Source organism: Onychostoma macrolepis, chromosome 03 (assembly GCF_012432095.1).
Source record: "Onychostoma macrolepis isolate SWU-2019 chromosome 03, ASM1243209v1, whole genome shotgun sequence".
Lineage (NCBI taxonomy): Eukaryota > Metazoa > Chordata > Actinopteri > Cypriniformes > Cyprinidae > Onychostoma > Onychostoma macrolepis.
In genome coordinates, this window is record NC_081157.1 from 27731802 (window position 1) to 27857219 (window position 125418).

Here is a 125418-nt window from a genome sequence, read left to right on the forward strand (position 1 = left end):
TTTTCAACACTGACCTGTACTTTTGTATAAATACACTGAGATCAGATGACATTCTTGAGTAGATATTTTCAAAAGTGAGAAAGTTCATCTATCTGTTTTGTTGGATTTGAGATCAGAGTGTAGCTTAAAGAAATGAAGACAAAGAGAAAATTCAGAAGTTTAGATTCACATGTTGTTAAAAATTGCTGATTGCATTCACATTATTATACTGCCGTTCAAAATTTTGGGGTGAGTTATGTTTCGTAATATTTTTAAAAGAAGTCTCAAGCTCACCAAGGCTTTATTTATTTGAACAAAAATACAATAACATATAAGTAATATTGTGAAATATTATTACAATTTAAAATAACAGTTTTCCATTCAAATACCATTTTAACATGTAATTTATTCCTGTGATGCAAGGCTGAATTTTCAGCATCATTGCTCCAGTCTTCAGTGTCACATGATCCTTCAGAAATCATTCCACTATGCTACTTTGCTGCTCAAGAAACATTTATTATTTTTTATCAATGTTTAAAACAGTTGTGCTGCTTAATATTTTTACTGGCACTTTTGATCAATTTAATAGATCCTTGCTGGGTAAAAAGTATTTTTAAATATATTTATATTGCATAATACTTTAATCTTTTTTCTTGTATTTTAAAGTGGTGTTACATTAGAGAGCTGACTCCACTTCACTCCACTCAATGACCATCAAAATGAGAAATCCATTTTTATCTATTATTTTCTCTTCATTTAGTTTCGTAAGCTGAAGCAAATGCTCACATGACAGGATGTTGCCAGGAATCTCAAGTTTACTCACACAGTCTATCGTGAAAGGATGAATAGGGAATGATGGAAAAAGGTGAAGAGAGAGAAAGAGGCACTTAACAATCATTGTTTCCATCAGAAAGGAAATGAGGGCACTGATCTCTGGTAAAGTGGATTGCCAGACTAATTTATAGCTGCTTTCTTATGCAAAGTGTCATTTCAGGGATATTTTCTTCTTGTCCTGAACCTGCAGCTTTTATATACAGTGGGGCAAAAAAGTATTTAGTCAGCCACCAATTGTGCAAGTTCTCCCACTTAAAAAGATGAGAGAGGCCTGTAATTTTCATCATAGGTATACCTCAACTATGAGAGACAAAATGAGGAGAAAAAAAAAATCCAGAAAATCACATTGTAGGATTTTTAAAGAATTTATTTGCAAATTATGGTGGAAAATAAGTATTTGGTCAATAACAAAATTTCATCTCAATACTTTGTTATATACCCTTTGTTGGCAAAGACAGAGGTCAAACGTTTTCTGTAAGTTTTCACAAACTGTTGCTGGTATTTTGGCCCATTCCTCCATGCAGATCTCCTCTAGAGCAGTAATGTTTTGGGGCTGTCGCTGGGCAACACGGACTTTCAACTCCCTCCAAAGATTTTCGATGGGGTTGAGATCTGGAGACTGGCTAGGCCACTCCAGGACCTTGAAATGCTTCTTCTGAAGCCACTCCTTCGTTGCCAGGCGGTGTGTTTGGGATCATTGTCATGCTGAAAGACCCAGCCACGTTTCATCTTCAATGCCCTTGCTGATGGAAGGAGGTTTTCACTCAAAATCTCACGATACATGGCCCCATTCATTCTTTCGTTTACACGGATCAGTCGTCCTGGTCCCTTTGCAGAAAAACAGCCCCAAAGCATGATGTTTCCACCCCCATGCTTCACAGTAGGTATGGTGTTCTTTGGATGCAACTCAGCATTCTTTCTCCTCCAAACACGACAAGTTGAGTTTTTACCAAAAAGTTCTATTTTGGTTTCATCTGATTCTCCCAATCCTCTTCTGGATCATCCAAATGTTCTCTAGCAAACTTCAGACGGGCTCGGACATGTACTGGCTTAAGCAGGGGGACACGTCTGGCACTGCATGATTTGAGGCCTTTGTTACTTTGGTCCCAGCTCTCTGCAGGTCATTCACTAGGTCCCCCCGTGTGGTTCAGGGATTTTTGCTCACAGTTCTTGTGATTATTTTGACCCCACGGGGTGAGATCTTGCGTGGAGCCCCAGATCGAGGGAGATTATCAGTGGTCTTGTATGTCTTCCATTTTCTAATAATTGCTCCCACAGTTGATTTCTTCACACCAAGCTGCTTACCTATTGCAGATTCAGTCTTCCCAGCCTGGTGCAGGTCTACAATTTTGTTTCTGGTGTCCTTTGACAGCTCTTTGGTCTTGGCCATGGTGGAGTTTGGAGTTGAACTGTTTGAGGTTGTGGACAGGTGTCTTTTATACTGATAACAAGTTCAAACAGATGCCATTAATACAGGTAACGAGTGGAGGACAGAGGAGCCTCTTAAAGAAGAAGTTGCAGGTCTGTGAGAGCCAGAAATCTTGCTTGTTTGTAGGTGACCAAATACTTATTTTACCGAGGAATTTAATTCTTTAAAAATCCATTTTGTCTCTCATAGTTGAGGTATACCTATGATGAAAATTACAGGCCTCTCTCATCTTTTTAAGTGGGAGAACTTGCACAATTTGTGGCTGACTAAATACTTTTTTGCTCCACTGTATACTGTATATACACGCACAGTTCGTTTGGAACAACATGAGGAAAATTATAATGAATCAATTTGGGTTAACTGTCCCTTTAAGGGTCTTTTAAAAGAGCTGTGTAGAAGTGGTCTATAGAACATCATGCGATTGTAAAACTTGTATCACATTTCAGCCATATTGTAAAGAGATTTTAATAATAGTTTGATTTTCAGCCTGTTGAACAAAGAGGGATGGTTCCTATGATCTTCCCTAATCCTGTAAAGGTTTGACAGCGTGGTCAGATATCTGTATTATGATCAGGCTGTCCTCATGCTGTGTGGCCTGTATGTGTTGAAGCCCTTGCACGGGCCTCTTCTACACTGAATTCCTGCTAATCTCTATTGTTATTTTGGTGGGTGTGTTCATAGAGAGCTGTCAATATCACTACCCCAAACCCCCACACACACCTACACACACGTTCACATAGCTGCTTATGGACATACTATAGACTTCCATTGTTGAAAAACAAAGGAAAATATAACTGCTGACAATAAACTCTAAAACATAAACTATTTAGATTTTTAATAAAGCTTTAAAAGAGATCTCAGCAACATCACACACTGTGCTCAAATATTTATCCTTAGCTAAAGACTCTGGATCTCTTACATTTGTCTCCTCAACAGTTTAGATTAGAGATCTCAACAACATCACATACTGTGCTTAGATTTTTTTCTCTTTAGCTAAATAATCTGGGGGTTTTATATTTGTCTCCTGTAAAGCTTTATAAGAGATCTCTACAACTTTACAAAGTGTGCATCAAGTCAGTAAGAACGGCACTAAATAAATTTAGAGTTAAAGGCTATACTGAGAGAGAAATTATGCAGAAATATGGATAATGTTAATTTTTATTGTACTTTGGCACATGATTTGTTGTTGGAAATAGTAACGTACCGGATCCAGATGTCTTAATCAAAACTGATTTACAGAAAATGCAACCCTGGAGCTTTCTTTGCTGAAAGGCACATAAATGGCTTATGACTCAGTCTTGATTATTAATTAACTAATTTGATTATTAATACATATTATATGGTAGAAATATTTGAGCTCAAATTAAGGCATTTGACTTGGTGCACACTTTGTAAAGTTATTGAGATCACATGAAATTTAGAGAAGACAAATGTAAGAGCTCTCGAGTCTTTAGTGTAGGAGAAATATCTGAGCACAGTGTGTGATGTTGCCGAGATCTCTTCTGAAACTTTAATGGAGATCATTGTAAGAGTGTTAGAGTTTTTGTCTCAGGAGACAAGTTTGAGAAGCAGGAGACTCAAGCAAAAGTTTCCATTCAATCTTAAGGTAACCTCATTTCTGTCTAGGAGAAATATTTGAAATGTTAAAGAGATCTCTTTTTTATTTTAATTTTCTTCCCTCTGGTTAGCTTCAATGTCATTTATCCACACCATTTCAATCAAAGACAATACATGCATTGTCATATTTGAAGTTGTTTTATGTAGACAGTGTTTTATTGCACCGTTGTTTTATTTTTACATACATGCAAAAATGGGCTTTACAAGACACAATTTTAATGCTAAACAAAGAAAACAAACAAACACTGGTATACTAGTGTTACATTTGTTAAAAAAAAAAAGGTATTGCTCATATACTAAACATCTTGCACTTGTAAGTCCTTTCTAGTGTGTTTGGAAAATGTGGTGCATACAATGCTGGACATTGAAGATAAATTAGTGCTGGGCAACGATTAATCACATCCAAATTAAAAGTTTTTGTGTACATAATATATGTGTGCGTACATTTGTTATGTATATATAAATACAAACACATTCATGTATATATTTAAGAAAAGTTTTATGTTTATACGTTAAATATATTTATATATAATATAAATTATATGAATATAAATATGTAAATACAATACAATACTAGTAAAAGTATAACATTTCTCCTAAAATAAAACTGAAGACATCTTAAGACAAAGCTGATATCTCAATGAGACATACAGTATAAGAGAATAACCTTAGTATTCTGAGTATAGAGTAAGCTCGGTCAGAGCCATAGCCTTGTGGGCAACACATCGACGTGAAGGCACAACAGCACCTCAGACAGCCTGGGTTTGAATCCCAGCTAAAGGTGCTTTCCTGCTCCTATTCCCTTCTCACCTGTCCAATTGTTTCCTGTCTCCACTCCTACTGTCCTGACCATTAAAGGTGAAAACCCCCATTGCGATCCAAAATGAAAAGCAACCTCTGAGCAGCAAAACATTTTTACTACAGCAAGACAATAAAGAGATCTCCAATGTTTCTCACACGTTTCTCTCCATTGTCCCATTTCAAAACTTTATCTTGTCTCAGATATGTCTACTTTTATTTCTTGTAAGGATTATGGATATTTATCTTACAAAAATGCATGGATTCGCTACAGGAGGCCTTTATTCACGCCCCGGAGCCATGTGAGAGACGTTTTATTACAGATGCGTGCACTTTATTTCACGTCTTCTTAACTGTTGACAACAAACACCCACTTACCCCATTGTAAGGCTTGGAGGGGCCAGGACGATTTTTAATATAACTCCGATTGGATTCGTCTGAAAGAAGAAAGTCACATACACCTAGGATGCTTTGAGGGTGAGTAAATCATGGACTAATTTAAATTTTCTGGGTGAACTAACCCTTTAACCCTCAGCCTGTAAAAGAGTTCTGTTAGCTGTACACTGTTCGCACTGTGTTGAGATTAGCCCTAAATCTTGTCTTCTTTTTGGGAACCAGGCTGATTTCGTGTTGAGATCACAGAACTCAAAATAACAAAAATAACAACAAAATAAATAAAACAACAAAAGCAAAATAAATGCATTTTAAGAGTTCAGATGCAAAAGCCTCTAAGTGCCATCTGAAATTTTCTTCTAAAATAAGCATTTTTATCAGGCATATTTATGTTTAGTTATTTCACTTTGATTGCATAGAAAAGGACATATACATTGCTATTAGAGTAAAATTACTGAACCTAAACATAGGAGTCTGATAAAAATGCTAATTTTAGAAGGAAATTTCAGATGGCACTTGGAGGATTTTGCATCTGAACTCTTCATTTATTTTCTCACAAAATCTGTTGCTCCATTAATGTTCAATACAAGCATATACTGTATATTTGTTCTGCAATTATGCATTTTAGGTGCAGGGAATAGTGCATTTTTTCTTGTGGTGTGCCTTTAGCCCCATTGTAACCTATTTATTTTTTACTAGGTAACCTATCCAGCATGCCTCATCTCACCTAAAATCAAACAATTTTTGCTTGGATGATAAAAGTCGGACTCTTTTGACTTGGGGCAGTAAGCAACTATATAGCAACGTAACAAAAGCCACTTAGCAACATCCTGACATCCACCCACAAACCCTAGAAAAGCTATGAAAGGTTCTGTAAGCTCCACCAAAGGACAGAGGGTCTCCAGTACTGTGAGGTCATAGCTGAGGTGGGGCCCACAGAGAGGGAGAGGATCGTTAAGGGAGTCTCTGTTTTTCCCTGCTCTCATCAAGCGCCCATCACTGCCAAGAACGTTTCTCAGGAATGGAGTTCTGCTTTTGTCCGCACTGTAACCTCTGGAGCAATCAACAATGTCGAGACCATCTGAGCACCAAACAGTTCTAGTGCTGTTGATATCTTGTGATAACTAAGCCTCCCTTTGGTCTCGGTTTCTCAGTATTCCAGTTTCATTTCTTGCAGTCTTTGTTGTCTCAATTGTCTCTCTATGATTACATGTTGCTGGGTTTGTTTAGTGCTGCACTACAGTAATAGTAATGTCACTTTTTGTCTGTTTGTTTGTTGTATGTTGTATGTCACAGGATGACTGAGATTGTTTAAAGACACCAAATAATACCTTTAAATAAATAATCGAGCAGTCAAATACAATTAGAGAGAAACATTTGTTAAAACATTTATTTGTTGATAAGTACTGTAGGCTACGATTAATTTTACTTGTGTGTGTGTGTGTGTGTGTGTGTTATTTACATATATATATATATATATATATATATATATATATATATATATATACAGTGTATATATATGTATTTTGTATGTATATATATATATATATATATATATATACTGTAGCCTATATTTTTAATTGTAGATTTTATATGATATTATTTTTTTACATACAAATAAATTTACATAAACTATATAGATATACATACTACACATTTTTTTTTTAAGTATACGCTTTTGTAACATAAATCAGTTTTATGCATCCTTGTTGAAAAATATTTTATATAACATATGTAAAAAGTACTTGTATTTTTATTATACAATTTATGCAGTGTATTTCATATACGTTATATATAAGTATTTTCACATCCCCTCATTGATTTGTAGTTTGTCTGCATTACGATGTGTTTTGAGACTTGCCGTCAGTCTGGCTGTGTGATACTGTATCAGTGAGGCAGCGGTGTGCACTCATCCCTGGAGCCAAACTGTCCCCTTTCAACCCTGCACAGTCAGCCTGTTTTTAGAGCTGGAACAATGGCACGGCCTGAACCTCTCCTCACAACGCATCAGATAAGAACAAGCTCAGAAAACAGACACAGAGTAAGTCAAGCATTCCTCTCAGCCTTCACAAGGAGCTCTTTGTGTGCCCTGCCATATTTGTGGCCTACATCGGACAGAATTGCAGTGATGCCAGAGTGCAGGATGCATGCTGTTTATTAGATTGCAGAAGGCAGTGATCTCCTGCACCTAATTGAAACCTCTCAGGAAGGGGATTTGATTAAAGACCACATATTCAGTCATTAATAGGAGTTTTCCCCCTGGGCATGGAGGACCACCCACCAGGGATGCACTAGAACGATGTTCTGGCAAGCACCGGCAAAGCTGCCTTTCCCACAATCCCACCAGCGAAATTTAAACACGTTCGTAAAAGATGGTGGTCGGGGAGTATATGCATTAGGTGAACATTATCTTGGTCATTATTTACTGGTTAACTCATAAAGACAGCTTGAGCGACACTGAACCTTTTTCCTGTGGAATCTTGGGAGAGGTTATGTCATAGAAGAAAATGCCTCACACTGTCCCAACTAAAGACTTTTGCCCGAATTTTTGCCACAATTTACAATCTGGACAAGTTGACGCTAGTTGCTAAAGGTCAGAACCAGTCTGCAGAATTGAGTTGACAGATTTCACAGAAAATCATGAAGGTATGATGGTCACAGACTTTAGACTATGAATTAATCCAGTTGGAAGATGTTAAACGTTTGCTATTTTCAGCTGATTTCAGAACACATATTGTATTCACTTGTCTTCCATTTGCTAACAACAAGGCACACGTTTCTGTATGAGTTTGTTGCGTTCGTAACAATTTTAAAGTCAGGTATTGTGTGATCTTCAGTCATTTAGTGTGTGAAGCCCAGTTTTTCTCTTCTCTTAACCATTTACATTCATGCGTTTAGCAGATGGTTTTATCTAAGGAGACTTACAAAAGAGGAACAAAAGCAACATTTACAGAAATGTTATTGGGGTCATCAGATGCCCATTTTCCACAAGTTGATATGATTCTTTAGGGTCTTAATGAAAAGTCTATAACATACTTAGCTGATTTTGACAGGTTAAAAGGGGTGATTTTTTACCCTACCATTGAGAAATTTTAACCAGTTTTCAGCAAGCTGTTTTTCAGTCCATGTTGCTTTAAATGCTAACAAGCCCTGCTGACCCCGCCCCTCTCTTCCGTGGAGTAACCAGCAGACTTTAAACTTTAGCCGCGAAACTGGATAACTTGCATATATTAGGAAAGGCGATTTGCAAAGATTCATAAAAAAACGTAATACTCACTTCTTCTGTAAGAAGAACTTAAACGCATTTAGGCAGATCGGGGATCGGCGCATTCCCTTCAAAAAGGAAAGTAATGTTAATCCTCTGCGTCTTCAGCGGCTCAGATGTCAGGAGTAAATGACGACTGCTATATTCATTATTACATCCAACAACAAAACACCTCAATCACTTAATCAGAGACATCCTTGTCTTCCCCTGCACTGGAGGCGGACAGCTCTCAGCTCACTCAGGGCGGGTCTAAGGTAAGACAGCCTTGTCAATCAACTATCGTGGGAGGGGTCTGTGCAGAACTACCTCATTCTGACCGTAATCTCAGAACAGCCTGATTTGAGAAAGGGGATTTTAAAATAGGGATTTAAAAAAAAACAACTAGGTGGATTTTTGTCATTATAGGATGGATGTGTACACACACTTCAAACAACTTGTAAAGTGAATTTAGCATCCGATGACCCCTTTAAGTGTATATGAGGCCTAGTGCTTTAAAATGGGTTCATATTTTAAAAGTTGTGTAGAGATTCCCTGCCTTAAAACCAACATTTTAAAATAGTTGACTGTTAGATTTAGAACTGGATAACCATAATTTTCTTCTTCTGTTTGACAGAGGGTTAGCATTTAACTGGGACAGTGACAGTTCATGACCTGGTCCTTCGCTTGCTGTTTTGGTACATGATGTTATGATCGTTGTAACATTTTTTTTTGCCTTGAGTTGCTCGGCATGAAGCAACGTCTCTATTTTCCCAATGGAGACTGGCTGTCAACAGAGTTGGTAATACTTACTGTATCAGTCCACAGAAGGGAGTACCACTTCATAACTATGACTACACAGCATTCCTATGTCACTGACTGTTACTTGTTAGCAAAACTATTGCATCCACCCTCTAGTGTCTGTTTTCTGTCAGAATGATGAAAGCATATTCTGTGAACTTCCAAACAGTTGGTTTTCAATGATTTTTTTAGCTTAGAAGCAAAAACATAGACCAGAAAATATGGATTGTTACTTGAAATGCTTTTCCATTTTGACTTTTGGGGGGAGGATAAACATTTCTGTAATAGTCAAATCAGATATCAGGGTTTTTTCTCCATTCTGCCATCTCAAGCTAAAAAAAATTTGGTATATAGAGAAGACCTTAAAAATAACAGAATTGACAGTGACAAGGTCAAGCATTTTACAATTTATTATAGGATTTATCACTGTGTAAACGGTCATTATAATATTATAAGGTGTAATGGGAATTAATGCTGATATTTCCCCAATATCCACCTTTCAATAATATAAAATCATGATAACAGGGCTGACAATTTAAGATTGTCTCCTGCTGAAAAGTATCGAATAATCTTATAAAAGAGGCATTTGCTTGTCCTTGAGGAGGTCAAATAGGTAAAGTCTGTGAAGAAAAAAAGAAAAAACAACTATTAGAGGTGATTTCCTAAGGCATCCTCCTTATGAAAGAATATAAAAATAGAATAAACTTTAATGAAGTTAAATTATTTTTATCTGCATTTTTTTGTAATATATAAAATAACACTTTCACTTAATTGTATTATTGTTAGTGAATTAAAGTTCACACTCATACTGTATGTTCATGAGGAACACAAAAGGCACTCCGCTCAAGGAATCACTCTCTGTAAGTGTTCGTATTTGAATCCTGAATTCATACTTTTTCTGAAAAACAAGATAAACACTTACATTATTTAACTGGATGAATGAAAGTAAAGCTGTGTGGAACATACAGTCATTCCGTTTCAATAATCCCACCAATGAAACATTGATTATACAACTTATTTTCCACTGGAAATTCCTCAAAAATATATCAAAGTTTTGTGTGCTGAATGATCGACATCCAAGCGCACAATAACTGAAGTATGGAACAGACTGTACTTCTATGCCTCACAGCTTTATTTTTATTTGTGTCACATTAAATATGCTGTCTGCTCTGACTAGATGAAACCATTGAGGGTGGAACATAAAGTTCTGTTGTCATTGTCAACAGAATTCTTCCTACAATGAATGGTGGACAACAAACCTTCAAAGACATTTGAAGTCTTCGCAAATTATTTTTCTCCATTGTGCTGAAAGAATCCCAAAGCAGGCTTTTTTTTTTTTTTGTCTATCTCTGCATTGTGAACATAATCCGAATGTGGACATCATTATTGTTTATGGCAAGCAGGGGGAAAATTAAATCATTTTGTTGAAAGATTCCTCGCCAAGTGATGCAGAACGTTTTGGCAGCGTATGCGGCAGCGCTTACTGCTGGAACGCAGCCAGAGTTCGCACGTTTGCATGATTACATGTAATGAATACAGTCTTATAGGAGCTCTGAGTCATGTGTGACCCCTGCTTATTAAATATTATCCGCTTCTCGTGCAAGTCATCCTGTGTATTGTTTCAAGATAAGTTGTTTAGTACGAACCTCTGGTTTACTGGGAAACTGTTGCCATATTTATGTATACTACACTTATCTTGCAGCATCTTTACGCTCATAGTCTTCCTTAATGGCTCTCCTCTAAAGTGGCTGCATGTTTAGGACAATTAAAAAGAAGTAGATGGGAGTGTGCAATGAGCCAAAGTTGCATTTTTGCTTTTGCATTCTCTTTGTGCTGTTGGCAGTCATAGCTGCTAGTGAGTTTTACTTTGCCAAAGCAGAACTGATTAATGAGCAAAACTGTAAGTCAGTGAAGTCATCTGCTTATGAGCATTTGTGTGCTTATGAGACAGTTTGTGGTTGTAATAAGCTGTAAAGTATGTCAGAGATGTCATAGCACCTCTGCTTCAGGGAAAGCAAATAAACCATGGAGGCAGACCTTGGCACTTTTTTCTTCCCTGGAAAGCTTTTAGCCTGCGGCCTGCTTTTTCATGGAGTGATTCCAGAGAAGCAGAGAATCTAATGTGTTTTTCCGTAACATTTCCCATTAGGTGTATCATCCCTGCTGGGACTTCCTCATCTAAAAGTCCCCCATTGAGAAATAAAAATAGTTCATTCTACACTGTTTTCCACATTTAATTGTTTGTATATACAGTGAGGAAAATAAGTATTTGAACACCCTGCTATTTTGCAAGTTCTCCCACTTAGAAATCATGGAGGGGTCTGAAATTGTCATCGTAGGTGCATGTCCACTGTGAGAGACATAATCTAAAAAAAAAAAAATCCAGAAATCACAATGTATGATTTTTTAACTATTTATTTGTATGATACAGCTGCAAATAAGTATTTGAACACCTGTCTATCAGCTAGAATTCTGACCCTCAAAGACCTGTTAGTCTGCCTTTAAAATGTCCACCTCCACTCCATTTATTATCCTAAATTAGATGCACCTGTTTGAGGTCGTTAGCTGCATAAAGACACCTGTCCACCCCATACAATCAGTAAGAATCCAACTACTAACATGGCCAAGACCAAAGAGCTGTCCAAAGACACTAGAGACAAAATTGTACACCTCCACAAGGCTGGAAAGGGCTACGGGAAATTGCCAAGCAGCTTGGTGAAAAAAGGTCCACTGTTGGAGCAATCATTAGAAAATGGAAGAAGCTAAACATGACTGTCAATCTCCCTCGGACTGGGGCTCCATGCAAGATCTCACCTCGTGGGGTCTCAATGATCCTAAGAAAGGTGAGAAATCAGCCCAGAACTACACGGGAGGAGCTGGTCAATGACCTGAAAAGAGCTGGGACCACCGTTTCCAAGGTTACTGTTGGTAATACACTAAGGCGTCATGGTTTGAAATCATGCATGGCACGGAAGGTTCCCCTGCTTAAACCAGCACATGTCCAGGCCCGACTTAAGTTTGCCAATGACCATTTGGATGATCCAGAGAGTCATGGGAGAAAGTCATGTGGTCAGATGAGACCAAAATAGAACTTTTGGTCATAATTCCACTAAACGTGTTTGGAGGAAGAAGAATGATGAGTACCATCCCAAGAACACCATCCCTACTGTGAAGCATGGGGTGGTAGCATCATCTTTGGGGTGTTTTTCTGCACATGGGACAGGCGACTGCACTGTATTAAGGAGAGGATGACCGGGGCCATGTATTGCGAGATTTTGGGGAACAACCTCCTTCCCTCAGTTAGAGCATTGAAGATGGGTCGAGGCTGGGTCTTCCAACATGACAATGACCCGAAGCACACAGCCAGGATAACCAAGGAGTGGCTCTGTAAGAAGCATATCAAGGTTCTGGCGTGGCCTAGCCAGTCTCAGACCTAAACCCAATAGAGAATCTTTGGAGGAGCTCAAACTCCGTGTTTCTCAGCGACAGGCCAGAAACCTGACTGATCTAGAGAAGATCTGTGTGGAGGTGGGCCAAAATCCCTCCTGCAGTGTGTGCAAACCTGGTGAAAAACTACAGGAAACGTTTGACCTCTGTAATTGCAAACAAAGGCTACTGTACCAAATATTAACATTGATTTTCTCAGGTGTTCAAATACTTATTTGCAGCTGTGTCATACAAATAAATAGTTAAAAAATCATACATTGTGATTTCTGGATTTTTTTTTTTAGATTATGTCTCTCACAGTGGACATGCACCTACGATGACAATTTCAGACCCCTCCATGATTTCTAAGTGGGAGAACTTGCAAAATAGCAGGGTGTTCAAATACTTATTTTCCTTACTGTATATATATATATATATATTTAAAAAAAAAATGTTTGCTTTGTTATTACACTACCGTTAATTTTACAGTGCATGGGGTCCAAAAGTATGAGACCACATTTATTGTGAATAAAATAAAATAAACAATTTGTACTGAAAACATTTTGTTTATAATTAGAAATATGTGAACTTCTAATTGTCACTAGTGCTGCTCTCATTAACAGGGAACATAACCAAGAAATGCTAGTAAGAAATAAAATAAAATAAAATAAAATATAAAGATGATTTGTACTAAAAGCTTTTGTTTAAAATGAGAAAAATGTGAATTTCTCATTTTCACTAGTGCTGCTGTCATTAACGCGAAATGAGGGACGCAACCAAGAAATTATAATAAAACGTTACTTCTCACATTTAATTGTGAAATAAAAAGTTGTGTTTCCCTTATTATACAATCAAATTTACAGTGGGGTCCAAATGTATGAGACCACTTCGAAAATCATGTCAGCTGCCGTCATTAAAAGAAAAGGGGGACACAATGAATATTAAGAAATAAAAATTAAATTAAATTAAATTATTTAATAAAAATTTGATTTGCACTAAGAACATTTCATTAAAAAAGAAAAGAAAAGTGACTTTCTCTCTTTCGCTAGTGCTTTCAGACTTTTGGACCCCACCGTTTACTCTAATGTATTGTTTGTTCCTCCAGCTGCATCAGATAGTATGTCTGGCTCATTAATTGCTGTTTACAAAGTGTGCAGTAATGAAAGAGAGGAGTGGAACCAGTAGGAGCAGAGCACGAAAAACAGAAGAGGAACAAAGGGAGAAGCGAAAGAGACCATTGAGGGGTTTAATCCAGACGGTGATGTGCCTTCTGACAGCCACAGAAGAGCAGGGGGACAGTGCAGGCTGGTCTTATCCATTAGCAGGCATCTGGATCCTGTTGCTTTCCCGGCTGGGCTTCGTCTTCCGCAGGCGGTGCTCACCAAACAAACATCTCCTCTTGATTAGAACCAGTCCCGCACACATACACGCTAATTTCATGTGTGCTTGTCAGAATCCCAGGTTTAACAGAGGTTACATCAGGAGTGGTGGATTCCTCTCTAAGTGGAACTTTCATCCAAACTTCTGGCTACGTGAGACTAGAGTTTAACTTCAGCTCTGTGGTTGCTGGATGCTAACAGGATGTGAGGAGAGAGCTGTAAGCGTAACCTTGAGCGTGTCTGAACATGATGGATGGAGTGACAATGTAGATGCAGTATACGGTATTTGAATAATCTCGCCCAGTCAAATGTACCTGATTTGAATTTTTTATTAAAGGTCCCCTGAAATGCTTTGAAACACACAGCATTATTATATGTGTTGACGTCAATTTAACTGAAACAGGAAGACAGGGCGGGACATATCAAGCAGCCCCGCCCCTTTTTAAAATAGCCAATAGCGTTTGTTTATATCACAGCTTGGGCTAAAGCCATTCAGAGCCGCTGAGATTCCTAAAGCCGCATTTGACAGGGTATGACAGCCACAATCTTATCCATATTGCTATACTGTGCATACTGTGTAGAATTCAAATAGGTCCGATACGTTTTGTGGTCTGCACCGATTCACACATATGATCCGCTCCGTGTATCGTGTCTCTGGACCGGAGCAGAGCGTGTGTGCTGTGGTTAGCGTGACAGCGCAAAACCAGACTTCTTTTTTCCTCAATGGAAAGCATATTTACACGAAGTCGTTCCCTGTCCCCTATATAGTGCACTACGTGCCATTCACCGTACAGAAAATACTAATTCTGTGAACAAGTGACCTATTTCAGCCGCGGCTTCAGCGTCTATTAATTTATAGTGTAGGGGGCGGGCACTTCGAATTCTAGAGAGCATTTGATTGGACAGAAAGTTTGATGAGAAGATGAAGTACGATGTGACGAAGATCATTGAGTGACAAACTGCAAGCTTTGAATGCTTATATCTTCTAAATGCGAATATTGTCACTGTTTTGGAGCACACTGGCATACAGCTAACTTTAAGACTAACATATTGATACCAACACCCAAAAAAACTTGAATTTTGATTTCATGGGACCTTTAATAGAAGATTACTCAGAGTCCTTGTATTAATTTCACAGAGAGCTGCCTTTCTGACATAGCTCCTATTTTTGATAGATGGCAGTGTGTAAACAGGTCTATTAAAGAAAAATTGTTTGCTAAAGCTCCTGTTTGTCAGCAAGAGCACATTAGGGGAGCGAAACAAGATCCTTTTAAGCATGCAGTGACAGTAAATGAGAGCTTACGTTGAATGAGTCATAATTTTCCTTCCAGTTTTACAGAGTGTTATCATCTAACCAAATGCTGTGCCAGAGAGGGGATTGAGTGTTGCTACTACTCGGTTGCTAGAGTGTTCTGAGTGGTTGCCAGGGGGTTGTTATGTGGTTGCTAAGACATACTCAATAGAGTGCAAAAAGTCGGGTTCTAGAAGTAAAACTACCATTCACTTTTTCCATATGGAAACTGATTTTTAACAATAACTGATTAACCTTTAAAAAGCGACCTGCTGTGAGCTCAGAGGATGTTAATCAGTGGTATATGGTTTTGTTGGAGCCATTACTTTGCTTTACTTCACCTTATGTTTTAAATAGGCTAATTGTGTTTAACAGCAGAATTCCCGGTGAAAGACTACATTACCCATGATGCTGTGCAGAAAATTCCAGAGAGTCACAGCAAGCAAATCACACCAAATGAGTGAGTTCCGCCCACTTCCATGAAGCACCTCAAATGACGCAATCGGGTCGATCTCCCCACATTCTCAAAACAGAATATATAACATTATATAACATAAACATATAGTAGTGCTGTCATATTGACTAATTGCGATCCACAATTAAATTGACTAATCGCATCCAGAATTAAAGTTTGTTCACGTATTTGAGTATATATATATATATATATATGAAGAGTTCAGATGCAAAAGCCTCTAAGTGCCATCTGAAATTTTCTTCTAAAATTAGCATTTTTATCAGGCCCCTATATTTATGTTCAATTATTTCACTTTAATTGCATAGAAAAGGACCTATACAATGCCATTAGAGTAAAACTACTCAACCCAAGCATAGCAGCCTGATAAAAATGCTCATTTTAGATGAAGTTTTCAGACGGCACTTAGAGGCTTTTGCATCTGAACTCTTCATATATATATTAGTGCTGTCAAACAATTAATCCAAAATAAAAGTTTTTGTTTACATTGTATGTATGTGTATAAATACACACATACAGTATATATATTGAAAATATTTACACATTTATATATTCATATTCTTATATTTTAAATTATATATACATATATGTAATATAAATATGATCATTAAATATGTCATTTGCAATGGTTCATGGGATTAAGCCGTTAAGTATTTGCACTTGTCTTTTTGCCCAATTTTCATTTAATTTTTTTTTTTTTTACTTCAGATCAAAGATTGCAAGATTTGTTTAACTTTGTAGCTGGTTGGTTTGATTCATGGCATAGAACACTGTAACAAAGATTTTTTTTTATTGTTTTTTTTATTTATTTTAATTACTTCCAAAAAAAAAAAAAAAAAAAATACTTCCAGAACCAGCGTCGCTGAAAAAGTGTGGGGACACTAATGCACTCTGTGGTTTTCAGGTCCCTCCTTGAGGACAAGTCCATGACATGTTTATAAGTCTGATCACTTATAAAAAAAATACAAATAATAATAATAGCATGCCTCTCTGCAATGAGCTGCTCTATTTGAGGTATTATGTGTGATGTGGGATGAACTACATGCTGAAGTTTAATACTTAGGATTAGGGGGTTTGGATAATCCATTAGTAAAAGTGATGCTTGCATGAACAAACACCACTACAAATGAATGTAATCCATTGCATACTTGAGAAGGAACAATAAAGACATAAGAGTTAAAGAGAAAAACACATGTTCTCAGTTAAGTTCACATAAAATAAATTGGGGAGGAGGAACAGCTGAGACAATGCCACATGTTGTTGAAACATGTTTCTGTGCATTTTGAAAAAAACGTTAAGATAACATTTTAACAGCTGCTCGGCACCCATCAAAACGCTCCACTCGCTCACCTCCTGCAGTGGAGTGCATAGGCCACATTGCCTCCCTCAGGCTGCTGCCGGACAATGGCAGCGGGGCCGTTTAGGGGCCGTTGTGAGTGGTGTGGAGGGCAAATGCCATAAACCGGCCTCTTTCTGTGCGGTTGGACTCACAGGGCCTGAGAGAGTTGCTGACGTTCTGACCAGTCCTTGTATACGAGAACACTGTACCCACAAGCCCTCATGGCCAGCAACCCTTGAGGAATTTGTGTTTCTCACACACTGACGTCCCAAGTGGGAAGTTTCCCTACAAGCATTCCCACAGTTCCTCAGCAACTGGCTGACCAGGAGCTATAGAGGTCAGAGGGAAAGAAGAAGGATGGCTTATCTGAGCCTGCGCTTCACACCAGGGAACATTTTATGGCACTTTTAATTAAGTCATATTAAAGTACTGTAGTTTCACTGGGTTCAGACCTGATTTTTTTGGGTACTCTTGACAAATATTCTAATAAGCACACCTATTTCAGCACTTAGATTTACGGGTACTCTCAAGCAAATTATCCTGACTGGTCTGTCTACTCTGCTCCACTCACTGTACTGTGTACTGTGTGTGTGTTTCACTGGAGATGTAAAATCACTGTGAATGTGTGTATGTCTGTGTGTTTTAGCGCTGTGAAACACTGGTCATTTAGGTGTTTTTCTGCCTTTGACCTGAGAATGAATGGATGCATAGATGTATGTGATATTACTTACATACACCTGCCCCTTTTCCAGTGTCATGACAGACTGTCACCTAATATCTTCACATGCAGTTCTCCTAAAACTTAAGATTTTAATCAAAATGTCACTTAGCTGTGAAGATGTCAGGTTTTACATGTTCACACCAGTTCTTCAACCAACATGCTGCATGAAAACACACCAGAATTGGTTGTGGTGCAAACAAAATAAAGTAAGTAATAAAATAAGCTATCAATAAGAGGTATTTATTTGTTTATTTATTTACTTACATACCTGCCTACCTTATTTTTGCATAACAAAAAAACTAAATTGTTTTTTATTTAAACCTTTATTTTTATTAAATGTTCAATACACACATATTCAAGTTTAGTTAAATATCAAAACTTAGGTCAATGTATTGTATTTATTATAGATAAATGAAATCATTTTTATTTATACTTTTAAATAAATAACTATTTATTTAATAAACATTTAACTCATAAGCATTTAATATTTAATTCAATTTTAATGTAATATCCAATGTTTTGTATTTCATTTAATTTTTGCATTGTAACTATAAGTAGATACATTATTTTTTATTCAAACTTATTTTAGATTTATTTTTGAACTACATATCAAACAATGAAGTTAAGATTAAGAAAAAAAGTACTGTATATTTACCGTTTCATATGTGCAAAGCATATAAGATAAAGATTGAAAAAGACTTCTGGTTTTCCTATTACATTGTTTTTGTTTTTGTTTTTTGGTACTGTTATTCAATTCTGTCAGTGTTTTAATGTATTGACTTTTTTCCCTTTTAAAATGTGTGAAATTCTTTTCTTTCTTTTTTTAAATGACCACTGATATTGATGGAACTTTTGTGTTGTTCAGTTGCATCAGACCTGCATACCAAGTATGTAAACCTAGAGGATGTTAAGAAACTGAACAATATCATAAAAACTGTATGGTATTGTGTATTTTAGTTCACGACAGGATGGATAAAACGATCAAGGCCATTATGCAGAATATCAGCACCATCTGAACCACACATCCTTGTTTAGTTATTTAACTGCTCCCTGTGCTCCACTTGACAATAATAGGTATTCAGCTGTTGTACTTCAGTAGCACAAGGCCAAGTCTGGTAATCGGTGTGAATGATTGAACAGAGGTGTGATCCATGAACTAGCACCACTGTGCCCTTGAGCAACACAGTCAGCCTCAGTCTGCTCAGGAGAGGCCGTCTCTGTAATGAGTAAATTGTAAGTCACTCAATGCAAAAGCATCAGCAAATCTGAAATCAATCATCCATATTGTCCTGGAAAGAATGGCTTTGATTTATTTGTCTGTGATAAAGGTCCACTGTACTTGTTTTCAGGAATCATTGAAGGAGGCTCTGAAACTCTAATGATATATGTGTCAGTTCCTACAGCTTGATTTTATTCATTTAAATGTATCAAGTTGTAACTGAGAAGTGGAGGAGCTCCAGTGACCTTCACATGAACCAGGTGACTGCATCCATGACAACCGAGGTCATTCTTTTTCTTGCTCTGCTGGTGGTCATGGCTACCATGGCCTTTGTTACTTCACTGGTCATGAAAGGCATCAAAGGGAAGGAGCTGTGGAGACTTTGGCTCGATGACTGACCACTTGACCGGCAAATGCCCGGCTTTGGGGAGTCATGATAGGAAATAAAGTATAGATTACTGCAATGCCGTGTCACTGGATTCAGGGGGGCACTTCTGTATTAGTTAAGCCTCTGATGGTATTAGTGCATGGCAGGAGAGAGAACAGATGGAGGGGGGGGGGGCACACATAAGCAAACACAAGTGCGGTGGTCCTTCACATTCAATTAAACCTTGTGCTGAGTAAGCCTGTGCTTCTCTTTGCTTACCCTTGTCCTTACTTTAGATCGAAAACCTATGGAAGAGGAACTAACTGCATATAGAAGTCTTTAAATTAAAAGAGGCAAGTTCAAAAATATGTCCTTGAAATCACTTTTATGGCTCATTCTTCCTGATGCATAATGGTTCGAGTTATGCATTAGCTATTGTTGAAAGAACATTTTGTTACATGCAACTTGAAGGAATTTAGAATTTGAAATTTGGATTTGAATTTGTTGTGAGAAATTTTAGATTCAGTGTCATGTAGGGGTGTAACTGTACACAAACATGACCGATCGGTACGTACCTCGGTTTTGACGTCACTGTTCGGTACGGTTTCGGTACGGCAGGGGGAAAAAAACTAAACATAAAATTGCTTTTTTATTATTAAACTGTGGTTTACAAATTGCCATTTCTTTAAATAAATTAAATTATAATTAACATTTATTTAGGGATAAAAATCTACCTCAGCTTATGCTCTAAACTATAGGGAGCCCTTTTACATTACTATAAGATTACAATTTACAACAGAGTGACTTTTCAAATGACAAATTTTCTTCATATGAGTTTGTTTACTTGCTTTGCCAAAGCTTAACATGTCCACCCTGTCGGCATAAAATATGCCAGAAGTGACTAGAATACAGTATTTTCAAAATATGTAAGTTTAAATATACCAAATTCTCTTCAACAACCAGACTAACTATTTAGCTAGTCACAGTTTGTTGTAAGCTAATACGCTAATTGAAGCTCATCGTGGTTCCAAAATGTCCACCCTGTCAGCCACTTAGACTTGACAGAGTGGACATAAACATGACAGGGTGGACATAGCTTCATTTGTAGTTAATATTGCTAAAACTAAAATGAAAGTGTAGGATCGGCACTGTGAATCGTATCTATATAAGCCAGTGTGTTCAATTGGTAGGTGTGGGGGCAATGCAAAAAAAATAAAAATAAAAAATACTGCATCCAAATATCACGGTTTTCTCCAAATAAGAAACAAAATACATGTTTCTTTAAAAACATATGATCTACATAAAATCTTTTATGCATTTATAATTTTAAAGCAAACAAATAACCCTGTTTAGGAAAGGGACATCATACCTTTCAGAAAATATAATTTACATCTTAATATTGCAATGAAAAGGTATTTAATAGTAATATTGTCATGAATCCGGTCCATGACTTTCTGTCCGATTGTCACCAGAGGTCGCCCTTCCATCATATTGACTCTCACACTACACAGATTGTTACACTTACCCTGGACTTCAGTTCCCACAATCCATTTCACTCTGATTATGCACAGGGCTGCAGCCAACCACACACTCTACATAAGCCATGGACTTCCTCCTTCTCACTGCCTAGTATTGTTTGCACATACAGGTGCATCTCAATAAATTAGAATGTCGTGGAAAAGTTCATTTATTTCAGTAATTCAACTCAAATTGTGAAACTCGTGTATTAAATAAATTCAGTGCACACAGACTGAAGTAGTTTAAGTCTTTGGTTCTTTTAATTGTGATGATTTTGGCACACATTTAACAAAAACCCACCAATTCACAATCTCAACAAATTAGAATATGGCGACATGCCAATCAGCTAATCAACTCAAAACACCTGCAAAGGTTTCCTGAGCCTTCAAAATGGTCTCTCAGTTTGGTTCACTAGGCTACACAATCATGGGGAAGACTGCTGATCTGACAGTTGTGCAGAAGACAGTCATTGACACCCTTCACAAGGAGGGTAAGCCACAAACATTCATTGCCAAAGAAGCTGGCTGTTCACAGAGTGCTGTATCCAAGCATGTTAACAGAAAGTTGAGTGGAAGGAAAAAGTGTGGAAGAAAACGATGCACAACCAACCGAGAGAACCGCAGCCTTATGAGGATTGTCAAGCAAAATTGATTCAAAAATTTGGGTGAACTTCACAAGGAATGGACTGAGGCTGGGGTCAAGGCATCAAGAGCCGCCACACACAGACGTGTCAAGGAATTTGGCTACAGTTGTCGTTTTCCTCTTGTTAAGCCACTCCTGAACCACAGACAACGTCAGAGGCGTCTTACCTGGGCTAAGGAGAAGAAGAACTGGACTGTTGCCCAGTGGTCCGAAGTCCTTTTTTCAGATGAGAGCAAGTTTTGTATTTCATTTGGAAACCAAGGTCCTAGAGTCTGGAGGAAGGGTGGAGAAGCTCATTGCCCAAGTTGCTTGAAGTCCAGTGTTAAGTTTCCACAGTCTGTGATGATTTGGGATGCAATGTCATCTGCTGGTGTTGGTCCATTGTGTTTTTTGAAAACCAAAGTCACTGCACCCGTTTAACAAGAAATATTGGAGCACTTCATGCTTCCTTCTGCTGACCAGCTTTTTAAAGATGCTGATTTCATTTTCCAGCAGGATTTGGCCAAAAACTCACCAGGCTGGCCAAAAAACTCACCAGACCTGATCCCCGTAGAGAATCTATGGGGTATTGTCAAGAGGAAAATGAGAAACAAGAGACCAAAAAATGCAGATGAGCTGAAGGCCACTGTCAAAGAAACCTGGGCTTCCATACCACCTCAGCAGTGCCACAAACTGATCACCTCCATGCCATGCCGAATTGAGGCAGTAATTAAAGCAAAAGGAGCCCCTACCAAGTATTGAGTACATATACAGTAAATGAACATACTTTCCAGAAGGCCAACAATTCACTAAAAATGCTTTTTTATTGGTCTTTTGAAGTATTCTAATTTGTTGAGAATTGGTTAATTGTGAGCCAAAATCATCACAATTAAAAGAACCAAAGACTTAAACTACTTCAGTTTGTGTGTATTGAATTTATTTAATACACGAGTTTCACAATTTGAGATGAATTACTGAAATAAATTAAATTTTCCACGACATTCTAATTTATTGAAATGCACCTGTATCACTCTCCTAGCGATAGCTACTCTACGGAGCCTGTTCTAGTTTCATAGTCTAGTTTTGTCTTGTTACCTGATTCTTGCCTGTGCATCTTGGATTAACTCTTTGCCTTGCCGTTTCCGACCTGTGTTTGCATGTATATTAAATATATGTATATATAATTTCCCACATAGCAAATCTTTTCTGGCCCAGCTCCGGGCCACACAATCACTTTTCCCTCGGCACAAGTACCGCAAAGAATGACGACCCTGAAGTGGCCCAGAACTGGATTAAAGACAAGGGCCACACCGGCCCGAATCTCAGCCAGTAATCACCCTGGCCCTGAACTGGGTCAAAACTTGTTTTATTACTGGTACCAATTCTAAGCCTTAAGTAAACCAGAATCCCCAAATCTGAGCCACACCTGAGCCTTATATAGCCCAGACCCAATACAGAATATTTGATATCATTGTATTGTGTATTACTATAATCACCATTTATTCATTTTGTGAAATGTTTTGGTAATGTACACACAAACTATGCCAATCAAACTGAATAGAAAATCAGCCTTAAAATCCACAGGTCATGTAACTGTGCAATAAAAAAACATATTGCATAATGTTTTATTTTTATAAAGAAAAAATCAACCAATAAAGAGTGAGTGTATAAAGTTAGTCTATAAGAGTAACGTAACAGACAGACAGGTGTAATCAAGAATTTATTGCAGAAATGTCAAAGAGCAGTACCACAGTAGTCCAAATGACGATACATTGCAGTCACAGTCCTCTCTGGCAGGATATAATAGTTTAGTGTGAGGAGCAGGGCATAATTAAAGTTGTTAAACTCTGAAAACACTATCGATCCACTTCGTGAGGGCGCGCGTTTCTTATTCAAATCACGCATCACCGGAAACACAGCATGTCGCAATCTATGATGAAACCGGCGAGAGCCAATGAGCGTTTGATACCGCAAAACATATTGTAAAACTTCCTAATTTTTAAACTGTTACTGTAGCTACAGAGGAAGGAGAGATATATCGCTGATGAATGGTTTGAATTTGGATCTGTCCCTCACACAAAGCATCACATGGATACCGAGGATTTCAATAAAAATAAAATACTTTTATGATCACTTTGTTTAATGCTTGTGCATAACAGTATGTTAATAAAATTATGTGCCCCATGGTAAACCAAATAAATATTACATGATAATGGTTAAATGATCTCTCTCTCTCTCTCTCTCTCTCTCCCTCTCCACGTAAGGATTCTAAGATTATTTGTACTGAGAATAATAATATAAAATATAATCAAATTATAATTAAGTGCAGTTTAATGCAGTTAACTGATTTACTGATTTGCTTTTTGAAATGATAATGTTTTGTTCTGTTTTGACTTGCCATTTCAAAGATAAAATGTAAACAATACTACACTTCATTAAAATTTCTGTGATCATTTTATCATATTTTATTTATCTTGTTTTTCATGGGTCACATAATATCCTGTCAGGCCACTGCCTGATTTAGGCCACATGATCACTGGACTGATCTGGGCCACACTCCTCCCACCAACAATCGGCCCTCATATTGTTTGCCGTGATCCACGCCGTGCCATCATTGCCACACATGGCCCAACTCTGGCTGAATAGGTACATGCTATTGCCGACAGGAGGCCAGCAGTGCCAGCTTGAGGCCACATTTGGGCCAAGACCGTTTGCTATGTGGGTTACTATTGCTCGTGTTTTTGGATTACCCCTCTTGTCAAGCCCTCTGGATATATTTAGTTGATCGAAGACCCTCGCATGCCCTAGGAATATTCTTTGCCTTGTCTGTGTTGTACCTGTCGTGTTATCTGACCATTGCCCGTTTTGTGACCATGTCTTTGAATAAAGCTTGCATGTGGATCTGCACGTCTCTCGTCCCTGTCGCCTCGTAACAAATATATATGTCCATGACAGGCTGGACATATCTTACGGTTTATGTTTTAAATAATGGCCCATAATTATCTTTAAAAAAAATGTGTGGGAGCTCAGCTAATATGTTTCTATAGTACTTAAGTGTCTACTATTTATGACATGTCATAAAGCGAATGGGAAATTAAGACCAAAATGTGTGAGTATTGTGAGGGTTGAAAAGCACTCCATGGTGATATTGACCCTAATATCTAAATGACCCTTTTCCAATATAAAGAACCTTTAGTTGTTTGTTTGAGGTTCTTCAACCAAAATAACTTTTATTTTTTAGAATGTATCATATGATTCAGAATGGATCAGCTGATTCATTCAAAAGAACAGACTCAAAAGAACAATTTGCTGTTGAATCAAATATCTCTAATAAACAATGTTGTAGTACTTGAGAGTGGACTTTCAGTTTTTCAAGGCGAATAGACTACTTTATAGGGCTCTTGTGTCATTTTATTCTGAAAACATCATTCATTATTACTGAACATAAATCTTTTGTGTTCCACAGAAGAAAGAATGTCATAATAGCTTGGAACGACATAAGGGTAAATAAATTATGACAGAATCTTCATATTTGGGTGAACTAATCCTTCAATAGGAAGTTAATAGGAAAGTTCTGGTCCACTTGCTGTCATTTGAGTCCGAGTGTGTGAGGTTTGCTCATTGGAGCATTGATGTGCGTGTGAGGAGACTGCAGACGAAGGAGGCAGAATGTCTCAGTATGCAGAGCTGTAGGCATAAACAGAGGGTTGATGTGGCCCAGCCTCACCACAATAATGGGTACTCTGCTGTTCCCCCTCTGCTCCACCCAGCAGAACAAACATCCACCGCATTAGAGAGCTCCCAAAATGAACATCTCAGGCTTCAAAAAATGCTCCCAGAGTGGGTTAACGTCACTCCCCGACTGTCCCCCTCTTTTGTTGGTAAGGCTTTTCTGCTTTTATTCACACACAAAATTGCAAGTGCAGCCCAAATTTGGCTGAGGGCAGGAAAAACAAATGAGTCCGCCAATCTGATGTTATTCGATTGCACTGAAGGAAGTGAGCCAACCTTAGCTAATTAATTGCACAAGCTAAAGGCCCCTGAGACTATGAAACGTATGGACTGTTTGGCTCCTCTCTACAATGCTGGCTTAAAGCCATTCTTTTTCAGAAAACAATATCAACGACAGAAACACAAGGACAAGGGAAAAAATCAGATTAAGCTCGTGATTCCCTGCCAGTGTATTTATGGACTCAACCATTCCAGAAATGTTGTCACCTAGCATTATGGTCGCTAACAGGTCTTCATATATGTAAACCCCTTCCAGTGAGGCCACATATAGAAACGTCCTGAGCTCAGTGCATACAATGTATCATTTGTTTTCAGGATCGACTTCCCAGCCCTGAAGCTCTGCACTGGTGTCAGCTGCTCTTTGCAATTCTCATCATGCGTTCTGTAGAATACTGTTTCATGACTAGATGTTACTGTGACACACTGTGTTTAATGGGTGTTTATGCTCCATACATTAGTCCTGGGGTGTTCAGTCTCTAAAGATCCTTCCCAACAAAGGTCCCAACATACACTGTTTCACACAGAGGTACTTCTAGCCTTTCATCATGCCTCACATCAAAAAATTAACCCCATAGTTTGATACTATTTTGGATATATGGGTATAACAAACTTTAAATGCAATAAAGAGCTGATTTGTCATTTCCAAATGACAAAATACATTTGCCAGTTTTGTTTTTTATAACGGATAGTAGTTAAATATCCACCTCATTCAGTGCTCTTTTTGTTTGAAAGTAAGTTTTTTTATTTTCTGTGTGGAGTTTACATGTTGTCATTAGTTTACTCCAGTTCCCCCACGATTCAAAGGTATGCAAGACAAGTGGAGACAGTATAAATATGTGTCTCTCATTGACCATCCATCCAGGGTGTTTCCCTGCCTCTGGCCTGAGACAACTGTAGCATCCCTGTGACGCTACACAAGACAAGTGGTATGGAAAATAGGTGGTTGGTTTTCAGAATCTGGAGAGACTTAGATGAAGATCTACAGTACTTCTGTTTATCCAATTAATCAGCATCATGTTGTTGTTGATTCATAGTTTCCCACGATTATTATGATTCCTGTGTAAATAAATTGTGAAATGCATCTTTACAAGGTATTAATGGCATTTCTCGGTATATAAACATTTTTTAATTTATGATAAACTATTCAGAGTTCAGGTGAAACCAATCTTGGGTTTGGATCTGGGCTGTTGAACTGGTTTCCCTTGCACTGGTCACATTAAAGTAACCCTGTGTTGCTTAACGATTAGTCTCCTAACGTGGTGTAGTTACAATAACAGCCTACCTTCCTTCTTAATTTTGCACACTCACTGTACTTTCTTTCTCTTCAGTGGAGATAACAAGAGTGACTCTGCACTTTCAGAAGTCCTCTGAGGCGAGAGGTACAGGGACAGTGGAAGGTGTTGAGCAAAGCCTCCATTACCGGTCCAGCTGCATTCCTCTGGGGCGAGCTGTCCAATATCATTTCTGCTCCCTTTGACAGGAGCTCTGGCAGCCACAAAGGAGTCGCTGTGCCGGTCTATCCTCACCCCAGCTCTCCCAACCTTCCTTTCTGAAATGCTTAATTACCCCGACGCCACTTCCAATCTGCAGCCCACCTGTGGCCTTCTGCAAAAGGGCCTTTCAACAGGTGCCTCTGTTCAGCTTTTATCTGTGTGAATCTAATTATGTGCTCTCGAACAAAAAAAAACAAAAGATTTTACTAATTTAATTTAATTAATTAATTAATTTTGTTTTGTGTACATGAGTTTGACAGGAACTTTCTTTTTCGGCTATTGGTTTGACTTTCATGGGATGTCCGATTCTGTAGATTTGGTGAGCTGTGCAAAAGGTTTTGTTTTAAGAGCAGATCAGATTTTCTTTGCCTTTGATGAAATTTGCTTTGACTTGCTGGAAGTCTGGAAGTTCCCTGTGAGAGGTTTTCAGCTTCCAGACAACATGTTTTAACATGAGAGTAGTAACGCGAACCCTGTGGTTAATGACAGCCCTGTGTGCATAAATCTCAGATGGAAACATATCCCTTCTGATATCATTACTAATCCTGAAGTGCGGGCTGCTCAGGTGAAACACAGGAACGTGCAGGTGTAACTCAGCGGAGGGGCCGTGGGGAGTTGGCCTGCTATTGATGAAACTCTTTACTGCTACATTTCTATGGGAGGATTAAGGCTGTGTGAGAACAGATAAGGGACGTGAGATCAGAGCACTGTTAAATGTACCTGACAGAGCCAGATCCAAACTGAGACCCACCCCAAAACACAGGCCTCTGCCTGCATTCCTCTCTCTCTTTGTCTCAGATACTCTCCAGACACCCAGAGAGAGGTGCGGGAGGTTTAGGGCCTTGTCTTATTTTTAAAATTAAGACAAACTCTTAATTATGTATAGGTGAATTGTGTTATTTCTAAGATAATGGCATAACACAATGGAATTACAAAAACTGTTTTCGAACAGGTTTCCCAAACTCCCACTGTTTGTCATTAGTTGGTCAAACAGAAAGCCCCATCCCAAACTCACACTATTGGTTGAGTCAGTGTTCCTGTGTAGGCTTCAGAGCAAGGACTGAATTTGAAATAGCATACTAGCATACTACTCTTAATATTTCGGTAACACTTTACAATAAGGTTCATTAGTTAACTACATTAGTTAACATTAACTAATAATAAACTGCACTTATACAGCGTTTATTAATCTTTGTTAATGTTAATTTCGACATTTACTAATACATTATTAAAATCTTGTTAACATTAGTTAATGCACTGTGAGCTAACATGAACTAACAATGAACATCTGTATTTTTATTAACTAACGTTAGCGAAGATTAGTAAATACAGTAACAAATGTATTGCTCATGGTTAGTTCATGTTTAACTAATGAACCTTATTGTAAAGTGTTACCAATATTTCTGCCATACATATGGTAGTATGGCTAGTATGCTAGCCTATTTTGAATGTAGCCGATGGTTGCTTCCAAATATGCATACTTCCTTTATATGTCACACAGGTATATTTGTAGCAATAGCCAACAATACACTGTATGGGTAAAAATTATAGATTTTTCTTTTATGCCAAAAATCATTAGGATATTAAGTAAAGATCGTGTTCCTATATTTTGTAAATTTCCAACCGTAAATATATCAAAACCTGATTAGAAATATGCATTGCTAAGAATTTAATTTGGACAACTTCAAATGCGATTTTCTTAAGATTTTTTTGCACCCTCAGATTCCAGATATTCAAATAGTTGTATCTCAGTCAAATATTGTCCTAACAAACCATACATCAATGGAAAGCTCATTTATTCAGCTTTCGGATGATGTATAAATCTCAATAAAAAAATAAAAAATAAAAAAAAGACCTTATGACCTTGTGGTCCAGGGTCACATAAGCAAAAAACAGTATGTGAACAGTGCAGTATGTCAAAATTCACAGTGTTCATTAAACAGTAGGACAAAACAAACAGATGACCTACTACTTCTGGTGAAATTCTGAAGTGTGCATCTGATGGATACTTAATGCTAAGGAGAGGATTTATGAATGAAAGTGATGAAACAGATGCTGGTAGGTCACATAACAATAACAAAGTAATGACTGTACTACATCCAGATCACATTTATAATAACCACATCAATACTATATAGGACATGGTTTTTTAATTGTCAAAGAGAAGGATTAAGCCAATGTTTGTTAGCAGCATAGTTTACAGTTCTCTGTGAAGTTAGGCTCAGTGGTATGCTAAGCGTAATATGCTAGTATGCTATTGTTAGCATGGTTTATTTTTTCTGTGAAATCAGCCGATATCTATAATTGTTTTTGCATATTAAATTACAATAAGTGTAAAATACAATATATATATATATTTTAAAATATAAATTATTTACCACAGAAATTATTTTTTACTTATAATTCAGGTTGTAGTTAAGAATTGAAAACAGTCATGCACTAGCAATCAAGTGTTCTGGAGGGTTTTAAAAAAGAACTGTCAAGCTTTTTTTTTTCTTTTTTTCTGTTGAAGTGCTTACATTGATTCCTAAAAATTTATTTGAGCAGCTAATTTGGCTAAAACATCCTTTTAGAGGGGACTACTTTTCTAAGTGGATGAACATCTGGTTATGTACTAGGCCTACCTAATATTTGTTTGCTTGATGTATGCAGTGCTTTGTGGATTCAATCACTCTTTTATGCTAATGCATTCTAAAAGTAATCTTTAAGTGTTACGATTTTGAAACAGTGTGAAAAATGTTTGCCTAACAGTTGCATAACATTTATTCCATTGCTAGAGCATTAAAACGAGTAAATGTGTTTTCATTACTGAGGGATGAAGCTTTTTCTGTGCTAATCATTAGCATCTGCAGCAATAGTTTGAGTTGCAGGCTATTCAACCCAGAATAGTCCTTTAAGGCATGAGATCAAACTTTCTAAATGAGTTGAAATGAAACAAAAAAGTGCTGATTACCAAAATGTGGTGGTTTAGAGAATTAACTCATGTTTGTGAAGACGCAGTAGTGCATGTCCTCTGAATAATTCAGGACGTTCAGCAGGGCGTGGGCGTTCATATCAGCACATTCCATCTTATTAAATACGCTCTCGTTCTGTGCCCCTCATCAGTCATTCTATGTAATATTTATACAGGATTGACAGTGGGTCTGCACTTCTCTCCTCATCTACCCTCTGTTCTTCATTAGCCAGCCCCCGTGATTCGGGACGGTTCCCCACCAAGCTGTTACTCTGAGGCAGGCGTCCCAAGCACCATGTGGCCCTCACACATGCACTCAGAAGAGGACCTCGCTCCCCCACGGAAAGATCCACATCCAGGACGAGTGCCAAGGGGGGTTAAAAAGGCCTGCTGCATGTGTCTCTTTTAACAACACTACATCCAGGAAGTTCAGGCTGGATGAGGACCATGTGTAAGGAGATGTCCATCAAGACATGTGACAAGTAGAATGGAAATGCAATTAGCCCTCCCCCACCACCAGACACGGCTAGGCTTGTTATGTGTTAATAATGTGATGTAATGGCCATAAGGATAAAACAGTTCCTGTTCGTGACATCAGGGGATCTCATCTATATCCTCCCAGAGTATCTGAATGAACGTGTAAGTGAACAAGTGCTTTAGGGGAATGAGTGAGTCAGTTGCTCTTTTCCAAACCGTAGTTGGCTGCCTACAGAGGCTATATTTGAAGGTGTCTTGTTCCTTACATGAAGGCTTTTTCAAAATACACACTAAAAAGTGATAAGTTGACTTAACTTAAAAAAATTGAGGAAACCTGTTGCCTTAAAATTATTAAGTAATACTAATTTTAAAAAATAAGTTAAGTGAATTGTCAAATACTTTTTTATACAGGTTTCCTCAATTTCTTTTAAATTAAGTCAACTTATCACTTTTTACAGTGCACTACACATCCAAAAAACAAACAAACAAACAAAAAAAACATAAATTATTATTTTTTAAATTATTATTTACTTAATCATTTTAAGGCAATGGGTTTCCTCAATTTTTTTAAGTTAAGTCAACTTATCACTTTTTACAGTGTATACACATATTTATTACAAGGACTTAAGAGATACCAGACTTTTGCCAGATTATAAGGCATTAGTGCATACTTCTTTGTAGGCAAGGCAAACCTAAAATGTATTGGCATAAGCTCCTTTGAGGGAAAAAAAAAAAAAAAACACTTATTGGTATTGAATATATAAGTAATTTTACTTTTGATCCATTATGTTTTAATAATGTTTTGCATACAATTTTCAATGGAAATGACATTAAAGTATATTCTAGTTTACCATTAATGCCTCAATACAATCTGTCACGATCTGTGCGGGAAGGAACGAGGAGACAGGGAGTACACAAAACAATCTTTAATGAAGTCCACAAACAGGGTACATCCAACACTGGGAAACGCAGGAAACACACGAACTGAGCAAGTAGACCCGACAAACATAAACTGAATGGACTGGGGCTTATGAGCACAGGACAATCAGGGAAGAACGAGACACACCTGGAATCAATTAAACACAATCAACGGGAGACAGAAACTGGGTCACAGGGAGCAAAACACACACAGACAGGTCCATAATCTTGGCATAACACCCCCTCCCGGAAGGTGCGTCCTCGCACCGTAGACACAACATGGGGAGGAATGGGTGGGAACTTGGGAGGTGGCTCAGGAGGAGGACGGACACCCGGGAGGGGGCCGGCAGACAGGGTCCACAGTGGAGTCTGACGGAGGGAGGAGCCATGGAGGAGGGATGGCCGCCGACTCCAGGGAGTTGACCAACGGCAGAGAAGCAGGTGGTGGAGGAACCCGAGGCGGAGAGCCAACGAGCCAGGGGGATGCCGAGGGCCAGGGTGGAGCCAAGGGCTCTGGCGACCGAGGCGGAGATCCGCGGCGGAGCCGGAGCGACTGAGGACCAAGGTGGAGCTGGCGGGAGGAAGGAGCCCAACGGTGGGATGGAGTGACGAGGCGCAGCCAGAGGCGATGGCGGGTTGACGCCTGACCAAGGCGGAGCCGGAGGGTCAAGGGAGCCCGGTGGAGCTGATGAATCGACGGGTGACGGTGGAGGCGAGGGAGCTAGGAGCCAAGGTGGAGCCACTGAGTCTATGGACCGAGGCGGAGTCCTGGCCTCAGAGGCTGGAGGTGGAAGCAAGGGATCCTCCAGCCACAGCGACGATGGAGGATGGCAGACCTGCGGCGCTCGCACCGTCCTGATGGTGGGCTGAGGGCGAGTTGAGGGGCTGCCAGACGACAGCGGTGGAGGAGGCAGGAGCGGGAGGGCGGGTGGTCATTCGTGAGCCTCCAGGCTGTCAGGGCTGCCCTCCAGGCTCAAAGCCCACTCCTGGCTAGTCTCGGGGACAGGAAACGAAGGAGGGCTGGACAGGACCAGTGGGGGTGGGCTGGGCTCTGGGTCAGGAGTGGATCTGGCGAGATCATCCACGGGGCAGATGGTGAAGGACGATCCATTTCTCACCAGAGTCCACTCCACGAAGGCGGCGAAATTCTCTCGAGGACGACAGTGCTCTGCTCGCAGTGTTCAAACTTGCGTCATAGAATGAGCAGAGCGCGTCGTCTGAGTAGCTGGTGGCGTTAGCTAGCAACAGGAACAGCCTTGTATGGTCCTCGAGAGATCTGTCCCCCTGCTCCAGCAGGAGGAGGAGGAATTCGGGCCGGATGAGGGGATCCATGGGGCACAACGGAAAGAAAAAACACAGAGGGGATTTAGAAGAGGGTATATGGAATGCCGACTGATAAAAAAGTGGGTATACGCCGTATACCCTCCACTACACCACTGTCACAGGGAGCAAAACACACACAGACAGGTCCATAATCCTGACACAATCGTCATTACACTTTAGCAATACCAAGGAAATAGAATTATGAAATTACATGTACTTAATTCCTACTAAAGTGGGTCAAAAAAGCACTTTAAAACACTTGTCAAAGTTTAACTTTGAATAAATTTTAACTAATAATACATTTTCATTTAAATTTCTATTAACATTAAGTGTCCGAAAACATTACATTTAATTCTCATCCATGCAGAGTGCTGTATCTGCCCATGTAAAGCATTCACTGCCCATCCAATTACGGATGCTGTCTTAGAAGACAGCTGACTATGTAGGCAGTATAGGCAGCGAAGTGGTTTATTTGGAACACAGACTAGTCTGTTGGGTCCAATCAGGCCCACACACCAGGTATAACAGTCCACAGAGCCTGACCATCAGCAGGAGCCACTTAGAGCTTAACAGCCCATGGCTGGCTTTATGAGACGCAGCCAGGACACAAACATGTGGAAGGAGGCTGGAAGTGGACCTTTCAGGTCAGTTTCCAGCACACGCTGATCTCTGAGCACAACTCAGTGGAGCAATGCCAGTCGGAAGGTATTACAAAATAACAATAATAATAAAATAAATAAATCTTGACAAATGTCATTTGAATACACATAAGCATGAAATACCTGCTAATACTATCATGATGTAAATACTTTACAATGTAAGCAATGCATAATTTTCTTTGCATTCTAAAATAATAAAATATATAATGCAAATAATAATCATACTTTGTAATACAATTATATTAACTAGGGTGAAATATGACTCAGACGTGACATTTGACAAGGTTCACTTTGTGAGGTTCACTCACATCAAAAAGCTGAAATACATTTAATAATTGTATTTCTTTTTTCTATGATTAGCATTCACATGCAAAAGGTTTTAGAATAGGCTACACCTCAAAGCCAAAGCAATATTAAAACACAACATATCATTTTTGCAGTCTAATGATACATTGTAAACAATACAAGGCAGTGTTGCCATGCTAGTTTTGAACTAGGACTGCTAAATTCTAAGTATAATAGCTGTACGTATAATAAGTGGAGTTAATAAGTAGGTGTCTTCTCTGTGCTCATAATTATGATGCTGCAACGCAACACAGATTAGCTTCCCACCTCTTCCAGTAGGCTTTTTGTCCTTTTGTCTTTTATGATACTGTCCTTTAAAGAGCCCTGTCAGTTTATTAGAAACGATGCAGGTTTTTACAATAACGGACTATTTTCTTAACGATTACAATTAAATGACCCATCTCACCTCTTAATACGCCATCTAGTGTCCGGACAAGGAACTAAAGACAGTAATACTGAATCTGTGGGGACCCCTGGTGGTGAGTGACTTCCTCCTTGCATTCACCGTGAGACGCACGCATTTCAACCCGTTCACACGCTCTCACACCACACCTTGTATTTCTCACGCTGAGAAGGGATAACTTGTCCCGCCATATACACAACTAATAGACGAGGGCATACGGAGGTAAGTTCTCTGCCGAGTTCATAGCTGTCTCGAGTTATACAGAGTTAAATGCCACCTACCAGCCGATCAGAAATTAGGATGTTGTTGTTTCTGTTTAAATTACGCGATTCTGCCTCAAGCGCGTTCGTTACTAAGCAACATGGATGCGCGTGCACATGGAGTGTAAGTTGGAAGAGAAAGATCCGATGAATGCTGTAGGTAACCCCTTCATTTATTTATTTATTCGATTTTAAGATTCCTGCACGAAATCACTTGGCTGTGAAAAGATAGTGAGATCATGATGTTGGGGTATATAGCCAAATTCGTGATAAAGTATGATGCAGTAAAAAAAATAAAATAAATAAATAATAAAAAAAAAACTCTCCAACTGCTTTGCAACGAGAAGCTTTAACTTAGCTTTGGCTTCCTGAAAGGAAAGTACTAGAGATGTTATAACAGTTGGTAAATCTGGTAAAAGAAAGACAAATTCATCCAAATAAAATAAATGGTTTTATATATATTTTTTTTTTAAAGTATCAAAAATGCAAGGAAATTTGGCCCCAAACATGCCAGCTGAACAGCAGTGCTCAATGTACATACTGTAGCCTACTCACACAGTAGGATTACAGATTTTGTCCTGAGCATGTATGTCAAGCTGTGTGTGTGTGTGTGTGAGAGAGAGAGAGAGCATCTAAGTATGTCATGCCAATAAAGCAATATGAATTGAATTGAGAGAGAGAGAGATTATTATTTGCCAATTATTTATTGATTAAACCATTTAAAGAAAGACAAATCCTCTCCAAATACAGATTAAGTAACCATGATTTAGAAATAGAGAGAGGAAGACATAGACACACATAGACAGAGCAAGAGGATCAGGGATCTGTAGACATTGTGATCTACAGCAAATAGAGGACGAGGAACACTTTCTGCTGATTTGTCCTAAATATCACAATGTGAGGAAAACATTTCTCTCCAGATCTGAAGCATTGATTCCATCATTTACTGAACTTAGTGATACTGAGAAAATGCCCTTCTTACTTGGAGAAGATGATAACACAGCTGCAAAATATGTATTAACCATTCACAATGTTAGATGTTAAACATGATTAACTTGAAACTGACTTACTTTATCTTTTCATTTATTTAGATGGCTTTTATTTATTATTATTTATGTTGTTGTTGTTATATGTATGTTAATGCTTTGGCAACATTGTGTTACACAGTCATGCTAATAAAGCTGAATTGAATTGAACTGAACTGAGAGAGAGAGAGAGCACACATTTCAGCTTATGAATGTTTTTTTTTTCTTTTCTTTCCCTGTTGTGTTTATTGCACATCTTGATGCCTTGATGACAAGGGTAGTGGGCTCCCATATAAAGATGTGGCTTCCCCACTCAAATTCAGATGCAGTGTTTTCCATGGTGGAAACAGTTTGGCTCTGGATGGAACGCTATTATCTATCATGACAGTGCTTTATGTGGGAGCCCTCTACCCCTGTCATCAGGCATCAAAATGTGCAACAAACATTTACAACAGAAAATAAATAAACATAAACTGAAATGTGTACTCTCTCTGTCTCTCTCTCTCGCTCACACACACACACACACACACACATACAGCTTGACATACATGCTCAGGGTAAGTACTGTAATCCTACTGTATGTGTACAGTATGTACATTGAGTACTGCTGTTCAGTTGGCTCGTTTGGGGCAAAGTTTCTTTTTATTTTTGATACATTTGTATTTTTAAATACATAAATCTTTTTATTTTATTAGAATTAATTTGTCTTTCATCAGATTTACGAGATGTTATCATTTCTATTTGTGCTGGTCAATTAGGAACAATAGGTAAAATTGAACTGCTAGCAAATATTTGAGTTGCTCCTCCCCTTTGCATGGCCCCTCCCCTAATCTCACTCCAAACTTTTGCTATAACTTAGGGGTGTCAAACTCAGTTCCTGGAGGCCGCAGCCCTGCAGAGTTTTGTTCCAACCCTGCTCCAACACACAAACCATCTAGATTTCAAATAAGCCTAAATGACATGATTAGCTGGATCAGGTGTGTTTAATTAGGGTTGCATCTAAACCCTGCAGGGCTCCGGCCCTCCAGGAACTGAGTTTGACACCCCTGCTATATCTTGAGAGCCCTGTTGAGAGTGTTGTACTGCAGTGTGTTCAAACATTTTGTTTAATAAAACGTAATCGACACCAAATTTGAAATGTGTAGGCTACCACCTTATTTGTAACTTGAGAGCAGGCGCAGTCATATTACTAGAGCTTCCGGTTTCATTTACCTTCCAGCTATTTTACAAAAACAGTCTGTTATTTTGCATGCTATTTTTTTAAATTGGTAAAATTCTGCATTTCTGCAATTCTTATCAAATACCTGGAATAACTGCAGAATTGTGAGGCTCAGTTGCAGTGTGGGTTTGAAAGCATGCGGTGATAATGAGGCTGAAGACGTCTCTGCTGGTGGGAGAAGATGAGATCCTGAAGGCCACCACAACACCATGTGCACAAAAACTGCCAAAAATACCCATAATGATCACACAATGACTCTGTTCAAATGAAGGCTGTTTGAACGTTTTCAGCATAAACACGTCTCTTTCTAATCGTTATCATCTGTTTATTGAATTCAAAGTGCACGCAGCCACACACGTGCATGCACACACACCATCTACACCATTACTGGAGTCACAAAGGAGACAGAGAGTTGCTGACAGTATCACATTCTTGAGCATGTTTCAAGTGGAGCAGTAATATCAGTGTTGCTGTGTGCTGCGGTATGTTTCAGCAGGTTTTGGCCTTCATTTGTTTGCGAGTGGCTCATTTCTGGTGGTTTTCACTCACCAGGAGGTGAATAGCACATGATAAGTGTGAAGGTCAGAAGAAGAGAGATGCTGGTGACTAAAAGTAACAGGCTGAAGTTATAATAGCTGAACAGGAAGTGGCCTGCTGAGAGCTACTGGTAATGTACAGATGGGAAAGAACGAGATAGAATGGTTCATATATCCAATGAACCCCCATACTGTACTGCTTCAGTCACAAAAGTGGCCAGACATTCAAAACGTAGTGGTGAAAAGCTTTTGCGATGTGAAAAAGTCCTATTTTTTTTTTTACCCTAATCATTTACTGGCAATAAAAACAAGTCATTTTGCAGAGAAAATACAAGAAAAGAGAACCATCTGAACATTAAACCCGTAAATTGATAAACCACTTGGCATAAACAAATACATTCTTTAGGAAAGACAACATCTTACAGAAATGCTACGATAAAATCTCAACACAATCCAGTGGGATTCAAGGACAAATACTGAACATTCACAGTTTAAGATAAAGGACTTTTCTGAAAGTATTTTCCTTGATAAGAGCGGACAGAGAACACTTTCGATCAGTAATAAGGTAAACATTATCATATCGGCGCTGCTGTATGATTACATGAAAAAGTCATCATCATTCTGTTGCCTTTCATGCTACACGTAGGCCACGTACACACTACAAAGTTTAGGGAGTGACGACTGCATTTAAATGCGGCAGTGAATCCCTTCTGTGTGTGTGGAATACAGGAGTCACTTTTGCGATGGTTGACGTGGTGATAACCATAGCAACGGTTTGGCTGTAAAAAAACAAAGATGCCAACATTCTCCATGTCAAATTTTCTGGGGAAATATTAAAGGCCATTTGAAAATGACATTTGATTTATGGGCTTGGTGCAAAGATAAACAAGAGGAGCTGCGTGAAACTGTCTTGTTTGAGACACTCAGTTTAGTGTTAGCTATTTTTAAAGAAACGTTAGCAGTTGGTTGGGATCAGTAAGATTTTTAAATAAATTATTACTTTTATCTAGCAAGGATGCATTAAATTGAAGTGGCAGTAAATGTCATTTATAATGTTACAAACAATTATTTTTGTTTTTACTTTGTATTCATCATGAAAATAAAAATTTATCACAAATTCTACAAAGATATTAAGTAGAACAACTGCGTTCAACATTTGTAATATTAAGAAATGTTTCTTGAGCAGCAAATCAGCATATTAAGATGATTTCTGAAGGATCATGTTACACTAAAGACTGGAGTAATGATGCTGAAAATTCAGTTTTGCCAAAACAAGAATAAATTGCATTTGAAAATAAATAAAATATATATTTTTAATTATATTAAATAAAGCCTCGGTGAGCATAAGAGACTTCAAAAAAAAAAAAAGAAAAAAAAAATTACTAACCCCAAAATTTTGAATGCTAGACAGCATAAACCTGAAAAAAAGAAAAGAAAAAAAAAACATTTTACACACAAAAAAAGCAACAAAATATTTCATATACTATTCCTAAAGCGAACAAAAAAGTTAATGAATTGATAGTTTCTTGCAAGTTCCTTGCAAATGGTTTTTCCTGTATATGTATTTTTTTACTCCTCAGACATCAGAAAAATATCTTTAATTTGAGATATATTGTATGAAAACAAATCTCTAAAAGAATGTTTAGATATTTTGACTTGAAAACAAGGCAAAAATACTGATCAAGAAAAGGATTTTTTTTTTTTTTTGCAGTAAACCGTATTTATCTGCAGTGTGTACGTGGCCTTGCAAAACTGCTGCATGTATTGAAATTCTGTTACTTTTATAGTGTTTGTTGAAAATCCTCAAGTAAACATTCGTCTTTATTTCAAAGTTCAAGTTCTCTGAGTTCAAGTCATAATCTAAAGCTCAGATAAGCGTTTGAATTCAAATGTTTCTTTCAAAATAGACCCTTCTACTACTAAATTCATACAATCCTATGAACAATAAGCAGAGGGCTTCAACATCAAAACACAGCACACATTAAGTGCTGAACAGTGATAAAATACTGATCTTTAAACATGATCTTACCTTTTTTTTTTTCTGGACAACAGTGAAAAATACATTTAAAAGAGTTTGCATTTAAAGAGTAAACAGTACAACAGGTAAAAAAGACCACCATCAGAAATACGTGCACTACAGGGGACACATTACTCTTCCTCCATTGACTTCTCGATCTCTTTCAGCTTTCGCACAAACTCTTGAGCCTCTCTGTCTCCTGTTCTAGCCTCCAGCATCTTCATGATGGGCTTCTCTGTATCACAAGAAGCAACTCAGTCAGAAATGAATCCATCAGACCAGGCAGACACAACAATAATGTTGAGGTGGCAGACCTCTCGATAGACAATGACACATGTAATTGGAAATCTTTTCAAGAGGACAGGCTGCAACAGATACTAAACACCAAGCAATGCTGACAAAACAATGAAATCTAACCAGTCCTACTTGCTTTTCTCTCTCTGAATGTAGAAATAATCAGCAGTCTTTAAATAACATGTCATATTTACTGTACAATCACGCATTATTCCATAGGACTCAACACTGTTTCTATAAAGTTGCTTTCGTGGAGAGTTTATGCTACTCTAAATCGTATACTCGTAAATATTATATTTATGAGATATTTATGCAAAATTTGGATTTTCTTCAATGCCAATTTATCAATGGTTCAAGAATCATTGTGGAAGCAATCTGATATTGAGTATAATATGTTTTGTTTTTTTATTCTGTAATGTTAATGAAGAATAGCAATAATACTGGAAAACTGTACCCATTTAGCCGGTTTATAGCTGACAGGTTTGCAAGAAAATAAGCAGCACAAGAATGATAAAATACAGCTAGGAAACATCAGAAATTTTTATTTATAGCAATAGCACTTTGTCTTAGGCAGATGTTTTCATATTTCTTTCTCATTTTTAAAATTCCTAATACTTCTATTTTGTTTAATCACCTTGTAATTGCAAACTCGTATGTAGGAATTTCCCAGAAGGACTTGAAGGTACCGTTAGCTAGATCTAAACTCTACACAAAGGTTCAGTAGGTCTCCAGAAGCAGAGTTGAGTACCCCTGATTTAAGACGTTTTATGCTTACTCTTAAGGAGAAATGTCATGGGTAGGTGGATAAAATGGACAGATTAGCATACCGCTTGGTTTTTGGCGGGACAAATGCAGGATAACCGGTTGAAGGGTCTTTCCAGCAGGTGTGGCACTTGGCCTGCCCGGCCAGCAGAAGTCACTCAGTGGGGCAACAGCCTCGCCAGCGAAATCATTAGTGGACAACCAATCATAGTCCATCACAGTGAAGGTCAGACAGGCACACCTGTGCCTGTACTGCTCAGGGCTGACATGGCTGTGAAGAAGCAGTGGGATCAAAGGGCTGTTTGGGGCGCTGGGACTCAAGTGTTGAGGTAAGCAGTTGATGTGGTACTCACAAGTAAAAAAGCTCATCAAAAACCGGATGCAGGGTTTTGAGCTTCACTTGGGTGCGCTGACTCCGAGCCGTGGGGAACAGATGGTGAGGACACAGCTCCACGATGACAAATGGGTCGCTGAGGCCTAGGAAAGCACGAATTTGGAGACAAATACAGTAACAGATAACAACAGAAAATATCAGTAAGTAACTAGATTTGGAAGGAAATAGCAGTAGTAAACACAGCAGAAAAGGAATAGTGGAAAACTTTCACATTAGATTCAACACACAGTGCAACTAATTTGTTACAATGTAAAATTGGCTATAATTGGTTCAAATATGCAACAAAGACCAGATTTAAGAAAGAGCAATACAATTCAGGATGCAAATGTTATGAAATCATTACTTCACATTTTGAATGCTGAACAATGTCAATGTTAGTCAATAGATTTTCAAATTTTAATTTTAAATGTCTCTCTCACTGTCTTTTTGTTTTCTTAAAACATCAGTGTTTAGTGTTGTAATGTTTTATTTTTCATTGTAAATAAATAGACCTTTAAAAGTCAAAGTCTCTCTCTCTCTCTCTTGATTTTTTCCCAAATAAATAAATAAATACATGGAATCAGTTTTAAAACTTGTATTTTACATGCACATTTTTTAAATAATAGGCTTAGGGTTTTACAGTAGAAACATTGCTAGAATGTCGATTCATCGATATTAAAAATCTGTCGATTTTACAATTACAATTATTTTTTTTCTGGATAAATTAAAAATACAAAAATATTTTAAATGCTATACTGTAAATTAATTTAGGTATCTCAACATTATAATGCACTGTATGGAAATTGATAATCATTTTGAGATATGCTAGATATTACATTTAACAGTGTTCTTACATTACTAGCGTTTTTAAAGATTAACTTATTTCCTTGAACAAATAGAGAGAGATCTCATTTCTCTTATGTAAATGTAAACATAAGAGAAATGAGCATACAAAATAAATAATCAATAAGGATTAATATATATGTGTGCGTGTGTGTGTGTGTGTGTTTAGTTATGTATATATATATATAATTTATTTCTTTATTTTTTTACCGTTAGCATCCAGGGCAATGAGGTCAGCTGCATGCAGTATCTCCACAGTAAGTCTTTGCTCAGGTGCATCATAGTAACACTTCACACTGATACGACCAAAACGACTGTGCTTTAAGATTCTCTGTAAAGCAAATGCACATCTGTTAAAGATTACCATCTATAGCACATAATACACATAACATTCACATCTAGTTAACACATCAGGCAAGGTTGAAACTCTACAATTGCTTTTAGAAACAATTTTTCTAACAGGTTGTGCCTCAAAAGCAAGTGAAATAGCATTTTTAGCCACCATAGATGTGGACCTGGTGTGAAAATTGTCTCAAATTGTAGATGGTGAAATGGTGCTACTTTTTGAGATTGGCCCACCACACTGTGGCCAGAATTTGTGGCAACCCAACATGTATCTCCCAGGTATATAGTGATATTAAGTTATTGGATAAATCTTACTTCAGGTCATGTAGGAATGATCATATTTACCTTACATGAACACCACCACCGGTTTTTATTTTAACCCTGACTTTCCGGATACAGGGATGTCAATATAGAAGAAAATGTATTTTGTGTGTGCATTTGCTTTAATGTGCATGAAGTAAAGATAAAGCTTGCCAGGAAACGCCACTCATATAGGGAAATCATGAAGCTACACATGCAAATGGAGGACAAGAAATATAAAATTGCCTGAAGTTTTCATACCCTAAGCAAAATCACTTGAATGCCCACATTAAGTAACTTCTAAATTCCTAGTTAGTTTTTTTTTAACTATTACATAATTGACTAGCTTAGCAGCATGCTAACATCAACTGTGGGACATGCTTTTAGTGTACTTCATGTGAGGAATGATATTTGTTTGGCAGCAAACTTTTTTTTAAAGAAGTTAACAAAGTTGCTGCCTTTGAAAGCAGTTCAGATCAGACAATTATGAGGTTCGGTTCGGTTTCGTAACATGCTGATTGTGCAGACATCTGCCCCCGTAGGCAGCAGACAGCAAGTCAGCTTAGCAGGATTTGAGACACAGTCAGAGGCTGTGAAATCTTTCACAGTGCAAGGAACACTTAGTCAAAGAGGAAATGACTGATGTAAACTTTTAATCATCAGAGGAAGGAATCGTATTTGTGATGTCTTAGCTCCTAATCAACACCTCCTCTCTCTGCAGGGCTGGAGCTAAAAGCTGTGACGGCTCAGCAGGACTCCTACCCACCTGCTGGGAGATTTTCTCCAGGAAATACTGTTCGATCAGCTCAAAGGAGGAGCATTTGTTCAGACGCAGCTCCTCGTCCAGGGCCTGATGGGAAGGAAGAGGGAAGGCAGATGAGTCCATGCTTATTCATTTCATCAGCCGCATTGATTAAAGGTGAGAATACCTTATAATCTCCACTCTTAAGGTCTTCTAAGAGCAGTCCTTCTCCATCAGCGTGGAAGAACTGCACCAGTGTCTGCATAAAAAGTAAAAAAGTTTGTAATAAAGGTAACCTGACTGACAATCAGTACAAGTCATTGTACTTTATACCTTATGCCATTTTTTCTTTGACTGCACAGAGTCCAGCAGACATGCAGACTCTCGTAACACACTCTTGAGACTTGTTATGCTAATAGATCAACTATATGGTGAACAACATGTTCAACCCACACGCTCGCTCAGCACTTCATGAGTTTTCATGTAAATCTGTGGTGAGTTCCTGCCAGTTCTTCTCTGTTGGAATACTGGATCTCACATATTGACATGCTACTGGGGATGTCCTAAGTTTTCCACTGAGCTGTGGCCAAGAGCAATGGCGAATATCTGATGGTGTCATGCATGATGTAAAACCATGACTGTGAATGCCGACTGAGAGAAACCGGACATGAGGATCACTGCCCTTTGCAATCTCAGAGTTGCAGTCACCGCAAGCTGGCAAAACACATAGTTGGCTTTCAGCAGCATTTGTTAACTAACCTCAATAATATAGTAGGCCTACTCATTTTCCCTCAAAATACTGCTGGAGCTCAGGCAAGGGACCTGCCAACCTCTCTCAAAACCGACTCTGATTTTTTATCTTTATATTATGATTCCATCCATTTGGAGGATATTGAACATTTTTGAGCCATTTTTGAACACATTGTATTAATTTGTCATGCGTCTCCATCCGCATGTTTCTTTGTGAGTTTTTTTGTGTATAAAGTTGTGCAGTGTATTCCAGCCTTGAGTCTTACAAGTTGTACGAATTTTTCGAAAGTTTTTGATATTTTTTTTATACCCCAAGTGAAAAATAAATATACTAAAATGTATTTGAAATACGAAATGCATTTCTTTCATGCCAAGTATACTACAAGTAGATATACTGAAGTATATTTGCAAGTATACTTTAGCTACACCTTATATATCTTGCATTTAAAGACCGATATTATTCACTGATCATACAATCCTCATCAATAGGATTAACATTAAAACACATTTTAGGCTTAATATTAAGAAATGTGCATTGTTCACAAGTAGTACTTCAAATAAAGTTTAATTATAATTTTTATATCAGTAAGTCTCTGGCGATATGTCAGTAAATATGTTAATAGATTTTAACTATACTTTTTTACTAGGGACCTCTTGCTTGACTGTTGCTGTACTGATTGCTGTACAGGATTTTAGACCATTGTAGAGCCAATTTATTTGGCCTAAAATCACCTTTTTCCAGTGGGAACACAGAATGATTCCAGGTTGAGTACCAGTAACCTATCTATGGAAGCCAAGGACTATACACCAAGATGGTTCACTCATATTACTATTAAATGGAAGAAAAAAGTAACGCACAATATGGCAGAATAAATCCCGTCTTCTGGCCCCGTTTACACTAGTGTGTTTTCGTTTTAAAACGCATAGCTTTTGCTACGGTTAAGCCTATCGTTTACACTACTCATGCGTTTTTGAGGTCGAAAACGGAGACTTTTGAAAACGCTGCAGACCCCGTTTTAGTTTGAAAACTCTGGGGTTGCGTTTCAGTGTAAACGGACCAAAACGGAGACTTTTGAAAACGATGGCGCGGCTGCCCACATTCGCTCTGCATCCTTGACGACCATGTAAACAATAACATATTTCACATGTACCCATAGATATGTATGGATAGAGTCTGCCATCTAAATAATAGTGCATCTACCTATACATATCTATGGTAGTACCTGCACGAATGGTCACGTGGCATGCGTTTTAGGTTGTGTAGTGTAAACGGAGATCGTTTCTGAAACGCAGCAGAAACGGCAGTGTAAACGGGGATCGTTTTCATTCTAAAACGCTGTTTTAAAACAAAAACGAACTAGTGTAAACTGGGCCTAAGTAAAAGGGCCAGATGGTAACTGGTAAAGTCATCGCATCACTACAGCTGCTGTTAGAAGCTCTGGTTGCTATAGAAACAGCTGGTGTCCTGAGACCTGCGCTTGGGACTGCACATGTGGACCAACCTGAATTATTATTTTTTTTACACTATTTGAGCATAAGAAAAAACATTTTTACGGCAGTAAAAATTTTCAGTTTATGGCTGATTTGAAATATGTTAAACATGAGATTGGCAAGCTTTTGAGACTTTGATGTTTCCCCATTCAAGTACAGGAGTTGGTCTTGTATGAGTGAAACAGCTGTCAAATACAGTCAGAGTGAACTGAATTTCTTTGAAAGGGACTTTGTGATACTCATTAGCCACTTCTCCACCCTCGGGTCGAACAATTCAAAGAATGGTAAGGAACGGTTACAGTTATATTTCCACTTGAGCTTGGTTCGGCACGGTGCGATTACAAACCTGGAACCATGCTGGTAGACTGCGTGTAATGACGTCAGTACTCAGGATTGGTCCCTGCTCTGTTGTCTGGCTACCAGTTTCTCTCTGTAGCCAAATGCTATTTCAATGTAGTAAACAGAAATATCTGATCATCCTCCATATTGCAGTTACTATTTATATCTCAAACTGTAAGCACTTGGATTACCGACAGAGCTGGGAAGATTAAATTATAGTCCTTTACTGATTCCAAATTACATGACAAAAATTGTAGTTAGTAACGTAATGCATTACATTACACATTTTAGGTAATAAAATCAGTATAAACTACTTTTTGATTACTTTTAGACCTAACACGTTTATGACATTGATTTAAATAAATATTTTATTTGTTTACCTTCATTTCTTCTTCTTAAGGATTTGACTTTGCTATTATCATATGGAAATCCCTGCTATACATATAAATAAAAAATCATGTGATTTTATGCATTTTAATGCGTTTGAAAGACAAAAGCCTTCCTAAGACAAAGACTTAGTAACTGTAGTCTGATTTTGAGTATTTTAAAATGTAATATAGTTAATTACAAGTAGGCCTACTTAATTTTTGGAATCTGATTATGTAATCTAGATTACAGGTAATCAGTTACTACCCAGCACTGATTACTGAGGCAACGACTGATATATAGTACTACGAGCTCTGTTATCAGCCCCACAGTGGAAAATGAAGCCATTTCTGTACCGGCTGGGCTGGATCGGCATGAATTGCTTAAGCAACGAGAACGTTTTTGCCCTCCGGTGGAAAAGCAGCTATGTGACTGACCTCTACGGTGTACTGGAACCGTGTGTAGAATTCCACCTGGACGCCCCTGTTTTCCCCCACAGTGTCCAGGATCATCCGCAGGAGCAGCTCCCACAGACTCTGCAGAACCCTGGGGTGCACAACAACCAGAAAGATCACACTCATGGACACAGTGACCTCCTTCACATGCAGTCGATTACCACTTTACAGAGGCCAATTTACTTGGAAAACATGCTTCCAAGGATAAATCTGTGTCATTACTTTTATCATTACAGTATGTCCCCCTTGTCACTAAATGAAGCAAGTAATTACCTTGTTAGATTCTCTTTAACCAGTGACTCATTGAGGATGACTAGAGTGTCATCTAGGTACTTCATCAGAGGAGCCACAGCCTGGAGCAGTTCATCAAAGAGGAGATACATTGAAAAACATATTAGGCCATAATTACATGTTCTTTCTATGTTTATTCATACTTACCTCATCAGTGTTAATGGAGTCTGGAGACAGGCTGATGTGTTGAATACATTTTCTGAGTTCAGGAAGCATCTGTGTGGGACAGAGTTTTATGTGATTGACTTTTTACCCCAGAAACTGTGCAGTGGTGCATTTCCCAAAACCATCCTTAGCCAACTACAGTATGGTCACAATGACTGTTGTTATCAACATAGTTCAATGATTTGGTTTTCCCCAAAACTTCAGCTCCAAACATTCGCAAAGCAGCATCGCAAACTGTAAACTTTGTAAATAATTGGAACTACTGCTCTTGAAATATGGTCATAAGCATAGTTTGACGTTGACTTAATTAGATAAATAGATGACGTGGTACAATCTATATCTTCCATTACATGTTTGTCAAGAGAATAAAAGTGACATTTTTAAAGAGTGCACATGTGAATGCGCTCTTGTACTCTGAGGGACCCTCAAACATCTGGAAATAAAGTAAAACAATGGTGAACAAAAATAACAAAGACGTTTTCAGATGCCATGTTTGTTGTTTACATAACATACATAACATAACATTACACCTGACTTTAATTCTAACTTGAATTAACTAGAATAAGTTATTGCTCCAACACAACTGTGATGTCATAAACGATAATTCTATGATGTTAAACCAATGTGGTCCAAACAACGGCTGAGCGGCAAAGTTTCTATAGTCTCGGGAAACAGACATGACTAGCTTTTACAGAAATAATCTGACTAATTTAATTCTTTTTAATCTGACATTAGTTTATTTATCCAATGTTGCAGTAAATTACGTAGTTAAAGGGATAGTTCACCCAAAAATGAAAATTTACCCATGATTTACTCACCCTCAACCCATCCTAGGTGTAGATGTTTTTCTTATTTCAGACGAATGCAATCAGAGTTATATTTAAAAAATGTCCTGGCTCCTCCACGCTTTATAATGGCAGTGAATAGCTGCTGAGATTTTGAAGGCCAAAAAAGTGTGTCTATCCATCATAAAAAGTGCTCCACACAGCTCTGGTGAGAATATGATAGTCTCACAAGAACCAAGTTTTGTTTACAACAAAGGAAAACCAGTCTACTCTTGGCTTGTATCAAAATCCTCCAACATTTTTCTTTACAAATCCTTGTTTTGTACTTCTAATTCGTGACCGGTGATTCGTTTTGTTTTGCTCTCTCCTTTGCGCTTCCTTTGCTCCTTTGACTTTTCATCTTAAGTTATCCGCTGGATGCCACTCTCTCGTGAATGCGCACAAGACAGTTAGTGGAAGATAGAGATTACAGTTTATGAAGTTTTAAATAAGGACATTTTTCCAGCACAAATGCATCAGTTCACTTCAGAAGGCCTTTATCAACCTCCCGGAGCTGTGTGGACTACTTTTTATGATGGATGGATGCACTTTTATTGGACTTCAAAATCTCAACACCCATTCACCGCCATTATAAAGCCTGGAGGAGCCAGGACATTTTTTAATGTAACTCCAATTGTATTCGTCAGAAAGAAGAAAATCATATACATCCAGGATGGCTTGATGGTGAGTAAATCATGGGTTCATTTAAATTTTTGGGTGAACTATTCCTTTAAGTAATGAGTTACGTCCTTGAATAGGAAAGGCACCCCAGAAATCTAATTTTCAGAAACCTATGTTTGGGAACAGTATGCTTTAGCGTTAGCATAACATGCTTGTACAGTATGTTGCTATAGCTCTTGATATAATCAGGTCTCCTAGCAGTTGAACTGTGTTTCTTGATGTATGCCATTACCCTATCAGTAAGGTGTGTGATTAGGCGTTTGGCCTCCCTCTGCAGGTCGATATCAGCGTTGTAGAGCTGCCCATTGAGGGACTTGTTGACCTGCTCCTTCCCTTCCAAGCCGCACGACTCCTCCATGGCCTGTTCGACCCCCCGCCAGTCCAGGTCCCGCGGCAGACCCCCCAGGTACACGCGCACATGCTCCGTGCTATTCAGAGCGACACAAACCTGCACCAAAGCAGCAGCAGCAGGAAGAGGAGAAAGGGAGATCGGAAATGAGGAAAGGAGAGGTAAAGAGTGGAAAGAACAAAAAAGAAGAAAATAAGGAGGTCTAAATGGGGCGGAGGGAGAGAGAAAGCATATAGTGCAAAATGAAAAGGGGGCGCTAATGAGGTCAGACACACTGTGACACAAGCGCACCGCTGAGACGTCAGTGTTGTCAGGGAGAAGCATTCAACAGTGACATTTACTTCGCTCGTAATGAAAGCCAACCCTCCCTTGCCCAGAAGCAGTACCTGCACGATGAAACTCTTGTGGTCTTGTCCCAGCTGGCCCCTCTCAATCTTGCGCTTTATCAGCTCGGCGTAACACACCACCTCGCTGCAGAAATTCTGCCACACATCAAGAAAGAATTGCGTTATGTGGGTGAAACCATCAATTCTCGTTTCCATTACGAGCATGCTTTTTATTTTCAGTGTTTTTGACCGCCGCTCCCCAGCTGTGCAAGCTTAAACTACATGCTTATGAAAGTGGAGCTTAGAGCTTAGAGGCGCTCACGTCCGTCAGGCGTGTGATGAAAATGAAGGCTCCCGCTGAATCAGGCCACGCCAGCTGGGCCCAGAACTCCCGCACCTGGCTGAAGCATGTCGTAACGTCCACCGCCGAGGAGCTGTGTTTGGTCTGACTCTGGATCGGCTCCAGCTGTACCATTAAAATAGACACGTTACGCTATGCAGCCAACACAATACGCTCTCAGTGGGGTACATTGACTTGATTTCTGTCTTCTCAGCACACACTTAAAACTGAAGGGGGTTTTCGCAGTGATGCCATATAAGAACCATTTTGGGTTCCACAAAGAGCCTTTCAGTGAACAGTTTTTAAAAAAAACATTTCTTTTTACCATGAAGAACATTTTCTGCCAGGGCCATGTTTTATAAAAAGAACTGTAAGTACTTCATAGAAAATATTATATACAAATTCTTAAAATTATAGGTTGAACTTAATCCCAAAATCATTGTAACTAGTACAGGAAAGTCTTGTGAAAAAATCCACAAAACATATTTTTATGATGCTACTATTCTTATATTTTTTCTTAATTTGGTTTCATTAAAGCAAACACATTTATATTTAATTTAAAAACAAAATAATCTAATATAAAAATAAAATAATATAATTGAAAATGAAATTTTGGGTGGGCAACCTTGTTGGTATAAACAAAGTATTGGCATGACGGTTGCAGACAACTATATGAATAAAATTCAGCAGGGGCGGATATGCTGTCTTTAAAGTGGAAATGGGTTTTACAATGACTCAGTGGCATGCATGGAAACCATAACATGTCTTGGCTTGTCATCATGTCGCCCCACACCATCTTCCTCACCTTCCATAAGCTATTTCTCTCTGTCTACTCATCTGCAGCATTGCTATCACTGTTATTGCTGTACAACACTTTAAATGTGTTTTTAAAATTAATCTTGTATGTTCATATTAAGTCAATCCATAGTTTTCTGGAAACATGCCCAGGCCGATAATCTGTTGCTATTTTATTCTATTCTTTCTGACATCGCCATTGAAGAACTCAAATTAATTGGCCACATATTGTATTGGTAGCTGTAATAAGCTATAATGTTTTAGTTTGGCCTCCAACTCACCTGATCCATTTCCACAGCTTTGCGGATCCTGTCAGTGGATCTTTCATGTACAATATGCAGCCATTTATGAATAGAGGTCTTGAACCAGTTGTGAAATCCAGTTAGAGCCAACATCTTAGTGTCTCTGAAAAGAAATGTCCACAATCACCAGTTATGACTAAGCCATCCTCAGGATCACTCATAAGTATTAGTAGAATCATCAATCTATCAACAATCTATCCTCATGTACATTCACTCTTTTAATTAGTCTAGCTGATGAATTAGCTCTCATGCAGATGGATTAAGAGGAACCCAGTGACTAACTTAAGAGGCAGAAACTCCCTGAAGCGCTTGAGGGACTTCAGAGACATATAGAGCTCAAAAAGGGTCTCTCCCATGGTTTGGGTGAGTCGTGAACTCTCCTGCTCCAGGTTCCCACACACTCGCTCCATTGCCACATTCACGTCATCTGCCACCTGGAGACACAGCACAGCATTAAAGCTCTATCGCCTGAATCCTGTTTATCGAGGCAAGACTTATTTTTAAGTGTTCCCAGGGGTGCTCAAACTTACAAGCTTCTCTAACTGCCGGTAGGAGATGCTGAAGAAGTCAACCTTCACAGAGCTGAAAGACAAGACAAAAAAAAAAAACATTTTAAATTTTTTTTTTTGTTTTGTTTGTTTGTTTTTTTTAAGCTTGTTTTATTGTTGTTGTGTCCCTACCCATCTCATTAAAAATGAAGTGTGATTTAAATAAGCTATTCGTAGGCTGGCTTTCCTGAATGCTGTGTCTCTGCAGGGCAATCAAAACATTGTTCTGTTTGTTCTGCCCAACACAGCAATCCTGACTAGACGTGAGTTTGTAGTGGGACTGTTTGACCGACCAATGGTGGGCAATGAGCATGCTTTGGAAACCTGTTGGAAAATAGTCATTATTTTTTGCAATTATGAATTACACATGTCTAAAAATACCTGTAATAAAGCTTGTTGTAGACATTTTGTCCTCTCTGCACATCAACACATACTGCATCCACCACCATAACCAAACGCCTCAGCTGCTCCTCTAGAATCTGTAGAGATGTGCAGACAACAGGTACATAAGCTATTGAAATACCTGACCAATGCTTTCTTGTTCAGTTATCAGCAACAGAGAAACTACAGGTGCTTTAACTACAGCAGTATGAATGTAGACATACTGTACAGTACAACATTTTCTGTTTGTTCCAGTTAATATAAGTCACAATATAAAGGGCAACTGAAACTAGGTTTTCATGTTGGTTTCCAAGCTTTCTTTGTGCTGTAGATAAATGGTTGCAACTACATTTGAAAACACTTTTAAATGGTAATTAAATCAATACTTACGCCTTCATCTGGTTTGATGTTTGATATTATTCCTTCATACCACTCAACTGTACCTTTCTAAAGTCAGGAATAAACAAAGAAACAATAAATTAAAAATAGCAGTAATATACAAATGTATCCATAATTTAGTAAAATATGAACTATTTAAAATCACCGTGTACAGTGGCCCCAAAAGCATTTTGGACAATTTTGGAAATTGTAAATTGTAAACCAAACTAACTGTAGAAATGCCGCTGCATTCAATACAAAATATAAAATCAAGTAGCATCTGCTGGAGCTTTTCTCATAGCCATGACCTTTCTCAGAGCCAGAACCATCTGGTCTCTCAAGATGTATGAAGTCATTTCCTCTCCAGTTCACACAGTTATAATATATCAACCACAGGTGTACTTCATCACATGAAGTATATTCTATGTTTGGCAACCAGAAAGTATTACAATACTTTTTTGTCTGTATTTTGAACAATGTATTTATCATTTTACAATTTGAAACAAACTTTTTGTGTTAAAACATATCAAAGCTGAAATTTCAGCATCATTACTCTAGTCTTCAATGACACATGATCCTTTAAAAATCATTATAAAATATTTCTTCTTATTATCAATGTTGAAAACAGTAGTGCTGCTCGATATTTTTGTGGAAACTGTGATACATTTTTTTAGGATTCTTTGATGAAATGGAAGTTTAAAAAATAACAGCATTTATTTGAAAACAGATTACAACAGATTTCTGTCACGTTTGGTCAATTTAATGTGTCCTGGCTAAATAAAATTTACATTGACAAGTGTGGCTTCAGTGTCCAAATACCTTTTGGAACCACCGTATTTCTCACTGCTGTATGTCTGTATCACCTTATTACCTTTATAACTGTTGCTATTTCCAAGTGCAGTTCGCTGCGGTTTGAACACACGGCTCTAAAGGCTGCCATTGACTGCATGTGACCAATGCTCCTAAGGCACACATACACAGCAGATCAATATCCAAAGAATAGTTTCAACGACACCATGTGGAAACTGCATGAATTGTTTGTGTGTTGGTGTGTCTCTGAGCCCAGTATACTGTACTACATTGTAGTAGCAACACTAGAAATGCCCACAGGATGTCAATTTTTGTGTGTCCCGCTACCCAATACAGATCTACCCACAGGAGTCCAAAAGGGCAGATCACCATGAGCTCCCAGACACAGCTGCTGCAATTGATGGCGGAAATATCTGAATTGAAATGGTTTCATTTTGGTCCATCGGCTTGGAAATCGACCGTATGAATGCTGGCTCCTGTAAACATATGTGTGAGTTCATGAGTCTTTGTAGCCTGTATGTGTGTGTGTGTGTGTGTGAATTCACCTCAGCATAAGCTCACAGCGTATGATGGCAGCAGAGTTGTTGCAGGGGAATACTTGACGCATACTCTTCATTTGAGACAGGCAGTAATCACAGTAAAGTCTGAAGCTCTCTGCCAAGAGACCCTCCTGCACTCAGAAACACATAATTACAGACTGGACCCAGATGAAAAGAATTAGTTCCAAACTAGAGCCTTAGGGGGCAATTCGCGGAGAATTAATTACACCTGCTGATAGCGCCGTTTATTTGCACACGCGACTGCGTTGTTTTAGTACCCGATTCGCTGAAGGTATTACGCAGTGAATTAGCATTTGCAAAGCGCAACTCTGCAAGAACTTTATGGAACATTAACTACACCAGACAAATAGCGCTGAATATAATAAACCTAGTTTACAGAAAAGGAGGCATGTTTGTGCAAATATTGACAATGCAACAAAGTCGACATGGACCACTGCATTCACATCTTAGGTCTTTTGTAAGACACTGCATTCTAAAAAGTTAAACTTTTAAAAAACATATCTAGCAAACTATCCATGTTCTGTTTTTGATTTGTTTTTCCAGTAAAATATCTAAAATCTATTAAGAAACATAAATGTACTTAAAGGTGAAGTTTTTTTTTTATGTAAAAAAATACATCCTCTTAATCTACATTTGTAAGAAATAAGGTTCTTTTTTACATGAAGTAACAGTATTACTATTAGTATTGCTAGTATAACTTTTTATAACCACATAAGCCCAAAGAACCCTTTGCTGTTAAAACATTCTTTGAGTTAGAGTTTATGGTTCTTTTTTGCCACCTTTTTGTTTTTCAATTCTGTAACTGTCAAAATCACCTCATTACTGATTTTCTGGAGCTCAGCTATCCAACTACACAGACTGACTGTCAACGCACTCTTGACAGGTACATTTCCTTTTTAAAAATGACTATAAAGTTTAACTTTCAAATTGTAACTAGTTTCCTACCAATCATGTCTTTTTCTCTCTGTAAGTTTAACAGAACATGTAACTGTGACCAGCTCTGTTCAGTTAAGGATAATTCTCTCCAATTCTCCATTAAATAAGTGACGGAGATTTATTTTTATTACTTGTGTAATAGGTCCTTTATAGCACTTTCAAATCATGGATACGTATGGGACCTTATAAAAAGAGCCCTATTTAGTACAAAAGGGTTCTGCTATTGTTACAACCAAAGAATCCAAATTTGGTTCTGTTTAGAACCATTTTACTTAAGAGTGTACTTTATTGGCTACTAAATGTGCCATTTGTGGGTTTTATCTCACCAAAACTGTAAACACTGGCCAACTCAGATATTTTTCCACCAAAGCCATAGCGAGAGTTTGGGGCACGGCTACTGTATAGAAGGCTGAGCTAGCAGGTGTCTAGCCATGGCTCAGGGTAAAATAATGGGTAAATGGGTGAATTTATACAATGCTTTTAAAATATGGAGGAATTTGATGGATTGTTTGGGTTTCAATCAAGACACCAAACTTGAGGAGTTTCTTCTTGACAGGTAAGCTAAACGCAAGTTTCCGCTAGATAATGTAAGGATAATAATTACTGTTGACAAATGTTGTTTGATAATATGACAGTAGTAGCGCATACTTCACATTTAAGCAAAACATTTTACAGGATATTCATACATAATGACTTTTTATAAACATGAACCTCAATACATTTTATTAGATTTATGCTTAAAACAAAAATATTGCTTCCAAATATTCTCAGGCAACAAATCTCAATATCATGCAAATTTATTAACTAAACGTGTCTCATTCTAGATGCATAAGCATTTTACTGGAAAACAAGAACAAAAATGCTGATTAAGAAAATGATTTTCTGCAGCGCAATGTGTAAAACACCAAAAAACGCTGAGCCCCAGAGTGATCTCCGGTCTCTGTGCCCAGACATTCAGGGTCAGCGAGCTGTTGTAAAAACCCACCAGCTCCCTGTTCACAGCAGTATCCTCCCACTCTGCCTCCACGGTTTTCAGCAGCCTGAGGAGCAGAGCGTAGCTCATCCTCTGATAGCGGTGATGGCTGCTGTAACACTGCCAACGGCTGCAAACACATGCAAAAACATCCGTTTTACACACTAGTGTCAGTCTCACTGTTGGCAGGCGTGTGTAGCTGAAGCATGCAGCGATTATCAGGATGGGTCTTGGTGTTATAAGCATTTGCTGTTTTCATGCTGTTGTGCTCATCCTGTCAATAAACACGCTGACTGCGTGGCATGTCACAAATGAGCTATGATCTCACTACAGGTTTGATGTTTAATACGCACATGATGGCCTGCTGCAGAGGGGAGAGGTCGGCCTGCACTGCATGATGGGACAGCACAGTCCATGCAGCCGCACACACTTGTCCATTCCAGTTATAAGGCTCTTTCTGCAATTAAAATGGTGTGATTTATAATAAGCTCTAAGCTTGATGCAGATGAATGCTAGGCAAATAAAAAAAGCGCAACCTGAATTTGATTATGTTCATAGTCAGAATCTGGCTCAACATCTTCTTGTGAATGGTCACATTGGAGGCCATTTTACTCAAGGCTGTGTCTCTCTGTTGAGCAGAAGTAGGAGTGATTAATAAATATTATGAAGATGAATAGGAATATTATAACCTTGATGGAAAATTCAGTCATTTTGTCTTTCAAAAACCTGCATGCCGAATGTACTCTACCTTTCAAAAGCTTGGAGAAACATTTTTGTAATGTTTTTAAAAAGAAGACTCTTATGCTCACGAGCATGCATTTGTTTGTAAAAACTGTAATGTTGTGAAATATTACAATTTAAAATGTTTTCTATTTTAATGTATTTTAAAATGTAATTTAATCTTATGATGCAAAGCTGAATTTTCAACAGCCATTTTTCATTTGAAAATGGCTGATTTGCTGCTCAAGAAGTCTTTCTTATTTTTCTAAATGTTGAAAACAGCTGTTCAGCTTAATATTTTTGTGGAAAATGTGATACTTGATTTTTTTTTGTTCAGAATTCTTTGAAAAATTGAAAAAAAAATTGAAAAAAAGTTCAAAAGAAGATTTGTTTTAAATATAATTGAATTTTATATTGTCCATTTAATGCAAGTAAATAGGGAACTGGGTTTTCGAGTTTCACAATTACTGAATAGCACACATCCCCATTGAATAAGTAGATGAAAAAGTATTCTTCAACATTCTACTCTTGTGTTCCACAAAATAATGTAAATCATGCAGGGTTTGTACAACCCAAATTCCAGAAATGTTGGGACATTTTTAAATTTGAATAAAATGAAAACTAAAAGACTTTCAAATCACATGAGCCAATATTTTATTCACAATAGAACATAGAGAACATAAATTAAATGAATAAATTTTACACTTTTATCCACTAAATGAGGTAATTTCAAATTTGATGCCTGCTACAGGTCTCAAAAAAGTTGGCACGGGGGCAACAAAGGGCTGAAAAATCAGCTGGGAGAACATCTAGCAACTAATTAAGTTAATTGACATCAGGTCTGTAACATGATTAGCTATAAAAGGGATGTCTTATAGAAGCAAAGTCTCTCAGAAGTAAAGATGGGCAGAGGCTCTCCAATCTGTGAAAGAGTGCATAAAAAGATTGTGGAATACTTTAAAAACAACATTCCTCAATGTCAAATTGCAAAGGCTTTGCAAATCTCATCATCTACAGTGCATAACATTATCAAGAGATTGAAAGAAACTGCAGAAATCTCTGTGCGTAAGGGACGAGGCCGAAGACCTGTGTTGGATGCTTGTGGTCTTCGGGCCCTCAGACGACACTGCATCACTCATCGGGATGATTCTGTCATTGACATTACTAAATGGGCCCAGGAATACTTCCAGAAATCACTGTCGGTAAGCACAATCTGCTGTGCCATCTGCAGATGCCAACTAAAACTCTATCATGCAAAAAGGAAGCCATATGTGAACATGGTCCAGAAGCGCCGTCATGTCCTGTGGGCCAAGGCTCATTTAAAATGGACTGTTTCAAAGTGGAAAAGTTTTCTATGGTCAGATGAGTCCAAATTTGACATTCTTGTTGGAAATCATGGATGCCGTGTCCTCCGGGCTAAAGAGGAGGGAGACCTTCCAGCATGTCATCAGTGTTCAGTTCAAAAGCCAGCATCTCTGATGGTATGGGGGTGCATAAGTGCTCACGGTATGGGCAGCTTGCATGTTTTGGACGGCACTATGAATGCTGAAAGGTATATAAAGGTTTTAGAGCAACATATGGAAAAGGAGATCAGAGTGGCAAAGATGAATTATTCTGGAAAGCTAAGGAACCAATTCTTTTCCAGTGATCCTGCTTCAGTGTGGAAAGGTCTGAAAGACATCACCAATTACAAGACACCATCCCCCAGCACTGTGGAGAATCAACAACTGACGATCTGAATGAGTTCTACTGCAGGTTTGAAAAAACACCATTCACACCTTCTGCAACCCCCCTCTCCCCCCATCCTGCACTGGCAGATCAGTGAAGATGATGTGCGCCAGGTCTTCAGAAAGAACAAGAGAAGGAGGGCACCAGGGCCAGACGGTGTGACACAAGCCTGTCTGAAAACCTGTGCTGACCAGCTGGACCCCATCTTCACACAGATCTTCAACAGATCACTGGAGCTGTGCGAAGTCCCTTCATGCTTCAAACGCTCCACCATCATCCCCGTCCCACAGAAACCCAAAATTACTGAACTTAATGACTACAGACCTGTGGCTCTAACGTCTGTGGCCATGAAATCATTTGAAAGACTGGTTTTGGCTTATCTGAAGGACATCACTGGACCCTTACTGGACCCCCTGCAGTTTGCCTACAGAGCAAACAGGTCTGTGGATGATGCAGTCAACATGGGACTGCACTACATCTTGCAACATCTTGACAGACCAGGGACTTATGTGAGGATCCTGTTTGTAGACTTCAGCTCCACTTTTAACACCATCATCCCATCACTCCTCCAGCCCAAATTAACTCAGCCATCTGTCCCCACCAGCTTCCTGACAGACAGGCAGCAGCTAGTAAAGCTTGGTAAATTCTCATCCAGCACCCGTACGATCTGCACTGGTGCCCCCCAGGGTTCCGTCCTCTCCCCACTGCTCTTCTCCCTCAACACGAACGACTGCACATCTAAAGACCCCTGTGTCAAGCTCCTGAAGTTTGCCACCACAGTCATTGGCCTCATTCAGGACGGTGACGAGTCTGCTTACAGACAAGAGGTTGAGCAGCTAGCTGTCTGGTGTAATCTTAACAACCTGGAGCTGAACACGCTCAAAACAGTGGAGACGATCGTGGACTTCAGGAGAAACCCCCCTGCACTCCCCCCACTCACCATTATGAACAGTGTGACTGCTGTGGAGTCATTCAGATTCCTGGGCACCACAATTTCTCAGGACCTGAAGTGGGACAATCACATTGAGTCCATTGTGAAAAAGGCCCAGCAGAGGTTGTACTTCCTTCGCCAGCTGAGGAAGTTCAACCAGCCACAGGAGCTGCTGAAACAGTTCTACTCTGCCATCATTGAATCCATCCTCTACACTCCAATAACTGTCTGGTTCAGCTCAGCTACCAAATCTGACCTCAGAAGACTACAGAGGGTATTCTCGACTGCTGGGCGAATCATTAGTACAACCCTCCCCAGTCTCCGAGAACTGTACTTATCCAGAGTGAGCAAAAGGGCTGGCGAAATCACTCTGGACCCCTCACATCCAGCACACTCCCACTTTGAACTGTTGCCATCTGGTCGATGCTACAGAGCTCTGAGCACCAGACCGACCAGGCACAGGAACAGTTTCTTCCCTCAGGCAGTCCATCTCATGAACAGTTGACAATAAACGTGGAACCCACAACACTATTATACATTATTTACTTAACACACATACTTATTTACATTTCAAATTTGCACATATCATACCTGTACATACATAATTGTCTATAGTATATATTGTGTTTTTGCTATTTTGTACATTGTCTATTTTGAATATTTGTATATTATTTTTTTATTATCTGTGTCCTGTCCTGTCACTGTCATTCTGTTGCACTGTGGAGCTTCTGTCACTATAACAAATTCCTCGTATGTGTAAACATACCTGGCAATGAAGCTCATTGTCATTCTCATTCTCATTCTCATTCTCTCATTCTCATATGCTCCCCTCCAGACAATGTGTATTTCAGCAGGACAATGCAAACCCACATACTGCAGCTATTACAACAGCATGGCTTCGTAGTAGAAGAGTCCGGGTGCTGAATTGGCCTGCCTGCAGTCCAGATTTTTCACCTATAGAAAACAGTTGGCGCATCATTAAACGAAAAATATGTCAAAGATGACCACGAACTCTTCAGCAGCTGGAAACCTAAATTCCAACACCAAAACTCCAGAAACTCATAACCTCGATGCCCAGTCTTCAAACTGTTTTGAAAAGAGGAGGAGATGCTACACCATGGTAAACATGGCCCCGTTCCAACTATTTTGAGACCTGTAGCAGGCATCAAATTTGAAATGAGCTCATTTTGTGCATAAAATAGTAAAATTTCTTAGTTTAAACATGTGTTATGTTATCTATGTTCTATTGTAAATAAAATATTGGCTTATGTGATTTGAAAGTCTTTTAGTTTTCATTTTATTCAAATTTAAAAAAATGTCCCAACATTTCTAGAATTCGGGCTGTAATAAATAAAGGTGAATAAATAACCATATAATTTCCATTTTTTGGGTTACTATCCCTTTAATGAATGCTGCTAGATCTCAGGTGAACAGAAGTACCTGAGTGGTAAAGAGGCGAAGAATCAGGTGACATTCTCCTTGAACTTTAGAGGCACTGGATCTGGGCTCCAGCTTAAACCATTTATCATAACCAACGACTGGGATCTCCTAGTGAGAGAGAAAGTGATCCAAAAGAAGATTCAATGACAAACACAATGAGTTGCCACACTGTTATAGAAACTAAAGTGTGCGGAATTAGAACTCACATTCAACGGGATGTTGATGCAACCCAGGAAGTCATCAGCATTCTCCTCGCTTCCCGATGCAGTAGCCCCATTAGACCTCACGGATTTGGCAATTTGCTTGAAATATCTAATATTATGATGCAACCATTTGAGTCATACATTCAGCATGCATTTGAACCAGTATTTGCAGAGAATGTGTCAGACGTATCTCAGGCTCATTAGCTTTAAGATAACAGACGGTTGCTGTGTGACCTACCTGCCCATTCCTCTGAATCCACTGATTTCATTCAGCTTCTTACAGGCTTCCGCAACAGAAACATCGTCATCGTGATCCCTTGGGTGGAAAATAACAAACAATTTTTCAGTGAAAAAAACAGAGATGACTGTTCCCGTTCTGAAGGACATATGTTGATGCATCTTACCATATGTCCAGATGGAGCAGGTCATTGTGAACATCATCAATGTCACTGTGGAAAACAAACACATTTAAACATGCACAGATCATCTAATAATATCTATTCAATTCTAACAGTAGGATACTCACAAAACAAAGTGTTCATTCCACACTGGGTTAAGAGTCTCTGGTTTGACTTCGGTCACCTGGATATCTCGGCCCGCCAGCACTTCCTTAACACTGGAGCGCTTCTCTAATTTTTCCCGTCTCTTGCGAAAACTGAACTTCCTCTCTTTCTTCTCCTCAGTGTCTTTGGGCGACTGTCCCAAGAGGATTCCCAGCATGCAGTAGGGGTCACTGTAGCCTACACAGCACCCATAGACAAAAATGTTCAGTAATTAAATTCAATAAAGGTCAGGATAAATCATTTCAAAGCATATAACAAACGGTCTGTTTCAATGGAAAGGTTTTTGTGTTGTCTTATTGTTAGATCATTTATGCACTCTCAGAAAAAAGGTACAAAATTGTCCCCTTTCATAAAGTACTAATATGTACATTTAAATGACTAACATGTACTTTTAAGACACTAATATGTACTATTTAAGGGTAAATAAGATAGAAAGATGTACCTTTTAGCTTTTTTACCTTACGGTACCAACCTAGTGACAGCTTTGTGCCTTTTTTTCTGAGAGTGTGATGTGAATTTTGGCTCATCAAAAGGAGAATAAAACTTTGCAGACAAAATAAAGTCTAAAACTAATACAATTTCTGTGATGCTTTAGTGAAAATAAATAAAATGTCCTTTGAAGATTTTCTAAGGGATACAGGTATTATGTCTAGATGTGAATGTTTTGTCTTGCTGTTCTTTTTTCCACAACAAAAGTCAATGCCACAGACTACATCAAAAAGACATGATATTAGAAGCAAAACACACAAATAATTCACAAAAGGCAAAAACATCTTACCATTGGCATCTTTCGCCATGAGATTCTTGCCTTTCATTACAGAGACCCTGAGAGAAAAGCTGGCTTTCTACAAAAGAATGTTTCAGACATGGATTAGAACGCATCATGGCAGTAATAAAAACAGAGCATGTTTCATTTGCTGTTCGACATGGTGGCGGCACCTAGAGTGAGTGCACAGTAAAATAAATGCAAGCGTGCCGTGCTGTAGTGCCAAGGTCTGTCGAGAGGAAAGAAATCAATAGAGGTTTTCTTTTTCAGATGTTAGAGGTGAGTATATTATGTATGACACAGGCAGTGGAAGACTGCTGTTCAAATGAAAGCTTGGATCATTTTGATGCACATTCAAATAGCACAACATTTTTCTGTTCTTTTCAAAGACCTTTAAGTGGTTACAAGAGGTAACTGGAGCTTTTTCATTCTGACATTTCAAAGTTTCTTTGGTCTTGCAAAAAATAAAACGTGTTTAATTTTTTTCTTTCATTGATTATGCATCTGTTTACTAAGAGAGGCTCTCTATAGATATCAGTATTTTCCACTTGTTGAAGAATTATTTTACCTTTACTCATAAAAAAGAAGAAAAAAGGGACATCTGTCTACAAAGAAATAAGAAGTTGGCTCTTGATATCGAGCTGGCAGCAGATACCACTATTGTTGTGAGAAGTAGAGTCATGTTTGTAGTACTGGACAAAATCTATGAGACCCTCACCTTGGATTCTCTGACTCTCTGAAGGATGATGTCATGCTCCTCTTGACCCATATCAAAGACCTGAGTGAGAGAATGATCAGAGAAAAGATTGGTTTCTAAAAAAAAATTGCATTTTGAATATGAAGTTTATATGAATTAATATAATGAATATTGTAATGCAATGACAGACGTGTTCACAAGTCAGTTTCAAATCTTTGACAATTTAGTCTCAAGTCTTAAAAACTCAGGACAATTTATCCAGCATATACTACATTTATGTATTTATGTATTTATTTAAAATAAATATTTTTTTTATTCTGCAAAGATGCAATTAATTGATCGAAAGTGACTGTAAAGACATTTATAATGTTACAAAACTGTTTCTATTTCAAATAAATGCTATTTTTTATGAAGTTTCTATTCATAAAAAAAAAAAAAAAAAATCCTGACATAAGCATTTCATGATTTCTTCTTTCCCCAGGGCCATATTCCTGGTTGCATTTGCACTGCCAGTAAGAACTCTGAAGTGATGTAAACTGACAGACATCATAGTCACTTATGCATGGCATTCAACATCGTCAACAGTTGGAGAATGGAGAAGTGCCTGGATTTTGCCAACAGTCCATCTATCGCTGTTTTCCATGTTTGTGGAGTTAATGAAAAAATGGCAAGTGCTGATGTTTCGCATGGCATGCCATAGTCCAATCAGTGTACACTTACATCACTGGTAGTTCCAATTGTGCCTGGTTAGTCCCTACACTGCAATTGGAGCTAATGCAGTTCCCCCAAAAGGAGTTCTAGGAACTATGAAAACGTTTGGTGCAAAAGCCTCTTATGTTGTTTGAGGATCTCTAATCTGGAGTCCAAGTGATGTGCCAAATAATTGCTTATAAGCACAACTTGATTCCGAAGCTCTGACTTTTAGTTTACAGGGCTTGACAATAAGGACTGAGTGAAAGACCCTCGGGAGAGTTCACAAATCCGATCGGGCCGCAGCATGCATCATGAAAGTTTATCATTTTAAAGCATTTAAGTGCAAGAAGATGCGCAAGAAAACTCAATTCATAATCCACGTATTGCATTATGTGTGTACAGTGCAAAGAATGCACAAACCCTGAATGGAGTTCTTTTTTGCAACTTCTTGCACTTTAACTGACAAATATACCTGACCAATTTGAACAATAAAACTATTTTAAAGCATTCAAGCACAAGAAGACGTGAATGACAACTCCATTCAGAGTGTTCCGTGTGTTCCTTAGATCTGTGTCACAGACAATGCATGAGCCCCTTATTATTATTTATTCTTTCCACATCTTCTTGAGCTTGAACGGACAAATACATACAACAGCATGTCAAATACCTATCTTGGTGAGTATATTCGAAAACAGTCGGTTACGTCTTAAGTTAACTCAAATAGCTGGGAAAGCTATTTGTGTCTCACTATATCGGGTTCATACATTATGTTTAAAACCATGCCTAATTTACCAGCTGCTATCGTTGTCCTTAATGTTAATCCAAAAAAAAAAAAAAAAAATCAATCACTCACTTTTGTAGCTTTAACAATGTGTTAAACTTGTAGTGAAGAATATGCAATGCTATTTTACATTTGATTATTCAATTTATGTACTTGAACACCTACAAATCTAAAAACCTAAAGCATTGTTTAATTTGTACTTTATCTTTATTCTATTTATTTGCTATGTTTATTTTAATATGAAATTGGAACTGAGAATTGTAAAACTTAAGTGTTAAAATTTTGGTGACATATAAGCTTGTTTATCAGAATGCAAGAAAACAACAACAACAACAATTTAAGTTTTTGTGGCAGGGCCAGTGAAAATGTTGGCAAGGCAAGTAAAAATTTGAACCACTGGCCCTGTTTAACTGCTTCTACATGTCTACCTTTTTCTCATTTTAACTCTTAAAAAATTAATTCAAAGGTTGTGAGTGCTGACATACATCATTCTTGAGAAAAGAGTTTTTGCATTTTATAGTAGAGATGGTAATCAAAGCTCAGGTTATGTCAGCCGTTAAGGCAAAAATCTTTTTTTTTTTTTTGAAGGAAAAACATTATAGATCAGACACTTCAAACATAAGACCTGCTGCACCTCAGTGTTAGAGGTCTCAGAATGGAATCAGGCTCCTCTGGAGTGACAGGGGTTTCAAGGGTGTAATATAAGCACCGAACATCAATCCCCATTGGGCACGGGCTTTGATGTTTAATCATGTCTGAGACAAGAGCATCTGCTCCAACTCATAAAACCAAGTCAAAGTAAACAAACCCCCCACCACCACCCAAGCACAACCCTCCGTTCCCCCACAATCCCTTCAAGGACTAGCTTTTTTTCAAGAATGCAAGCGCTTTGAAAACCAAAGATAAAACAAGAATTTCAGTGTATTTCTTTTCTATTTAGAAATCAATCAGAGCATGATATTTATTTAGGTCTTGGTGGATTTGAAGCACCAGAGGCACAACACACATTGTGATATTTGTGTTGTTATGTAGGGATTCAGGAGTGTTTGAATCATGCACTATGCAATTTATTGAGAAAACAACAAAGTTGCACCTTCTGCAGGTAGTTGAAAATGTCCCCTTCGTTGGTAACATATTCTGGCGATGGTACCCCAACACGATTGACCACAGTGTAGATCGCCTCCTCGTACAACAAATCCAGCTATAACAGAATTATTTATTTCAAAAAGGAAAAAAATAAAATAAATTTGCAAAGTACCACAAGAAGGAATCATGATATTTGAATCACTGCTGCTTTTGAAAGGATGACCAGGAGACTCACCTCATCTCTGGTGGATCTCTCTGGAACAAAAGGCTGGTCTTTGCACTCCGGGGGTGGAGGAGCACAGCTGCTCTCCTCCTGTAAATGCATGAGGATGGAGAACCAATAGAAACAAAGATGACAGGTGAGGTGATCAATGAAGAGTGGGGAGATCATTAATTGTGCGTAACAATGAGCTCAAAGCAGCTCTCTAGCCGTGTAGATTCAAGGGATTCACTGGCTGAGAGCAATGAGCTGGAAAGTGGAGAGTTCATGTGCCCCTCAGAATTATCCTCTGTGAGAAATGGATCATTTGATCCAAAATATGAGCTCGTTTTTATTTGAGCTACGTTAATAGATTAAGGGGATCTTGACAATGGCACAGCGATAAACTCCCACTTTTGTCGATGAACGTCATTTACTTTTTAGTTGGCGAATCTACAACACAATCAGTTCTCGGAGAGGAGTGATTTGAGACGAATGTTCTAATCAATGTCTTCACAATCAGCTATTTCTGGAAGAATCTGAAACAAACAAAAAATAAATAAAACAAAATAGAACTCAGATAAAAAAGTTTTTTCTATCATTGTTTACTACCAATGATAGTACCATTGTATTCATTACTGGGCCATGAATTAAGCACTCATTCGGTATCAAATGGTTATTAATTAATAGCCTCAGTGTACTAGGTTTGTGTGCTATTCATAATTAATTAAAAAAAAAAAAAACACACATTCCATTTGAATTTGATTCCTGAATTTGTATCAAATAAGCAAACAGGATGAAGAATTGCAATTCAATTTTACCTTCACCTAAATATATTTGTATTTAATTAATATAGAGTTCTGTATATTTAACACATTTATGGACAAGTGTGGGAGAACACTTAATTTCCCAGAATGACATGCACTTTTTCAGCAGCCTTGTTTCTGGAAGTATTTTTCCCAAATGGATTTTTAAAAAAGTCATGAACCAAACCAACCAGCTACGAGGTGAATCACTACACTTCAAACTTTGATTTGAAGCAAAAATGTAAAACTGGACACAAAGTACATGATTATAATCCTAATCCTAAACTATAATCCCATAAAGCATTGTGAATGATATAAATTAAAAATAAAATGGATGGAGAAAGTTACCACAGTTTAAGCTTATTGCAAAATATGCACATATAAGCATATATTTATATGCATATATAAGTATTTGGAGTTTCAATTTAGCACAGTTTTCTCGCTGGTGGAGAAACAACAGGAATTATGTTGTTAAACATGATTATTTAAAAAAATAAGTTGATATAATGTTGACTAATGGCTTCAACAAAAGCATACACTAACGATTAAACTTTGTAGCTTACAGTAAGTCTGTTTTTAATGATTTATATGTAATTGTTAAAAATCAATTCCACATATGGAGAAAATGAATGGGATCTTTACTTCCAGGAGCATGACTGTTACACTCTACTGTGATTCATTATTACACTTCCTCTAATTCCAATTCAACGTCCTGTGGGTGTGACCAATTCAATTAAAATTTCAGCAACAGTCACTTGATCACAAAATCCCAGGACAACAGCCAGCAATTCACTAGCAATAACTCTAGCACTGACTGCTGTCAAGAGTTCATGAATCCACTGTAAGGAAAACACTGAGCCAGAGATGTGCGCGTGGGAAGTTATTAAGGAGGGATTTTCTGCTCGCCAAAAAGAACAGTGCAGCCCATTTCATCTTTGTTAAAGACCACCAGAATGGTCCAGACACATCCATCAGAATGAAGAAGTAAAATTTGAACTTTACAGCATAAATGGGAAAGTTATTTTTGACCACAGCAAAATGGCAAATTCCGACTTCAGACCCTCATAGCAGACATGCCATATGGTGGTGGGAGTATCATGATTTACAGCCTAAGAACCGGATAGCTCACAGTCTTTGTGGGCATAATGAATCCTAATTGTACTCTTCATCTCCACGGCAGTACCGCCGGCTAACGGAAATCTCACTAGGCTCTTTGTATTTATTATTTTTGCATGTCAATTAGGTTAGCTGACATTTATTACCATTATTACATGACATTTCCTTATATCATTGCCACTGTCGCTGTAAGGTTGTGGAGTAATGACATATTATTGTTTTTCCTTACAGTTGGACTATAATGAGAAGAATGGCACTAAACCTGACTTGACTTATACAGAAAAATATACTAGTGAATGTCAGGATATCCGTCCTCGAGGTGAAGCTGAACAGTGTAGGTCATGCATCGCAATGCTAATGATCCTAAACACACAAGTAAATCAATAACGGAAAGGCGCAACCAGAGAAATTTTGTGTTTTCCAATGGTCAAGTCAAAGTCCTGACCTTTAGCCAAATGAAATGTTGTGGCATGACCTGTTCAAGCAAGACAGCACAAAAATCTCAATTACATAAAGAGAAATACATACAAGTTTTTGCTTAAGAACATGCAGCATTTCTTCAGTCCTTATATATATATATATATATATATATACTGTATATATACAATGACAATATTCTTATTTCCAAGTAAAAGTTATACTTTAATTAACTACTTTGTGATTCATTAATTCATGCATCAAGGGATAAAGGATGTTTCTATACATCAGGGTTTGTATAGAAAGACAAAGATGTTGAATGTTGGATTACTGTGTTCAATAACGATGTGAAAAAGCATAATTTCATACATTAATTGCATGATTAGATCTTAAGGATGCCATTTCTGTAGGATTCTTCAATACAATACTACCCATTATAAGTGTTAATGCTTTTATCACCCAGAACCCTTTGGAGGAAAATTCTACTCAGCCAGCATTGATTGCTGTCCTTTTCAACATTTACTGCTAGAACAGTGGGAGAGGAACGCTCTTCAATAAACATCTAATTCAAGCACATTAACTCTGACGCTGTCTTTATATGAGGGGAAGAGGGAGGGTGAGTTTCTGTGATTGCTGAATCCCGCAACAATCCTCAGAAGATAGAACTGCTTTAATATGACCTGATTCTTCAGCACACGGGGGAATGTGGTGACAGCGATACACCTTGGTAAAAGCAGGGATGCAATCTTTTGAAGAACGTGGTTACCTCAGTTTGGCCGGCAGACAGCAGACTATCCTGTTTCTGGAGGATTTTATTCATGCGGTCAAAGAACTCCCCGTTTCCCCTGGCAACCCTGGAAATAGAGACGGATCAGTTCAGTTGTGGAACATTTCACCCTTGTTTACATTTAATTACACAATGCGGCTTCAAAAAGAGTTTCCCTTCCAGCCGAGTCCGAGACTTTTTTTTTTTTTTCCTGGCTTTGCTTTACTGTAATCACTATCACATATATGCTGAAAGCACATCTGGACCTCTTGAGTGCTTCTCATTCACACTAATAAGATAAGATGAGCAACATTGAGAGATCTTTGACAGGCATCCAGCAAACACTTGTTTTGGGTTGACATGTAATTACTGGAACATAGATAAATAGAGAAGTGGTAATAAACTGTAAAATTGTCAAATATAGGCTGAAACTGAGAGTGGTGCTGACATGAAGACAAATTAGTATGAAGCTTTTACTTTCGGACAATGCTTAGTTTTAAGAGAAGTAAAAAATATTTTGCCATGACAGTAAAATTCAACTTCTCTATTCTATGTGAACACTAATATGAACAATAATACATTATAACAGTTGCTACTCGGGATGTGCTGAACACCTTCTTCTGAATAGTGAATACCACAAATGATGACTTATAACAGAAACGAATAATGAATTCAAACAAACAATAATAAGATAAAATATTCACTGAAAAGATTATCTAACTTGCAACAAAAATTTTAATGAATATATTTAAAATGACAACCCAAGTAAAAAAGTAATATATTTAAAACACATTTATTTCATACTAAGTATAGTTCAAATCTATTAACATATTTACTGACATATTGCGCGAGACTTACTGATATAAAAAATTATAATTAAACTGTTTTGGAGGGTTACTTGTGCACAATGCACATTTCATAATATTAAGCATGAAATTGTTTTAATGTCACTATTTGATGAGGATTGTATTATCTTTAAATAACATTGGTCTTTAAATGTAAGATACTTAAAGTGTACCTGAAGTCAACTTGCAATAGTTCCACTTTAGCACAATCAAATATACTTCAGTACATCTTTAGTTGGATCTCAGCACTACTTCTGCACAATTAAAGTAACAAAATTAGGTGCTCCAATTGAGCAAACTTTAAGTATACCAGTTTAGTACTAAAAGTACAATTGCAGGGGATTTTTAATAAGTACATAAATATGTAAATGTATCTCATGAAATAAATATATTTCAAATATATTTATTTTTCACTAGGGGACACAACAGTGAGTTTTTATTAAAACTAATAGGACTAAAGTGTGAACATCATGAATGAAAATGCGTATGGTGTGATTTCAAGTTCTGGTGGTCACACTCAGTGTGTCTCAATTTATTGTGTATCTCAGAAATCCAAATTGCAATACTATGAAATACTTATTTTCCACTTTTAAAATGTCTATTTAGTCTAAATGCTTTAAACCTAAAATGCTTCTGTGTTTCATTTTTAGCTTTATAAGGCTGTAATAAAAAAGGAATAAATCATTTTATGAACTATATAGGGCATATTTGCAGCATGGAAACTATACATGAAAACAGTTATATTTAAAAAAAAAAAAAAGAAAAAAAAAAAAGCTTTTCATCAGTTTTAATGCACTTCCTGTTTAAGCCCGCCTACAGTCTGTTCTATCTGAAAACAGAAACAGATCGTTTTGTGATTGCAACAGATCGACACAAATTTTAATTTGTATAAATTTGTGCAATCTTATTTGTATGTTTTCATACAATTTGCGCATGCTCCACTGATTGGTTAGAGGTGGACCTTTAAGTTAAATTTGTTCTTAAAAAAACAACAACATTCTTTCGTACCATAATTTCATAAGAAATTGGAATCTTGTAAAATAGTTATGTTTTTTTTCATGAGATCGGAATGAGTGAGATAATTGCACAGGTAAGACTGCTATACCTTTGCTGGTTGGTAATTATCGAATGACTTAACCAGCTTCTCCAGATAAATTTCACTGATAAATATTGCTTTAATGTTTCACTAGTTGGCTAGTACCAAACTAGCACTAACCTGGGGTGTGTTTCCCAAACAATGACATTGAAACCTGTTGCACAACTATCACTGTACGATGCATTGGAGAAACAAATAAGCTAGTCACAGCTATTCCCAGAAAACATATGAACTTTATTGCACGTCATTCAAAACCACATTGGTAAGAACTGTCGTTAATGACTTGCATATGCACATTTGCACTCAAAAAAGCCACTTTAATTCTCTTAAAAATACCAGAAATACAATCAAATTTGTAAATGTATGGAATTACATACAGATTATACTGCATGCAAAGCTGCTCATCTATTTAAGTCCACATGTCATAATAACAAGACACTATGATTTTAACCACAGGCCGAGAGCTGTAGTTTCAACCACACAAGTTGGTGATGCTATTTGCAAATGTTCTTTGGAACTATGGATTCAAGAAACACTAAATCGTTGAACTATGTTGAAAATGACGAATCTTGCAACCATAGTTGGCTACTGATGCTTTAGAGAAACGCACCCCAGACGGATGCATAATGGAAATCCATGCTAGTCTTTTCAGCAAGGCAGGTAATCCGTTACTTTACACATCTGAAAGAATGGGATCAGAAAGCAGATGTGGCTCAGCCAAGCGAAACAAATAAACATGGTGGGAAACACTGACAGCAGATATCAGGACTTGTTGTGGACCTTGTTGCTTTGAGTTTATCTGCAGAACGCCTGCACTCACTGGGGATTGAGGTGACAGGCCTCCCCGTCCCTCTGACAAGCCTGAAAATCAACAGCTTGAAGCACGTCCCCGAGAAACAGCCTCCATGGAGATAAGAAGATGATGGACGTTTTCCGTCCTCATTAGTCACTGCCGCACTGCTTAAATCATCAATGCAACAAGTATACAATCACGTCTTGCCGCTTCCGATCAAGACTCTTACACACTGTCCAACTTCATTTATCTTATCGCCAGGCGATCCGAGGAGGAGGTGAGAAGTGTGCATCTCCCGCAAACCGGGGTGAACTCCTGGACCCCTGCCACTTGCTAATTTTCCAGACCCGGTCGTCATGGTGATGATAGCCCGTTCAATGCGGGATTGGTTGGCAGAGTGCAGCACCTAGGGAATATCGTCCATCTCTCCTGCTCTGCCCTGCCTGACTTCAGTAGAGTGTGGAGAAATGAGCGAGGAACGCATCAGTATGGCCATACAGCTGTCAGACCCCCTCTGTGAGCTCCAGCCCCCCGTCTCTCATTATTTATCCAGCCCACAGCACTCCAGACCATTTCTTTATCAACACCATCACAGCAGGTGAGCATTAGATACCTGTGCCCCCAGATATCCAACAGAGCGCTCCTGGGATTCCCTCAGGAGATGAATTAGGTATGACACTTTGAGTCCGCATACATCCATATTAATATACTCTCAATGAGGCCACACATTATATCATTGTCTGATAATTCTAGGACTGTCTAGACCGTTTTGTACTTAGCTGTGAGAAAGAAAAAAATCACAAATGAGATAGCTTTGATGTCTCAGTTGATTTTCATAGATGCCAATGAGATAAAAAGAAGTGTGAAGGTGCTGCGAGCCATTTTAGCGGTTTGCTAACATCTACTATTTTGCTAATTTCAAGAACATACCCACCGCCCAAAATCCCAACCTCCAAAAACATGTTCGCAAAACCCCAAGGCTCAATGTTGGGCTGGTTATCATGGCCTTGTAAAGGAGAGGTAACCCTACAGTTTTCGCTCCGCTGACTTCCATTCATACTCGTGTAAATGTGAAAGAAAGGTCAATTTTCACTGCATTCAAAAATGAAAGCTTGGTTAACTTTTGCAAATTTGTATCACATGTGTGGCCAATAGAAGAGCGATATGACACTGTGTAATCTTTAAAGTTGTGCAGTAAAGTAAGTGCAGTTGACTGTATATTTTTACATTTTGTATTTATTATTATTTGTAACATATTGAATTTAGTGTTCTAAAACAGACAGCATAGAGTGTGACGTCACATCATGACCATTGCACTGTTAGAAGTGTGTGACTGCGGCTTGAGCCCCTGCTGGTAGATGTTGTAATTACACCATAAGTAGGGTGGCCATATGTGCCATTTATACGGGACACATCCTATTTCCTAGACCTAAAACATCAAAAGTATTTTGACCAATAACATGCAGGTATTGTTCATAATCGACCAATCGTGGCACGTGAGAAGGTGAGAACCACACGTGTTTGTTCGTTCGACTTGAAGCTGCGCACCAATTATTGTATGACACCAAAGTACTGCGAGAGCGATTTGAAAGCATAAGGAGCCATCTGCTCTGCTCTCTATAGCTCTCGTGAAATAATGTCATACAACGATCAATCTGCACAGTGCAAACAGCCAAAACCTGGATATTTAGGCAATATAGAAATCCTAGCAAGGGCGCGTCCTGTAAAAATGGCCCTTATGGTCACCCTAACCATAAGGTTCTGCAAATCATCTTTTCTCCACTGATGGACATTTAAAGGGGACATCGGATGCCCATACCGGATGCCAAGTTGGTATGAATCTTTAGGGTCTTCATGAAATGTCTGCAACATACTTTGGTTAAAATTCCTCAATGGTCGTGTAAAACAACACCCTTTTTACCTTGTCATAAACAACTTTGTTCACAGTGACCTGTTTCGGTGCATGTCTCTTTAAATGATAATGAGCTACTGCTCACCCCACCCCTCTGTTTTTCTGTGTATTTGGTGGTGCGTTACCATCAAAAACAAAACTGATTCACTGTGACCTCAGTGGCTCTGATTTCGGGAGAAAATGAAGATTCTTATATTCACATTTATGTCGATAAATGTATACAAAACACCTGCATTGCTTACGAGACATTGTTGTAGGCAGACAGCATACAACTAGCTGAAGACGTAAAATTATTTAAACAGCTAATAAATTATAGGTAGGCTATATAGAAAGTGACATTATCAGTAACTTTGTTCTATCGCGAGTTTAACCTTTTGAGCGGTACGGTCCCACATATGGGATTTTCATTTCCGTGCCGCTGGGAGTACGGTCCCACATATGGGATTTAGAACGTTCGGTGACGTGGCATAACTGCCAAATTCAAACTGCGTTTTCGCGCGTTGACTGACGCTGAGATGCAGCTGCACTTGTCATATAATCGCATCTATGCAGTGTTTTTAACTACATAATGTTTATTTTATGCTTTAGACATTTAAATACACATAAGTACTAGTAAAACAATACATTTAGAGTTCGTAAAATACACTCAGATGTTTATGGAAGCAGCAATAACAATCCACAATGTTTTATTAATATCAAATACACATAGTGTAAGTAACTATAAAGTTCACTCTATTCTTCTCCCATCTCACCCGCCACTTACTTGCATGTATTTCGCGAGAAATTGATGAATTTACGTGATGTAAATCCGACTGACAGGACTCTCTGAACTGCAGCGCGAACAAACATGGCAGCGCCCATATCACATTACAGATCACGATCAAGATAATTTAGAACTGTTTTTAAATGATAAAACACACTCATTTGCACATATTTGTGAATCGGAATATCAGATAGTTGATTATATGGTAAGCAAGTTTATGAATATTTTGAATAAAAAAGGAAAAACGACATAAAAGCGATCCATCTGTCATACAGTGTTATTGTGGCTGCGGTGCGTCACGTGACAATCATGACGCGTCACCATGGAAAGATTAAGGGGAAACGTTCTAAAATAACGGTCGCCTAAAAAAAACTCACTCTGGGGGGACCGCTGGAATATTTTAAACTCACCACTGAAAAGGTTAAAGGGGGCATAACACACACAGTTTCACCCAATCTCATGTTAATCTTGAGTACATATAGTGTAGTATTGCATCCTTCATATCTCCAAAAAGTCTTTAGTTTTATCATATTTATAAAAGAAAGACACAGCTTTACGATTCTCTCCGAAAAATGCCGAGCTACTGGAGGCGCGCCATGGGCGGAGCTAAAGAGTGACTAGTGACAAGCACTCGAGCGCCAATCGCCAACAAAACACAGACATTTGATGCCGTTTGATGGGCGCGCTTTTGCTCTCGCTCTTGGGTGAGTTTCCCGAAAGCAACTATGGTCACAAATTCCATCGTTACCAATAGAGTTCAATGGAATTAACGACCATAGTTAGCTAATGATGCTTTTGGGAAATGCACCCCAGGTCGATGCGTGCATGGGCACATTCTTCCGGGAGAAATGCCCATATAAGGAGTTGCACCCTCGTTTACGTCATGAAGAGCCATGATCGAAAAAACTCTCTGAAACTTGTACGAACCCGGTGTAAGGGAAACAGATCAATTTAGCTCAAAGGGAAATCATTTATGATTTTATAGGGAATTTGGACAGAATCACTGTTTTACGGCTGATCACTGAGTTGGCCAGCGATTCACTGAACATCACTGAACACTGATTCAACATCAACTCTGCACTGGATATTAAAATCCATAATATAGTGAAAACACTATTTAATAGCACAGTAACAAGATCAGCAGTTTAAGACATTAACTTGTAAGCACAAAACACAAGATACTTCTCTTTTCAATATAAATAAGAATTGATTTAATCTAAGACATGTAAACTAATCTACCACATGAACATACGCACTCACACATTCACACAAGTTGCAGAAAGAGAGAAAGTGAGGAAAGGATGAGTTTAAGATAATGAAAATGTGAAATCCCAAGTTTATAGCAATATGTGCTATTGCATAGACCTGAACAACCATCAATCACTTAATTAACTCTCGCATTGAGTTCCTCAATGAGGTTAAAATTTACATTAAATGCACCAGCTCAACTAGGATCTGGAATTGTACTTTCGTTGCCTTTGTGTTAAGGGATTCCCTTTTGTTGTCATCTTTGCAGAAAAGGGGGTTTTCCAAGTTGCTGATTGGCTGGAAGTTCAGTAGTCATTGAAGTGATGTCTTGGGAAGCCAATATCGTTGGCTGAGGATGCTGAGTTGTTGTCTGGTTGAAGTTTTGAGGCATTCACACTCGAAGTGAACTCGGAGACACAAAACTCTCAACGGAAAGAAAAGAAAATGAAGTAAAAGAATAAAAGGATGTAACGAGACTAGGTAGTTTTTCTTCTCATCGTGGTGTTAAGTAACAGCTGGCATGTAAGCCAGAGCACGCTCAAAGAGCGCTAAAAAGCAGCGTCAAAACGCAGTGGCAAAAGGCAAGAAAAGCATTGACTAAAAGGGCCCAAAAGCATAATTTGATGGTGTCCTGAGTTTTTAACTAGGCTGTTGGACACATCCCAAAATGGTGTCCTAATTAGACCAATTAGACACTGTCTTAGATCGGGGTGTTGCTATCTTTCTCCTCCCAATACATAAATCAACATGTTATCTGGTCAGTCACATGGTCCGAACTTTCCCTCTCTTGCAGAGTATAATTTTGGACATGATTTCTATAACCAGAATATGATAAATTTGAAAAATTACTGATTGGAAGAAACGTTTCAAGCTAGAATTTTCACACTTATACATACCAAAAATCAATATGAACCCTTAAGCTATATTTATTAAAAAGACGTACACAATGAGTGATTACAACATTATAGACAAATGTGTGGGTTACATACATGCTATGAAGTTAAGCGATGGACAGATATTTGTTCATAAGTCCTTTTAAGATGATTTTAGATGCATCTACATATGAAAAAAACACAGTCTCTGTGTAGTTATGTGTAGAACAAAAAGGTCAAAAGGGTTTAGAAGGAATCTCAGTTTGATCTTTGTCTTGGGAGGGGGAACCGAGGGGGAACCCACCCAACGAAGTCTCTAATAATGATTTCCATCATGTGATAGTCATGATGTGCTGTGTCTTCGACCATCAATCTTGATTACTTGCCCCAAATTTGACGATCTCCTTCCTGAGTTGAATTATCAATAAGTGTTCTTTTGTGTTAATGTTGTAAGCTGTTCTGTGAAAGAGTTGTTGGTTAGGCTTGCTTCAGACGGGCTGGTACTAGGGATCTGATTTACGGACATCCTGTTGTCTTGGGCCTCTTTGTGGAATTTCAGCTCGATGTTCTGATCGAATCTTAAATTGTCTGATTCGCTCTGATATCTTACACCGCAAGTAAGATTTTGGGCACAGAAATACTCTGTTATGCGTCCAAATTGTTTTTTGAAACTTTGTCCATGCTTAGCATGAGAATCCAACTCTTTAACAGTGTAAACAACTCTGAATGCATGAAACAGCATTATACCCCCCTTTTAAGCACTTTTTCAAAAAAAAAAAACTATTGTTAATATCACTGAAGCTGTATACACTGTGAAATGAATCTCTTACTTACATTGTATGTGCATCTGCACTTTGTTGTTTATGATGGGAGAATTCGCAAGAGTCTGGAATTCAGTCAGAGAACGCGTGCACACTCAAAACTGATGAGTTTCAGCGATGACTCATTTGAATGCCTCGGATTGGCCATAGCATTCCTAAGCTCAACAGAATTGTGTGTGATTCTTTAAAATGCGCAACACTTTAAAAACGCCTAAAATGAAATACTGTGCAACATGAGCAACTTAATTTAACAAATTAATTTGTTTGTGCAAGGGCATTTTTGTCCAATTTAGTGGCATTTTTGCCCCAAGTCCCCAGCCCCAGCCTCAGCCCCAGCCTTACACACGCTCTGCCTATATCAAAACCTGTTTAGGTTTTGGGGGATTTTAAAAAAGAGGAGGCATTGAAGGTGGTATTGAATTTTGTGGTACTGGTGGTGGAAGAGAGCGCGGATAATTCACTCTCCCCACCTGCAATCCCTGCCAATACAAGAACTCAAACCCGTAATCTTTGGGTTACAAGTCGGACTCTCTAACCATTAGGCCCTGACTTCCCCCCTTGTATTCTGGCCTTGTTTTTCATTATCATTGTTATGGTAGATCACATGACAATAACAACATGACAGATGTAGTACATCCAGATTCCATTTATCAATACTATATAGACACATTCATACTATACAGAACATACTTTTTTAAAGGTCTGTAAGTACTTTTTCAAAAGAAGTATCTACTCAGAGAGTATGCAATTTTGCATGCAGCCTTATGTTTTCCCTGTTCTTATGATGCCATCAGCTAATCAGTGTTGTCATGAGCAGCTCCAGAGTGATTAATCACGTGAGATGTTCGACTCAGGTGATTGGTTCAAATAAGTTATGGTCCGATGAGCACAGATGGCAGATATCAAATCACAGACTTGCTTGAGGTATTATAGACATTCTTGGCAACCATGCAAAATGATTGACAGGCAGAGACTGTTTCTGATTGGCTAGTTTCAGAGGCTGCTTCTCTCGCTATTTTCAGCTGTTTGCAGAGCCTAGTACTGTTAGATGGAGACAGGTAGTGATATATTTCAGTGATATCTGTCAAGTTGTGAGGACATTTAATAAGTGGTATTCAAAAAAATTTTGCTTAGAGCACATTTAAGTCTCCTGTTTCTTAGATTTTGTCTCCTGGGAAAAGACCTTAGTCATCTCCTCTAGAGCTTCAGAAAAAAATCTCCAGAGTGTCAAAACTGTGCCAAGATACCAAATTATGCTATATTCTGATATAAACTCTTAACAAACACTTCAGAATGTCAAATTCCTTCGAAACCAAATGATCTGAGCTCTGTTATCGTAATTCATTTTGGAGCTGTATACTCTTACTGTATGTCAACTACAACTGCCTCATTTGTTTCTGTTTTTATTTCTCCTGAGGAATTTTAAAGGTAGGGTATGTGATTATGGAGAGGCTAGCAATAGCAAGGTAGCTTTGAAAGCATAAGATCCCACCCTCCCTCCAAATCACTCTTCAAAGCCACACCTCCTCCAAAACACATGAACACACACAGGCAGACAGAGGCTAACCAGCGACACGATGAGAGACAGTGTTGGTGGAGGATTGAATGCAACACTGTCAGATTACCTCATAATATGAGTAAGTGCATAATATTACAATAATAACACCTTCCATTCTCGGTCGCTCTGCAATAGCATAATGGAACGCACTGATGACGTATCATGTCTTCGTGAACAGGGTGCGCAGAGGTATGCAAATACATATGTTGACAGGCAAGTAGGACAGCCTATCATAGCCCTTGGACCGAGGGATATGACTGGATGAACATTTTATAGTACTATGCCTTCCACAGATCATATATATATACGTTCAAGGGTTGTTCACCCAAAAATGAAAATTCTGTCATTAATTACTCACCCTCATGGGTAACACTTTACAATAAGGTGTCATTTGTTAACATTAGTTAATGTATTAACTAACATGAACAAACAATGATCAATACATTTATTACACTATTTATTCATCTTTGTTAACGTTAGTTAATAAAAATACAGTTGTTCATTGTTTATTCATGTTAGTTTACAGTGCATTAACTAATGTTAACAAACACAACTTGTGATTTTAATAATGCATTAGTAAATGCTGAAATTAACATTAACTGAGATTAAGAAATGCTGTAGAAGCATTGTTCATTCTTAGTTCATGTTAACTAATGTTAACTAATGAACCTTATTGTAAAGTGTTACCCCCTCATGTTGTTCCAAACCCACAAGACATTTGTTCATCTTCGGAACACAAATTAAGATATTTTTGTTTTCTTGTAGCTTCATAAAATTAAGGCTGAACCACTGATGTCACATGGACTATTTTATCTATGTCCTTACCTTTCTGAGCTTTGAACGTGGTAGTTGCGTTGCTGTCTAAGCAGGGTCAGAAAGCTCTTGGATTTCATCAAAAATATATTCATTTTTGTTCCGAAGATGAATGAAGGTCTTACGGGTTTGGAACAGATTGAGGGTGAGTAATTAATGACAGAATCTTCATTTTTGGGTGAACTATCCCTTAAACTTAGTGATTGCTATCAGGATGTGAAGAGACTTTCAACCAGCATAAAAAAATATAATAAACGGTGACCTCTGAGCTGTAATATTTTACTCCGAGTGATGCTGAAAACCAATAAGCTTGCTGTTTAAAAGTCTTTTACGTTTTGCGTCTGTGCTTGGCTTTACATCTCCAATCAAAGCTTTTAAACCTTCCTGTGCTGTTATTACTTGAAAAGTAATTGCATGGGAGGCATGGATTATTACAACTTCTGTGATTTATACGAATGCAAGTGACACACACACACACAAATAGGCACAAAGCTTATTTGGCCATCCACATTCATGTTGCTAGGAAACAGACTTTTCCATGAAGCTTTTTATTATTTTAGCAATATTGTTTATTTTCATTATTCAGACTTCAAAGGTTGTATTGGACAGCCAAAAAATGAAAAAGTAAATCATTTACTGACATATCACAAACATACACAGATACAAGTGTATGAATGCAAGGAGCTTCCCGCCGACTGGAATTCAGAGGCATAGAACAAAAAATGAATCAGATGAATGCAGCAAAATTAAATGTTAAGTATGCAATAATCATCCTTTGGTTAAGGCGACATTTAGAGACAAATCATTTTGGCGACTTCGTGCAGAAAATAAAAGTAATGCTCACCCACACAACAGGAAATAAAATTCTGGATGGAGCTCATTACCTCTGATTCCATTCGGGCCCTTCAGGTCGTACTGCATGTGATTACGCTAATTTCTAATGCGGCCGCCAATCAACCGTATTCCTCATATTTTCCGCAGTGTACTGTGGGTGCATCATAATACAAGATCTTTGTCTTAACCAGGTCATTTAGATGACTGTCACAGCTATGAAAGTTAAACATACAGGCTCCTACCGCTGTTTCTCTCACAACAAGGTGATTATATGAAGTAAACATGGCACTGAACTGTAACAGCTCCCTCTCGTCTTAGTCTTTATTCTTATGGATGATTAAGAATTGAATCTGTAATATAACGTTTTTGCTTGGTTCTTGTAGTTTCTCACATTCTGTGCTGTCATTTTTCAGTTTATTTGATTAGCTTTCACACTGAGTGTGCAGTATTAGCTTTGGACAATATGTGGTAACTGGATGAAATAGGCTACTTTAAATTTTTATATCCATTTAAAGTCACAGGCTCAAATTAGGGGTGTGCGATATAACGATTTTTGATCGTGGACGATAAAAATGTCTCCACGATTAGCTTTTGAAGAAATATTGTAGTGTCATGCTACAGCGCACATTCTGTCAGTTACAGTTCTGGCGCCTCCATCTCTATATACTGTACAACACGACATACAGCGGTAGAGTTACTCTGACAGGACACTGCACTTATTCGCGATCACAAAAGTACATTATTTGCATACAAGCCTAGCCGGTTAAATGTTTCATTCACGCGCCCTGGTCTGACGTCTGCTTTTTCTGAGCGCATACACAAGCGCGCGCACTAAAACCCTTTCAAACAGCGCCTGATTACTGTTATCTTTTGCGCTTATACTGTCAAAACATACAAGGCTTACATATAGACTCAGTTGGTTATGTCTAAAATGAAAGTAAACCGTTGAGAGAAAAATGGATTCGTGCCTGTATATTAAATGCGTGCTAGTCTTAAAGGGACAGGAGAAACATGCAGCTAAAGGGATAGTTCACCCTAAAATTTTATTTCTGTCATTATTTACTCACTCACATGTTGTCCCAATCCTGTATTAATTTCTTTCTTGTGCTGAACACAAAGTAAGATATTTTGAAGAATGTGGGTAACCAAACAGTTGCTGGTCCACACTGAATTTTATAGTAGGGAAAAATCATATGGAAGTCACTGTGGACCAGCAACTGTTTGGTTTTCCACATTCTTCAAAACAGCATTTATGTTCAGCAGAAGAAAGAAACTCACTCAGGTTTAAAACAACTTTTCAGTAAATGATGGTATAAAAATAAAACACTGACAGAATTTTCACCGTTTACCTATAACTAACTTTACGTTAATAAAACAACAAAACACAAAGAGAAAAATCACTCACTACTCTTGACTGAAAAACTTTTATACAGTTGCTTTAGGAATCAGTCTATATAGTGTTTTGTTTTTATATTTGTTCATTCAATTTCTTGAATGCTCCTGCTAAATACACCTATTGCACCTGAAAATAAAGCACTGTTTGTTTTATCTGTATATTATGTGTATTTGTAATGTGTATCTTTGTTGTTATTTTTTAATAAGAAAGATAAAAAAAATGACAAAGCTTTTTTATCTTCGCCCACTTTGGCCTAAATATCTGCCATTCTTTTTTTTTCTTTTTTTTTGTTACCTTGAAAGGCTTTGTCTTTATAATAAGGAAATTATTAGCATTTTTCCTTTGCTTTAGAACTATATACTCACTTATAGACCAAAAGTACATAAACATTTTGTACAAAAGAACAAAAACAATCACATTTTGTCATGTAACATATCTGTAATGATGTGATTCAGAAAAAAGCTTGTGGCGGAGAAACCCTCCACCTCTTTCTCCTTGTAAAATGATGACAAATTGCTCTCTGTGTGTTTTAGTTTGAGCTGCGGTCTGCGGTCGGCTTGACGATACAAAATAAAATGTTCTCCTATTTGCTGTAATGATCAACTCAAATTACTGTGCATGATTAGATACTACCAGGACAAAAAAGCTATTACAAACTGTCTGATCTAATCAATAACTGAAAAATAAGGGAAACCCTGCTCTGATTCTGGAGATATGAGACATCAGTGGCTACAGAACTGAAAAACAAGTGTATGTACCTGCACAGAGGAATTATTTGGGATTAATCCAAATGTTCAGAGATTTGTTTAGTCCTGCTTCTCCTGTATTCTCACGCAATGTGTTATTATTGTCCTGTCACTCAACATGGGTCAACACCATCAGACACACAAATGATTACAATTAAGAATAAGACTACAATATACTTTCAAAGTGATTTTCAGCTCCATCGGTCTATTCAACCCCATTTGTATTACATTTTGCATTTTGATTTTCAGGTTTGCTATTAATAGGTCTTACAGTAATTGGCCATTATTATAAATTATCTACAAAATTTTAAAAAATTATGATTTTTTTGCTATACAATTTCTATGATGGAGATGACATATTATGGCTGTTACACGCAAAATATAATAGTGGCACTTTGCAATAAGGTTCCACCTGTTAACAGTAGTTAACTACCCAAGTTAAAGGAGTAGTTCACTTCCAGAATGAAAATTTCCTGATAACCCCATGTCATCCAAATGGTTAATTTCTTTTTTCAGTCACAAAGAAATTAAGGTTTTTGAGGAAAACATTCCAGGATTTTTCTCCATATAGTGGACTTCAATGGTGGCCAACTGTCAGGGATCGGTCGAGAGATGAGGCGAGGACTCAAGTGCAGGAGAAAGTGGGTCTTTTAATAATAAAGTGCGACAACAAAAAATGAACAAAAACCACCCCGAAGGGGAAAAACAGGTAGGCAGGCAGAGGACCACAGCACAAGCAAACAAACCCACACACGACATGAAACATCCGACATCAAACAACGAAACAGCACAGGACTGCAGACACCAGGAGACTATATGGGGAGCCAAACGAGGAGGACACAGGTGAAGTACACAAGGCTCCCGAGGCAATAAGCCATGTGCTAACACACACAGTGACATCTGGTGGCCAACCAGGGCACACCAGCAGGGCCGTGACACAACCCCCCCTTTAAGGAGCGGATTCTAGACGCTCCACACACTAAAACTGAGAAGAGGAAAAAAAAAAATATGTCTAGGAGAGCGGTGGGCCGGGGGCGGATAAGGGGGAGAGATGGTGGGCCAGGCCCATGTAGCGGCAGAGGGGGACCTGGGGACTGAGGCAGCGCCGGCGGGATGGGGACCCAGGGCAGAGCCCGCGGCCACCACAGCGGTATGTGTGGATTTGCCACCTGGGAGCAGGCAATGACAGGCTCTGCCATTTGGGAGCCTTGTGTGCGGACACCGCCGCCTGAGGAACGTGAGCGGGCACCGCCGCCTGGAGCCTTGTGTGCGGACACCGCCGCCTCGGGAGGAACGTGGCGGGCACCGCCGCCTCGGGAGCCTTGTGTGCGGACACCGCCGCTTCGGGAGGAATGTGTGCGGATACCGCCGCTTCGGGAAAATCGTGAGCGGCCACCGCTGTTTCGGGAACCTTGTGAGCGGGCACCGCCGCCTCGGGAGGAACGTGAGCGGGCACCGCCGCCTCGGGAGGAACGTGAGCGGGCACCGCCGCCTCGGGAGCCTTGTGTGCGGACACCGCCGCTTCGGGAGGAATGTGTGCGGACACCGCCGCCTCGGGAGCCTTGTGTGCGGACACCGCCGCCTCGGGAGCCTTGTGTGCGGACACCGCCGCCTCGGGAGGAATGTGTGCGGACACCGCTGCCTCGGGAGGCTCGTGAGCGGGCACCGCCGCCTCGGGAGGAACCGCCGCCTCGAGAGCCTTGTGAGCGGACACCGCCGCCTCGGGAGGAACGTGAGCGGAAACCGCCGCCTCGGGAGGAACGTGAGCGGGCACCGCCGCCTCGGGAGCCTTGTGTGCGGACACCGCCGCCTCGGGAGGATGTGCGGACACCGCCGCCTCGGGAGGCTCGTGAGTGGGCACCGCCGCCTCGGAGCCTTGTGTGCGGACACCGCCGCCTCGGGAGCCTTGTGTGCGGACACGGCGCCTCGGGAGCCTTGTGCGGACACCGCCGCCTCGGGAGCCTTTTGTGTGCGGACACCGCCGCCTCGAGGAACGTGAGCGGAAACCGCCGCCTCGAGAGCCTTGTGGCGGACACCGCCGCCTCGGGAGGAACGTGGCGGAAACCGCCGCCTGAGGAACGTGAGCGGGCACCGCCGCCTCGGGAGCCTTGTGTGCGGACACCGCCGCCTCGGGAGGAATGTGTGCGGACACCGCCGCCTCGGGAGGCTCGTGAGCGGGCACCGCCGCCTCGGGAGCCTTGTGTGCGGACACCGCCGCCTCGGGAGGAATGTGTGCGGACACCGCCGCCTCGGGAGGCTCGTGAGCGGGCACCGCCGCCTCGGGAGGAACGTGAGCGGGCACCGCCGCCTCGGGAGCCTTGTGTGCGGACACCGCCGCTTCGGGAGGAACGTGAGCGGAAACCGCCACCTCGGGAGCCTTGTGAGCGGACACCGCCGCCTCGGGAGGAACGTGAGCGGGCACCGCCGCCTCGGGAGGCTCGTGAGCGGGCACCGCCGCCTCGGGAGCCTTGTGTGCGGACACCGCCGCCTCGGGAGCGCGAGCAGACCACGCCGCTCGCATTGACATCAGTGGGGGTTCCTGCACGCTTCGTATCAGCCCGGGACGCTCTGGAAGCGGGCTGGAGGTATTGGGTGCGGCAGACGAGGCCTCTGACACCCCTTTGATTGCCGCTGGGGGCCCTGCAGCTTCTGCAGCTTTGTCGGCCACCACTGGAGGTGCTGCAGCTTCGGCGAGCACTGCCTGAGGCACTCCAGCTACCCTAGCTGGGGAACGTGCCAGGAACTCCACAAATTCCCCAAACGTCAGGTGGTCCAGCCCCCTCATCCTCCACCATTTGAGGGGCTCCTCAAGGGCACTATTGAAAAGGTCCTTGAGGGCCGCATCATTGTACCCCAAACCCTCTGCTGCACCACAGAACCTCAGGGCAAACTTCCTCACATCAGTGCCCTGCTGACGGAGGGAGCTCAGGGCCTGGAACTGGAGGATGCGTTGGTAGAGGGGGCTGCTGACGTTAGAGGCTGGTGGATGGTGTGAGCCCATTCTCCGCTGAGTCCTCATTTGGCTGTTTCGTTCTGTCAGGGATCGGTCGAGAGATGAGGCGAGGACTCAAGTGCAGGAGAAAGTGGGTCTTTTAATAATAAAGTGCGACAACAAAAAATGAACAAAAACCACCCCGAAGGGGAAAAACAGGTAGGCAGGCAGAGGACCACAGCACAAGCAAACAAACCCACACACGACATGAAACATCCGACATCAAACAACGAAACAGCACAGGACTGCAGACACCAGGAGACTATATGGGGAGCCAAACGAGGAGGACACAGGTGAAGTAACTGAAACAATAATGAGATAACAAGGAGGGTGGGGTCAGACAATAGACAGGAAAGCACATGGCACAAACAACAAACAATAAGCCATGTGCTAACACACACAGTGACATCTGGTGGCCAACCAGGGCACACCAGCAAGGCCGTGACACCAACGGGTTGAAGGACCAAACTGCTGTTTCAATGCAGCTTCAAAGGGCTATACACGATCCCAGCCAAGAAATAAGAATCTTATCTAGCGAAAAACAATCATGAACATAACAAGACATGAACATCTTGGATGACACAGGGGTGAGTAAATTATTAGGAAATTTTTATTCTGGAAGTGAACTAATCCTTTAATATGGACTAACCATTAAAAATGTTTATTAATCTTAGTTCGTGTTAAATTCAACATGTACTAATATATTTCTTAAAGTTGTATCAGTATTCTTTCTCTTTCTTTCTTTCTTTATAAAGCACTTTCACACAACTACCGGTTGATCCAATGTGCTGCATTATTTAATGAGCTGACACAAACTAACAATGAACAATAAACCAATTGTAGCAAATATTAATTAATATTGTAACAAATATATTGCTCTTTTTTATGTCAGTTGATGCATAATGGGACGTTATTGTAAAGTAATGTACAAAACATAAGCATAAATGCATCAAATTATTGAAAAAAAACAAACAAAAAAAAACCTTGTTGAATTTAAAGCATGTGAAATATGGAAAGAAGACCTACTTTGAAGACAGTAAGAACTACTTTGAAGCATATATTTTTTTTAAGTGTTGACAAAAGGTACCAATACAGCTATGAAACCTTATAAAAAATATGTATTTTTAAAAAAATAAATAGTAGGCCTAATATATGAGTGATAAAATAGTATAATAATACAGTAATCTCTCAAGAATCTGTGCCTGGCATTGGGATCTTACTCCACATAATCGTTTTCAAACATTTCCATTGATCTGTAGATCTTACACAGGCTGTAATCAGGGTCACCTGTGATGTGAATAAGAACGGGACGCTCCGCACTGCTTTGTATCATTTGCATAATATTAATGAGTGAGTATCTGGGTTACAGGTATTAGTTCTCTTTGGTGTTAATGAAGCAGACAGACAGCTTTCTGCAGACCTAATGATGGCAGTCATATAGCCGAAGGCAACGGCGGCTAACGCACTTCAGAGTCTCATAGGAGACTGACTGAATCCTGTCTAGTCCAGCTGCTAGTAAGGAAAACAATGGAGGGATTGCGTGCATTGACCGCTGCTAGTTAAATCTGGCCGGCAGTGACAGCAATCACCCTCGCATACGGTATAAAAAACATTAGCGAAGAAGGGTACATCAAATCAAGCGCAAAACAATCATTTAGTTCAGCTCTGCACATAACAGGTGTTTTTCCCTCCTAGACAGAAGAGGTGCAGTCATTAAAAATAAAGCAGCTCATATTTTAGGAGCAGCTGTGATAAACAGACGTGTTTTGGTTGCTATAGAAACCTCAAGGTTCATATGCCCATCATTACGTTTGGCTTTGAAATCAGTCGAAAAGGAATCAAAACAAGACAGACAGAGAGGACGGCTGAAAAACAATCGACTTTGTTTACCTACAGCAGTGAACCTGTTCTCCACATACGTTTGTGGATGTGGAGCTGATCATGTAGCACTGACGGTCATGTGACTTAGGACAAAATAAGTCAAAGTGATGTCTTTACAATTAAAAAGTGGCAAATACGCCAGATAGGGTAAAAAACATGTTCTGTTCTTGTAACACCGGTGGAGATGTGCTGGAAAACACTTAAGCCGTGTTATATTTATAGCCTCTGGTGTTAGGACTTTCTTCGCCTTTTCGTGAAGATCAAACTGCTTTGCATTATCGTTCTTTGCTAACCACAGAGACCAAACCACTTTTATCTTTGCTGCCTGGAAATTGTCTAAAAAAACCTGGCCTGAATGGAAAAGAAAAAGCCTGGTAATACTACACTGAGCCAGAAAGGTAATTGTTGCATGATCCGCACAAAGGCCGCCTTATACTGAATTCTTAACAACGATAAAATTGAAATGTGATAGAGCAAGGTGTCAAGATTGAGTCATTCTCAAAGCATGAATGTACTATAGACACAGTAGGCGTTCAAGAGCTAAATGAGTCACTGGCCTGTTCATGGACAGTCATGCCACCATCTGCTAAGATCTGGAGGAAGTTAATAGATCAATACAAAACTCGAAGCATTAGGAACATTAAAACAATTACCCTCCGTTTGTTAAGTGTATTAACCTCTACTGTATTACTCTGTAAAATAATGGTTGTTAAAGCAACCATGAAATTGTACTTTGTGGGTGCAATTCTTTTCTGAACTGAAGTATAATATTAACACATAGGACATATCGAAGTGCTCATCTTTTTTAATTAGCCTTTAGTTTACACATCTGGTAAAACCACACTTCACAGGTTGATTGTGGACAAAAAAATAACAAAATGCAGCCTCTTTCTTAGCAACCAATCAGTTGATGAGAAAGGAAATTAAGAAAGTGCTTGCACAAAGACACACCAACATGATTTGCTGTCGCTTCTAGTTAGTGGCAGATGATAAAATATAAATTTGTGGTCAGTACATTATTTTATATATATATATATATATATATATATATATATATATATATATATATATATATAAATGAGTGCTGTCAAAGTTAACGCGTTAATAACGCGTTAATAACGCGTTAACGCAAAATCATATTAACGGCACAAATTTTTTTAACGCGCGATTAACGCAGCGCGTATTTTCTGTTTGACCCATGGCCCAACCCCTAGTTGGAGAAATGGAGATACACAGTGTTGCCAACTTAGCGACATTGCAGGCCCCTTTAGCGATTTTTTTCCCTTCAAAAAAGCGCCCAAACCTTATTTCGTTTCTGAGAATCGCCGGTACTGCTCTCCCAGCACTTGCGCGCACCTCTCTCTCTCTCTCTCTCTCTCTCTCTCTGCGTCTCGCGCGGCAGAGAGGAGCAGCGCTTTAATTCAGTTATACACAGATATTATGTTGCTTCTCTAATTTTAGATGCAAGTATAGCCGAAATCACAGCACAGATATTGTCTTTATCTTATGTGTATTTGATTTCATCAGACGACGGCTCGATTAGGATTTTTGTGCAGATTAACATCTTGGAAGGGAGAGCTGGTTATGTCTTGATGGGTCGCGCGTTTCAGTCACTATTTCATATTCATTCCGTTGTTTGACAACAGAAACAGTAAACTATACCAATGAAAACAGTTTTATTGAGAATTTAGCTTCATCAAAATGGGCACAGAGAGAGACTAACTAATGTAATAATAAATAATAAATGTACATTTAGCATTTTCAGAAGAGCTGCCCTGTCATGCAAAAATCTAAACATGTTTGTGTTAGTAAATTGCTCAGTGCAAAGAAAGAGAAGTAATGGGAACCTAGTATTTCTTTGTTCTTTCTTCATGTGTCTAATAGACATGAACAAGTTCTTTGAAAAACATCTATGACCTTTGAAACATCTCTCGTCTTCATGCATTATGTTGACTATGGTTTCAATAATAAACATACATGTGCATAAAGCATCCATATTTATCCATGCCCATGTTGATTAGAGTATTACAAACTTGAAAAGTATTAATTTAAGGTAAATTTAGAACAAATAAAAAATTTGCAATTAATTGCGATTAATCTCGAGTTAACTCATGACAATCGTGTGATTAATCACGATTTAAAAATGTTTAATCGATTGACAGCCCTAATATAAATTATTAGTTTTATTCAGCAAGGAATGCATTAAACAAATCAAAAGTAAAGAGATTTACACTGTAACAAAAAAATCACAACAAAATTTCAACCAAAATATTAAGCAGCACAACTGTTTAAAACTGAATAAAACTATTTATTCAAGATATTTTTATAAGAAGAATGTTTCTTGAGCAGCACATCAGCATATTAGACTGATGTCTAAGGAAATATGTGACACCGAAGACTGGAATAATGGTGCTGAAAATTCAGCTTTGCATCACAGGAATAAATTACATTTTAAAAAAATTTGAAAATAGAAAACTGGAATTTCGAACTGTATTTGAAATTTGAAATGCGTTGCCAATGTTTTACGCATGTGTCAGTGTGAGAATGTAGGCCTCCACAGCCATGGCCTTTCCGAACTTTCTTCCCCACTTCCTTAAACATATTCACTTTTTCCACTGTCATCTTCGTCTTGCTTTCTGGGAGGTTTGAAAGGCACTATTTTTTGTAAAGCAGCTTTGGAACAATACATTGTGAGAAGCACAATACATACAAATACAAATTGAATTGATTTCATTGTTTATTTAGAGATTACAACTATTCTCTTCTTTAGAGAACATAAATCTTTGTACTGGTGCTTTACAGCAGTGGTATTCAGTCCTGGACTGTGTTCTGCTTCATAAGGTAACAAGACGTTTTCTAAAGTACAAACAGAGTAGCACTGGTGAACAAAGAAGCAGGTTCAGAAGTAAACGCCCTTTAGGTTGTAATGGAAGCCTTAATTTTGAGAGAGTGAGCTCTCGTGGTACAGACTCACCTGTGTACTATGGTGCCAGAGCGGCGGGCGAGCGGCGGGGGACTCCCTCCAGCGCTGGTGCCGGCCGGTGGCTCCCTCCTGGTCCTCAGGGACTGGCTCCTCTGCACCTGCCTCAGCACACTGCTCTTCAGATCCAGCAGTGTCGACATGCTCGTTCACTATCTGCACAAAATACCACACACTGCATCAGCTACGCCACAGGAGGGGTGGAAAGGTGACAGAACGAGGGGACGTGTGGGGGCCATTATCAGAGAGCACTTCTCAGAAAGGCGGGAGCGATGAAACAATTAACCCAGCGACCACCTCTCGGGCCGACCATTGGCTGTGCTCACAACGGGCACAATGAGTAATTACAGGCATCATCCCTCCCTCTCATAATCCAGTTATAAACACACTTTGCATAGGGCACACGCAGCTGCTGTCCAGTGTTAATTGACGTCTGTGTCAGGCACATTTGTCTTCAGCCACAGCGAGCGGTCATCGGTGTGAGAAGCGAAGCCTGCAATTACTCTCAATGTCAAGACGGTGGCGGATTTTTTCAGCCGACAGCTCAGATGTGTTGCAGACAGAGATTGTGAGAATTTGGCACAGGCTCTTAATTCTGTTATGACTGGAACCAGTGGTTTAAACTTTAGGCTCTTAACCCAAGGAGAGTCTGAGAGCGAAGAACAGCCACTTCTGGGTACGGACCGAGAGTGACTCACTAGTAAGCCACATTCAGTCATATTTCTGGGAAAAGCGGTGGCATACAGAGAGAAAGAACCATGGGGTGAAAAACAGAGCGTAAGAGATTGACAGAATGAGTGGCGGAGGATAATTTTGATTGAGATGTCACATGCAGATGTACAAACGGTTCTTTCATCTCATGACAGTCTGCCTTTGTCAAATCTCTAAATGTTACGAGGAGGAGTTCTGAAGCCCACTGTCGTATCAGTTGTTTTCTATACATCAAAGACATGCAAATATGACTCTACGTTTACATGTCACTGGTACATTATCTCACAATACTACATTGGATTGTCAGTTTTTTGGTTAAGGGCATATTTTTCTGAAGATTTAGCATTGTAAATCAGTGAAGAAAGCACTGACCAGTTTGGACCATATTATATTGCATCATGTTTTTCAAGCTGTTTACTATAGTCCAGCTTGACCAACTCTTAGACATGACCTGCCGAAACTAGCATGAAGTTGCCTCAAAACACCTCAAAATAAAAGGGGAATTTATGCTGATTACCAATTTAGCTAGTTTAGTCCATTTGCAGGGTTGATTTGAAATCCACCCAGCTGAAAAAAACATCTTAAGCCGGGCTCACACTGTGCGATTTTTTTTTAAAGTCATTTAGGATTGTACTTGTCAGACTGTACGAACATGATGATCATGTCACACTGTGGGATCTCAGTTGTCATAAATGTCAGACTGTACGACAGTCGAGACGAGTTAAAAACGGGTGCGCGCAAGAAAACTTGTCCGGAGTTTTACATTATCAACCCATACACGTCCAGTGACTGCGAACTGAATTGCATGCGGGACCGAAATGTTGGCTATCATGAAAAGTATATGAATGGCAGCAATACCGGCGTCAGTACCGGCATATTTAAAAATAGTGTTTGCAGCTCTACACACCCACATGAAAACAGCAGGGCAACCAGTGTTTATATAGAAAACATATCAGGTGAATTCCGTGAGCAGAGGACGGGAGCGCCGGAGTTTATGGCTGATAGAATAATTCTCTAGCATTAATTCGGCTCATACCTTGTCTTGAAAAACGGAGACAATTTGACATTCATCATAGGGGTAGTCACACTGCAGGACTGTGTGCCAAATCTTCTGACACTGCCAGAATTTCGTCGGAGGTGAAATTTGATCGCAACAGCCATTAATTGGCTGTCTGTGAACACGTTAAACCGGCGATCAAAGACTACAGATTTTATCCTAGGATTATAGGAATCTTTTAGGATTTTCAAAATTTGTCTCAGACGACCAAATTGTGGCCAAAATCGCACAGTGTGAGCGGGGCTTTAGCCTAATCCAGAGTTTGCAGAGTTTGGCTCTAACCGGCCCAACCACACCTGTCTGGAAGTTTATAATGATCCTGAAGACCTTGATTAGCTTGTTCAGGTGTGTTTACTTGGGGTTGAAGCTAAATTTTGCAAGACAGTGGCACTTCTACAAGAGTATAGAAGACCAACCCTGCATCCCAATGTGCATACTATCCACCCTATCTGCCCTAAATAATATCGAAAATTACTAATATCACATAGAATTTAGGATGGACAGTATGCAAATTGGGACACAGGCCAAGAGGTGAAACTCTGGTGCTTTTTGGGTAACAGCCACTAGGTGGCGCTTCGGTAGCACGGCCTCCATTTTGGAGTGAAAATTCCAACTGGACAACAGCACAGATACACAGAAATAGACAGAATAACAACGAAAGAGAAGTCAAAGTGGAATAAAAGAACGCTATGTTGGGCAATCCACAGTGTGACTGTAAAAATCTTGCCTTTCATCGTTTTTTCAAAGACCTTGACAGGTGATTATTCACAAAAGTGGAAAAATATTGTGTGTTTTGAAGTGGGACATAGCGTTGTCTTATGCACCTGCTAACTTCAACTGTTTTTAGTCTAGTAGTAAACTAAAATCCTTTTAGGAACTGCAGGTCCTAGCCATAGAAAACATAATAATGATTTATATGGACATGACACAAGTTAGAATGAGCTTATGCAACTTTACACATTTACGATTACTATATTATTATTTACTATTACTCCACTAGGTCTGAATATATAGTACGTTTTAATCCCCTGGAACACACTACAAACATGATGAGAACATGATGCATTGCTGTGTCTGTCATAATTAAATAAATAATTTTGGAGAAAGTGGCTGTACGTGTTTACAATTTTTGTTTAGAATCTTCCTTTAACGGACATTAATATGAGACAATACTGCAAAAACAGTTTACAGTCAAGCTGTTATATTCCTGATATATATTTATTGTCCAACATTCCTAATTTTTCTGGGTTACACTTTATTTTAAGGTGTCCATAATACAGAGTATTTACATAGTTAAGTACTTAGCAGTAGCTATTGTACTTACATAAAATAAATAAAATGTACTTACCATGTAACTAAGTTATGGAACAGCCTGTACTTATAGTTTGTAATTATATACATGTAATAGGCAGCTACTGTTACACATATGTAACAGACTGAGTCTGTTAAACAGCTACTTATGTAACCAAAAGATTGTTACATGTGTGTTGCAGACTTTATACAATGCAATTATAAATGTAAGTACACAGACATAAGCTACTTAAAATAAAGTGTATCAAGATTGTACTTAAGTGTACAAATAGCTGTGTAACAGTAGCTGCCTATTACATCTACATAATTACAAACTGTAATAAATGTAAGTTACATAACTTAGTTACATAGTAAGTACATTTTGTTTCATGTAAGTACAAGTATTTAATTAGTTAATTACTCTATTATGACACCTTAAAATAAAGTGTTACCATAATTTTAACCGAAATTGACATGGTTTCTAGAGAGCAAAGGTTTTGTGTAAAAAAAAAAAAAAAAAAGGGAAGACTTAAACACAAAGTCTTTAAAATAAACTGTTAAAAGGATTTGATGATCACTAGTCTAGTGATTGTACGTTATTGTTGTCATCGTTCAGGTTGTATTTCAGCTTTAATGTACGGTTTTTTAAACAAAGCAGCTGATATTTGCCATAGCGACAGCAAGAAGCTAGTGAAGTGCCAAGTCGCTTTCACTCCAAAATGGTGTCAGTATACGTTCTTCGACTTCTAGGAGCAGAACTAGACAGCCCTGTTTTAGCCTGAGCTGGTTTGCTGGTTCTAGCTGGTCTCCAAACTTGGTCAGCATGGTCGTCTGACTGATTTTAGCAAAGATTTGGACACTTTTTAGCTGGTTACTTGGGAAAGTAGCTAATCGGCACTAAATGACTTAAACACTAACAGACTTTCAAGTCATTCCAGATGCAACAAAAGGCCAATTCACACCACACAGAAATACCAACAAACAAGTCTGTCGGAGTGTGTTTGATCAGTGTGTTACCCCTTTCTGTGACTGTTGCCATAGGTGTTTGTTTTACCCAGGCTGAAGATGTTTAATCAGTGTTCGTTGGGTCGTGAAATGTCTGAGCAGTTTGATACGATTTTCCAACAAACAACAACAAACTCTGATGTAATCTGACCTGGCCACGAACCATTGCCATGACAATGAGGCAAGACTGTGAGTTGGTTGCTGGTCACGCTTAGCAAATTATCCTTAAAATGGCAGGTTTCAGGGCAAACCGAAACTGATTGGGGACCACCAAAGCAAAATTTTGAAAGCTTTCCGACTGTAGCTCTCTGCATAAATTCTAGTTGGCTTCGCCATAGCAGTAACCACGGCATCACCCTCTTTCATTTTATTTGGCATATTTTCAGGCAAAGAATGACATGTAAAATTTTGATTGTGGTTACAGGTTATATTTTTTCCCATCAGACTTACTTGAATCTCTGACTCGAAGTTTGTCGGTGTCTGTTGGTGCAGTGTGAATATGATACAGTGTGTGTATTGGCCTAAACATGTGCCTTGTTGCTAAGAGATGTGTGACAAATGTAAACAATGTCCTTTAAATCTGGCTCAAAATATAAAACATGTTTGATGTCTGACGACTGGATGAAATGATAGTCTGAAAGTAAAAAAAAAAAAAATCAGTGCCCATCATACACTACAAGATTTTCTGTGAAACTCAAATCTGCAGAATGGCTCTGACTTTCATCAATGAGCGTCAACTCACTCAGACTGTAAAAAGGGGCAAATATTTGGGCGAAAATGGTTTATTCCAGCATTTAGTCTGCTTTAGAGTTTTTTCTTTTCCAGCAAGCCAAGCCTATTTCTGGTTTCTCTCAGCTTGATTAACCCTGCAGGACAAGAGGAAAGGATATGTTTGTTTTTCCCCTTCTTTTAATCTGACCAGACGTGCATTAAGAAATGTTGAAAGTAGTCCATCTGAATCCCAGCACCTTCCCGACTCCCTCCACAGAGCAAATTCCACCAGTCGCTGTGCTGGAATCGAGCACAATGTGTATCGAACGGCACCGCAGTGCATTCACCTGAATTCTCAGCTCTTACTGGTGGCAATTAGCACCAGGCCACCGAGCAGCTGCTTCCCAGGTGAACTCATTTCAATTACGCACTCCGCCATCTGAATTGAATGTCACTCCGTCTCAGTCATCAGCTCCCATGAAAGGCGAGAACTGACACGCTACCAAACACAAGACAACAGCTGCCAAGGGAGCGCTGCCATAGCCGAGAGCGGGAACATCGGCTCCTTCTCACCGGGTCGTCCCCGCTGAGCCTCTGTCCCTCGCAGTGACTCTTGGGCCACGTGAATGACACCGCTGCTCAATAGAGAGACGGTAAGCCTGGCAGTCAAAGGCTTCTCCGCTGGGGACGGAGGGGTCTCTATGGTAACGGTTGAGCGAGAGGAACCGCCAATGCAGGTACACAGGATTCAACAAAAGCTGCACAAATCATGCTTTTGTTTTGCACATATCACAGTTAAGCTGGCAATGGCGACCAGGGGATTCTGGGAAAAATTCACATCGTCTTCTATTCCTAAACTCGCATGTAAAAGTTAAGAGCGCACCCATCAGATAAGCAATATCGCTGATATGCTTCCCTCCTTGGCTTCATATTTATCGATTTCAATTTCGCCAATTGCTACCAAATTGTTATATTGATTTCATAATCTTCTTTTTTCATAGATTCCTACTCTCATTCATATACAAAGGCTCAGCGACTGCTTCGTTGTATGGATTTTCATTCTCATTCATAGAGATGAGTTAACCTTCTGATCTTTGTCAAGCAAAATGAGGCAGGGCTGCTGCATAATGCTCTCACCAGGCTGACGGGTGCCCATTCCTCAGCCTTCATTTATTTGTGGCAATTTTTTTCTGACAAGATATGCCATCCAAGGAAGAAGACCTTTCAGACTGCAATGAGGTTCTCCAGGTCAGTATTTATCTGTTTTATGCCATATGTCTCTAAATAGACCATCTTTAGGGCCCTATGAAATCCATTTTATATTTTCCCAAATTCCATTTTCCAAATTCTCAATTTATTAATTTTTTTTAATTCTGTTTTGTTCTGTTTTAATTTTTCTGGATTCAGTTTTTTCTCTTTTTTTCCGTTTTAATTTTTTTAGACTCTGTTTTAATTGTTAAATTAAATTGTATTAATCAAAAAGCATGTAAAATTAATTGAAACCATGAAACGTACAAATTTAACAGCAATTTATAAAAAGGTTAACAAAAATTAAATTTTTATGGCCCAGTGAAATACTTTTTTTCTTCTTAAATTTATTTTTATTTTTTACCAAATTTATTCTGTGTTTTCTGTTCATTTTCTGAATTCCATTCCAATGGTTTCGTTGAATTTTAACAATCAAAAGCATCTCTGAGTAATTGATTTTATTAAAAACAATATTATTGTTTTATTTCTTTTTTTTTTAAAGAAATACTGTGTTGTGTATTTACAGTTTTTCTGATAAATAAATTCTAGTAAATACTTTTTCTGGTAAATATTCCTTAAAAATAATGTTTTAATAATAATTTGTTAGTATGCCTTGTGGTTCTATCCTTACATTAAGTAATATATTTCTGTCACGGTTTCTTCAATTTAAACCAAACTTTTATTTTGACGGGTTGCTATGAAGACTTCTATGAAGACAATAGGTTTCAATTTGTATATGATATGACAATAGTTTTACTCAAAAGAAATGGTAAAATGCTCATGAAGTGACTAGAGATTATGTTTATGTTCATGCACTCATATATTGAGGAGGCAGAGGCTGAAAACACCGCGAGTGTCAAGTGCACTTCAGTATGTGTGTAGTAAATGAAACCGTGAGTCTGTGCCATTCATTCACACGGAGACATGCAGAACATAAAGGGTTTATATTTAAATAGAATTTTTGTGGCTTAATATTCACAAACACTAGTTCATATCGTGTTTTGATTTGTGTACTGACCTACTTTCGATTTATTCATCCAAAATTTGGCATATTCCAGCGACATTCCGCGTTATACAGTAAACTCCATTTTTCTGACTGGATTCCGTGATTCCATCCATGTTTTCTGCATCACGGAAATCATAGGGCCCTACATTTTGAATGATTCTGGCATCACATAAATGTCTGTTTTGATTAGATTAGATTAGATTAGATTCAACTTTATTGTCATTACACAAGTACAGGTACAGGGCAACGAAATGCAGTTTAGGTCTAACCAGAAGTGCAATAGCAGCAAGTGCAGTATATACAATGGTTGAATAAGTGCAGGACAAGGATATGTACTGAATATATGTATAAATATATATAGAAAGATGGTTATTAATATAAACAGAATTTACAGGTGAATATGTATAGTGAATAAATATACAGAAATTTACAGGTGAATATGTATAGTGAATAAATATACAGAATTTACAGGTGAATATGTATAGTGAATAAATATACAGAATTTACAGGTGAATATGTATAGTGAATAAATATACAGATGGCTATTACTATAAGCAGAATTTACAGGTGATATGTACTATCAATATAATATATATACAGATGACTATTACTATAAACAAGGTGTAAAGTGCAGTGGAAGTGATTGCGTATTACAATTAGACATACGGTGCAAAATGTTAATGTAAGCATTGATAATGTAACAACAGTCGGCAGTGCAAATGAGCATAGTCCAATTTAGGTATGGTAGTGCAAGATACAAAAGTAAACAGTTGTTACTGTAATAAAAATTTACATTCAGTAGTGCAAATAAGGCAGATGTGAGGTAGGAGAGAAGAGTTAATAATATATGAGGAAGTGGATCAACGGGGGTTAGAGTTCAGTAAAGAGACAGCTCTGGGGAAGAAACTGTTCTTTAGTCTGCTGGTCCTGGTCCGAGGCACCTGAAACGCCTGCCGGAGTGCAGGAGAGAAAACAGTCTGTGGGCTGGGTGAGAGGAGTCCTTAAGGATGCTGCGAGCTCGATGCAGACAGCGTTTCCTCTGGATGTGTTCGATGGCAGGTAGTGGAGTCCCTGTGATGCGCTGGGCAGTTTTCACCACCCGCTGCAGTGCCTTGCGCTCCGCAACAGAGCAGCTCCCATACCATACTGTGACACAGTTGGTCAGGATGCTTTCTATTGCGCAGCGATAGAAGTTCACCAGTATAGCAGAGGAGAGCTGATTCTTCCTCAGTGTCCTCAGAAAGAAGAGGCGCTGGTGAGCCTTCTTGACCAGGCTGGAGGTGTTGGTTTTCCACAACATGTCCGCCGAGATGTGGATCCCCAGGAACTTGAAACTGGAGACACGCTCAACAGCCATTCCATTGATGTGGATGGTGTCGTGTGCCTCTTGACTCCTTCCTGAAGTCCACGATGAGCTCCTTTGTTTTGGTGGTGTTGAGGAGCAGGTTATTTTCAGTGCACCATGTGGCCAGGTGCTGGATCTCCTCCCTATAGGCAGTCTCATCGTTGTTGCTGATGAGGCCAATCATCGTGGTGTCGCCTGCAAACTTGACGATGGAATTAGATCCATACACAGGCTTGCAGTCGGAGGTGAAGAGGGAGTAGAGAAACGGGCTTAGCACACAGCCCTGTGGTACACCAGTGTTAAGTGTGATGGATGTGGAGCAGGTGAATCCTGATCGAACATTCTGGGGTCTGTTGGTCAGGAAGTCCAAAATCCAGTTACACATTGAGGTATTGATGCCCAGGTCTCCAAGTTTGGCTATTAACTTGGTTGGGATGACAGTGTTGAATGCTGAGCTGAAGTCAACAAACAGCATACGTGCATAAGTGTTCTTATTGTCCAGGTGAGTGAGCACAGAGTGCAGTGCCATGGAAACTGCGTCCTCTGTGCTCCTATTGCTACGGTAGGCAAACTGGTGTGAGTCCAATGTGGATGGTAGAGAGTCTTTTAGGTGTTCCAGGACCAGCCGCTCAAAGCACTTCATGACGATGGGTGTGAGTGCTACAGGGCGGTAGTCATTAGGGCACCTCGGACTAGAGTGTTTTGGCACTGGCACAATGGAAGTGCATTTAAAGCATGTTGGTACGGCTGCTTGGGCAAGAGACAGGTTGAAAATGTCTGTAAAACCCCAGCGAGCTGCTCCGCACATGCCCTGAGAACACGACCAGGGATGTTGTCTGGTCCAGCAGCCTTGTGCGCGCTGATCCGGCTCAGTGCCTTGCAGACATCTGTGGAGGAGAGTATGATTGGTGGGTGGTCAGCTGAGGGATTGAGCTTGGTGGCAGTTTCTCTGTTGTCTCTTTCAAAGCGAGCATAAAAGTAATTTAGCTCGTTCAGGAAGTTGACATCAGTGGCTGCGGGGGTGGAGTGGGTGGGTTTGTAGTCACTGATGGCCTGAATGCCCTGCCACATGCGTCGAGGGTCAGAGTTGGAAAAGTGTCCCTCTATCTTTAGCTTGTAGCAGTGCTTGGCCTTTTTGATGCCCCTCTTCAGGTTTACTCTGGATGTGCTGTAGGCTTGTGCATCTCCTGATCTGAAGGCAGTGTTGCGTGACTTCAACAGGAGTCGCACTTCCTTGTTCATCCAAGGCTTCTGATTTGGATATGTGGTGATCTGTTTCTGGGTTGTAACACTGTCAATGGTGATATTGATATGATCCAATACAGAGGAGGTGTAAGAGTCAATGTCTGTGTGAGCGCCACTGGTGGCTTGAGAAGCAAACATACTCCAGTCTGTGTGTAGAAACCTTTCCTGGAGTGTGGAATCTGCCCCGCAGGCCACACCTTGATGGTCTTCACTGATGGCTTCACACGGTTGATGAGGGGTGCATATTTGGGGTGAGGAACAAAGAAAGGTGATCTGACTGTCCCAGGTGGGGAGGGGTGTCGCAACGTAAGCTCCAGCCATGTTTGTGTAAACATGGTCTAAGGTTTTGTTTCCTCTGGTGTGACAGGAAACATGCTGGTGAAACTTGGGTAGCACTGACTTTAAGTTTGAGTGATTAAAGTCACCTGCAACAATAAAAGCCTCTTCCGGTGATCAGTCTGTTGTTTACTGATGGCTGCGTGAAGTTCTTTCATAGCAAGCTTGGCATCAGCATCCGGGGAATATAGGCTGCAGTTATAATGGTGGAAGTGAACTCCGCGGTAGATAAACGGTCTACATTTAACCATGAGAAACTCAAGGTTAGCTGAACAATGACTCCCAACAATAGCAGAGTTTGTGCACCAAGCTTTGTTAATGTAAATGCACAATCCACCACCTCTGGTCTTACCGAGCCATCTAATGTTCTATCCGCCCGAGTGTGTGGCGTCCCGCTAGCTCAATAGCGGTGTCCGTATTCCGCTGTTTAACAAGGTTTCCGTGAAGATTAGGACGTTACAGTTCAAAAGTTTCTTGCTGTGTGTGATGCTGAGTCGAATCTCCTCCATTTTGTTCACTAGCGACCGTACATTGGCAAGGAAAATGCTGGGTAAAGAGAGCCGGTGTGGTGTTAGCCTTAGCTTAGCTCTTAGTCCTCCGCGCTTCCCCCGCCTTTGTTTACGATCTCGACGCCGCCTGCGAGCACTTCCGCCCGGCCGGGTAGGGTGCATAGCCTCGGGTGTCCTAGCGATCTCAGGAAGGAGTCGAAGATTGTCCATAAAAGTGTCGGAAATTCACAAACCGATATCCAAAAGCTCACAACGGGTGTACGATGTAAAGGCACAACTGTTCTGCACGAACAGGCCCGAGATGAGTAAGAAAAATACAGCAAAATTGCAAAATCTGGAGAGACCCAGAGCCTCGCGATGTACTCGCGCCACCATCTTGGGAACATCTATTTTTTGCATTATTTGTTTGATATTTTAACATTGATCATATGTGCTGTGAACACTATTATATTGCTTTCAGCCCACTAATCCAGCAGGAGCACTGTTTTTATAATAATTTGTGATGGCAGGCCCTGTGATTGTCATCGATGCAATCACCACTCTCTTCTCTCACAATGAAGTCTTTCTGGATAAGCACCGAGAGACGGCCCATAACCGTGTCTCCGGTATTTCATAAATTGAAGAAATGTCAAGTGTCCTTCTCATTATGAAGCTCTGAATGGTGAGGTAAAAGGTTGTCTGTATGGGTGCCAATTTTTTTTTTCACTTTAATAATGAAATGATATGCACATATATTTAATATTTTAACCTGTCTAGCCACAGTGTGATCCAATCAAATCAGACCCACAATCCTCAGAATGTGTCATCTATATTAGTTGTGTGGGTGTAGAACAACCTGAGCTTTTTCTCCCCAAGCGAGACCTTGGAGTGAAAGCTATGTCTAACCTGACTGACAAAAAGACAGACAGAGCTGTGGATCAGTCAGTGGAGGGGCAGAGCTGCTGTTGTCGGTATGAGACATGAGTTTGCTCACTGAGTGGGTGATTCCATGGGAACATAGAAAGATTTCTATTTCCGTAACAGAAATCATGAGAAAAAAAATAATTGTATACACACAACATATATATTATTAAAAGAATACTAGGGCTGTCAAAAAATTGAAATATTGAATATATTATATACTAATCTTTTTATTGTAATGAACGATACACAAAAGAAAAAAATTTACTAAATTTAATAACCAGGGCCTAAAATGAAAACTCGCCAAGTACCAAATGTGAGTAATAATCAGCGTTGGCAAGTATGTGAAATAGTGTTACTCGCCAGATGGCCAGTAACATTTTTTAATTAATTCTAACGATGCCTGAAAACATAATTTAGCATGATTATCAAATCGCAAAGACTGTATTTTAATTAGATAAATATGTAATCTGATGTGTTGTGTGTCCTTTAACGATTCACAGTAAATGCAGTTCCACACAAACTCCATCTCTGTGAGTTTGAGTCGCTTGTAACGTTTATTTGAAAATATAACATGCCAAAGAGCTTGCCAAGTTTGCCGTGAGAATGGATTATAAATCTGGTATAAACAAAAGAGTCATTTCAAAAGTTTCCTTGTGGTTTCCTGCCAAAATAAAAGCCCTGTGGTTTAATGTTGGGGGGAGGGGGGTTGGGCATAAATTTTAATATTGCATTGTACTGTTATCATGTATAATAATAATAATAATAATAATAATAATAATGGATCATTTTCAAAAGACTGTGATGACAAGTTTTAACTGTCATCAGCATCATGAATTGCATCAGCATCTTAAAGTTTTTTTATATTCTCATTTAAAAAATGTAAAATAAAAATTTAATGTACATTTATACATGACATGCAGGAAAAAAATAGTAGGCTAAATCGTGTGCGCACATTTTAGCAAATCGAGGGAACGAATTAGCAAATCGTGCGCACGATTTAGCAAATTGAGGGAACGAATTAGCAAATCGAGTGCATGATTTAGCAAATCGAGGGAACCAAATAGTAATCATGTGCATGTTTTAGTAAATCGTGCGCACAATTTATTTATTTTTTCTTGCATGTCATGTACAGTTTTACCATCAGTTCAAGCCCGAGAGGGGAACAGAGTCGGGTGACAGACACAGTGATGATGCTCGTATGTGTTTGCACACAAGCCGCGATTAAGACAGCTGACTCCACTGTGATGTGACCCTCTCTCTCTCTCTCTGTCTCTCTCTCACACACACACACACACACGATGCGCAAAACTCTGCATTTGAACAGTCAATAGCAAATACTTAAACTAATAACAAAACATACATACAGTCGCTGATTCAGAAGCGCCAGATTGTCTTAGCAAAGTCAGAATTACCTCTCATTGGTTCACGAAACGGTCGTCCATAAAATGCGTTGTGATAACATCTGGGTTGTGCTGTTCTGTTGTGAGTAATCTTAATGATTCCTACATGCATCTACTTTCAGAAGGCCAAATAAAGTGCTTTTGCTTTCACCTAGAAACACACAGCGTCTCCCTGTCATTGCTACATCAACACTACTGCAGTTACTGAAACCACGCCTTTGCGTGAACATTTGGGTGGTGTTACGCAAATATTTCCACATCGTGACGTAGACATGTTTTAGGGGGGCGTGGCAGAGTCTTAGCTTTGATAAAGAATATCTCTTTGGTTTTGAGACTTTAGTCTTTGCAACTTCAGGGATCTTATCTATGCACAATCAGCTTGTAACACTCCAAAGAGAAAGGAAAACTTGAAATCACATCATATGACCTTTTTAAGTTCTGTGTAATAAAATGGAATGACCCAGGGAAAAAGTATTGAACACGTTTACTGAAATGTATTTAATACTTTCTACAAAAGCCTTTGTTGGTAATGACAGCTTCAAGATGCCTCCTGTATGGAGAAACTAGTCGTATGCATTGCTCAGGTGTGATTTTGGCTCATTCTTCCACACAAACAAGTCTTCAAATCTTTAAGGTTCCATGGGCCTCTTCTATGAACTCTGATCTTTAGTTCTTTCCATAGATTTTCTATTGGATTCAAGTCAGATGATTGGCTGGCCATTCTAGCAGCTTTACTTTCTTTCTCTGAAACCAATTGAGGGTTTCCTTGGCTGTGTGTTTGGGATCATTGTCTTGCTGAAATGTCCACCCTCATTTCATCTTCATCATCCTGGTTGATGGCAGCAGATTTTTATCAAGAATGTCTCGGTACATTTTTCCATTCATCCTTCCTTCAATTAAATGAATTTTGCCAGTGTTATACCATGATGTTTTGGGGTGATGTGCAGTGCCATTTGACCTCCAAACTTGGTGTTTATTATGGCATCCAAAGAGTTAAATTTTTGTCTCATCTGACCAGACTATTTTCTGAACTTATTTGTTTTTCTCTTTGTATGTATGGATTACTTGGATTGTTACCGACATCTGGTGAAAATTTCATGTCAACTGCACCTTTAGAAATATATTTACTGAGAAAAATGGCGACATGTTCAATACTTATTTTACCCCCGCTGTATATATATATATATATATATATACAGTGGGTACGGAAAGTATTCAGACCCCCTTAAATGTTTCACTCTTTGTTATATTGTAACCATTTGCTAAAATCATTTAAGTTCATTTTTTTTTCATTAATGTACACACAGCACCCCATATTGACAGAAAAACACAGAATTGTTGACATTTTTGCAGATTTATTAAAAAAGAAAAACTGAAATATCACATGGTCCTAAGTATTCAGACCCTTTGCTGTGACACTCATATATTTAACTCAGGTGCTGTCCATTTCTTCTGATCATCCTTGAGATGGTTCTACACCTTCATTTGAGTCCAGCTGTGTTTGATTATACTGATTGGACTTGATTAGGAAAGCCACACACCTGTCTATATAAGACCTTACAGCTCACAGTGCATGTCAGAGCAAATGAGAATCATGAGGTCAAAGGAACTGCCTGAAGAGCTCAGAGACAGAATTGTGGCAAGGCACAGATCTGGCCAAGGTTACAAAAAAATTTCTGCTGCACTTAAGGCTCCTAAGAGCACAGTGGCCTCCATAATCCTTAAATGGAAGACGTTTGGGACGACCAGAACCCTTCCTAGAGCTGGCCGTCCGGCCAAACTGAGCTATCGGGGGAGAAGAGCCTTGGTGAGAGAGGTAAAGAAGAACCCAAAGATCACTGTGGCTGAGCTCCAGAAATGCAGTCGGGAGATGGGAGAAAGTTGTAGAAAGTCAACCATCACTGCAGCCCTCTACCAGTCGGGGCTTTATGGCAGAGTGGCCCGACGGAAGCCTCTCCTCAGTGCAAGACACATGAAAGCACGCATGGAGTTTGCTAAGATGGTGAGAAATAAGATTCTCTGGTCTGATGAGACCAAGATAGAACTTTTTGGCCTTAATTCTAAGCGGTATGTGTGGAGAAAACCAGGCACTGCTCATCACCTGTCCAATACAGTCCCAACAGTGAAGCATGGTGGTGGCAGCATCATGCTGTGGGGGTGTTTTTCAGCTGCAGGGACAGGACGGCTGGTTGCAATCGAGGGAAAGATGAATGCGGCCAAGTGCAGGGATATCCTGGACGAAAACCTTCTCAAGAGTGCTCAGGACCTCAGACTGTGGGAAGGTTTATCTTCCAACAAGACAATGACCCTAAGCACACAGCTAAAATAACGAAGGAGTGGCTTCACAACAACTTCGTGGTGTGATTATTCGCAAATGGAAGAAACACAAAATAACTGTCAGTCTCCCTCGGACTGGGGCTCCATGCAAGATCTCACCTCGTGGAGTTTCAGTGATCATGAGAACGGTGAGGAATCAGCCCAGAACTACACGAGAGGATCTTGTTGATGATCTCAAGGCAGCTGGGACCATAGTCACCAAGAAAACAACTGGTATCACACTACACCGTGAAGGATAGAAATCCTTCAGCACCCGCTAGGTCCCCCTGCTCAAGAAAGCACATGTACAGCCCGTCTGAAGTATGCCAATGATTCAGAGGAGAACTGGGTGAAAGAGTTGTGGTCAGATGAGACCAAAATCAAGCTCTTTGGCATCAACTCAACTCGCCGTGTTTGGAGGAGGAGGAATTCTGCCTATGACCCCAAGAACACCATCCCCACCGTCAAACATGGAGGTGGAAACATTATGCTTTGGGGGTGTTTTTCTGCTAAGGGGACAGGACAACTGCACCGCATCAAAGGGACAATGGACAGGGCCATGTACTGTCAGGGCCAGGGCATTGAGGCCACCCAAGGGCATTGAAAATGGGTCGTGGATGGGTATTCCAGCATGAAAATGACCCAAAACACACGGTCAAGGCAACAAAGGAGTGGCTCAAGAAGAAGCACATTACGGTCCTGGAGTGTCCTAGCCAGTATCCAGACCTTAATCCCATAGAAAATCTGTGGAGGGAGCTGAAGTTTCGAGTTGCCAAATGTCAGCCTCGAAACCTTAATGACTTGGAAAGGGACTGCAAAGAGAAATCCCTCCTGAGATGTGTGCAAACCTGGTGGCCAACTACAAGTAGCATCTGGCCTCTGTGATTGCCAACAAGGGTTTGCCACCAAGTACTAAGTCATGTTTTGCGAAGGGGTCAAATACTTATTTCACTCATTAAAATGCAAATCAATTTATAACTTTTTTGAAATGCATTTTTCTGGATTTTTTTTTTTTTTTTTATTCTGTCTCTCACTGTTCAAATAAACCTACCATTAAAATTATAGACTGATCATTTCTTTGTCAGTGGGCAAAAAATCTGCAGGGGATCAAATAATTTTTTCCATCACTGTATATATATATGGTCCTCCCAAATTTGCTGAGAAACCCAGAAATGTGAAAAAGGTCTACAGTTGTTGTCAATGCCAATATGTGTGCATATGCCAGCAGCCATATCACCCTGCAGCCCAAGACCGGTTACCAACTGAAGCTAAGCAGGGTTGAGCCTGGTCAGTATCTGGATGGGAGACCTCCTGGGAAAACTAGGTTGCAGTAGTATTAGTGATCTTTCTTCTTTTCTATTGATTTAATTAGACGATAATAATAATAATAATAACAAAAATAATAATACATTCAAAAGATTAATAATAATATTATTTGTTCCCTTATTTGTTCTGCCTGTTTTTAATAATAATAATAATAAAGCATATACAGTTTCATGGCCAGTAAAAAATTGTAATGGCTAGTAAATTTTCTCAAGTCACCGACCACTAGCAGGTTTTCAAAATGTTAGTTTTAGGCCCTGGTAATAACTACATAATAAATATAAATATATATATATATATATATATATATATATGTACACACAGAACTGGGTAGATTACTTACAAATTGTAATCCGTTACTGATTCCAGATTACATGACAAAAATTGTAGTCAGTAACGTAATCTGTTACATTACACATTTTAGGTAATATAATCAGATTACTTTTAGATTACTTTTGATTTAACTCGTTTATCACATTGATTTAAATAGCATTATCTTGTACCATAATGATGTAAAAAATGCAAAGAGTAAGAAAACTTGTTCCATTCATTGTAATTTACAACATGAAGTGCATTAAACATTATATTACATCAAGGTTTCCCAAACTAGGGTTCATAAAGGAACTGCAGAGGGGTTATTTAATAGTTTAATGAAAAGCTGATGGACTTTTTAAATCATAAAAAAAAATTAAATGAAATTAAGTAATTTTAAAACAAACTCCTTTTCATTTTTTTTTTTATTTTAAATTATTTTTTTATTTGAACTCCCTTTTGAGGAAAGTCTCTTCACTTGGCGGCCATATTAAATTTGCAACGCCTCCGGGCAGCTCGTAGAAAACCTATCTTAATGAATGGGGTAATCCTGAAATCTCAAAAACTGCTCGCTGAACTCAAAATTTCAAATCAGCAACACAAATCTGAAATTAATTGCCCCATGAATGTTTTTTCTTATGCTCAAATAGCATTTAAAAAGCTTATATTTCAGGCTAGACCAGCCAATGCGCATGCGTAGTTCCAGTGTGCATTGGCTGGTCTAGTCAGGTTTCTATGGGAAATTTGGCTCTGTCATTTAGAAGGTGGGACTATTCCTCCATATTGTGCATTGCAGTTTCTCCCATTCATAAGTATAGGAGAGAACCGTCTTTGCATTTCTATAGTCTTTGTTTTAAATGAAACACTTACTAAAAAAAGATGAACTATTTTTATTTACCTGCATGCAATGTGATCATTAATCAACATCAAAGAAACCGTGAGCATGCAAATGTGTTACTTAATTATTGAAATATTTATTTTAAAATCTAAGGAGTACTTAAAGCAAATATATATGGTGAATAAGGTTTAGATGACAAAGTATTGTAAGGCCTGCATTACATGTAACTAAGAAATAACATAAATGTGTGCATTTTAATTAGTTATAATTAATAATACATGGTTAAAAAACCTACAGTGTAATAATTCAAATAAAAATGAATGTGTTCATCAGTAGTTGATGCAATGTTGAAACCCTTCTTAAACCTGAAATGATTTTTGTAAATGCAGTGTTCAAATGCTGTCACCACCTGACTAATGACTGATCTTTGTGTGAATGTCCACAAAACTGGACTATATATACACTATGTATATAATCGGTAGGCTATTTTAGAAAGAAAATTTAAAAGATGAAAAAGAGAAATTAGGGAGAATCAATGATTTATGAATAATGTATTGCTAGTGTGTGAATAATATGTAATCATGTAATTCATAAAAACGTAACTGTAGTCTGATTACTAGTATTTTAAAATGTAACTTACTCTGATTACAAGTACTTAATTTTTGGAATCTGATTATGTAATCCAGATTACATGTAATCAGTTACTACCCAGCTCTGTGTGTGTGTGTGTATATATATATATATATATATATATACATATACATGTAGTATATAATATTAATTAATAATCAATATAATCAATAAACTATAATATAATATAGTTTTCAAAAAGCAACAAATCTCAGGTTTGATGTGGATGAACTGGCACATACTACTACTGATGGGCTGTTGGGGTCCTGAGACAAAAAAGGTTAGGAAGCACTAATAAAGGGCAGGTAGCACAGGGGAGGAACCAGGGCTCATATCATTTCGATCTCAAGGCCGATAAGACCAGTAATCCTCCAGGCTGTGATAAAGGTGTATGCGGCCATCAGGGGATCTATGCCAGCTTATTCCCCACAAGGCCATTCTCAAAGAGTCAATCTACAGTGTTGATCAACGTTAACATCAGGCATAATACCACAGACATTTTGCAATTGGGATCGATTGGACTCAAAACCCTATTGGTCTCTCTGAAATGAAACTAAATGAGAATAGCTATAGTTCTGTGTCCTTCCAAGCTGCATTTGAGATGTTTACGGGTGTTTACACTCACCATGTGATGGAACAAATCAGATAGACGTCCAATGACACAGTCTTTTACACTGAATGTATTGTGTCACTGAATACTGAACAATGACAGCTAGTGAAATATTTGCCCTACATGGGCAACTTCTCTCTAAATCAGCATCCTAACCATCATGGCATCTCAAATAATTCTTAAAAACTTCCAAAATAAGCCAAAAATGCACTGCATGACTGAAAATATCTCCCTGTGGACACTTAAAGACTCAGTTTCTTGTCTCCTGTCATGTTGCTGTGCACACTACACAACTGAGTAGGTGCATCAATTACGAGATCACTTTTCTCCCTAATCCTTGAATGCTTTCTGCAAAAATTTGTTTGCGTACAAACAGGAGAGCTGATTCATGAGAACAGCTCAACAAACATGTCACAAGTCATCTCAAAAATCATCTCACTGGAGAACTTCAGAGGACGTCGTGGACTGCGATCTGTGCCTTCTTGTAGCAAACTAGCCATCAACTTGAATCAATCAAAGGCAACATGCTGTAGTTCTGTAGTAGTACAGTATATATTTGGCTATAGGCAGCAACACAAATAGCACTCTGCATAGGAGACTTGATGTACACAGTTGATTTTGACATTGCTGCTAAGGGAATGCAGCAATACTTTTTAAGCATAAAAAAAATAAAAAGGGCTGAAATGTTTGATGAATTATATCCCGATATTTAATTTAATTAAAACTAAGGGGGCAGTACTTAATTGTTATTGTTTTGGAGAAGTGAAATACTATCAATATTAAGTTTAGATTCAGAATCACAGCTCCATGTTAGTGCTTCTTCTCTTCAGTTCACCCCACTCATTTTCTGTAGGGTTCAGGTCAGAGGACTGGGACGGCCATCGTAAAAGATTCATTTTGTGCTCAATGACCCATTTTTGTGTTGATTTTGATGTTTGTTTTGGATTACTGTCCTGATGGAAGATCCAACCACAGCCCATTATAAGATTTCTAAGAAGTGTCACATCTCCGCTGGAGCAAGGAGAACGCAGGAGTCGAGTAGCACAATCAAACCTTCTTTAAATGAAGCACAAACACAGGGAAACATGGAGCACGGGGGGAAAGACAAACAATACTGGACAGACACAGGGAAACACTAGGCTTAAGAATCAAGGACAAAAGAAACAGGTGAGGAGAAAACATACCTGTCAAGTATCCCGTTTTGGCCGGGAAAGTCCCGTATTTTACCCTTCTTTCCCGCCGTCCTCCCGTATTAGTATTTTCCCGTAAATCTCCCGTATTTTAACCTGCGTTATTAAAAAATAATAACACCGGAGTAAAAAAAAAAAAAAAAAACATTTCCAATCTGAGCTGTCACTAGCCTCGCGATAACTGCCATCTGCAGTAGCCTACAGTACTGTAGGTGGCAGTTGTCACGAGGTTAGTGTGTGAGGTCAGATGATGAGTGACAACGCGGGAAAAAAACAAAACCGAGACGGATAATGGAGGTAACAACAGTGACGGAAGGCACTCCTGCCAAAAAACCAAAACCCTCGTGTAAATACCGCGATCAATGGGACAGCGAATTTAATTTTAGCATGGTACGAAAGATTGTTACAGAGAATAGGATGACATTAGACAACAGAACTGTTTGCGCTTTACTCTCATGTAAAATGAACCACTCTGGCCCAGCCCACAAATACACTCCTTCCAAAACAGTCATAAAGAATGCAAAGTCTGCAACAAATTTGTACAATAACTCACTAAAAGAGTAAAGAAAAGCAATATGAAATAAAAAGAATGTGGAATGAAAATAAAATGTAAAGACAAGCAATGTTAAATTAACAGAAAATATGCAAATAAGCCTTTAAATAAATGCTCTTCATATATACCCTTTTGTGTTTTCATTTGGGCTATAACACCTGTCTTAAAATGTAAGGGATACTGGAGCTTGGTTGGGGTGGTGGGACTGCTTGTTGGTGGGCGCCGAAAAATTTCCCTTATTTTCAAATCCAAAACTTGACAGGTATGGGAAAAAATCAAACACAGACGGAGACCAATGAACTAATAATAAAGACAGGAACAGGAAGGACCAAGTATGGGCATGGGGAACAAGACACACGTGACACAGAGGCAGTCAGGTTTAGATTTTTTATCTTTTGGTATTTTATTGAATCCATGATGTCCTGCATCTGAACAAGATGTCCAGGACCTCCGGCAGAAAAACAGGCCAACAACATTAAAGATCCAGCAGTATATTTAACAGTGGACATGGGGTACTTTTTATCCCTGTTTGTACTAAACCCATCTAGTGGGTTTGCTGCCAAAAAGTTATTTTTTTAGTTTCATCTGACCATAGAAGCCAGTCCCATTTGAAGTTCCAGTCGTGTCTGATAACTGAATATGCTGGAGTTTGTTTTTGGATGAGCTTGGATCATTTTTCCTGAAACCCTCCTGAATAATATGTGGTGATGTAGGGGATGTTTGATATATTTTTTTTAGGCTTTCTAACTCCAAGACTCAACTAATCTCTGCAATTCTCCAGCTGTGGTCCTTGGAGAGTCTTTAGCCACTCAAATTCTCCTTCTCGCCGTGCATTAGGACGATATAGACACACGTCCTCTTCCAGGCAGATTTGTAACATCTTTAGTTGATAGGAACCTCTTAATTATTGCCCTGATGGTGGACATGGGGATTTTCAATGCTTTAGCTTTTGTCTTACAGCCACTTTCTATTTTGTGAAGCTCAACAATCTTGTTCTGCACATCAGAACATTATTGTTTGGTTTTACTCCTTGTGATGGATGATTAAGGGAATTTGGCCTTTGTTTTCTTTATATTTATAATCCTTTGGAACAGGAAGTCATAGCTGGACAATTTCATGCCCCTATTCTCCCTGGTGTGCTAAAAAAAAAAATGTAAACACGAATGGGAATATACTTTACTCATATGAAATTCCAGGGGTGCCAATTATTGTGGCCAACATGCATTGGAGAAAAGCACTTATTTCATCATGAGATTTTCTCCCCACTTTCAATTGTTTTACTTCAATGATAAGTTAGAATTTTGTGAATTTTTTGAGCGAAAGATCAAAAGGATAAACAATGCAGATTTATTTTCACAGCCACCTTTGCTCAGATTTACCAAGGGTGCCAATATTAGTGGAGGGCACTGTAGTAGACATAACATTTTAATTGTTATGACAATTTCTAGTACTGAAATTCTTAATATTGAATTGATTATATCATATTCAATTATGTATATCTATATTTCTCATGCATTTTTATTTATTTCATATTTTTTATCTATTTCTTTATTTTATTTATTTATTTATTTATTTATTTATTTATTTATTTATTTTTTTTTTTTTTTTTTTTCACAGATCATTGCAGTGCATCCCAGAATTGAATTTTCCACAAAGGATACATGTACTGTTGAATTGAAATTCGGCTAAAACATGGTATGTTAGAAAGCCGCTTAATTTAGTATGCTTGCGTCTAGATTTCTTTTCTGGCTAAAGGGATAGTTCACCAAAAAATGTAAATTCTGTTATCATTTACTCACCCTTACATCATCCCAAATGTCTCTGCACAAATGTTAAGCTCCAGACTTAACAAAAATTTGAGCTATATACAAGTTTTTTGCAGCTATACAACAGTTTTGTGGTTCTCAGTCAACTCACTGATGCATTTTCAGTGAATATTGGTTTAAATTTCAGTCTGTTCATCACTCAATGCTTTATATGGCTTCAAAAGACTTGAAATACAGCATACAAGAATGGTGAATTGTATGATTTTTTTTTTTTTTTTTAACCTTATGGCCACTATAAACTACCATCATAAAGAATAGAGCTATGAAGAAAGGGTGAGTAAATTCTGAAAAATTTCATTTTGGGGTGAATTATTACCACATTACACATTTTCTAGTTGTAAGGCTGTGTAGTCCACAATGGAAATTTATCTTGTGCTGCTTATTTCATATGACAGAATGAAACAATAATATTGCCTTGATTTATTTGACATTTACTACGGTTTTAACAGGTCACTGCTCAAATCAACAGCAACTTTCAAGTAGTCTTCTCAAATTAGGCAGTGGAATTTTACTCTACTAAAGTGGAGCAGCTGATTATTGGGAAACATAAAGGGTAAATGATGACGAGCCATCATGATTTTAGAGAGGAATGAAAAATGGATGGACATTTGCAAGCCAACAGCTCTAATAAAATACCAGTTTCTTTCAAATCAAAGGACTCTTAAACTCCAAGACGGCATCTGATTGCAGCACATTAAAATAAATAGTCCCTGCAAATAAAAAAAAAAAAGTAATACAATTCCACTTTCTTTTTTTTCTATAGCTGCACTGAGACATTCACAGCAACTCGCAAAAAGACAGATGAGAGAATGGAGTGCTGTCTTTCACCTGTGGCAGGAAGCTCTGCTCACACGTCTGCTCAAGCCCCCATTAAGAACAGCAAAGATTTAAACTGTCAATCAGAGACCAAAGGGGAGACTGCAGAGCTTTCACATTCAATTTCAGTGGGACAAGCTCTCGCGTGAGCGCTCGCTTCTCTATTTTTACTTTGGCCATAGAAAGACATATTTTTTCAGCTAGATATCTCAATCTTGTAAACAATATTTTGTAAATTCTTGACAATTTATGAGATGATGTTTATGATGAATACAGAATATAAAAATCCTATACATTTTATCATATCTAAATTCTTTTTCACTCAACTTACAATCAAATGAATGAGCTAATGGTTATTTAAAACTCTGCTATGAATAAACTCCACTTCATCTACCTGCCTATTAAGTTGTTTAGCTCCTATAATTCTATGTGGTTTTTTCCCTCTTTGTACGGAAAAGTTTTTGCACTCCAAACTGTGTTTAAATGAATATACTACACATGATTTATAGTTTGTGCTTCTTGAATTTCCAACCTTATCTTGTGTCTATATGTGTTGTTGTCTTGGCAACTAACTCCCTTGTGCACCATTGCACCATCAACACATTACTCAGGGGTAAAATAAAATATGTTCGCATTTAAATGAAGATTTTAATGGGTACCCTAATTTATCCAAACACACGTCTCTCAATTATTCTTGCATTATGTGTTCATTCGGTGACTGAAATCTGCACGCCTTTAAATTTCAAATTTGAGCAAATATTTTTTATTTTTAGTGTATGGAGCAATTTTATACTATTTTATATTTTACAATTTAGACAAATTAATGTGATATGAAACACTGCATCAGCTAATACATTCAACAAAATTGAATGATATACATCTCACCATACTAAATACAAAAGCAAGATGATGATTCAGTTTCAGGACAAAATGCTCTTTTTCATTGTCAGACAAATAAATGAATAAATAAATACAAAAACTGCGCCCTCTGAGAGCTACTTTACCACCGTTACATCTGTTGAGATATAGCTACAGGTGTTAAACTACTATAAGACATAAACAGAGATCTGCAAGCAGGGGGGAAAAAGGTAGAAACATTCAATCAAAAGCTTAAAAAGCCCAAGAAGCCACTAAAACGCAATTCAAATCCACAGTAAGCCATTACGCAGACTAAATTACAAAAATAATACGATTTAGTATATTGAAAAAAATCCTATAACACTATAACGCATGTGTAAAGCAAGACTAAACAACATATACATTGACTTGTACTCACAGGTAACATCATAAAGCTAGTAATATTTCCTACTCAAGCTTATTAGACTGTAATTCACAATGTTAAACGAAAGAATGCAATTCAGACAACACGATTCACGTATAAATCCATAGAAATCATCTCACCTGTGGATTTCTCATTCACTGTTGTGCGATGCGCCGGCGACTGTTTCTGTGCGTCTCAGACTTTTCTTCGCCCATCGAAATCTACGCAACTGGTTGGTGGTATATCCCTTTAAGACGGGAGATGTAAACTAAGCAATAAACGTTAATTTGTCCTCATCTGATGACAGGAAAACGGTTTAATTTCTCCGAGACGGTTCCGTCTGCTCTTGTGCGCGCCGGTATGAGCTATATATGGTAAAAGGAAGTGCAAGACTACTTTGCATGCCTCTAGCTGTTGCTGAGGGGCTGTCAGCCGCTTTGCCAAGAAAGAACAGCTTTGCCGTGGACAAGAAAATGTTTTAGTTTTACGTGTAGGTTATGTGCTGCAACATAACATAATAATAATAAAAAAGACTTCGTTACGCAAAACAGGTATGAACGTCCAGAAAGTGTGAGTATTTGTAGCTACAGCAAGTCATCTGCTTTGTATGGAGAATAATAGATCCTCTATAAGGGTTGCATGAGTATTGCCTGCCAAACAGATGAATATCACAGTCTGGACAGCCTACAATTTTATAAATCAGCCCAATAATTGACTCTGCCTTACTGTGGGTTTGCCAGCATTGCATAACTAGGGCAAATTTCACAAAACCTCCATAAAACCTCTAGGTTATTGTTTACAGAACTCACTGAAAGAAAGCCACAGCCAAGACTTGGCATTTATGTAGGTCTCCTCTATTTTGTTCCAATTAGACAAACCAGTAGGAGGAGGTGCTACCCTGCAGACAGTAGATCTGAGACATTTATTAGTATGAGTAAAACAGAAGCGTGGACCTGAGCTCCCAAACAGTGCGGTGACTCATTCTGTCACAGACCAAACGTGTGAGAGCTTTGTGTTCATGCACATGTGTGTGAGAATATAAGAAAACACGATGCTTTAGTGCTCAGGGCCGAAGGAAAAAAAGAAGAAAAAAAAGCACAGAACATTGAGGAGTATTTGTAGATCGCAAGAGGAAAATTACCTCCACTTGAATAACATCGCTGAGATGTTTTGTTCCTTATTCTGTTGTGTTTCCAATTTAAATGTGTGCACGTGACAGGCTATATGGGTGGGTTCTTTAAAATTGGCCCACTCCCTCACTAATATAGGCTGATCTTATTGAGCTGTGGTTATTGATTAGCGGTCTTTCAACGTGGGAAACCAGATTAGATTAGTGTCAACACAGCTATTGGATGAGCCAACGTCAGTCTCAAAAGACAGATCTGGCAAGTCAATTCAGGAAATTAAAACACAATCTTTGCCAAATTTCAGTTGTTCATTTTGTTTAATGTCCCACACAAGAGCTCTTAAACTCGAGCAGAATCCAGGTGATTCAATCACGGGCCATTTTTGTACAAAGAATTGTGGAAACCTGGGGTTGAAGGTCCTCCTTAATTCTGTAAACCCTTTATTTTATGAAACAGTTTATTGAAAAGAAAATGTGTATATATATATATATATATATATATATAATATATATGTTTTTTTTGTTTTTTTTTACTGATATGGCCAAAAGATGTGATGAAATTCCAGCTTAGTAAGATCGTCTTAGTATAGCAAGCTTACATAAAATGCATAATAATATCAGCTGTCACTCTGTATCTCCCAATACATGTCTTACTAAGATGATATTTAAATGCTTAGTTTTATGATCAAAGCTCTGTAGTTTTTATTGTGGGGTGAAAACATATGCAACACACACACACACACACACTCAAAAAGTTTCCTCAAAACCTGCTGTATCATATTTGATGCTCACCTTGAACATAATATTTCTGAAAATTATGTATGGATAATCAGGTAAACCTAAGTTGCTTCTGTCCATTAAGTGGTGACTCTTTAAATATTATTAACAATGTGAAAGATTCTTATGTTTACTAAAGGTTTCACAACAAAAAGAATCACGACCTGGAGTGAGGAGGTTTTTACAATTATATTAAAAGGCAAAATATAAACTATCAGTCAGTTGATAATGCATGTAGTAGATTGTGTACAACAAGTTTTTCAGCAGTTTCAATCATGTTGATAATTCAGAGACCTTAGAAATTTGCATATCAAATGATACAGTACGGTTTATAGAGTTAGCATCTCAGTTGTTTATCCAAAGTGTCTTGATTTTTCTCCTCAGAAAAAGATCTTCAAATGTGTCTCCTCTAAAAACAATGTATCAAACTGCTCTGATTTGCTCAGGTGCTAGATAAGTCTACATTCAAATGTCAGATCTCAGTATGAGCTCTCATCAAAATCTCCCAAATCAAATGATCTGAGCTATATTATCCACGTTCATTTTACAGCTCTTTACTTTTACTATATCAACAATGTATATTTTTTATTGTACATAAGGAATTTTAGTAGAAATATTTGACACAAATCTGATACTTAGCTGAGAAAGCAGAACTGAGAAGTCTGTGAATGATGAAATAGCATCTACTGAGTTCTGCTGAATTGATCTCAAACCTTGCACACACTCTCAAGAAAAGTGTCTGACAAGGGTTGACTGATATATATATATTTTTTATTTTGTACAGAAGGTTCAATTTGTGTCTTTTATTGCTTCATCAGACCCTGTCTCGGGACATTTCACTATTTGTCATCCACGCCTCGGAATTCATGGCGAAGAGGAGACGCAAAGTGTCACTTCACTCCCTCCGGCTCGATCCTTATACCCTGCCACCACCCATACCCCTCACCCATCTACACCACCCACGTCTCCACTGCCTTTCCTCGCTACTATAAATAGGCTCGGACACATTAATTACGTAGCTGCTGGGGTGAGGTGCCTCTCAGTACACTGAAATTATTCTTTAGCAGAGCCAATAAAACAAAGCACCAGCCGGGCATCTCTTCTCAGCAACGGATTTCCAAATGGCTGGAAGAAGCTCTAAACGGCTTTACCTGTATGCAAGAAGGTGGGGATAGGAGGATGCGTCCAACGGTTATTTACTTTCATTGATTTCACAGCTGCGCTGAAATCAAACACCTGGCTTCAATGCCAGAATGAATTGGGATTGTCGCCATCCAACATCTTAGGGAAGCTGCTTTGAAACTGCAGCTTGTCAAAATACAAGCTAATGATATAATCAAACAAGCTACTGGGTGGGGGGGGGGGTTGGTTTTTTTTTTTTTTTTTTAAATGTAATTTCTAACTATCCGATGATAATTAATAACTTATAAGGCATATTTTTGCTGGTAAAAAAAATAAAATAAAAAAACACACTTTGAAAATGTGTCAAGACAAATATCAACACATTATGTTATATACTTTTTTTTTTTTTTTGAGTTAAACCTATCTCAAAAATAATTTTGTATAGACTTTTTATAGTCTCGTTTCCATATCTCACATTTTTGAGACAAAATTTTGTTATATTGCTTATTGATGAACCAAGTAGAGAATCTTATTCATCTGCAAGTTTATGCAACTAAAATGTATTTGATTTAAAATGTACTATTTGCGGTTTTTTTGGTTTTGTTTTTTTTGTTAGTTGTTTTGTTAGAAAAAGTATATGTAACATATATGTATATGTAATAAATTTGACTCTTTTTGAGCAGTCCTTTATTAAATAAAAGTAAAGTAATCCAGTTGATACTGGTAATTCTTAAATTATATTTTCTTATACATTTCATATAATGATATATTGAAATTACTCATACTGAAGGAAAAAAAAGAATTCTTGCATCAGAGTGGTAAAGTTTCAAAAATTCTGCTTTTAATTAAAAAAGGGTTACATGTAGTAATAACACTGAAATACCTCATAACAAGAGTTGGATAGAACACGTTACCCGTTACTGTATCTACTTTTCCTGGTAACGCTGTAAAGTAATGAGTTACATTTTAAGTTCATGTAATTTGATTACAGCTACTTGTGTCAATAAAATTATGTTACTTAAGTTACAAATGCAGTGATTAAAAAAAAAATGAAGTAAAAATCATGTTTTGCGTGTCAGTAGCCTATGCCCTTTAATAAATCACCGGAGAATGTGAGCTAAAATGAGTCCTACAACATTTAGATGCAATGAAAGGTTGCCTATCATATTTCAAAATGTTGCACTCGACATATTTTAGTCTGACATTATAGTTTGGCAAATGTTCAACAAGTGAATGTGTAAAGTGTATGTCACAGTAACACTAATAAAGTAAAAAATAAATGACTCATCAGAATGAGATCAACCGCTGGATTAAACCGCGTGGGCATCACAATTCAAGATTTATCACAGCGCATCTTCTTCCAAAAATGAAAAGTAGCCGAGATGAACTTGAATCTTTCTACAGAGGTGACTTGAGCGTCTCAAGCTCGGTTTCGCGCGGACGATTATCTTATAGCGCACGATGCGCTCAGACTAAAAAGACTGTACCACGTGTTGGTTTCATACAGATTATTTTATCAGAGAATATTTGTTTTCGGCATGATTTACTTCATTTAATAATAGACACTTCAAGCTTTCTTTAGATATACTGTATTTCTCATGTCATTTTCGTTCATTTTAGTGACTCGTTTCAGGACTATATTTACGGAGACTGAGAATGCAGAAAGCGCACCCTCTATTTGTTTTCTTTATTTTGCAAAACCAAAAAAAAAAAAAAAAACAAGAAAAAAAGAAAAGTTTTGCTGAGATTGGAAGCGAATCAGGGTATACAAATAATAGGCCTATACTTATGTATTTTTTTCAGTCAATATGAAATTAATGAAAGAACTATGAGTTTCTCTTTGTGGTGTATTTTTTTAGGTTTGATAACTTGAAAAGTAAAGTAATTAGTAATCTGATTACTGTTTAAATGCAGTAATCAGTAATGTAATCAAATTACAATTTTAAAGAAGTAATTAGTCATTTGTAGTAGATTACTTTTTTTTTGTAACTTACCCAACAGTGCTCATAACAATATAGCTTCTTTTTTTTTTTTTTTCTCATTAATGAGAAGTTATTGATCAGATTTGATACAGTTTAGTTATGACTGTTTTATAAGATGTTGTTCAACTGGGTTCAAACTTATCCCAGAATGCCAATGTCTTTAGCAGATTTTACATTCATTATGAGGGTTCAAATCATTTTTGGAAAAGCTGCATCACACACACACACACACACACACAAAAGTTCAGTTTATTTCTTTAAAGGTTCTCTAACTGTCTCTTAGTCTTTTAGTTTAGCTGGGGAAAGGATAAACAACAACAACAATGAAATACAGTGTATTTCCTGAAGATAACATGGTACTCAACCTTTTTGTCCCCATGGCCCCTAAATAATCCAGGGCCCCCACACAAAACTTTTTTGACCTTAGAAAAGCATAAAAGTGATTCAAAACAGCTTTTGACGTAGTAAATTCCCATTCATAGCAAACATATGAGAGTGGAAACATATCTAAAATCTGAGGAGTAGAAAGGGGTTCCTCTTGTGGTTCTAAAGAGCACCTTTAAAGACAGGTGCTATATAGCACTTAAACTGTTTTCCCTATTATTACGAACCAATGAACCATCTTTAGTGCTATTTAGCACCATTTTTTTTTTAGAGTACAGTTTGAATATAGTTAAACTACTTAATGCTGGGTTCACACCACAAGATAATCGGGCTGATTTTGGGCAGATTTCTCCCCTTCCGACAATCCTAGGTAATGTCCCGATTATCTTGGTGGTTCTAAAGATGATCTTACATAGATGGTGTGAGGTGTGTTAAGAGTGACTGAATCTGCTCGGAAGAACGTCCGAGTCGGCCCGATCGCGAATCGTAAATGTAACAAATCAGCTCAAAAGGGAAACGTATATAAATAATTACACTTAATTATGATTAATTACAATTATTTATATCAGTTGCCAGTAGTAGGTTAACTGTAGCAGAATTAAATTGCCATCAGCTAATCTGTTCGTCCAGCGAACATTCAGTGTAAGTTCATATCAACAGTTCAGATATTTTCGTGGCCACAGAAAATACTTTCCTAAGTATTAATTAATTAGAGCATGTAGTAAGGATCAAAATCGTAAAGGGACATAATCTACAAGCAGAATCAGAAACTCATGTAATTTGTGCACATGAGTTTTATTAACTAAACACTAACACAAACTATAACAAACAAACATACATACACTCATACATGGGAAAGAGCAAATGAGACTTGATGGATGAAACCATCAGGAAAACCAGAGAATGCAGTTATGGAAAGAGTCAGTTAACCACCTGAGTAAAACCATCAGCGCCGTTTATAACGGGGTTTGTAGCTTATACTAAACCTATGTTTCATTTAGTTAAATGTACGATACTTGCATTGCCTTGGTTGTTGAACGAGTGTCCGGATGCAGTCTTGGATGAAAGTCTTGATTGTTTCAAGGTTTTGGACTCGTGGACACGTTCTTCCGGGTTTGAAGAGTGATGAATTGCAAAGATGTTCTGACTCAATGGTGATTGGGAATTTCTTCCCAGGTGTAAACTGAGAAAGAGCTAAGAGAGACATCTGCTGAGATCCAAGGATCGTTGGTGAATGGAAAGTCAAGGCCGCAAGGCCTGGCACAAAAACTTAAGGGTCCAGAAGACTTCTAGCTCATCCTTCTCATCCTCTTAGGATCTAAGAGCCACAGATTGGCGAGGCGGGTCACTGATGTGAGAGCTTTACCTCCTATGGAGGTCACACCTTCGAGTAGTCAAAGAGCCAATGGTGACTTGCACTTTCGGAGAGAAAGTTTACGACTCTTTGTTTCTGACCATGGTAATTTGCATATGTAATTCCACTGGGTGTTAATGCGAAAACTACTAAAGTTTCTTAGGACACTAATATTTTGCATAGGTATCAACTAGGGGTGGCACGGTACATGTATTCGTACCGAACCGTCATGGTACGGACATCTCGGTTCGGTGCATGAGGTCTTACGATGAATACAGGCAATTCACCCCCAGTCCAGTAGGGGGCGCCCGCAGCAATGCAACGCTGTTTGATAACCGCCAGCAGAAGAACAGTGAATGCCATGAGTTGCGCACTTGAAAACAAAGCCCCCTAGACAGTGACCATGTGCTGATTCTGAATGCGTCTCTCACATAGACTGACAAGGGAGTATACTTTAAAGGCTTACGCACTCAACTGTTTGCGAAATGGGGCTTTGTGCTCGTGTATCCCACCTCTCTCTTTTGGCACAAATACAAATATTCCACAATATCTCCATATTTGCGATGTAACGTACCTGAATGCTAAACTATGATTTATTATGTAAATTATAGGCTTTGTACTTCAGTCGCATTCCAACAGTGACACTGAGGCACGCGCGCTGATGTTTGGTTCATTGTATTTTATTTTGATGAAGTACCAACTGCGCTGTCAAGTTAGCAATGCTGCAACTGATGTGTGTGTGTGTGTGTGTGTGTGTGTGTGTGTGTGCGCGCGCGCTCCGGCACGATCACTTCAACTGTTTCCTTATACCAGCAGAATCAACAAAATCACTGTATAAAGGTCTGCTTTTATTTAGTGTACACTCACAATGAAAACAAAACAGATTATATATATATATATATATATATATATATATATATATATATATATATATATATATATATATATATATATTAGTGCTGTCAATCGATTAAAAATTTAATCACGTTAATCACAGTCATGGACTGTGATTAATCATGATTAATCGCAAATTTAAAATACTAGGATTTACCTGTAAATGTGTTGAAATAAAGAAATGCATGACAAACTAGTTTAAGGAAACAGAACCTTTCACACTTCCGCAGGTATGAGACATAATCCTTATTATTCTTTTATCATTATTCTTTTGTTTTTATTCAGCCATAAATCAACATTTAAACTGGCGATAAAACGTTTACCAAGCCACATCGCTTCAATCCCAGTATACATTTACCCAACTATTATCAAAAGTATTTCTAAATAAATACAACAAAACATTTATTGCGACCTTACGTGAAGTATTATGATAAAATGCATTATGAAGAAGAATTGGACCTGTTCTGCAGCTGCATTAGAGCTAACATGCTTCATAAGACAATTTATAAGATTAATAGTACACTTTTTCTCAGAACTCACTTCAAACCACCATTGAGTGTTTGTAATAACTTCCTTTTACAATCACATGTGGAATTTGGTCGTTTACTGTTGTTAAAATATGCTATTTATAGCCTTTTATATCACTGCACAAATTAGCATTTCAGACGTACACATTCTCAAGAAAATCACATACAGACCATATCTATCGTAATCGTGTGTTTATTATCTTATATAATCTATAGTGGCTGTTGTCATGTTTATTTCTGCTGTGTAAAAGCCTTAACATGTATGCTCTGCTGAAACTCACGTTGTTTGTGATGTTACCGTCTCTCCGTTCTTAAGTTGCCAGGGATACATTTCAAGTATAAGACACATTAGTAAAAGGATCTATTTTAATTTTCATTTGTCTATATACACTTTGGGCGGCCGTAGTACAGTATATATGGTGTTACAAGCACTTCCTTTGTCGAATTGCCTCTTCAAGATGAATCGCTTCATGTGTTCCCCAAATTGTAAGTCGCTTTGGATAAAAGCGTCTGCAAAATGACTAAATGTAAATGTAAATGTATAAAAGTAGCCCAAAAAACCGCAACCCGCCACGGCTCTGTAATTTTTCCCGCGACTGTATTTTCAAACTAAACCACTTGTGCCGCTAACTTTACCCTCGCAACACTGGTTCGCTGTACCCTCATCACACAATAATAGATAACCTTCCGCGCTGCGATGACGGGAAGAAGTTGGGGTCAAACCTTATCAAACGATTAATCTGCGTTAAAAAAATATTAACGCGTTAAAATATTTTGATTAATCGCATGCGTTAACGCGTTAATGTTGACACCCCTAATATATATATATGTAACCCTCTTCGTCGGTGTGCTCCCCCAAATGTCTCTGCGTTGTGTTGAGGTGAGGGGGTGAATGAGGAGGACACCAAAATCGTTGAGTCAAACAGAGCAGCTTTCTTTTATTAGGCTCCTTTCTCCACACAGTCACTCTCACAGCAGAACAGACTGGTGACAGCCTTTTCACAAAGGAAATAGAACTGTGGGTGAAAAGGAGGGCTCACTCCCCTAATGAGAAACAACACACAGCTCCCCCCAAAGAACGGGAGAACACATTACATCTTCCCTACATCCACCCCCTCTTTAAATGATGTCGTCCCTGTCATCACTTAATTTAGGATAAATTAAACCCCAAAATAATGGCACCATTTAAATCTTACGATTCTCTTCTAAGTATGTGTGGGGAGTGTGTATGTTTAAATGTAGTGTTGCTAAGGCAGAGCTTCTTCTTCGCTTTAGCCTCTTCCCAAACTTTCCTTCCTCTCTTGATCTTCTCTTTGTCACTTTCACTTTGGAGGACCTGCATCTCCAAGGAGAGTCTATTTGGTGGGCGTCTTTTCCGCTCAGGATACCTCCGTTCTGGTCTTTTAGGTTCGTAGTCTTTCAACTGCGGCTGCTCTTTTTGTCTTTCCTCTTCACTCACTGTCTCCTGCAACTGGCTTACATCCTCTTCTCTTCCTTCTTCCACTGCATCTGAAGAATCCATGCATGTAAACTGTGTTACAACACCACCTTCTCCCTCCTTTGTTGTCTCCAAATCCACCTCTTCTGCATCAGAAGCCCTTGACTCGAGTTCACACATTTCCTCAGTGTCAGACTCTTCCTCAGTTGGGTGTGACTTTTCAACTGGGAAAAACATACACTGGGACAGAAGATTGCGGTGGACTACTCTTTCCCGGACACCGTCTTCAGGTCGAACAACATACACTGGAATTCCTGGCTGTTTCTTCACTACTACATATGGATCTGGTTCCCACCTATCAGCCAGCTTCTGTTTCCCCTCGACATAACACAGTTTCACCATCACTCGGTCATCCGGTTGGAACACAGTACTCTTGACTTTTTCATCATAGTGCTTCTTCTGAAAATCTTTAGCATGCCTTGACATCCTGTCTGCCTGATCATAAGCATAAGTCAAGCACTCACGCAGAATCTGCACATAATCACTATACTCGCATGGCTCCTTTGCAGATGACAAACCAAAAAGGAGATCAACAGGCAGTCGTGGATGTCTGCCATACATCAAGAAGTATGGGGAGAAACCAGTCGAATCATGTTGAGTGCAATTGTAAGCATGTGTCAGTGCATCAACATACTCATGCCACCGAGGTTTTTGATCAGGATCAAGAGTGCCCAACATATTCATCAGCGTTCTATTAAATCTCTCAGTGGTCCCATTTCCTTGTGGGTGGTAGGGGCTGGTGTGTGTCTTAGTTATTCCAGTCAGCTTGCACAGCTGCTTCACCACTGCACTCTCAAAATTGCGTCCCTGGTCTGCATGGAGTCTGGCTGGAAAACCAAAGCGACATAAAAAATTATTCCACAACACCTTGGCCACAGTGACAGCCTTCTGGTCTTTTGTGGGGTAGGCTTGGGCGAATCGTGAGAAATGATCGGTGACTACCAGGACATTTTCTATTCCTCCCTTAGACTTTTCAAGGACAAGGAAATCCATGCAGATGAGTTCCATAGGAGCATTAGTGTGAATGCTTACCAGCGGAGCCCTATTTCCAGCCGTGGGAGTCTTCCTCAGACAACATCTTTCACACTGCTCACACCAAGACTTTATGTCGCAATGCATTTTCGGCCAAAAGAACCGCTCCCGGAAAAGACTCAGCGTGCATTCAAGTCCCAAATGACCAGAGTCATCGTTTAGAATTGTTTTAGCCAAATGTCGCATTTTTTCTGGCAAAACCAGCTGAGCAATGGATCTGCCCTGAACATCTCTCACTTGTCTGTACAGAATTCCATCTTTGACCAGCAACCTCCTCCACTCTTTTAAGAGAAGCCGTGTGTGTTTCCCATTCTCCAACCTTTCACCTCGTCTTGGCTTGTGGTTCAGAGTCTTATAGTGCAGGACTGGACCAACAACAGGGTCCTCTTTCTGACATCTCCTGATCTCCAGCTTAGTCATTGCAGGGAGTGCATCTGTCCCAGCTCCCTCAAATCTATCCTCAAGCTTGTCACCTTCCGGCAGTAGCTCACCTTTGCTTGTTACTGTCCGGTCTTCTTGCTTACGATCATCCGCCTCCTGCCTCCCAGATTCAGCTTCACTTTCTTGTTCCTGTGAGAAGGTCCACTGTGGACAAGAAGGGCTTTTGCAACTTCTTGGCTGGACATTCTCGACAGTGCGTCAGCATTAGAGTTACACTTTCCCTGCCTATACTCAATGTCAAAGTCAAATATGGCAAGCTGTGACACCCAACGTTGGCCTGTGGCATCCAATTTGGCAGTACTCATCACATATTTTAGTGGGTTGTTATCAGTCTGAACAGAGAATTTATGTCCATATAGATGGTCATAAAATTTGTCGGTAACAGCCCACTTAAGAGCCAAAAACTCTAACTTGTGTGCTGGGTAGCGGGTTTCAGGTGGACTCAACCCCCGACTCCCATATGCAATTACACGTTCAACACCATCTTGAATTTGGGCTAAGACTGCCCCAAGACCATCCCTAGAAGCATCTGTCTGCAACAAGAATGGTAAACAGTAGTCGGGGTAGCCCAAAAC

The 125418-nt window shown here is 38.8% G+C and overlaps 1 protein-coding gene across 1 annotated transcript; it reads right to left on the reverse strand.

Moving 5' to 3' along the window:
• Positions 1-36234: 36234 nt before the first annotated feature.
• On the reverse strand, positions 36235-114634 carry baiap3 (BAI1 associated protein 3). Its single transcript, XM_058771053.1, is given in 36 exon segments — positions 36235-39319; positions 40206-40411; positions 40494-40617; positions 41567-41687; positions 42768-42851; positions 42931-43002; positions 46127-46235; positions 46418-46497; positions 46583-46651; positions 48338-48553; positions 48841-48936; positions 49103-49246; positions 50197-50320; positions 50500-50651; positions 50748-50799; positions 51147-51244; positions 51537-51593; positions 52396-52486; positions 52880-53004; positions 54816-54933; positions 55157-55260; positions 55340-55362; positions 55365-55431; positions 59623-59730; positions 59829-59934; positions 60064-60141; positions 60230-60274; positions 60352-60565; positions 61167-61233; positions 61873-61932; positions 64419-64526; positions 64647-64724; positions 66978-67007; positions 67716-67803; positions 89260-89421; positions 113847-114634. Coding segments are annotated over 35 exon segments (3567 nt in total). The 5' UTR covers positions 89409-89421; positions 113847-114634; the 3' UTR covers positions 36235-39215.
• Positions 114635-125418: the final 10784 nt, after the last annotated feature.